Source organism: Apium graveolens, chromosome 1, assembly GCF_009905375.1.
Source record: "Apium graveolens cultivar Ventura chromosome 1, ASM990537v1, whole genome shotgun sequence".
NCBI lineage: Eukaryota > Viridiplantae > Streptophyta > Magnoliopsida > Apiales > Apiaceae > Apium > Apium graveolens.
Genome location: NC_133647.1, coordinates 194,135,287 through 194,278,455, shown reverse-complemented (window position 1 = coordinate 194,278,455; position 143,169 = coordinate 194,135,287). Strand labels below are relative to the sequence as shown.

Sequence of the window (143,169 nt, the reverse complement as noted above, 5' to 3'; positions counted from 1 at the left end):
GGAAAATTCTATATGTAAAATAGATGAAATTGAAATATTATCGGAGATTCGATGGTTTGAAACAATGGAAGAAGTTGACATTCAGTTGCAGCGAGAAGCTACTATTTACAAAAGTGAAGATGATGATGAGAATCCCCAAAAACATACCCCAGTTAACAAAATGAGTGTTTAGGTGTTATTATAATAATATTTTGTTATAATTAGAATATTGTAATAAGTTAATATATAAAACTTGAGTTGTAATTTTTAAGTATTTTGGACGTAAATGTGCCTGAATAATTTTATTTTTCTACATGTACAAGGCTCTAACATTAAAAAAAATTATCCATTGAATGGACTGTTATTTCCGTTTTTTCATTATATATAAATATAAATTAATATTTAATTAATCCGATTTCTGATCCGATTAATCCTTCCGATTAATCGGTGCCCGATTCACCGATTAATCCTTGTAAGGTACGGTGACCGATCTTGTCCGATTTTCGATTTCTATAACACTGTACACACACTATAAACTAATAGAATAAATTTTAAATTAAATATTTATATAATATAAGTATTGCACATGTATTTGATTTCAGATTCGAATATCCCAGATTCGGATACGGATAATATCCGCTTTATTTCGAATACGGATAATAACCGTTTTTTCTCGGATACGATATCGGATTTTTCGAATTTTTTCAGCCCTAATCTAAGTTACATGAGTATAAAGATTTTTACATATAAATATATGAGGAGTTCGTACGTAATTACACGACTTTTTTAAAAAAATACTAAATTTATCATTAAAATAAACTTTATATTCATATAAGTCCCCCTAAATACGTCTTATAAATTTATGATTCAAGCGCAAGGGTATTAATTCGTTGTAGTTCAGTTTCAGTTCCATATCAAGGTCAAACTTTATCTAAAACTTATATTATGAGCCGGGGATCTTAATTCGTTAAAGTTCAGTTTCACTTTGATATTAGTATTATACGTTGCAGAACATATTTGAACGTGAAAATTAAAAGAATATGAAAGATACGTAAAACAACTATCTCAAAATTCTCCCAAATAATTTTATCTCATCGTTAAAATCACGTCTTTTTTCCGTAAAGGATCAGGTTTCGGTTATTCTCAGCACGTTTATTTCTTGGGCTTTTCTCATAAATATCTAAATTTTATAAACTTTTTGTAAAATTATTGTCAGTTTTTAAAATAAATTGCAAAAATACTAGCTTTCAAAAAATATTTGCAAAAATACGGAGGTTGCATTTGCAACTATATCTGCAACTGTTAGCAACCATATATGCAACCACAAATGCAAATATGAAAAAATATGTTGAAAATTACATTTAGTTGCAAAATAAGTTGTTCAGCTGGTTACAAATGGCGAAAAATGAATGCCCCTACGGGGCCAATACTAATACCACAAAGCAACCATGGAATCAGGGTTGGCCCTATGTATTTGGGTGCCCTAGGCGGAATTCAAAAATGGTGCTCCATATTCATAACCAAAAAATTACAATAAGATATACTCATTCTATAAAAGAAAACTTACTTGAATCTAAAGTAGCAAGTGAATATAATGAATTTCTTGTACGCTAAATATCCAAGTTTTCAACCTCCTGCAATAATCTCCTGCAAGCCACTGATGTAGTATCATGGATATAGAACAGTCATCATTACTAGTACACAACAATGTCAAAATAAAGTTATAAAAATGAGTTTACCTTTATTGATTTTGAAATTTTTTTCTAGGCTTTTGAGATGTGAATCTCTCTATGATTTTGCTATAATCTAGAGAACTTGCCCGCTCACTTTCAATAGACAATAAAACCAATCCATTAAGTCTATCTTGAGACATCGAAGAACGGAGATAAGATTTGATCAGTTTCAATCTAGAAAATGTCATTTCCGCCTCTACCACTGTAACATGAATGGTCACAACGATTCTATAAGCTATCCAAGCATTTGGTAATTTATTTGTCTTGAACTAGAACTTAAATAATTAAGCACATCTATTGGCTTTGTTATCTCATCGGGTATTACCATTCGAAGCACTAGTAACTCGTTAAACAACTCTGCGCCAACAATATCATATCGCATATCATGTCTAAGAAATCCCTCAAGCTTCATGCAACAAGATTTTAACCCCTCATCATCACCAGATAAATGCTTCTTCAGGTTAAATAAAAACCCAAATTTTTCCTTATAATCTTGAAACTGTTTAAACCGTTCTTTGAGTTGAAAAACACCTTGATCAACAATATACAAGAAATAATACCTTCTGAATTTTTATTCAGCACTCAAGTTCTGATCATCATCAGCTGCAGTAACCCCAAGATCATCAAAATGAACAAGCCTACGAATTTTTCGCTTTTCAGGAAACACATGCTCCACATCCAACTCCAAAGCTAAATCTTTTGTCTCCTTCTTACAAGAGTCATAACCAGTTTTTCTAAACTCATTAAAGAAATTCATAAGTTCTTCCAATCTTGACAATGCAATATCAATATCAATATCTTGCATTAATGATATTTAACAAGTTAAACCAGATGCACATAGAAAATAGAAACTCAAAACTCTCAATTTCATTTTCAACTAAATAAATTTATTAATTATATTTTTAAAGTAAATTAAAGTAAATTATATTTTAATTTTAAAATAAAGTTATCACAAAGATAATAATATATTTTAAAATTTTAATATGTCCCCCAATCACATATATGTTAATTTATTCTAATTAAAATTTGTATTTTAAAATATAATAAATAAATAAAATAAATAATATAAAAAATAAATACACCTATATACATATGTTATTGAAATATTTTGGTGCCCTGTGCGCGCGATGGTTCCCTAGGCGGCCGCCTTGGTCGCCTTACCCAAGGGCCGGTACTGCATGAAATCAACTGAAAACAACCCCACCTAAGTGGTTAATGATGATTAATGTGCAGATCATCAACGATCGTGAAACAGGGAGATCAAAAGGCTTTGGATTCGTTACATTTAAGAACGAGAAGTCGATGCGTGATGCGATTGAAGGAATGAACGGCCAGGAGCTAGACGGTCGTAACATCACCGTCAACGAAGCTCAGTCACGCAGAAGCGGTGGAGGCGGCGGCGGTGGACGTCGTGAAGGCGGCGTAGGTTATTGAGGTGGCGGTGGATATGGAGGAGCCCATCGTGAAGGCGGTGGAGGTGGATACGGAGGTCGTTGCGAAGGCGGTGTCGGTGGATATGGAGGCGGTAGTGGTGGTTATGGTGGAAGAAGAGAGGGTGGTGATGGTGGTTACGGAGGCGGATGAGTGGAGGAGGTGGTTATTTATGAAATTGTGGAGGATGAGGTTGTGTAATGAGGAGGAGAGAGAGGTATTGAGAGAAGAGTGAGAGAGAGGGTAGAGAAGTTAAAAAAAGGAGTGCGAAGATGAAAATGGTATTTTTGCAATTTAATTATTTTCATGTTTAAAAAAATAGTAAATTGGCAAGATTTTAAGTAATGCAGCAAAATTGCAAATAAATTTCCAAAAGTTAATATATTTGGCAAATTCCCTTATTTCTTTCTCATTTCGGTTATTTTCTTATATCTTTGTAGGCTGTAGCTGTTAAAGCTCCTTATACTAGGAAAATCATCATACATGAGCACTGAACATGTTGAAATTTTTCACATTTATCTTACAAGTGAACATCTCTAATCTTCCGATTACAAATGCTGAACAAGATAAATAATCATCTTCCACCCAGACAGAAAGTATCATGCTGTAAATGTTCAAATTCTAAAAAAATTGAAAATAAACAACAGGCTTACGAAACTGAGACAACTCAACTGGAGAAGAAGAAAGATATCACCTGTACTTGTCTGGTAATACAAAAAATGTACTTCACTCAGTTCCATCGATGCGATATAAGACTCAAAACTCGGGTTTTGGGGTATAATGATACATGTGTCTATTACATTAACTTGTAAGCTTCTTATCCTGGGAATGAACTCTGTATTTCTATGCGCGGAACTCTGATAATCTGCATAACTTAGTAGCTGCTGTGTTGTTTTCACAGTTTGAGTTTGGTGAAGTCAACTTTCTTGACAGGATATGTGTATGCTTCAAAGTTGATTTGTTGGCCCAAGCAACTCATTTTTGTAAGAGTAGTGATCAAATCAACCTGAGAAACAAGAATGTAAGAAGAGTTGGCAACATGCTAAGAGCCTAATGCATACTCTGACACAAAAATTGACTCATTTTTGCTTTTAAAACTCAAATATTAACAAATTTACTTTCAAATTTAAATGGATTCATCTAGGTAATACAACTCGATAATGTGAACTGACAAAAGATAGTAATTGAATGATTATACTCCGTAAACTTTATTGAGGCCCCTTTTTTTATGTTTGAAGTCTGAAATTTTCTCAACGATGCTGTTGGAGTTTCTCCAAGCAGGTGGTTCATTTATTAACTAGTTCGAACCATATCCGTTGCAATACATTCTCGTATCAGGAATCCAAAGATTATTCTCCTCATAATAATTATTTTTGTCAGTTGAGAAGGGACTGAGTTCTATATACCTGATAGTCCGTCTCAGATACTGTGTCCCTGCTACGTTGATATTTTTGCACCCACGGAAAAACATCTGGATCGGTGGCTAGTAATGCCTCAGTTGCTGTTTGATCAGGTCCTAAAAATGCAGACATCACCGCTAGCTGCACAAAAGGAGTTGGATAAAAAATGCTGAATGACAGACTTAAATTGGTTGAATAGTTAGTACATAATAAATTTACAATTTTTAACTTATTTATGAAATAGAGCTTTCAACTGATTGCAATATGCTGTGTTCTCATACTTTCAGATGTAATGACTTTCGATTTCAGGTTCACAGTTCTGTGACAGTTGTCTACAGAGATGAAAAATTGACATGAAAAATTGACAGTAAAGAGACACTTATCTTGTTGTAACAGCATATAGTTATCTTAATCTAACTTATTCCTAATCGGGAAAATAACAGCCCAAATGATGATAATCTACTTTAATCGAAACATCTGATATATGCCTTATAGAACCCGGGGCGATAATGGAATGCTGCAGTGGAAGAATTTCCTTGTTAATTTTTGAATCTGCTCAGGTAATGGAAGTACCTGACGGGGAGTAAAGCCGAGGGCAGAGAATTTGTCTTTCATTTCTTGAACACTTGCTTTGTCCCACAGGGGAACTCTCCCTTCAGGATCTGGCTCTTGGGTATCCAACCTTCCAAAATTTCTATCAAAAAGTCCCCACTGAAGGCGGAAGAAACAACTGTAAGCTTTAAATGCAGAGTAACAATGTTTTAGAATGTCAAGAACATATAAGTTTAACAAAAAACTGTGTCACAAAATTACAGTTGCAAGCATCAGAAATTTACAATTTAGAATAGTTTTATATATTCCCCAATAATTGGGTGATTGATACACCAGTTGTGCATGTTGATTTTCCAGATTGTGCATATGCATATGAAATTATCCAAAGAATTCATTCAGTTTTATTAGGTTAATATTTCCTGACTTAGTAGATGGATAGGCACTTGTGCTGTTTGAGTCGAGAGGTATGACAAGTTTTAACATGTTCGTATTGGTGAACCAGTATCGAACAACTAATCTGTAAACCAATTTTTTGATAAAAATTAGAGCGAGAGTTGCATTATGACCAGATTAATCAGCAAAATACTAGCTCAGTAAAGACTTCAAAAGTTTGGTTAAACAAAACTAAACATATCCGCTATGTCCCCCTCGGGGTCTGGAGAAATGAAAGTCTTGAACCCTTGGTTGATAATTGATAATGATATATGAAAATTTCATCAAACCTAGTTGCTCCATTGCCTAACTGTAAACAAGAACTTCTAATATACGCATTCTTAATAACTTTGCACCAACAAGATGAAGATCCAGTTAACTGTAATAGACCCTTCCTACAGATTTCTATTCTTGATGGCTGTAAGTGGGAAACATGCGACTAAAGCAAGCATTTATTAAATTCTATGGAAGTTTGTCTATCTTTAGAAGAATGATAAAAAATTGATGACAGTGATAATTGAGAACTATTCTTGTTGCAACTCAAATCGGAAGTTAATGAAGCAAACTTGAAAGAGTGCATTAATAGGCGAACGAGATTGAGACGTTGAAAAAGCCTAAACTTTATGCCGTAAATGAAGTTAGATGGATGTCTAGATAGGACTAACCTGGCCACTTGAACCATATGCACTGTATAATATGTTCCCTTTTTCTTCATTCCCACCACATTTTCTTATAGCAGAAGCCAGAAAGGTAGATTTCATGGCACTTTGTGCTGCATAATGACACAGATATTATTAATTGCGATCAAGATTTGTTCTTTTGTTTTTCGGAGCGTGAGGCCTATAAAGCGAAAATTATCTTCTTCTTCTTTTCAGGGAGGAGGGGGTTGAATAGGTATTCTTGTAAAACTCAAAGGTTAATGAGAATATTAAGATTTTATGTACACCTGCTTAAATGCCCAAACAGAAAATCATGCTCGGTCAAGAATAAAGACAGAAATTATAGGTGAAAATAAATTTTTTCTTTTGCTAAATAGGGAGAAACTAATTTTAACTTTTAAGTGAGTTAAAACGCACATTGCAATCCCATGCTACAACTTTAAAGAGGGAACCTTTCACATAGGTAGAAAACACAGGACAGAAAGACTAAACAACTTGATCCCAAAGGTTACGTATCAAGCTCATTAAGTACTTAGAAGTCAGAATGACTTCAGGAAACATCGAAAGTTAAGTGATTTAAAACACACATTCCAATCCCATGCTACAACTTCAAGAGAGGGAACCTTTCACATTGGTAGAAAACACAGGACAGAAAGACTAAACAACTTGAACCCAAAGGATAGGTATCAAGCTCATTAAGAAATTGGAAGTCAGAATGACTTCAGGAACATCAAAAGATTAGTGATGAATATATGCTAATTATGTTAAATCTTTGTTGAGTATTTGAGCAGCAACAGCATTTTACCTTCAGCGAAGTGCTTCATACTTAACGGCGGTAATCTGAAACATATGTTGATTTTATTTGAGGACAGCCTTCTAAAGGCTAGCAGTCCTAGCTAACTCTAACTAACTCCACAAATGTACCATTTGAGAAAGAATCTATTGTTCAGAGCCATAGTCTAGTAACTTAATCCTTCCAATTCTTAAGTAATGGCCTTTTATGATTGAATTGTGTTCCCAAAAAATTATCAAAATCAAAAAAGAAATTAAAAAAAAGGTGTTCCAAAATAAGTGGCTGTTTGGCAGTTACTGTAATAAAAAAAATGTAAACTAGATAGATAGTGGTGCCTAACCTCCAAGTTGAATGAGATCTGAATATGAGATAGGTCCACCCTTTGAGTATGAATCAATTTCCTTCTTTGCTTCTTCCAATAAATTTAAAGCCCCGGAAAGACCCTTATTTTCTGGTCTGTCAATTTCTGAGCTTCATACGACAAGAAAATATGTAAAAGACAATAAAGGTTACTGTGACTTTGCGAGGAACGAGCAGAAAGACAAAAACTGGCGGTAAAGGTGGAACGAATGTGTAAAGAGTGTACATAATGAACAGAAGACATAGGAATATGAAGATTTTAGGGTACATGTGAAGTACCTGAAGCGTATTGATCCATTCGGACCCCCAGTTTTTGTAGCCTACAAACTTAAATAAAATTGCTTCAAATTTCTTTTTTCATAAATAACCTGGGAATTGAATGAGCAACAATTTATTTCAACCTTGTCGAAGGTCATAATATCATTAAGTGCCAAAGTTAATATGGAGGGAACAATATCGGGATTTGCCTGCAATAGAAATGAATGATATTAAATCATGCAATTGCATGAAAGAAATGGGGTAAACTTGATACAAGATATGAACATGAATAAATACCTTTATAGATGTATAAAGAGTTGTCTTGATTTTTGCTGCCAATAAAAGATAAGAAGTAACTGAGTAATAGAGACATAAGCACAAGATTAAGTGATGACTATAACATTTTTCACATTATAGAGGATTTACATTGAAAATCTGAGCGCTGTCCACGTTGTATCAGATCAGCAGCATTAGCTGCTTCAACGAATGAGCTTGAGCTTGTCAATAATTCCTACAATGATCAGCCAAAAAAAATATATGACATTCCACTATCACGTCATATTCTAATGTTCTAGCTTAACTTAAAAGCTCTAATCTGCTATGATAATCTTAACTATGCCAAAGTTAAATAGTTAGGTCAGCATCCTAACTTAACAAGTAACTGAGCATGCACTAAAGTCTAAAGGGCTCTTGTTCTAGCTGTATCGCTCCCACCCCCTTTCCAAGAGGTTGAAGATTCAATCCTCGACAAACTAAGTGGGTAGCAAGGTAAGGTGTGTTCAATTAGCAAAAAATAGTGAGTATTCCTTGGAAATTGAAAAGAAAAACAAGAAATATAGTAATTACTACAGGGAAAAAATGTGCATAAAAATATAAAATGAAAGAAATTATCTTACCATTCCAATGGCAACCCCAAGGGACTGAATAACGTCACGTCTGCGGAAGCCATGCTCCTCAATGGCAACATTTTCTTGAATTTTACAACGAATAGTACCCTGTTTATACTCCATAAAATAAACTTTTAGTAAGAAATACCACATACATTTCTGATTTCTTGATCCAAAACATGTAATGAACTTAGATTATGATATTCAAATATACACATATAATCCATGCATTTCAAGAATGTGTTCGAAAAAGTAAACATGCACATGAACTTGGTCAGGGAAAAAAAATTGAGGAAAAATACTTACAGGTGAAACAGGGGAGATCATAGCAGCACTGGGTGAAGGGGAAGGAACAACTGGAATCAGAGGGAGAGTAGAGAGGAATGAGACAAGCCCCATTGCCAAGAGCTTCTTGCAGGTGGAGAAACAGGGGATTGTGGGGTTTCACTTTGAAGTATGTGTGGATTGTGAGCAAGTGTGTTATCCTCCTATCTTATTTTTCTTGCTTTGTTAAGATTTTGTATGCATAGGTGTCAACTATAGACCCTTCCTGTGGATTTTCTATTCACAGTTTTTTGCTTTTTTCCTTTTGAAAGACTGAATTTGATTTTCACAAAAATAAATTTGTTTAATTTGATGTCTTTTGGACCATGAAAAATTATTAATCAATAAAGATAATATTTAGGGCTCTGTTTTTCTCCTATCAATTTCAGTAATAGGAGGACCTGCTATGCTGAAATGTGAATAGATTACATTTCAGTAGTTACAGACTTGCAGTACCCATGCATAAAGAATCAGCAAAAGAAAGAATCAGAACTAAGACAACCATATCTAAAAACAAATAAATTTCTTCTATAATTATTGTAAATCGAAGTTCCAAAAATTGAAGCAATGATCCTACATCTGCGCAGCAAAACTACTCTTCTAAGCTATTATACACTATTTCCCTGCCTATATAAGCCCTATCCGCAAAGGTTAGATAAGAATGATCTAAATCGTGGCAAAACTTTTTTAGAATGACAGCCATCGTCTAGCTCTTTGGTCTGTGTCCATCTTTCTACATATCTACATGTATAGTTGTGATGTATTCAGCAGGATACAACACTGATATGTGAGCAGCAGCTTCTTGGACTTCAATAATTTAATAAACCCACGGCAGCTCACTGATGTGCCTCCAGAGAGTCCTTTTTCCCCAGGTGAACCCAGAGGGATCAGTTTTGTTACCCCATGATCTACCTAATAAAAGAGAGAACTATTATCCTTGTGACATAAACAATCTGGTAAAGGGTTCACATAGAATGGCTCTTCTGAACGAAATCTATCTGTGCCCTTTGTTCCCGAAAGTGGACCTTTTCTTTTCCTAGGAGATCCCTGCCTGCACAGCCCAAGACGACGGGTAAATAGATTTGGTGCAAAAAGCATCATGTAATTATTTATGTATATCCCAAGTATCCAACGAATTAATACAGCTAAACATTGTTATGCACCGGAGAAATATAAAAAATAATCATGCATGCTCTTCTTGAGATACCCAACTTCAGGTAAAATCCTGAACAATAAGCATGGCTGTGCTACGAAATAAGCATGCAGTGCTTCGAAATAAGCATGCTTGTGCATTTCGTTGATGCTATGACCTAAACCATTGAAATCATATAACAAAGGATTATGGTAAAAATCATGGTCTCCTTTCTTTTCCATTCCATTTAGACCAGGGTCATCAAGAAAATTAAAAAAATGAAAGAATTACAAGAACGATATGTTTATGTAATGAGAATGGATGTAGTCCATAGTTCTGTTGCTTTACCAACAAACCTTTTCTGTTTCCAGATTAGATGCTAGGACTTCTTGAAACAAAAAATGTTCCGGATAGGTGACCAGGCCAGGCCACAAGAAGAAAAAGTACAGAACAAAAAAGAAGTAATCTTTAACACTATAATTTCAGGCACTCAATACTAAATATAATGACCGTCTGAATAAAGATCAGAAAAAAAGCAAGTCATTCTTAGTTATCCACCATGAAAAACCATTACTACATTAGAGAATCCAACAATCATTTCAAATAATCTCAGCACTTGAATGTCAAAGAAGAACTAATTGACTAAGGAAAATAGCAATCAACACAACAGTAACAAAAAAAGTGCATGAACTTGGTTATCCAAATACAGCCAGCATCAATAATACACCTTATTATGCGACAGCATAACATGGCCAATAGGCAGCACAAAGATCCTTAAATGGACATCGCAAAAGCAATACGGTCAAACACTAACTCGTAATAACATTAGATACCGAAGGCCGAGCAGCATATTATTATTCCTCTAACAAGTGACAGATATTATTATATTCAAATCCATATAATCATAATGAAAGTTACAGTAGATGCAGCCCATGTCCAAAAAAATCTATAAATGTACCTTCTTTTGTGTGCCTCAATGACACGTTCAAACAGATTTCTGCCTTCTTTCATAGTTCCCTGCTCAACTTTGTCAAAAAGACGAACAAGCAGTCTCCTGATGTGGAAAAGTGATTCATAAGCATGATATTCATACAGAAAGTTTCAATAACATATTATTCTTTTAGGATAAAAATATCTTGCCTGTCTGGAGAAATAGTTTTCCTGTGTCCCAGGAAGCGACGATGACCCTCAACTGCCATTGCCATGTTTCCAGAGTATGAAGGTATAAAAACATCACTCTCGACAGCTACAATGTAATCCAGTGACGCCATTTGAGATGCATGATTATTGAAAGGTTCAAGCTCGGCAGCTGTCGCTAATTTTTCCTTCATAATGGTTACAAAAAAACTTAATTAATTTGGGTGCTGGGCTGCGGGACATAAATGTCACAATTTGACATTAACTTGCCCAAAAAATTACAAGGTAAACAAATTTGGCCTTCTTCACCAATTAGCAAGGTGCACGACATGAGAGAGAACATTAGGGATTCATACATAACTATTGAGACTAATCAACAACTCTACAAAAAAAGCTTTTGACAGCAAGGAGAAAGAATATGGAGGATTCAGGCATAGCCTAGGGGAAAAGGCTCAGTACCTTCACTAGTCACTACCCTTCCCTTTTACTTGGAAAAAGTTAGAAAACAAAGAATACAAAAATCACACTTATCACCAAAGTGCACAAGAAACTAATTGAAGATAACTGTGAACCGAACTAACATGTTACAAGATATTGTCAATAATCAAACTCAAATACCTTGTTCATTAGAATTGGATAGCGTGATTGTAGATCAGCCATACGGGTATCACCCCCATATATTTCCCCAGAAGCTATATATATAGGGGTATGTGATGGAAATCCAAGAGATGTAAGGAACATTCCGACTTCCTTGGGAGTTAACGGACAAAAACCTTTGGCTCTTCTCTCAGTGGCGTCAATATCTTTCACTTTCCAGTATGCCGTGTTTTCCCTATATGTACAGAATGGACAAACTATAAAATGTCATATGCAGCAATACAAGTAACAGAGCGCTGTTGGTAAATGTTGGTACCATAAAACATCAAGCATGCTCTAGAAAAATAATAAACATATTTGTACCTTATCATGCGTAATTCTTCAGCTTCTTCTGGGGATAGACTATGAGTGCATCCACTAAAAGCAAGCATGTCTTTTTCATAACGTAAATGTAGAGCAATGTAAGGACCATATGATCTCATACGATCAACCAATAGCTGAAAATTGAAAGAATAATACTTAATAACTGCAATTACTTTCCTTTGTAAGTTCATGAGAATTAGAGATTTTACTTTTCCCATGGATTCTATGTGGGGTGCAAAGCGTAGGGATCCATAACAAGCACGGCAACGGAGCTTCTGAATATCTGGAGGAAGATTATTATTTGCGAGTCGAGAATCAGATTTAGCTGCTCGAATAACCTAACAGAATAGTATCATCTCAATAAGTTGCAACCAGAAACCTTTAATTTTATTATGAATAAAGAAAATGAAACAATGCATTTCTGTCAAGGTGGCCCTCATTTGGCTCAGTATGTTGGGTACTATTAGGCATATCTCAACCCTAGAAGTAGGATCTATAGCACACTTATATAGTAGCACTAAAACCCTGCCACACACGAACAACCCAACAATTTAGGAAACATACCTTATATTCTTCCCACATGCTAGCTATCTCTTGCTGATAATAATCGACACCAGACCAACTTCTGAAGTGCTTGACTGCTCTAGTAGCATTTGATAACTCTTTAGGAAGCTTTTTAATAATTGTAACATCGTTAGCTAAAGTATTGATGAAGTAGTCTTCATCAAATACATCAGAAAAGTTGCTGGAGATCATACATATAATGAAAACAATTTCAGTACACATGTAGGCGAAGGAGATATTTTTACCAGGAATAGATCTAGCATAATACATGTAATGGATACAAATTGCAAGAATAAACAAAGCAAACGGTACCTGGTGTCATGCCAAAATGAACGTTTATCAAGTTCAGGAATTACAAGGGTCGCATTTATGATACGAGCAACTGCGACCATATCACATATCTGCAAGTCAATATGAGACCACTCCTTAGTTTATATAGTTGCATAACTGTGCTAAGAACTAATAAGTTGACTAGGGTTTAACTATCTATCAAAGAAAGATGTGCCATCAAGTTTGTGAATTTATTTTATAGAAGTTTTAACATGAATGATAGGAGGGGATTTAAATTGATAATCTACCGAACTCGCAATAAATATAACTAGTGTCTCCACGTGGTGCAGTACAGATAATCCAACACATCAGGAAAAAAGGAAGTCAATATGATGTCCAAACAAACACAGCAATCAGTAGCATCACCCATCATTGAAACTGAATTCACATATAAAGGCAAATGCATCTCATCACCCATTAATGATTCACATTCGATCCAAAGGGGATTAGGAAATGTAAAAACTAACTTATGGATGGGATTAAACATGCTTTATGTGCACAGCTGAGATTTCATAGAAACAAATTTAAGACGTTTATAAGATAAAATTTTCTAGTGCAGTCCAGCTTAATATATATCACTAATTAAGAATTCTTCTGCTTATTTTATACAGAATACACTAAAACCTTACAGTAATATAACACATGTAATATAAGTGTGTCACCACTCATCAGTACGAAGATGGATACGATGTACTTCAATTTTAAAACAATTAAGATCTTAAGTTAACCATTTATGTCCTAAACAGTAATTTAAACTTCTTAAGTTCTTGTTCTCTTCAAATCTTATAACAGAGAGAGCAATCCTAATTTCTATTCATATCTAAATAACATCTTTGGTTCATAAGAACGCATTCAGTTTTACAAGTTTTTTAACAATGTGTTAATAAATCTACTAGTTCGATGATTATTTTGATAAGTAATAACCCACACTGACTTTCAGGATTTTATATTATGGAAAAATATGAATTCGGGACAGGATGCCAGAAGAATCCTAAAAACCTCTCTTCCCACCACTGATAAGCAATCCAAAAAATAATGGGGATTATTAAATTTCCAATTACAATTCGCTCCCCGGTAAACAGATAAGAGACAGTAACTGCTTTAATTTTTACATGATTAGATAAAGAGAGAATGTACACACCCCAGCGCGCATCTGGTTGAGCCCACCATTTGTATGTACAAGCAGATAGCCTCGAGGCTCTCCATAAACTGAAGCCATCATAGTAATCACTACATCAGTGGAGGAACATTACGGAAAAGTTGAAGCAATAAAAAACACTCTTACAGGTATAGGATGAACTCGGGTTGACACATGGCACAAAGTCTCGATTTGAAGGTGGTTTCCACAGCTTTCCAGCACCCAATGATCCATTTGCACCATCCAACTGTCAAGTCTAAGGGAGTGAAAACATGGAAGATGCATGACTACTTCGTATATAATGTGCATACCTACATCTACTAGACTTAAACCATAACATGACAAATCTCATTAAACAATACCAGTTTATTTACAGAATTAGGTAAAAGCAACACCAACAACAGAAACACAAAACCTTTTTCTTAATCCTAGGTAAAGGGGCTTCCAACGAATATGATGGCGCAAAGCTCCTAGTCCATCGCTCTTTGCTTAGCCTTTGGTACTCAATATCATGTTGCTACAAGATAATAAAAAAGCTTTCAGTTTTATATTCCAAACTACATTTCAAACTACCCCCTTTCTTCAAAAACAATAATAAAACGAAATAACCCTATAACACAAAGGGCAATGCTACATATCCCGAAAATGTTCCCAAATGACACATGAAGTATTTTTATTCATGAAATTCATATGTATTCCCGAGGGTCCATCTCATTCATTCGAAAATAGCATTTCTCTAACACAAAAAAGGCCAACATCATTCTTAACTTTCGAAAACCCTAAAAATCAAAACTTTAAAATTTAAACACATCAAGAAACCAAATCAGGCACAAGACAATCATGGGTTTGTCTAATTAACACAAAATCATAGATCTAAACATCAATCCAGCATAAAAAAAACCAAAAAAACAAAATCTTGAAAATTCAAGATTGTAAAAAAAACCCAACTTTAAAATATTGCAAAAAGGAGAAGACACTCACATTGTAAAACTCAAACAAGGTTGGAACTTGAGACTGAGGAAAAACATGAACATGGGCAGATAACAAAGCAACCAGAGAGATCACACATATTGCAAAACTCAACAACTTTCTTAATAATCCCAATTTTCTCCACCTCTTTTTCTGCATATTATTAATGTATCTATTTTGAATGTATTTTATGTATAATCCCTTTAAAGATTTTTTTCTAACAATCAAAAAAACCCCATCAATCTTGAGTGATGATGTGGTATAGTGGAGCTGTTCTTGTGTTGTGTGGATGTATAGGTTTGTAAATGTATGCATCTCTTTTTTTATTATTTCATTTTCAATATTTGGGTTTTTTTGAAAAATATAATTTTATTTTTAATATTGTATTTATTGTATGTATGACTAAAAAAAGTTAAGATGTGAGATAAGGTGTAAAATTATTTTATTGTGAATTAGCATGTAACTTTCTAAAATTATTGTAAAAAAATGTAACTTTCTAAAATACTATAAAATTAAAGGTAACTTGCTTAAATTATTATCCATGCCCTTTTTTAAGTTTGTACTTTTGTGCACAATTGTGTGTGTTTTAAACCCCCTATTTTAAAATAATATTTTTAAAAAGTTTTAAATTTATATATCTAATATGTTTTTAATCTCTTCCGGATATAATAGGAGAGTAAGGGGATAATTAATTAGTGAGATTAAAAAGTCTCATTGAAAAGACTAAATTACCCCTGTTTTTAATTTTTATATAAAAGGTGTGCTGCGTGGAATCGAACTCGAGATATTCTATTCACTTATACAACCTCATATCACTACACCTAATGTCACATTATCATACACATTCTTCTATATATAATAGGAGAACAATGGGATAATTAGTGAGATTAAAAAGTCTCATTAAAAAGACTAAATTACCCTTATTTTTAATTTTTATATAAAAAATGTGTTACATGGGAATCGAACTCGAGATATTTCATTCACCTATACAACCTCATACCACTACACCATAATGTCACATGTGTTTTTTATCATACACATAATATGCAAGTGTGCTAAATAAATATTTTATTTAACTTTAAAGATAGTTAGTTGAATTCCGCAAAAAAAAGATAGTTACTTTAATATTTGTATAATTAATTTTAAAGAATTAATTTCGGATACAAAATTAGACATAGTACATAAATGAATTATTATCTTATTTATTAATCTTTTTTTAGTTTGAAAATGTATCTCATATATTTTTAACATATTTTATTATTATAAAAGTAATTAAAATGTACATGTATATTTTTTAAAGAAAATATTGAAAATAGAATCGCTTATATATAAATAATCTATAATGGTATTACATATTTAGATGAATTCGAATTATAATGAGTCAAAACATTTTATTTTATTCCAATTTGCAATTAGAACTTGGCCCATTCTTCAAAAAAAACTCGAAATTTGACTACATGACCCGGCCGAAAAACATCGTCACATTCTACGTTTAGTAAATTTAAATTACAAGTTCGGCGAGAATATATTACCAATAATATGAATTTTTTAATATCTTATATTAATATAAATTAATGTGTTTGAGGTGTTTATAAGATCAAGTCAATTGATTATTTATATTAAAATTACTAACTTCACTGTTAGCGCATTATTATTTTTGGGACTTGTCCCGATTTTAAAAATATTCAAAATTTGATATGAGATCTCATGAGATTTTTTAAAACTACGATGATATATTAAATCGATTTATTTTTTATTTTTCACTTTAAAAAAACTAGATTTTTAAAAAGAATTCTTCAAGATAAATAATATTCATTGATCAAGATAATATTATACAAATATTTTGAATTATTTTTATATTTTGAATTATTCAAATAAAAGCTATATCTATACTATATTGTATATTTTGATTCAATGTATTTTATACTATTTAAAGAAAAAATATATATTGTTCAATAATTTGAATGAATTAACCAGTTCAACTTATATTTATAAAACTTTATCAAATTGAAAAATATTTAATTTTAGAAGAATAGTATACAATGTTATCAAATTATTATATGAATAAATATTAGAGTAGTAATGAAAGGAACTTAAAAACGGTTTAAATAACGATATAATTATAATTTTTCCTTCGAATCCTTAAAAAAATCATGAATATCAATAATAAGTCTTTATAATATATAATTTATTTTTATGTTACAACCATGATTGATACTCAGTTGCGTAAAAACTAGATATAGATTGTTTGTCAGTGATAATATGAATACCATATATAGATTATTGCAATTTATTTATTACATAATTTTAATTTTTGAATAATTATAAATGCCTGTTATTTAAGTAATCATTTGTCTAACTAGATGTTAATAGTGATTAAAAATGTACATAAATCAGATATTTAACATATAAATAATTGAAATCATCGTAATTTACTAAGAAATGTAACATACGACAATTTACATGCATACATACGTTGAATTTCAAAAACTAACCTTTTTCATTAAAATCAACTTTTATATTGTTGTTCCCAAGGAACTAACAATGAGATTTACAGAAGGGGGGTTGAATGTAAATCTCAAAACTTTTTCAAGTTTTGAGCAGTTTCACGGCTAAGTGTATAATGGACAGATGTGTGTGAATTGCTTTAAGCAAGTGCCAACAGATGTATATTCAAAATACAAATGTAAATAACACAAAGACCTTTAAAACTTTTCTGGTGGATTTGTTGTTCCACCAGATATGTGTATTTCAGAAAATCTGTGATATAAAGAATTGATCACAACTGCTTCCTAGTACAAACTAGATGATCTTCTCTCTATGTTTTTCTAAACAGCTCTGGAAAATTCACACCTAATTACTAGCTGCAACTTGGTTTATATATCACCAAGTTTATAAGTGAAGACAAAGATAAAATACAATTATAAAACAGTTCTTCACATGTTTCTTCTTCATTTCTCTATTCAATGCAATCTAAGATAATCTGAGAATCTTTGAATATTTTCTAGTTTGCACCAGAATGGAAATGCGGCTTTTTCTCGATTCCTTCAAGAGGCTACCACATTCCAATTGTTTCTGTCAACCCAAGTGCCTTTGTCAGCCTATGAATTGTCACTGTCAACTGCTATGGAATTGAACATCCGTTGAAGCTTTTATCCGTTGATGCTTCATTAGTTGATGTATTTATCCGTTGATGCTTTAGAGACATCCGTTGATGCTTTAGCAGTTGAAGCTTTATCCGTTGATGCATTCATCCGTTGATGGATGTTATCCGTTGAAACTTTAGAGACATCCGTTGAAGCTTTATTTCTCATCCGTTGAAGGCCTTTAATTTATCAGTTGATACTACTTCATTTACACAAAATTACAAGGCATGAAATATTTACAATTAGCCCTCCTATTTGCATATCCACTAGTAGTCAACATGACTTGTTTTCTTACCTAGCCTCCTGTCATTTTCCTCAACTTGGAGTTGGAGTTGTCTGTAGAATTCAGCTTCATCTTCATCACCGATATCCAACTTAGATTGCATGTCCTTGAGAGTTTCATTGCTGGCAATCTTAAGCTGGTCTTCAAGTCTAAAAAATCTTCTGACTCCTTTATTGTCTCTGAACTCCATCAACCAATGAGGTGATTTATGAATTGTGGTTCCATGCTCTGGGATGAGTAATGTTCTAGGCAAGGAATTTGACTCCCTCCAAGTCTTCATTATGCTGGCAATCTTGTTGAGAATCTCAGTCTTGGCAGTCCTGGTAAAACCAGTGTCCCTTTTTATAGCTGAGTAGACTCTAATCAAGGTAGAATATCCCTCATTTAGAATTCTATGAAGAGGCCACGTCCTTTCCCTACTTCCTTTATACTTGAACACTAGACTTTCTGGTAGCTGTCTGTAGGCATCTATTCCCCTCACTTCCTCCATCTCATCCAGGTAGAGTTCAATATCTGTACATTCTTTTATGTCACAAATGTGAACATAATCATCCTTTGAGGCTTGTGGCTTAGGCTTAGGTTTATGTTTTTGAGTGAATTTCATTGAGGTTGGGGGATGTATGAATTTGGATTTTCTTTTCAGTTTCTTTGGTGGTGGAGGAGTAGTTAAGAAGGTAGGAAATTTGACGGTGTTCCAATCAATAGGTTCCTCTTTAGGGATGATTTGTTCACCATGGATATTCATATTGGGGTCAGCAATAACAGGTTCAGGAATGGAAGGTAGTGGTTTAGATTTTGATTGGGTTGCCTCAGTATTATCTTCACTCTTCCTTTTTGCCTTGGCCTTCCTTCTGTTCCCCTTCTGCCATTCCCTTTTTTTCCTCCACACTTTCACAAAGCAGATTCCCAATATCCACATTTATGATTTCAGTCTTGTCTTCACTCTTGTCTTCAATCTCTTTCTTCTCTTCTTCAAGTTGGTTTGACTTTAGCTATTTTTCAGCCTTTGCATGTGCTCTTTTGTCAGCTTCCAACTTTTTAGCTTCTTCCTTTAACCTCATGATCTCTTCCTTCTTGGCTATTGAGAATTTGGGATGTCCTTGAATCACACAGATTCTCTTTCCCTCTCTATAGATAATAGTCATATTCATTCTTTCCACTGAATCCTTGGTCTCTTTGTACTTTATGATGTTACCACCCAGAACTTTGTCTTCATCAGGTTTTGGAAGAGGAAAATCCACTTCTTTTAGTTGAGCAAAGCTTAGAGGGTTCTTTGTAGAATCCTTGTTGAATCTAGTGGTTGGCTTGAGTACCATGGGCTTTAGGTTCCTTGAAGAAGTTTCTCCAACCTTATTCCTCCTTACTGGCTTTTGCTCCATAATGATTGGCTCAACTTTTGTGCTATGTTTCACAGATAAAGATTTTGTAGTTGTAGAGCCAAACACATGTTGTATCCTTTCATCAATTCTCTTCCATTGCTCTTTCACCTTAATCTCAGCTGTTGCTATCTGGATTAGGTCAATTCCATCAAGCTTTCCTTTGATTTGAAGTGTTGGAGAAGTAGTGATGGCAGGAACTAGCACTTTGGATATCCCCTTTTTGTTATCATCAAGGAGAGGGGTCAAGCCCTGTGCTTTAGCCAGTTGCATAAGTAGACTTGTCTAAGACTGTTGATTGTGAAGAATGGTCACCATAGATTTCTCAATAATTTGAACTCTTTGTTCCAATTTGGCCATCTTCTTTTCAGCATCTGATTCTCTTCTCAGTCTCAGTAACAGTTCCTGCATAGTACCAAAGGGCATGACTGCATCCAGTTTATCAGAATTGTAGGACTTCAAGTCAGCTATATCCTGTTTGAGTTCATCCACACTTAGATTCCGTCTTAGTTGTTGTAACTTCATGAGATCTAGAGAATCTAAGTGGGCTTGAAGAATGGCCTTGGTACCAGCATCTGAAGTTTCCCGAATTGCCTTTTGGATAGCCATAACTTGTTTAACCAAGGATACATTGAAATGCCCTGGTGTAGACTCCTTTGTCAAGGCCCATTCAGGGAACTCTGGAATAGAACTTGGGCCTTCAGCCCCCCTAAGTTCATGCTTCCATCAAAAGAATCAAAGTTATCATCATCAGAATTTACTCCAAATTCTTCAGATGGCTCACCATCTGTAGAAGGCATCCTATTGACAGCAACTTTATCCCTTTGTTGAGATTCTGAAGTATGTACTAGATTTAAAGTCTTTTCTGCCTCCTCATTGCCCTGAGTAGCCAACAGTTGATAGGCTGACACAGGATGAGTAAAAGTGTCAGCATCCAAGGAAATGTTATCAATTACAGCTTTAGAATGTTACTGAAATTGTCTTTCCTTTTCAACATCATCCACAATCATTGACTCACTAGCAATGGCTGGATCCACCCTTATACCTTCTGTACCTGCTTTTCTCTCAATTTCTCTCTTTTCTTGCATCAGGGGCTCCCCCTGGCTCACACTCCTCACACCCTCACCTTCACCTACTAAGGTGGTACTCCTCTCACTTTCTTTTACCATGTTGGAAGAAATAGCATGCATTTTTAGACTCTCAAGCTCTCCTTTTGCTTGGGAGCAACCCAGCCTCTCACTCAAATTTTCACTCCCTTCCCTCAATCCTAGAAGTGATTGTACAGTAACCATGTCTTCTACACTTGGAATTAATTCAGTTGTTTGTGTAGAGGCTATCAACGGATAAGGAGTATCAACGGATAACTACTGTTAAGCTTATCCGTTGAAGAACAACCACTTGTCAACGGATGAGGGATATCCATTGAAGAAGGAAAAGAGGTAGGAATTGAAAGTGACATAATTGTTGAATCTGTGTGGATTGATTTTAATTTAGGTGACACAGATTCTTCAACTAAGTCTGAAAGAATTGGTTGATGATCCAACAAATCATCTAAAAGATGATGATCAACAGTACTTGAGTGGGGCTTCTCCCTGAGTTGTAAAGAGGGAGAATCAGGAATTGATGTGAATATCATATCCACATCCAGAGATGGTGATGGAGAATTTGGTGATTGATGTGTGTTAATTTTGAGAGAATGAGACTGTGACTCCACATTTGTTGGAGTCACATCAAGCTGAATTTGAGAAGGCATAGATACAGGCGGGTGTATATGTGCAGTGTGTGCACCCTGTGTGGAAATTAGGGTTTTGACCCTCTTTCTTCTTGTAAAGGCTTTTACAGGCGAGTGTGTAGGTTCAGTGTCCCTCCCTCTTTTGTTCTGTGTCCCTGGCCGGGGACTATTTTCAATAGCTGCACCCTTTTGGGAGGATGCAACTAGGGATGAGTTTGAATCCTTTTCAACCACCACAGTCTTTTGAGAAACTGTGGCTTGGCTAGCTGGGGTACCACTCACCTCTCCTACCTTATCCTGGGGGTTTTCTTGATGTTCACCTCTCCCCTCACCACTCACACCCTGTTCATTCCCCTCAGGGTTTATGGTAGTTGTTACAACTGTTGTCTTTTGAGAAACAACAGAGGTGGCTTTCTTTGACTTTGGTTTTGAAACTTTAGGTTTGGTGGCCTTGGTAGGAATCTGTTGGGACATAGACACAGATTCCATGGCCACACTTGAAGGCAAAGAAATGATGGGGTTGGAAGTAGTAGGAGTTGAAGAAGTGTTTACCTCACTTACCTGAGGTGCATCCATGATTGGTGAGTATACCAATGGCACCTTGCTGTTGAGGTCAATCATTAAAAGGTCTGCAAGGATCCTCTTCTCTTGTACCCAGCACTTGAGCTTATTACTCTCATTATTTATGACCAAACCTTCAGCAACATGGTTAGCCAATAATATAAAGAATCTAGCATAGTAGATGTTATGAGGTCTATTAGCCTTGTTACCTAACCTAGTACCCAATTCTAGCATAACATAATTGCTAAAATTAAAGTACCTATCGGAAACTAGCATATAGAGCATATTAACAAGAGATGAAGTTATTGCATCAAAATTACTAATTTTCCCAGAGAAAACCTTGATAAAGGCATCACCAAGAAAACTCCATTCTTTCCTAATGCATTTTCTGTTAATACTGCCTAAACTAGTAGAATTAAGGGAGTAGCCTATGGAATCTAACATGCTAGATACATCATTATCAGTGTGTGGTGTCATGGCATTGTTCTCAGGTAATTTAAAGCAGGATTGTATATCATCACAGTTAATACAGTAATCCTTACCTTTGAGAGAGAAGGAGATGATCATATCAGTGGGGTTGAACTTAGCAATTGTCCAAATCTCCTCAACTATCTCACAGTAAATCATTGGGGCCTCCAGCATTGCATAGCTCAGTTTGTAGTTCTTGATGAAATCCATCATCTTGTGATAATCTGAGTGGGCTTCATTCTTTTCCACCAAAGCTATGAAATTGTTTTTCTCATAGACTAACCCAATTTGAGACATTATCTTTACCACTGGTGCCATTTTTGTGAGTAGAAGTTGCAGAGAAAAATTGAGAGTTTTGGGAGAGAAAGATAGTAAAAGCTTTTGAAGATTCAAGAAAGCGTAAAGTGAAAATGAGAAATCAAAAGGGCTTTTATACTTTCTCAAATTAAAACATAAAGAAAATGATTAAACAATATTTTTAAGTAAATTACAGCCGTTTAAGAAAAACTGTATGTATTCTAAACACTACCTTTACTACAAATACATACAACTGTATATATATATGTATCAACGGTTAAGAAAATATAATCAACGGTTGTGATCCACTTGAATTGACTGATGTGACACTTCAACGGATAAGGTAAATTGTCATCCGTTGAAGAGTAGCACAATTTTATCCGTTGAAGGATAAAATTTCCAGAAATGTATTTGTCTTTCAACGGATAATGGACATCCGTTGATAGAACAACTTTGACTTTCAACGGATAGGGAATATCCATTGATAGAATAAGCTTTTCTTAAAGCCAATTTTGTTCTTGCAACAAATCTATTTCAGACTGCATAGCAAATTGTAATTTAGACAAGAATTTTAAGAATAATTAAGCATACCTAGCTCACTTACCAACCTTGTGAATGTTGATTCATCAAGTGGCTTGGTAAAGATGTCTGCAATTTGTTGTTCACTTGGAACAAAATGTAGTTCCACTGTACCATTCATGACATGCTCCCTTATGAAGTGGTACTTGATATCAATGTGTTTGGTCCTTGAATGCTGCATTGGATTCTCAGTTATGGCTATGGCACTTGTGTTGTCACAAAAGATAGGAATTCTATCAACATGAAGTCCATAATCAAGGAGTTGATTCCTCATCCATAACACTTGAGAGCAGCAACTTCCTGCAGCAATATATTGAGCCTCAACTGTAGAAGTAGAGATTGAATTTTGCTTTTTGCTGAACCATGATACAAGCTTGTTTCCTAGAAATTGGCAGGTGCCTGTTGTACTTTTCCTGTCTATCTTACAACCTGCATAGTCTGCATCTGAATAGCCAATTAGATCAAAGCCAGACTCTCTAGGGTACCAAATACCTAAATTTGGTGTAACCTTGAGATATCTGAAAAATTCTCTTAATAGCAATTAAGTGAGACTCCCTAGGATTAACTTGAAATCTAGCACAAAGACATGTAGCAAACATTATATCTGGTCTACTTGCAGTTAAATATAAAAGTGAGACTACCATGACTCTATAACTTGTAATGTCAACAGACTTTTCAGTCTTATTCCATTCAAGTTTAGTGGCAGTGGCCATGGGAGTTTTTGCAGAAGAACAGTCCATTAAATCAAACTTCTTTAAAAGATCATGAATATATTTAGTTTGACTAATAAAAATTCCATTATTAACTTGTAAACCAAGAAAATAGGTTAGTTCTCCCATCATGCTCATTTCATATTTACTTTGCATTAGTTTTGAAAACTTTTTACACAGATTCTCATTAGTAGAGACAAATATAATATCATCTACATATATTTGAACAAGTATACTAGAGCCATTAACATTTCTAAAGAAAAGAGTTTTATCAACAGTACTTCTAATGAAGTGATTCTCCAAAAGGAACTTTGACAAAGTTTCATACCAGGCTCTAGGTGCTTGCTTCAGTCCATAGAGTGCTTTCAATAGATAGTAGACATGATTTGGGAAATTTGGGTCTTCAAATCCAGGAGGTTGACTCACATAGACTTCTTCCTCCAATTCTCCATTCAGAAAGGCACTCTTGACATCCATCTGATAGACTTTGAAATTGGCATGGGCTGCATAGGCTAGAAAAATTCTGATGGCCTCAAGTCTTGCTACAGGAGCAAAGGTCTCATCAAAATCCATTCCTTCTTGTTGTGAATACCCCTTAGCAATCAATCTAGCTTTATTCCTGATAACAATGCCATTTTCATCCATCTTGTTTCTGAATACCCATTTTGTATCAATAGAACTCTTGTTCCTTGGCTTGGGCACCAGCTTCCAAACTTTGTTTCTCTCAAATTGGTTTACCTCTTCCTACATAGCTAATACCCAATATGGATCCAATAGAGCTTCTTCCACTCTCTTAGGCTCCTCCTGTGATAGAAAACTACTGTACATACATTCATCTTGAGTAGCCCTTCTAGTTTGCACTTTAGATGTTGCATCACCAATGATCAGTTTAAAGGGATGACTCTTGGTCCATTTCCTTTGAGGTAGAAGATTAGCTCTAGATGAGGTGGCCTCAGTGTTGTCATGATGTGAGATAGAGTGTTGCTTGGTTGAAACTCCCCCTGAGTTGTTAGTCCTTTGCAGGGAACTGGGAGTTCTATCAACTGATGATGTAATTTGATTATCCGTTGATGAACTATGATCAACGGATGCTCCATTATGTACTTCAACGGATGATGCACTTTGTCTTTCAATGGATGCTGCATTACTTCCGTCAACGGATGCTGAGTTATGACTTTCAACTGATGCAGCATTTTGTGTATTATCCAAAGACAAATTTTGAATCATTTTTGAAGTGTCTTCTCCATCATTCTCATCTTCACTATCATCACAATATATCTCAATGTTGTCAAATTTGAGTCCTTCATGGTGTCCCTCATCTGTTAGTCCATCAATCTTTTTATCATTAAACACAACATGCACAGATTCCATAACAATGTTGGTTCTTAGATTGTAGACCCTATATGATTTTCTAGCAGAATAACCAACAAATATCCCTTCATCAGCCTTTGCATCAAACTTGCCTTTGTGGTCAGGTTGGTTCCTTAGAATGTAGCATTTGCAATCAAAGACATGAAGAAAGTTTAAGGTTGGTTTTCTTCTCTTGAACAATTGATAGGGAGTCATGCCTTTTGCCTGATTGATTAGAGAAATATTCTGAGTGTAACATGCACAGTTAACAGCCTCAGCCCAAAAGTATGTTGGGAGTTTTGACTCTTCAAGCATTGTTCTTGCAGCTTCAATTAGTGATATGTTCTTCCTTTCCACCACACCATTCTGTTGTAGAGTCCTTGGAGCTAAGAACTCATGCATGATCCCATATTCTTCACAGAACAACCTCATGGTGGTATTTCTGAACTCAGTTCCATTGTCACTCCTGATATTTCTTACTTTGAAATCTGGATGGTTGTTGACTTGCTTGATATGATTGATAATGATTTCACTAGTTTCATCCTTTGAACCAAGAAAATAAGTCCATGAAAACTTTGAGAAATCATTTACAATCACTAGGCAATATCTTTTCCTTGAAATTGACAATACATTGACTGGGCCAAAAAGATCCATGTGTAGCAGTTGTAATGGTTCATCAATTGCTGATTCAAGCTTCTTACTGAATGATGCTCTCTTTTGCTTTCCTTTCTGACAAGCATCACACATTCCATCCCTTGAGAATTCCACTAGAGGTATTCCTCTAACTAAGTCCTTTTTGACTAGATCATTCATTGTCTTGAAATTCAAATGAGACAGCTTCTTATGCCATAGCCAACTTTCATCTTGACTTGCTTTGCTGAAAAGACAAGTGATTGATTCTGCATCTGTAGAGTTGAAGTCAGCCAAGTACACATTTCCTTTTCTAACTCCAGTTAGAACCACTTTGTTGTCCTTCTTGCTGGTGACAACACAGGCTTCAGAATTGAAGGAAACTGTATTCCCTCTGTCACATAGTTGACTGATGCTCAATAGATTGTGTTTGAGACCATCAACTAATGCAACTTCATCAATGATGACATTTTCTTTTGAAATCAAGCCATATCCCATAGTGAACCTTTTGATGTCATCTCCAAAGGTTATGCTAGGGCCAGCTCTCTCCTTGAACTCTGTGAGCAGAGTGAAATCTCCTGTCATGTGCCTTGAACAACCACTGTCCAAGTACCATAGATTCCTTCTTTTTCCCTGCACACAATAAAATCAAATCAATTTGATTTTGGTACCCAAGTTTCCTTGGGTCCAGCTTTGTTAGTCTTTTTCCTAGACTTCACACTTCTTGCACCTTTTGAGTTAGGTAACTTTGAGTCAACCTTGATCTCATATGCAGTTGGTTGAAGTGTAGGGTTAGTCACAGAATCATTTAGCACATTTGATTGAACTTGATAAGGAAAAGATTGTGCAAACATATTATTCCACATAGGCATGTTGTATGGCATTTGAGGCATACTAAATGCAGCAAAATAAGGATTATTAACATATGGCATGTTTGCAAAATGTGCAAGTGGATTCTGTTGAAACATAACAGGCATAGCATGCAGTGGTGACATAGACATGTTAGGCATGGAAGGAGTTAAAGGCATGGGAGCATTCTTAACAGATTTGCAGTTAGTAGATAAATGATTAACACTACTGCAATGCACACAACTTTTTCTAGGGGCATACTTATCAAGTGTGTAGTTGTTGTGTTTGTTAATCCTTACCTTCCCATTTCTATTAGATTTTCTTTTGGTTTCCTTTTTATCCTCAACCAGCTTAAGCCTATTTTTCAACTGATCTAAAGTCATGTGTCATATATTCACCTTACTGGCATCTTTGGATGTGCCAGCTTCTTCTTTGACAAAGTTCTTGGAAGTTGAACCAAACTTCTTATTGAGATTTTTCAAATTATCCCTTTTAGAATCATTTGCCTGTTTTAATTGATGAGCCTTCAACGGATGCTCCTTTTCTTCCTTCAACGGATGACTTTCATCATCCGTTGATTCCACATCCGTTGATAATCCATCAATTAATTCCATTTCCTTTTTATTTTTCTTCCAGGCATTCTCACAGAGTGATTCAATTCCTTGAACCTTGAAAATTTGAGCACTAACATCCCTAGATATTTTCCAGGCCTTGATTACCTCTTGCTCACGTTCTAGTTGTTTAGAAAGTATCTCTACTCTCTTAACAGATTCAGCTAGCTCACTTTCAACAGATAAACAATGCAATTTAATTTTCTCTAGGTCAATCAACTTACTTTCTAGCACAACATTTCTATCACTTAAAAACATATTGTTCTATTTAATCCTACTATTTTCCTTAGCAAGAGATTTAAGAGACACACGCAAATGATACAATTCAGTAGACATGTCATTGATAGCATCATTGCATTCATCTTTAGTAAGATGTGATAGATCAGTAGTGATTACCTGGTTGCTAGATGAACTAACTTCAATTTCTTCAGAATCAGCCATGAGAGCCAAGTTGACATATTCCACATCTTCATCCTCTTCAGCTCCATCAGCTGCCCAGTCTTCTTCTTGAGTGATGAAAGCTCTTTCTTTTTGCTTGAGCAGTTCAAAATATTTCTTCTTGTAATCAACTGCCTCAAACTTCTTCTTATCAGTAGATGGCTTTCTACACTCATTTGCAAAGTGTCCACTAGCTCCATAATTGTAGCATTTGAACTTTAATTTATCAACCATATTTCTGTTTGGTTTAGTGGCTCTAGTGTTTTTCTTAAATTTCATCTTTGCAAATCTCCTGGACAGGAATGCAAGATGCTCATCAACTCCGTCAGAGTCATCTTGACTGGAGTTGTCCTCAATGTCAACAGCTACTTCCTTTCCCTTGCTTGATTCTTGCTTGCTTACACCAACCTTGAAACTTGGTGTTGATTCACAGTCTCTTTTCTGCATTCTTCTTTTTCATTTTCAGCTACCAAAGCAACTGAACCTCCTTTCTTCCTTCCCTTTTCCAACACCTCGTCCTGCTCCAACTCAAGTTCATAAGTCTTCAAAATTCCATATAATCTTTCAAGAGTGAAGTCCTTATAATCTTGAGAATTTCTCAAGGAAACAGTCATGGGTTTCCATTCCTTTGGCAAGGACCTTAAAAATTTAAGATTTGAATCCATCACCTGGTACACTCTACCATACAGCTTCAATCCATTCAATAGCTTTTGGAATCTATTGAATGTGTCCTTTAAAGATTCACCTTCTTCAAAATGAAAATACTCATACTGTTGAATGAGAAGCTGCATTTTGTTTTCTGTTACTTGTTCTGTACCTTCACATAGCAACTGAACTGTGTCCCCAACCTCTTTGGCAGTTGTACAATTGATCACATTATCAAACATGTCTTTATCCAGGCCATTAAACAAAATATTCATGGCCTTCTTGTCCTCGTGGACTTCATCAATGTCTTCAACTGTCCATTCTGCTCTAGGCTTTGGAATGGATTGACCAACAGCAACTGTAGCTGTACCAACTGTGGCTACCTTGTGGGGAATGTGAGGACCATTCTCTATGCAGCTGACATAACCTTCATCTTGAGAAAGAAGATGAAGGTGCATCTTCACCTTCCAGTGGTGATAACTGTCTTTATTAAGAACTGGGATCTTTACACCAATATCCTTCTTGCTCATCTTTGTTAGCTTCCAAGATCTTTAAACTCTTTGTGTGTCAAGAGCTCGCTCTGATACCAATTGTTATTCCCAAGGAACTAACAATGAGATTTACAAAAGGGGGGTTGAATGTAAATCTCAAAACTTTTTCAAGTTTTGAGCAGTTTCACGGCTAAGTGTATAATGGACAAATGTGTGTGAATTGCTTTAAGCAAGTGCAGACAGATGTATATTCAAAACACAAATATAAATAACACAAAGACCTTTAAAACTTTTCTTGTGGATTTGTTGTTCCATCAAAGATGTGTATTTCAGAAAATCTGTGATACAAAGAATTGATCACAGCTGCTTCCTAGTACAAACTAGATGATTTTCTCTCTATGTTTTTCTAAACAGCTCTGGAAAATTCACACCTAATTACTAGCTGCAACTTGGTTTATATATCACCAAGTTTACAAGTAAAGACAAAGATAAAATACAATTATAAAATAGTTCTTCACATGTTTCTTCTTCATTTCTCTATCCAATACAATCTAAGATAATCTGAGAATTTTTGAATATTTTCTAGTTTGCACCAGAATGGAAATGCTACTTTTTCTTGATTCCTTCAAGAGTCTACCACATTCCAATTGTCTCTGTCAACCCATGTGCCTCTGTCAGCCTATGAATTGTCACTGTCAACTGCTATGGAATTGAACATCCGTTGAAGCTTTTATCCGTTGATGCTTCATTAGTTGATGTATTTGTCCGTTGATGCTTTAGAGACATTCGTTGATGCTTTAGCAGTTGAAGCTTTATCCGTTGATGCATTCATCTGTTGATGGATGTTATCCGTTGAAGCTTTAGAGACATCCGTTGAAGTTTTGTTTCTCATCCGTTGAAGGCCTTTAATTTATCAGTTGATATTACTTCATTTACACAAAATTACAAGGCATGAAATATTTACAATTATCCCTCCTATTTGCATATCCACTAGTAGTCAATATGACTTATAATTTCCTACAACTTCTGAGAATTATAACTCAGTTACAGAGACTGAAATGTGCTACAATACTAAACTTATTTCTAAGTAAAGCTACTCCATCAACGGATAGCCAAAGTGGTCTTATCCGTTGAGGCTACAAACACTAGATTTCTACTTAAGTGTTTTGTTTAACTTATCATCACACTAATACATATATATTCCTAACATATATTAATAATAGTATAAATTTTACATTATTGTATATTATGATTGCAAGTCATCCTGACTTCAATTATGCATTTTTTATTTTTTTAAATTGAGTAAGTTAATTGTAAGTTAGTAGTGAACTCAGTAATAATATAGACCAGTACATATAGTTTATTTAAATAAAATTCAAAATTTTTGGTTAACTCTGTATTCAACATAAATGTTATTTTTTAACTTTTTATTTATAAACATACTAACGACATTCTACAGATTAAGTATAATCGTTTCGTTTTAAACGTGCACTGACTACCCTATTTATATTTATTCATTAAATACAAATTATACAACACAAACAAGAATATATATATATATATATATATATCTTAATGAGTTATATTTGAAACGCTGTGTAATTTGGTATTGTCTTTTATGAAAATAATATACATTGATAAACAATCAATTTGTATTTGATATAAGTTAGACATTGTACAACATTTATAAATAAGAAAAAAATTAAGAACATTATAATTGCATGATGCATAAAAAAATTCTAGAAAATGACCCGTGCCTCACACGGGTTATTATGCTAGTTAAGAATATGACAAATCAAAGCATTCATGATTATTTAGTACGCATATTCTTCTTTTTTTCTCTTATAATTAAATAGAAAATGATGTGAATTTAAACAAAATTCCAAATTATAACTTCGGGATGAAAAATATTATCTATATATTCTTAAATCCCACAGACAAAAAATTCCAAGTTGGATATCCATGTTACCACATTTACATCAACCCATGGATTTTGGATCACTATCCATGACCCATCTACATACATCTCCCATGTAAATTTAAAAAAACCCGTACCCATGCCCGTTTTGCTGCTGGATTATTCACAGGTTCATGGGTTTTACCCACTTTCACACATAACAACTCACCCAACAGCTTTTCAAACATGCATAATTTTAGGCATCCTTCAAGCCTAGCTCATCAAATCAGTTCAATTTTCAAATTCTCAGAATTATTCTAGGTAATCACCATCTTGCATTCTTAACAGACGACCAAAAATTTATGGACGGCAGATGTATTTACCGTTCTTCTCTGCTATGTTCATGGTTGATGATTCGAAAATAGTAAAATAATCATGGTTTTGGGTTTTACGTAAGTTGGAAAAGAGTTCCTCTTAGCTTGATCTCGCCTTCTTCTTTGCCATTTGGTTAGTTTAATCGCCTTACTTTTCATATCATTGGCTTATTTTCAATTTCTTAATATATATTTTTAATTTTTGTAGTCCAAAAGAGACTCCGTGAATCTTCATCTGCTGGTGATGTTAACTTGGAGAACCTCGATGCTAATTTGACAACGCTAGATATTAACTTTGAAACCAGATATAGTCATTATTTATTATTTTTATTTTGACACTTGCATATACATTTGCAGGTGTGTCTAGGGTATTCTTCTCACCAATTGTGTCATTTGATAGTACTAATATAAAAACAACTTCGTCGAGTCATGCACATCGCGTCCACCGAGTATGAGTATGATTGAAATATGATCTTCATTTGTATATTTTGACCTAAATTTGGACACCAATTTGTTCTCTGATCTTGATTTAAAAAAAAATTGTATAGTAACCAGCGATAAACGTTACCATGCTCAAATTAACAACAAAAAATCAGTTGAATCACTCAAATCGCCTTCTTTCCAACAAAAAATTGTATAGTAACCAGCGATAAACGTTACCGGTGTTAACAATTAAAAGGTCTCTTCAGAATGAAAATGTTAGGAATATGTGTATTAGTTTGATGATAAGTTAAACAAAACACTTAAGTAAAAATCTAGTGTTTGTAGCCTCAACGGATAAGACCATCTTGGCTATCCGTTGAAGGAGTAGCTTTACTTAGCAATAAGTTTAGTATTGTAGCACATTTCATTCTCTGGATTCAAATTGTAATTCTTAGATGTTGTAGGAAATTATCAGTCATGTTGACTACTAGTGGATATGCAAATAGGAGGGCTAATTGTAAATATTTCATGCCTTGTAATTTTGTATAAGTGAAGAAGTATCAACTGATATTGAAGACCTTTAACGGATAAGAAACAAAGCTTCAACGGATGTCTCTAAAGCTTCAACGAATAATATCCATCAACGGATAAGTGCTTCAACAGATAAAGACTTCAACTGATAATGCATCAACGGATAAAGCTTCAACGGATAAGGCATCAACGGATGAAAGCTTCAACGGATGCTTAGTTCATTAGCAGTTGATAGTGACAATTCATAAGCTGACAGAGGCACATGGGTTGACAGAGACAAACTGGAATGTGGAAGCCTCTAGGAGGAATCAAGAAAATGCAGCATTTTCATTCTGGTACAAACAAGGAAGTATTCAAAGATTAACAGCTAAGCCTAAATTGCATTGGATAGAGAAATAAAGAAGAAACATGTGAAGAGCCTTTTTAATTGTATTTTATAGTTTTGTCTTCACTTGTAAACTTGGTGATATATAAACCAAGTAGCAGCTAGTAATTAGGTGTGAATTTTTCCAGAGCTGTTTAGAAAAATCCAGAGAGAAAATCATCTAGTTTGTACTAGGAAGCAGTTGTGATTTAATTCCTTGAATCATAGATTTTCTGAAATAACACATCTCTGGTGGAACAATAAATCCACCAGAAAAGTTTTTAAGTTCTTTGTGTTCTTTACATTTGTGTTTGAATATATATCTGTCTTTATTAGCTTCAAGCCATTCACACACATTTGCTCACTAAAACACTTAGCCTTAGAAACTACTCAAAACTTGAAAAAGTTTTGAGATTTACATTCAACCCCCCTTCTGTAAATCTCATTGTTAGTCCACTGGGAATAACAATTGGTATCAGAGCAAGCTCTTAACATACAAAGAGTTTAAAGATCTATTCTGCTAACATCATGAGTAAGAAGGATATTGGTGTAAAGATTCCAATCTTGAAAAGAGATAACTATCATCACTGGAAAGTGAAGATGCATTTACATCTTCTCTCTCAAGATGAAAACTACATCAACTGTATTGAAAATGGTCCTCACATCCCTCACAAGGTGGCCACAGCTGCTACTGCAACAGTTGCTGTTGGACAGTCTATTCCCAAGCCAAAAGCATAATGGACTGTTGAAGATATTGAAGAGGTTCAAAAGGACAAGAAAGCCATGAACATTCTGTTTAATGGTCTAGATCAAGATATGTTTAACAATGTCATTAACAGCCAAACTGCTAAGGAAATTTGGGATACTGTGCAGCTTATCTGTGAAGGCACTGAGCAAGTTAGAGAAAACAAAATGCTGCTTCTCATTCAACAGTATGAATATTTTCATTTTAAAGAAGGAGAATCATTGAATGATACCTTCAACAGATTTCAGAAACTGTTGAATGGATTGAAGCTGTATGGCAGAATGTACCAAGTCAAGGACTCCAATTTAAAATTTCTAAGGTCTCTACCAAAGGAATGGAAGCCTATGACTGTTTCTCTGAGAAATTCTCAAGATTATAAGGACTTCACACTTGAAAGATTATATGGAATTTTGAAGACATATGAACTTGAGATGGAGCAAGATGAGCTGTTGGAAAAGGGAAAGAGAAAAGGAGGATCAGTTGCACTTGTAGCTGACAGTGAGAAGGTTGGAGCCAGGAATGAGGAGAAGACAATGCCAAGTATCAAAATTGGCACAAGCAAATCAGAATCAAGCAAGGGTAAAGAGCAAGTAGCTGAGGATGAAAACAATTCCAGTCAGGATGACTCTGATGATGTTGATGAACATCTGGCTTTTCTGTCCAGGAGGTTTGCAAAGATGAAGTTCAGGAAAAATATAAAATTCACTAAGCCAAACAAAAACATGGTGGACAAATCCAAGTTCAAATGTTATAACTATGGCATTAGTGGACACTTTGCAAGTGAGTGTAGGAAGCCAGCCTCTGATAAGAAGAAATTTGAGCAAGTTGATTACAAAAAGAAGTATTTTGATTTGCTCAAACAAAAGGAAAGAGCTTTTCTCACTCAAGATGATTGGGCAGCAGACGGAGTCAATGAAGATGACGATATGGAATATGTCAACCTAGCCCTGATGGCTAATTCTGATGAAAATGAAACTAGTTCATCAAGCAACCAGGTAATTACTACTGATCTCTCTCAGCTTTCTAAAAATGAATGCAATGAAGCCATAAATGATATGTCCAATGAATTATATCATTTGCGTGTTTCCCTTAAATCACTAGCTAAAGAAAACACTAGGATCAAAGAGATTAATGTGTTTTTAAGTGATAGGAATGCTGTGTTAGAAGATCAGGTAATTGAGCTTGAAAAGATTAAACTTAGATGCTTGACTGTTGAGAGTGAACTAGAAGAAGCTGTTAAGAAAGTAGAAATTCTTTCTAAACAGTTAGAAAGTGAGCAAGAGGTAATCAAGGCCTGGAAAACATCTAGGGATGTTAGTGTTCAGATTGCCAAGGTTCAGGGAATTGAATCATTCTGTGAGGATGCGTGGAAGAAAAACAAAAAGGAGTTAGAATTAATTGATGGATTGTTAACGGATGTGGAATCAACGGATGATGAAAGTTATCCGTTGAAGGAAGAAAAAGAGCATCTGTTGAAGGCTCATCAATTAAAACAGGCAAGTAATTTTAAAAATAAAAATCTCAGTAAGAAGGATGATTCAACTTTCAAGAACTTTGTCAAAGAAGGAGCTAGCACATCCAAAGATGCCAGTAAGGTGAATATAGGACACATGACTTTAGATCAGCTGAAAAATAGGCTTAAGTTGGTTGAGGATAAGAAGGAAACTAAAAGAAAATCTAAAAGAAATGGGAAGGTAGGGATTAATAAACATAACAATTACACACCTGATAGGTATGCTCCTAGAAAAAGCTGTGTGCATTGTAAAAGTGTTAATCACCTATCTGATAATTGCAAATCTGTTAAAAATGCTCCCATGCCTTCAAATCCCTCCATGCCTAACATGTCTATGTCACCTATGCATGTTATGCCTGTTATGTCTCATCAGAATCCCCATGCACATTTTTGCAAACATGCCATATATTAATAATCCTTATTTTACTGCATTTAGTATGCCTCAAATGCCATACAATATGCCTATATGGAATAACATGTTTGCACAATCTATGCCTTATCAAATTCAATCAAATATGCTAAATGATTCTGTGACTAACCCTACACTTCAACCAACCACATCTGAGATCAAGGTTGACCCAAAGTTACCTAAGTCAAAAGATGCAGGAGGAATGAAGTCTAGGAAAAAGACTAACAAGGCTGGACCCAAGGAAACTTGGGTACCAAAATCAACTTGATTGATTTTGTTGTGTGCAGGGAAAAAGAAGGAATCTATGGTACTTGGACAGTGGCTGTTCAAGACACATGACAGGAGATTTCACCCTGCTCACAGAGTTTAAGGAGAGAGCTGGCCCTAACATAACCTTTGGAGATGACAGCAAAGGATTCACTATGGGATATGGCTTGATTTCAAAAGAAAATGTCATCATTGATGAAGTTGCATTGGTTGATGGTCTCAAACACAACTTATTGAGCATCAGTCAACTATGTGACAGAGGGAATACTGTTTCCTTCAATTCTGAAGCCTGTATTGTCACAAGTAAGAAGGACAATAAAGTGGTTCTAACTGGAGTTAGAAAAGGGAATGTGTATTTAGCTGACTTCAACTCTACAGATGCAGAATCTATTACTTGTCTTCTCAGCAAAGCAAGCTCAGTTAAAAGTTGGCTATGGCACAAGAAGCTGTCCCATTTGAATTTCAAGATAATGAATGATCTAGTCAAAAAGGACTTAGTTAGAGGAATACCTCTAGTAGAATTCACAAGGGATGGACTGTGTGATGCTTGTTAGAAAGGAAAGCAAAAGAAAGCATCATTCAGTAAGAAGCTTGAATCTACAATTGATGAACCATTACAACTGCTACACATGGATCTTTTGGACCAGTCAATGTATTGTCAATTTCAAGGAAAAAATATTGCCTAGTGATTGTAGATGATTTCTCAAAGCTTTCATGGGTTTATTTTCTTGGATCAAAGGATGAAGCTAGTGAAATCATTATCAATCATATCAAGCAAGTCAACAATCATCCTGATTTCAAAGTAAGGAATATTAGGAGTGATAATGGAACTGAGTTCAAGAATTCAACCATGAAGTTGTTCTGTGAAGAAAATGGGATCATGCATGAGTTCTCAGCTCCAAGGATCCCACAACAAAATGGTGTGGTGGAAAGGAAGAACATATCACTAATTGAAGCTGCAAGGGCAATGCTTGAAGAGTCAAAACTCCCAACTTACTTTTGGGCTGAGGCTGTTAACTGTGCATGTTACACTCAGAATATTTCTCTAATCAATCAGGCAAAAGGCATGACTCCCTATCAATTATTCAAGAGAAGAAAACCAACTTTAAACTTTCTGCATGTCTTTGGTTGCAAATGTTACATCTTAAGGAATCAATCTGATCACAAAGGGAAGTTTGATGCAAAGGCTGATGAAGGAATATTTGTTGGTTATTCTGCTGGAAAATCATATAGGGTCTACAATCTAAGAACCAACATTGTCATGGAATCTGTGCATGTTGTGTTTGATGATAAAAAGATTGATGGACTAACAGATGAGGGACATCATGAAGGACTCAAATTTGACAATATTGAGATATATTGTGATGATAGTGAAGATGAGAATGATGAAGAAGACATCTCAAGAAGAATTCAAAATCTGCCTTTGGATAATGCACAGAATGCTGCATCCGTTGAAAGTCATAATTCAACTTCCGTTGAAAGAAGCAATGCAGCATCCGTTGAAAGACAAAGTGCATCATCCGTTGAAGTTCATAATGAAGCATCCGTTGATCACGGTCTGTCAACGGATAATCAATTCACTTCATCAGTTGATAGAGCTCCCAATTCCTTTCAAAGGATCAGCAACTCAGGGGGAGTTTCAACCAATCAACATTTTATCACACATCATGACAATACTGAGGCAACCTCATCTAGAGCTAATCTACCACCTCAAAGGAAATTGACCAAGAATCACCCTTTTGAACTGATCATTGGTGATGCTACATCTAAAGTGCAAACTAGAAGGGCTACTCAAGATGAATGTCTGTATAGTAGCTTTCTATCACAGGAGGAACCTAAGAGAGTAAAAGAAGCTCTATTAGATCCAGATTGGATTTTAGCAATGCAAGAGGAGCTAAACCAATTTGAGAGGAACAAAGTATGAAAGCTGGTATCCAAGCCAAAGAACAAGAGTTCTATTGACACAAAATGGGTATTCAGAAACAAGATGGATGAAAATGACATTGTCATAAGGAATAAAGCCAGATTGGTTGCTAAAGGTTATTCTCAACAAGAGGGAATAAATTTTGATGAAACATTTGCTCCAGTTGCCAGACTTGAGGCCATCAGAATCTTTCTAGCCTATGCATCCCATGCCAATTTCAAAGTCTATCAAATGGATGTCAAGAGTGCATTTCTAAATGGGGAATTGGAGGAAGAAGTTTATGTAAGCCAACCTCCAGGGTTTGAAGATCCAAACTTTCCAGACTATGTGTATTATCTGTTGAAAGCACTCTATGGACTAAAGCAAGCACCTAGAGCCTGGTATGAGACTTTGTCAAAATTCCTTCTAGATAATCACTTCACAAGAGGTACTGTTGACAAAACTCTCTTCTTTAGAAATGTTAATGGCTCTAAAATACTTGTTCAAATTTATGTAGATGATATTATATTTGGATCTACAGATGATAAGCTTTGTAAAAAGTTTGCTAAGTTAATGCAAAGTAAATATGAAATGAGCATGATGGGAGAGCTAACTTATTTTTTTGGTTTACAAGTTAAACAAGTCAGTGGTGGAATTTTCATTAGTCAAACTATATATATTTATGATCTTTTAAAGAAGTTTGACTTAATGGACTGTTCATCTGCAAAAACTCCCATGGCCACTGCCACCAAGCTTGAATTAAACAAGGCTGAAAAGTCTGTGGACATTTCAAGTTATAGAGGCATGGTTGGTTCACTTTTATATTTAACTGCTAGTAGACCTGATATAATGTTTTCTACATATCTCTGTGCTAGATTTCAAGCTGACCCTAAAGAATCTCACTTAGTGGTTATTAAAAGAATCTTCAGATATCTCAAAGGGACTCCAAATCTAGGAATTTGGTACCCTAGAGAGTCTGGTTTTGATCTAATTGGCTATTCAGATGCAGATTATGCAGGCTGTAAAATAGACAGGAAAAGCACAACTGGCACCTGTCAATTTCTAGGGAACAAGCTTGTGTCATGGTTCAACAAGAAGCAAAATTCTGTTTCTACATCAACAACTGAAGCTGAGTACATTGCTGCTGGTAGTTGCTGTGTACAGATACTATGGATGAGGAATCAACTATGTGACTATGGACTAACTGTTGACAAAATTCCTATATTCTGTGATAACACAAGTGCCATTTCCATTACTGAAAATCCAGTGCAGCACTCAAGAACCAAGCACATTGACATCAAGTACCACTTTATTAGGGAACATGTGATGAAAGGTACAGTGGAACTTCATTTTGTTCCAAGTGAAAAGCAGATTGCAGACATATTTACCAAGCCACTTGATGAATCAACATTCACAAGATTAGTAAGTGAGCTAGGTATGCTTAATTATTCATAAATTTATGTCCTCTTTGAAATCTGCCTTGAAGCCTGAAATGAATTTGCTGCAAGAACAAAGTTGGCTTTAAGTAAGACTTATTCTATCAACATATATTCCCTATCCGTTGAAAGCCAAAATTGTTCTATCAACGGATGTTCATTATCCGTTGAAAGACAAATACATTTCTGGTAATTTTATCCCTCAACGGATAAAATAGTGTTGATCATCAACGGATAACTATTTACCTTATCCGTTAAAGTGTCACATCAGTTACTTTAAGTGAGTCATAGCCGTTGATTCTTTTACCTAACCGTTGATACATATATACACTGTTGTATGTATTTGTATTAAAGGCAGTTTTCAGAATTTCTACAGTTTTCTTTATTCTTAAATGGCTGTAATTTATTTAAAAGTATCATTTAATAATTTTATTTACGTTTTAATTCAAGAAAGTATAAAAGCCCATTGTATTCTTATTTTCACTTTACGCTTTCTTGCAATTTTTATTCTCCTTCTCTCCCAAAATTCTCAAGTTTTTCTCTGCAACCTCTACTCACAACAATGGCACCAGTAGTCAAAATTATGTCTCAATCTGGATTTGTTTATGAAAAGAATAATTTCGTAGCCTTGGTTGAAAAGAATGAACCCCATTCTGATTATCACAAGATGATGGACTTCATCAAAAACTGCAAACTAAGCTATGCAATGCTGGAAGCCCCAACCATCTACTGTGAGGTGATTGAGGAGATTTGGACAACTGCAGAGTTCAACTCCTCAGATATGACTATTGCCTTCTCTCTCAAAGGTACGGATTACTGCATTAACTGTGATGATATATAGTCTTGTTTTAAGTTGCCTGAGAATAATGCCATGACACCACACACTGATAAAGATGTATCTGCTATGTTAGATTCCATAGGCTATGCTTTTGATTCTGCTAGTTTAGGTAGTATTAGAAGGAAGGGCCTTAGGAAAGAATGGAGTTTTCTTGGAGATGCCTTTATCAAGGTTTTCTGTGGGAAGATCAGCAATTTTGATGCCATAACTTCATCTCTTGTTAATATGCTCTATATGCTAGTTTCTGATAGGTACTTTAATTTTAGCAACTATGTCATGCTAGAATTAGGTTCCAGATTAGGTAACAAAGCTAATAGACCACATAAAATCTACTATGCTAGATTCTTTATGTTATTGGCTAACCATGTTGCTGAATGATTGGTTATATCAAATGAGAACAATAAACTCAAATGCTGGGCACAAGAGAAAAGGGTCCTTGCAGACCTTTTGAGAATGAACCTCAACAGCCAGGTGCCATTGGTATATTTGCCAATCATGAATGCACCAAAGGTAAGTGAGGTAAACACTTCTATAACTCCTATTGTTTCCAACCCCATTGTTTTTTTGCCTTCCAGTGTGGCAATGGAATCCGTGTCTTTGTCCAAACAGGTTCCTACCAAAGCCACCAAAACTAAAATTTCAAAACACAAGCCAAAGAAAACCACCTCTGCTGTCTCTCAAAAGACAACTACCATAAACCTTGAAGGGAGTGAACAGGGTGTGAGTGGTGAGGGGAGGGGTGAACATCAAGAAACCCCCCAGGATAAAGTGGGAGAGGTGAGTGGTACCCCAGCCAGCCAAGCCACAGTCTCTCAAAAGACTGTGGTGGTTCAAAAGGAGTCAAACACATCCCTAGTTGCATCCTCCCAAAAGAGTGCAACTATTGAAAATAGTCCCCAACCAGGGACACAGAACAAAAGAGGGAGGGACACTGAAGCCACAAATTCACCAATCAAAGCCTTTTCAAGGAAGAAGAAGGTCAAGACCCTAGTTTCCACACAAGGGGCACACACAACACAGATACATCCACCTGTATCTTTGCCTTCTCAAATTCAGCTTGATGTGACTCCAGCAAATGTGGAGTCACAGCCCCATTCTCTCATAATAGAAACACATCCATCATCAAACTCTCCATCACCCTCTCTGGATATGGATATGATATTCACATCACTTCCTGATTCTCCCTCATTAAAACTCAGGGAGGAGCCCCACTCAAAACCTGATGATCATCATCTTTTAGATGATTTGTTGCATCATCAGCCAATTCTTTCAGATATAGTTGAAGAATCTGTGTCACCTCACTTAAAATCAATTCACACAGATTCAACAATTATGTCACTTTCAATATCTACATCTTTTCCTTCTTCAACGGATATCTCTCATCCGTTGACAAGTGGTTGTTCTTCGAAGGATAAGCTTAACAGCAGTTATCCGTTGATACCATCAGTTTCCACTTCAACGGATACTCCCTATACGTTGATGGTCTCTACACATATAACAGAAATACTTCCAACTGTAGAGGACATGGTTACTATACAATCACTCTTAGGTTTGAGGGAAGGGAGTGATAATTTGAGTGAGAGGCTGGGTTGCTCCCAGGCAAAAGGAGAGGTTGAGAGTCATCATATGCATGCTACTTCTTCCAGCATGGCAAAAGTGAGAGAGAGGAGTGCCACCTTAAAAGGTGAGGGTGAGGGTGTGAGGGTGTGTGTGAGCGAGGGGGAGCCCCTGATACAAGAAAATACAGAAAATGAGAGAAAGGCAGGTACAGAAGCTATAAGGGTGGATCCAGCCATTGCTAGTGAGTCAATGATACTGGATGATGCAGAAAAGGAAAGACAATTTCCGTAACATTACAAAGCTGTAATTGATAACATTTCCTTGGATGCTGACACTTTTACTCACCCTGTTCCAGCCTATCAATTATTGGCTGCTCAGGGCAATGTGGAGGCAGAACAGACTTTACACATTGTACACACTTTAGAATCTCTTCTCAGAGACAAAGCTGTTGTTAACAGGCTGCCTTCTCAAGCTGGTGAGCCATCTGAAGAATTTGGAGTAAATTCTAATGATGATGACTCTAATTCTTTGGATGAGAGCATGAACTTAGGGGGATAAGTAGGCCCAAGTTCTGTTCCAGATCTACCTGATTGGGCATGGGCAAAGACATCTACACCAGGAGAGTTTGGTGTAACTTTGGTCAGGCAAGTAATGACTATTCAGAAGGCCCTTCAGGAGACTACAAATGCTGGTACCAAGACAATTCTTCAAGCTCATCTGGACTCTCTGCATCTCTTGCAGTTGCAGCATTTCAAACAGAATCTAAGTGTGGATGAACTCAAACAGGACATTGCTGATCTGAAATCCTACAATGCTGAGAAGATGGATTCATTCATACCTTATGGTACTATACAAGATTTGTTGGGGAGACTGAGGAAAGCATCTGATGCTGACAAGAGGCTGGCCAAGTTGGAAGACAGAGTTCAGATCATTGAAGACTCTATGGTCACCATTCTTCAGAATCAACAAACTCAGACAAATCTACTAATGCAGCTGGCAAAAGCACAAGGCTTGGCCCCTACCCTTGATGATAACAAAAAGGGGGAGAATAAAGGGGAAGGGGAAGGAAAGCCATCAACAACAGTTCAAATATCTCAAGTGCTAGTTCCTGCCATCACCACTTCTCCAACTATTCAAATCAAAGGAAAGCTTGATGGAATTGATCTAATCCAGATAGCAGGAGCTGAATTGCAAGTCAAAGAGCAAAGGAGGAAAATTGATGAAAAGATGCAACAATTTTTTGATTCTACAACTTCTAAATCACAATCTGTGAAGCATAGCACAAAGGTGGAACCAATCATTATGGAGCTCAAGCCAGTAAGGAGGAATAAGGTTGGAGAGACTTCTTCCAAGAATCTGAAATCTATGGTTCTCAAGCCCAACAACAGATCCAATAAGAACTCTACAAAGAATCCTTTAAGCCTTGCTCAGATGAAAGAAGTGGATTTTCCTCTTCCAAAGACTGATGAAGACAAGGTTTTGGGTGGAAGTATCATAAAGTACAAAGAGACCAAGGATGTGGTTGAAAGGAGGAACATGGCTATTATCTTTAGAGAGGGAAAAAGCATTTGTGTGATGCAAGGACATCCCAAATTCCCAATAGCCAAGAGGGAAGAAACCAGAAGGTTGAAGGAAAAAGCCAAAAAGCTAAAGGCTGACAAAAGAGCACAAGCAAAGCTTGAAAAATAGCTAAAGTCAAGTCAAGCTGAAGAAAAGAAAGAAATTGAAGACAAAAGTGAAGATGAAGGTATGGGGGACATGGTTGATAATGATATGGAAGAAAGAAGTAAGGAAAGAGAGGAATGGCAGAAAGGGAACAGAAAGAAGGCCAATGCAAAGAGAAAGATGGTAGATGAGACTGAAGAAACCCAATCAAAATCCAAATCACTACCTTCTATTCCTGAACCCATTGTGCCTGACCCCTTCATAAATATTCATGGTGAAACAATCATTCCTAAGGAGGAACCAATTGATTGGGACACCATCAAATTGCCCACCTTCTTAACCTCTTCTCCACCATCAAAGAAGCAGAAAAGAAGAATCAAATCAACACCTTCTAAAACCTCAATCAAATTCACTCAGAAGCCTAAGCCTAAGCCACAAGCCTCTAAGGATGATTATGTTCACATTTGTGACATAAAAGAATTTTCAGACATTAAACTCTATCTGGATGAGCTGGAGGAAGTAAGGGGAATAGCTGCCTACAGACAGCTACCAGAAAGACTAGTGTTCAAATACAAAGGAAGTGGGGAAAGAACTTGGCCTCTCTACAGGATTCTGAATGAAGGCTACTCTACCGAGTCTACTCAGCCATACAAAGGGATTCTGGATTTACCAGGACTGCCAAGACTGAGATTCTCAACAAGATTTCCAACATAAGGAAAACTTGGTGGGAGCCCAATGCCTTGCCTAGAACATTACTCATTCAAGAAAGAGGAATTACAGTTCACAAATCACCTCATTGGTTGATGGAGTTCAGAGACAACAAAGGAGTCAGAAGATTTTTCAGACTTGAAGATCAGCTCAAGATTACCAGTAATGAAACTCTCAAGGATATGCAATCTAAGTTGGACATCAATGAAGAAGATGAAGCTGAGTTCTACAGACAACTTTAACTTCAAATAGAGGAGAATGACAGGAGGCTAGGAAAGAAAATAAGGGATCAAAGGAAAAGAAATTAATCTGCTCAGGCTAAAGGAGCACCCTTGGAAACAATGTAATTCTTCAATTCCATCTCAGCATACACATTTTTGCAGCACTTTTAAATTTCTGCTTTATTACAGTTAACATATTTGTCAAGTGTTTTGTTATCATCAAGCTAAACCCAAATTTATGCCTACATTTCTAGTAGACATAAATAGGGGGAGATTGTTAGGAATATGTGTATTAGTTTGATGATAAGTTAAACAAAATACTTAAGTAAAAATCTAGTGTTTGTAGCCTCAACGGATAAGACCATCTTGGCTATCCGTTGAAGGAGTAGCTTTACTTAGCAATAAGTTTAGTATTGTAGCACATTTCATTCTCTGGATTCAAGTTGTAATTCTTAGATGTTGTAGGAAATTATCAGTCATGTTGACTACTAGTGGATATGCAAATAGGAGGGCTAATTGTAAATATTTCATGCCTTGTAATTTTGTATAAGTGAAGAAGTATCAACTGATATTGAAGACCTTCAACGGATAAGAAACAAAGCTTCAACGGATGTCTCTAAAGCTTCAACGGATAATATCCATCAACAGATAAGTGCTTCAACAGATAAAGACTTCAACTGATAATGCATCAACGGATAAAGCTTCAACGGATAAAGCCTCAACGGATAAGGCATCAACGGATGAAAGCTTCAACGGATGCTTAGTTCATTAGCAGTTGATAGTGACAATTCATAAGCTGACAGAGGCACATGGGTTGACAGAGACAAACTGGAATGTGGAAGCCTCTATGAGGAATCAAGAAAATGCAGCATTTCCATTCTGGTGCAAACAAGGAAGTATTCAAAGATTAACAGCTAAGCCTAAATTGCATTGGATAGAGAAATGAAGAAGAAATATGTGAAGAGCCTTTTTAATTGTATGTTACAATTTTGTCTTCACTTGTAAACTTGGTGATATATAAACCAAGTAACAACTAGTAATTAGGTGTGAATTTTTCCAGAGCTGTTTAGAAAAATCCAGAGAGAAAATCATCTAGTTTGTACTAGGAAGCAGCTGTGATTTAATTCCTTGAATCACAGATTTTCTGAAATAACACATCTCTGGTGGAACAACAAATCCACCAGAAAAGTTTTTAAGTTCTTTGTGTTCTTTATATTTGTGTTTGAATATATATATTTGTCTGTATTAGCTTCAAGCTATTCACACACATTTGCTCACTAAAACACTTAGCCTTAGAAACTACTCAAAACTTGAAAAAGTTTTGAGATTTACATTCAACCCCCTTCTGTAAATCTCATTGTTAGTTCACTGGGAATAACAGAAAAACCAGATAATTCAGGTATCTCGGTTTAACTATTGGCCTATAATTTAGTTCATTTACTTTCAATTTTCATTAACTTTTGATGTTCATTGAAAATCATGTATTACACATTCAACGAAAAAATTCAGCACAAACAAACAATCGTACCTTCTTCAAACTGCCTTTATCAATGATTTCAAGACATGTTGAACCCAACAAGGTAGATGGTTCAGGTATGTATTCTACGAGCCGGCGACCAAGAAAATTATTTGACATGTTTGGCACTTTATTTGTTCATGATTTTAATTAATTTTCCTTTATGCATTTGAATGTACCGGCAGATAGAAAAAAAGTTTCACTCGCTCCATTGTCGCCTTCCTCTTTGCATACAGGTATGGTGAATTTGTTATCCTCACTCATAATTTATATTACATGATATCCAAATTGTTATAAAATTCTTTTAATAGGAGTAAAGCAACGTCATTTACGCTCAGTCCAAGATAGCGTGGGTGACAACAATTCCAAAGCAATTGGAACCAGTCAGTTTGATTCTCAGACCAAATCAACAATTACAACAGATTGTAATTCTCAAGGTACATGACACAATGATAATCGGACCAAATATGCCTTATTCTATAATTATAAATTATATTTGAGGGATAATTAAATCAATACATGTATTCTAAATTATATTCACGTAAATTATTTTAAATTATTTTTTTATTGGAAAATTGTTAAAATTGCACTAAAAGAGTAAAAAAGTAACAAAAAAAAGGATGAATCATGCCTCAATATAATATATAATTTTATTAAGTTTATTTTTAACATATATTGGAATATGTATTTTCAATTTATCGTATTAGCTATCACATAATTAATCTTGATAAATAATATTATCAAATACGTAATTTTTAAAAAATTATATGTGACGCCTTGTGCGGCTTTATATTTTAGTTAATGTTAAGGAAACTTTGTGGTTATGGTCAATTCTTTCACATACCTGATAGTTTTACTTGTATTTGAGGTTGTGGCAACAAAAAACCTAAATATTTGGAAAATCATCTAAATTCGCGACTTTCACGAAAAGATTACATCGGGATTAAGTAAGACAACATGAATTAACAGTTCGAACACTCACTATAGCCTACAAACAACAAATTATTAAACAATCCGACGACTTTCACCAAAAGATTACATCAAAGTTAAGTATGACAATATGAATTACACAGTTCAAACAATCATTACAGTATACAAGCAATAAATCATTAAACAAATTTCGATCTTAGTATAGAATAAACGCAGCGGTTAAAACTAGGTGTTCACGTTTCACATTGGACATAAATAAGTGTGTAATGGTTTATCAATAGGTGATCTGATTCACTGATAATATAATAATAAAAATAAAAATAACTCAGTAAAACCTCTATAAATTTATATTCATATGCCTGAAACATACCTTTTTCTAAAATTCAGAATTTATACTTCAATTTATATTTTTGTTGTAAGTTTGGTTGTAAATTTAAATTTGAGAAAAATGTTTCTACATTTCCCTCAAGATAACTTTCATGTGATACAAGTGTATTTTTTTTTTGAAACCTCATACAAGTGTATCTTAGTATAAAATAATATTGATATTTTTGTAAATGTACGTAATATTGTGTAATTACTAAACTGAGATACATTAATCTCCTCAAATTTTGTTAAAGTAGTACTAATATTTTTCCAATTTTAATTCGAGTTCCCTATTTGTTCAAAATACGGTTGGATAACTCAGATAATTAAGAATTTATTCTCTATGGTCCAAGTACTCACTTCGAATTTGGCTCATCCCCAAAATTTATGAGAACATGTACTTATTTATTTGTTTGTAAGGATTTAAGTCATATTTGTAAAAAGAAACACCATTCTAGAATTCAGTTAATATTGACTTTTAGGCTGGTTTATGGCCTAAAAATAAAGATACAAATCCATGTCTTTAATTTCCAGAGTATTATTTAACAGTAGATGATCAGGTTAGTCTAAATCGACTTGATGATCTACTGCAATTCTCCTCAGATTTCAGATAAAAGGCTGACCATGCTAGGTCGAGCTCCACACTTTGCCCTCAAGGGCACAACCTTGGTAGAAAAAAGGCCAGGGCCTTCAGTCATATCAACCATCTCTTTATCGACACGGCCCCAATCAAAACACTGAATCATTGCTCCTAATGCCAGTACAACTACGCGCATAGCTAGTCCTTCTCCAGGGCACTTCCTTCTCCCTGAGCCAAATGGTAGCCATCCGAGCCTCACATTTTCCTCCTGGAATCTCTCAGGCCTAAACATCTCAGGGTCTTCCCAGATTTTCGGGTCATTTTGTACGCCCTTCACGTCCACCAGCAGCATTGTTCCAATAGGAACACGAAATCCACCTACCGTGCATTCCTCAGATGACTCATGGGGTAAAAGATATCGTACAACTGGGAACATTCTTAGTGTCTCGTTGATGATGTAACGTAGATAAGGAAGCTCCGCCAAATGTGATTCGTTTATTAGGCCATCTTTTCCCACAACATTGTCAATTTCATTTTGAGCTTCATTTAATGCTTCTTGGTTGTTCAGCAAAAGTGACATTGCCCATTCCAGAGTATCAACTGAAGTAGCAGCTCCTGCCTGTAAGAGGGACTGCATATCGTACTAATTAGCAAAGTTCAAAAAAGATCAACGGAAAAGATCAATGAGTTAACGCAACTATATATGGTATCGATAAACCAGGCCTTAAAGTCAATCTGACAACAATGAGTGACATATGCAGTAAACTACATCTACTAAAATACAACAAACTACATCAGAACATTGACAAAAAGAACAAGTATTGTTTCTCACTGTGCACACTCACATATGTGGTCTACAATTTCGGGTTTTGGATCAAGTTGTTGTTGGTAAACATGTCAACTGTTCAAATTTTGCAAGAATGTGAATCAATGAGTACATAACAAACATATAATTTAGGGTTCGGGTCACAGTGAAGATAATTTAATCGTGCTATCAACGTGTTATTGTGCAAGTCGGAACCTAAAGCTTATAGGTAAAAGGTTAAAATTTACCTGCATCAGGCTTTTGATAACATCATCCGTGTAGTAATCAGGTCTGCCTTCACTGGAGTCTAACAATATCTGAATCATAGTTTTATTCTCCCCTTTATAATTACCAGAGCCTCGAAACTCATCAATCAAGTTTTGCATAAACTCGTTTCTCTTCTTACTCAATTCAGCAAGCTGATTCTCCGTATCCTTGGACCAAAACCACCTCAAAACAGGCACATAATCCCTTAAATCATCAAGACTTCCCAACCTTGCTGTCTCCCTTATTATCTCTTGAAATTTCTCCCTCTCCTCGGACTCCTTCGACTCCTCTCCATAATATCTCTTACCAGCGATCATCCTTGTCAGCATGTTAAACATCAGCTCGAAGAAAAAAGGCTTCATCTCCACCACCTGCATTTTATTTTCACCACCAGAAATTTTAAACAGGTGTTTCACCATAGACTTAACTTCCTCTGCTCGAATAAATGACAGCTTCTGCAGCTGATGAGACGATAAAATCTCCAACGTGCAGATTTTACGGAGATTTCTCCAGTAATCACCGTAATCTGACCAAACAACGCTAGTAAAATTGTTCCCTAAATATTTTCCAAATAGAAGTTTAGGACGGTTGGCAAATGCAATATCGTTTTTCATTAAACACTCTTCTGCAGCTGCAAAGGAGGATACGATGAGAACTCGACGAGAGCCATATAGAAGGGAGAAAACAGGACCATACTTCTTGGAAAGACTCGAAAGAGTTTCGTGAACAGGCCTTTTGAGGAGGTAAAGGTGGCCAAATAATGGCAAGGCAGGAAAAGGAGCTGGTGGAAGATTTTTAGATTGTTGAGAGTGTAGATAAAGAGCTGATATGATAAACAACAATGTAGGCAAATAAAAGAACAAGATCACACCGTCCATTGTTGAGTATTTGTTTGATTACAAGAGAAATGGTTTGAGATGATATAACTTATAGGACAGGACACAACTGTTAGCCAATTTTGTTGAACATTTAAGTATGATCTATCTATAGTATCTGTAAATTTATAACTTCATCAGTTTATCTATGTAACATCTATGACTATATAACTAGATCCAAAATATTAAAAATTGCCTAACTAAAATCTATATAAACTGTCTAGATACAAGTATTATATTTTATAATGTATTATTTATGACTTCTGTATTTATCTAATATATTTTTTTGAGGTGGTATCTTTATTTTTCCCCATTTTCTACTTGTATATGACTTTTGTGTTTATCCATCAATTTTTGTACTTCTTTTCTCAAAAACAAGATGAACAAGTAACATGAGTATGAGTAACATTAGTTCCACAGAACTTGTTGTCTGTGAATTATGTTCAAGAGTCTAATAATATCGAAACTCGAATTATTTAGAATTGTTCTTTTTCCAAATGAAAATCTCATAATATCAAACATTAACTAAGTGAACTTTTCCAAAAGATACATATCTAATGAGTTTTATTTAAGAACAGATGATCAGGTTCTGCAAATCTCCTCAGATTTCAGATAAAAGTCCAACAATGCTTGGTCGAGCCCTGCACTTTGCCCTCAAGGGCACAACCTTGGGACCAAAAAGGCCTTGACCTTCAGTCATATCAACCATCTCTTTACCAATACGCTCCCAGTCAAAACACTGAATCAATGCTCCCAATGCCAATACAATTACCCGCATAGCCAATCCTTCTCCGGGACACTTCCTTCTCCCTGAACCAAATGGCAGCCATCCATGCCCCGCATTTCCCTCCAGGAACCTCTCAGGCCTAAACATCTCAGGGTCTTCCCAGATTTTCGGGTCATTTTGTATAGCCTTCAGGTCAAGTAGTAGCATTGTTCCACGGGGAACGCGAAATCCAGCAATGCTACAATCCTCGGATGACTCGTGGGGTACTAGATATCGCGCTACTGGATACATTCTCATTGTCTCGATGAGGATGCAACGCAAATAAGGAAGCTCTGGCAAATGTGTTTCACTAATAAGACCATCTTTCCCCACCACACTGTCAATTTCGTTTTGAGCTTTATGTAACACATCTTGGTTGTTAAGCAAAAGCGACATTGTCCATTCCATTGTATCAACTGAAACACTAACTCCTGCCTGTAGTAGTGCCTGCATAATTGTACACATGAATAGAATCATCATAGAGCACATTGAGATTTTTACTGATATGAGATAAGGCATCAAAGTTAATTTGGCAACAATTAGTAAGATACAATTAGTAAGATACACAGCAAACTACATCAGAACAATTAATAAGATACACAGCAAACTACATCAGAACAAAGATGCACATACTCAAGTTCTCAAAATCTATATCATTCAGTTTTATAGAATAAGTCATTTCGGTTTCGGATCACATTGAAGATAACTAATTGTGTTATAGATTGACACCAATGTATATGAATACTAAGCTTATAGCAATAAATCAAAATTTACCTGCATCAGGCTTACAATGTAATCATCTGTATAGTAATCAGGCTCAGCCTCATGTAGATCCAGCAAAATCTGAATCAAGTTTTTATTCTCCGCTTTATTACCAGATCCACGAAATTGATCAATCCAATCTTGCACAAAATCATACCTCCTCTTACTTAATTTAACAAACTGATTCTCCAGATCCTTAAACCAGAACCACCTCAAGATTGGCACATAATCCCCCATATCGAAAGCACTTGCTAACCTCGATGTCTCCTTGATTATATCCTGAAATCGCTTTGCCTCCTCTGAATTCTTTGACTCCTCTCCGTAATATCTCTTCCCTGCAATCATCCTCGTCAACACGTTAAACATCATCTCGAATAAAAAAGGCTTTGTCTCAACCACCTGCATTTCACCACCAGAAACCTTATACAAGTGTTTCACCATAGACTTAACTTCCTCTATTCGAATAGATGACAGTTTCTGCAACCGATGAGGCGCTAAAATCTCCAGTGAGCAGAGTTTACGGAGATTTCTCCAGTGGTCCCCGTAACCTGACCAGACAATGCTAGTGAAGTCGTTTCCAATGTATTTTCCAAATATAAGATTAGGACGGTTGGCAAAAATGATATCGTTTTTCGTTAAACATTCTTCTGCTGCTGCAGCAGAGGACACAAAGAGAACTCGACGAGAGCCATAAAGAAAGTAGAAAACAGGACCATACTTCTTGGATAGACCAGAAAGAGTCTTGTGCAGAGGCTTTTTAAGGAGGTAAAGGTGGCCAAATATTGGTAATGCAGGGAATGGAGTTGGTGGAAGATTGTAATTCGATAATCGAGTGTACAGATAAAGAGCTGCAATGGTAAACAACACTACAAGCAAATAGAGGTACAAGCTCATACTCTCCATTCTTGAAGCTCGTTCTTAAGAGAAATTGTTGAAGATGGTCTGAATAACCAAGTTCTTTATTTTAGTACGAGACAAAGGGTGACATTAAAGTGCAATTGCATCGACAGTTGTCTTTGGTAACTTGTGCCTTATATTACAAATTAGATAACATCAGTACAAGCCATTTTGCAATCACTAAAAGACGATTCTTTGTGACTAATGGATGCTAGCATCAGGGGCAGTTTTCTTCTGTAACGGACGTCTCCTATGTAGGGCCGAAAACGAATTCGAGTAATATGGGTTCGAATCCGGGTTCGACTCGTTAATAACGAATATAATTCGTATTCGTATATAAAATGAGCAAATTCGAATCTTACTTTAAAATTTGAACGAATATCGAGTCGAATCTCACCATTCTGATATTCGGTCATATTTATATAGAGTAGTTCGAATAACTTCAGAGTACTTGAATATGTACTCCCACCGTCCCGGTCAATTGTTTACCTTTGGTTTGGGCACAGAGATTAAGAAATATGTATAAAGTAGTGAAAAATAGAAAGAAAAGTGAGTGAAGTAGTAGGACCCATTGATTTTTAATGTATAAAAATGAGATAGTGGAGTAAAAGTAGTGTGAAAAGAGAAAAAAAAATGGGAAAGTGGTGGAACCCATTTACTATTTTTAATAAATTTTGAAATGTAAAGAATTGGATGAGACATCAAAAAGGAAAGTGAAAAGTAATGGTTGGGAAAGAGGGAGTATGTATTAAAGATATTCGAACGATTTCGTTAATTATGTTCATAATATATATTACACGTCATGCATATATATATTAAAATTATATTCTACAAAATGATTATTGTTTTAGTTTTGTTCTTATTTATTCAAGTATTCTTAATTTTTTAGTATTATTTTAAACGAAACCTAATATATAAAAACGAGTAATTCGGTACATAATTGAGTCGAACCAAATCATATAAGAATATTTATATTCAAATTCGGGTCAAATATGAGCAAAGAGTATAAATTTTAATTCGAATCCGGACCGAATCCGAACGAGTATTTGTGAATTCGAGTCGAATTCGACTTCACTACTGTTCGTCCATATTCGACTCGTTTTCACCCCTACTCCTGTGTTTATCTATCTACTGTTCGTACATATTCGACTCGTTTTCACCCCTACTCCTATGTTTATCTATCTATTGTTCGTACATATTCGACTCGTTTTCACCCCTACTCCTGTGTTTATCGATCTCCTCCTTATTCTAGAAAGCAAGATAACATCATTATTTTCTAAATCCATTTTAACCCTTCTGAACTGAGATCTCACCACAAACAACCTGTCTCTTATTGCATTCATGCCAGGGGCCCAGGACGTCGAAGCCATCCTCATTGTCCAGTTCCAAGATGATAAGTCTCGTATCGAGAAGACAAAAAAAAGAAGTATCTTGATCATTATTTGCAAATTATCTCTATTAGTACGAGATCTTTTAGTAGGAGCTTAAGAACAAATTCGAGTGAGCTTGGCTACAGACGAGTGGAGATCAAACGTGTTGGACACATCAATGTACGCCCCCTTCAAGCATACAATACGTTTCGCTATCCCTCCCTAAACCGAGCTCTGATACAATGTTAAGTAACCAGTCGCACAAAAACCTTAAAGTGGTAGAGGAAAGTCGAACATGATCTTATACTCTTTAACACCGCCATGTATGTTAACAAAATTATCATTATGAAAAAATAATTATTCAGATTGATTTATGAGCTTGAGGATAGTGTTTGGTACCTATATCATCAAAAATATTTAAGATCTGACAAGTATTAATATTGAGTCCTGATTAATTAAACTGTGAAAGATATAACAAGTAAACATTTCAGCTCGTTCATGGCCAGATCATAGAAGTTACAGATTCATGTCCAAAGTTTCATGAGTATTATTCAAGAGTAGATGATCATCTAATTCATCTACTGCAATTCTCCTTAGATTTCAGATAAAATTGTGACCATGCTTGGTCGAGCTCCACACTTTGCCTTCAAGGGCACAACTTTGGGAGAAAAATAGTCGTCGCCTTCAGCCATATCAAGCATCTCTTCACCAATACGCTCCCATTGGAAACACTGAATTAACGCTCCTAAAGCCAATGCAATTATCCGCGTAGCCAATCCTTCTCCGGGACACTTCCTTCTCCCTGACCCAAATGGCAGCCATCCGTGCCCAGCATTTCTCTCCTGGAACCTCTCAGGCCTAAACATCTCAGGGTCTTGCCAGATTTTCGGGTCATTTTGTATGGCCTTCACATCAACTAGCAGCATTGTTCCACGGGGAACCCGAAATCCACCTACTGTACATTCCTCAGATGACTCATGGGGTACAAGATATCGCAGTACTGGGTACATTCTCAGTGTCTCATAGATGATGTAACGCAAATAAGGAAGTTCAGCCAAATGTGATTCACTAATGAGACCATCTTTTCCTACAACTTTGTCAATTTCATTTCGAGCTTTAAGTATCACTTCAGGATTGTTAAGCAAAAGTGACATTGCCCATTCCAGTGCGTCGACTGCAGTACTAACTCCTGCCTGTAGGAGTGCCTGCATGATTGCATAAAATTATAACAGCATTCGAGACAGGCACAACTATACATCAAATTTAAACTTATAGGAAAGAAATCATAATTTACCTGCATCAGGCTTACAATAAAACCATCTGTATGGTAATCAGGTTCAGCCTCATGTAGATCCAACAGAATCTGAATGAAATTTTTATTCTCCCCTTTACTGCCAGATTCGCGTAACTGATCAATCCAACCTTGCACAAACTCATACCTCCTCTTGCTCAATTCAACAAACTGATTCTCTATGCCCTTGAACCAAAACCACCTCAAAACCGGCACATAATCCCCCATATCGAAAGCATTTGCCAACCTCGATGTCTCGTTGATTATCTCCTGAAATCGCTTTGCCTCCTCTGAATTCTTTGACTCCTCTCCGTAATATCTCTTCCCAGCAATCATCCTCGTTAGCAAGTTAAACATCAGCTCGAAAAAAAGAGGCTTTATCTCCACTTCCTGCATTCCACAACCAGATAATTTGAACAAGCCTTTCACCATAGACTTAACCTCTTCTATTCGAATATATGACAACTTCTGCAACCGATAAGTAGAAAAAATCTCCAGTACACAGAGTTTACGGAGATTCCTCCAGTGATCCCCATAACCTGACCAGACAATGCTAGTAAAATTGTTTCCTATGTACTTTCCAAATATAATATTGGGACGGCTGGCAAATATGATATCATTTTTCGTAAAACATTCTTCAGCTGCAGCAGCAGAGGACACAAAGAGAACTCGACGAGAGCCATAAAGGAAGTAGAAAACAGGACCATACTTCTTGGATAAACCAGAAAGAGTTTTGTGCAGAGGCTTTTTAAGGAGGTAAAGGTGGCCAAATATCGGTAACGCAGGGAAAGGACTTGGTGGGAGATTGTTATTAGCTAGTTGAGTGTACAGATAAAGAGCTGCAATGGTAAACAACAGTGCAGGCAAATAGAGGTACAAGATGACATTGTCCATTTTTCGAGCTTGGTCTTAAGAGAAATTGTTGAAGATGATATGAATAGCCAGCGTCTTTATACTCTATACCAGAGAAAACGTGATTGTTTTTAGTAATGCTGGTGTTATGCATAGACAGTTTTCTTTTGTAACTGACGCCTATTTTTAGTACAAGCCACTGTCCCAATCACTAAAAGCCAACTTTGTAATTATTGAATGCTATAGGACTAAATTTAAACTCGAAACATCTAGAAATGTAATACTTTTTTGAAATAGACTAGGATCATTTAGAAATGTTCTTAGTTGAAAAAGAATAAAATGAAAGCCGATTTTCCTTAAAGGCTAGTATCTAGAAACTAGCAAACTTTTCGGATCATTTATGCCCTATTAATGAAAGATACAAATCTGTATCAAGTTTTAATGAGTATTATTTAAGAGCGGAGATCAGGTTGGACTAAATCTCCTCAGATTTCAGATAGAAGGCTGATCATGCTTGGTCGAGCTCCACACTTTGCCCTCAAGGGCACAACCTTGGGACCAAAAAGGCCATGGCCTTCGGTCATATCAACCATCTCTTCACTGATACGGTCCCAGTTAAAACACTGAATCAATGCTCCTAATGCCAGTATATCTACTCGCGTAGCCAATCCTTCTCCAGGGCACTTCCTTCTCCCTGACCCAAATGGCATCCACCCGAATCCCACATTTCCCTCCTGGAATCTCTCAGGCCTAAACATCTCAGGGTCTTCCCAGATTTTCGGGTCATTTTGTATGGCCTTCACGTCTACCAGCAACATTGTACCACAGGGGACATAAAATCCACCTACTGTACATTCCTTAGATGACTCGTGGGGTATAAGAAATCTCACTACTGGAAACATTCTCAGTGTCTCCTTGATGATGTGATGCAAATAAGGAAGCTCCACCAAATGTGACTCGCTAATTAGACCATCCTTTCCCACAACGTTGTCAATTTCATTTTGAGCTTTATGTAACATTTCTGGATTGTTGAGTAAAAGTGACATTGCCCATTCCAGTGTATCAACTGAAGTACTAACTCCTGCCTGTATGAGTGTCTGCAAAATTGTTCACAGTGGGTACATAATTATCAGAGCGAACATTGAGAGATTCTTACGTATACTCATATTACCAAAACTAGAAGAGATTCAGGGAAAAGGCCAATGAGTCACGCAACAATGTAGTACAGATAAACCAGACTGCAATGTTTGTTAAAGACGAAGAACAAGGCGAAACTAAAAACAAGGAAATTCAGGTGTGTCCATATTATCAATAAGTTTTTATCTCTGCAAATCATGTCAAAATCGAGTCTAATTGTTTATGAATTTCAAGCTGAGATAAAAAGTTAAATATTACCTGCATCAAGCTTTTAATAACATCATCTTTATAGTAATCAGGCTCGGCCTCATGTAAATCCAACAAAATCTGAATCAATGTTCTACTGTTCCCTTTATTACCAGAGCCACGAAACTCATCGATTAAATTTTGCATAAACTCATCTCTCTTCTTACTCAATTCGACGAACTTATTCTCCAAATCCTTAAACCAGAACCACCTCAAAACCGGCCCAAAGTCCCCCATATCAGTAAGGCTTGCCAACCTAGCTGTCTCGTTCATAATTACCTGAAATTGTTTTGCCTCTTCTGATTTCTCAGACTCCTCTCCGTAATATCTTTTCTCAGCGATCATCCTCGTCAGCACATTAAACATCAGCTCGAAAAAAACAGGCCTCATATTCATCTCCACCGCCTGCAATCCACCACCAGAAAATTTAAACAAATGTTTCACCATGGACTTAACCTCCTCTACTCGAATAAATGACAGTTTCTGCAAACGATGAGACGAGAAAATCTCCAGTGAGCAGATTTTACGGAGATTCCTCCAGTGATCCCCATAACCTGACCAAACAACACTAGTGAAGTTGTTTCCTATGTGTTTTCCAAACAGAAGATTTGGACGGTTGGCAAATATGATGTCATTCTTCGTAAAACACTCTTCTGCTGCTGCAGGGGAGGATACAACAAGAATTCTACGAGAGCCATAACGGAGGTAGAAAACAGGACCATACTTCTTGGAAAGACTTGAAAGAGTTTTGTGCAGAGGCTTCTTAAGGAGGTAGAGATGGCCTATTATTGGCAAGGCAGGGAAAGGCGTTGGTGGAAGATTGTTTGCTAGTCGAGTGTAAAGATACAGAGCTGGAGTTATAAACAACAGCATAGGAAACCAAAGGTACAAACTCAAACTATCCATTTTTGCAGCTCAGTCTTTGGCTGTGTGTTCGATATCAGACTGATAAGCTACAATCATACGTCTGACTAATTTAGTACTAATCAAGCTACTACGTGATTGGCCACATTCCTACTTCCATTATATTGCAGAACATAATTTACGACATTTAAGACCATTCCATTGAACTCAACCCACATCCCTACATTATCTAGATCATTTTTTATTTCTAAGTAACTTGTTTGGCCGAACAGAGAAATTGTTTAAGATGTTAAAGGTTGTTGACGGCCAAAACTATGACGGACCTATTTCTTTAAGATTTCGATGTTGAGAGTTGAGTATGTAATTTGTTTGTTCTATTTGTTTGTTTTTATCTAAAGAGTCCGAACCTTTTGGTGGAAAATTTGTCTTTCTAATAGGACTATACGAGTTCCACGGATCGTGCATCAAACTTTGTTACCAGCTCCACTCACCTGAACACTAATCAAACTTTCAGTAACCTGCAAACTTCAAAATCCCAGCAATGCTCAAATACACTGGCGCATATTCATTTTAAATGCGGTCACATTGGCCATCTGTGAGGCAGTGACAACCTGTTAATTGAGATTGTTTGCGAACAGCATAATTGATGTTTCATTGTTGAATTTGAGGGAATTGAATTTTCAATTTATATTCAAACTCAACTCATTGTGAAATGTTCTTTGTTGAAATGGACTAAAAATGAAAGCCAAATTTCCAGATAGTAGAATCTAGCAAATAGTGACTTTTAGTCTCGTTTACGGACTAAGCCTGTCAATAAAATATACAAATCTATATCTTTAACAGGGTATTATTGAAGAGTAGATGATAAGGTTAGTCTAAATCGCTTGATCTGCTGCAAATCATCTTAGATTTCAGATAGAAGGCTGACCATGCTTGGTCGAGCTCCACACTTTGCCTTCAAGGTCACAACCCTGGGAGCGAAAAGGCCAGGGCCTTCAGTCATGTCAACCATCTCTTCACTGATACGATCCCAGTTAAAACACTGAATCAATGCTCCTAATGCCAGTACAACTACCCGCGTGGCCAATCCTTCTCCAGGACACTTCCTTCTCCCTGACCCAAATGGCATGAATCCAAGCCCCACATTACCACCCTCCTGGAATCTCTGAGGCCTAAAGTTCTCAGGGTCTTCCCAGATTTTCGGGTCATTTTGTATGGCCTTCACGTCTACCAGCAACATTGTTCCACGAGGCACGTGAAATCCACTTACTGTACATTCCTCTGATGACTCGTGGGGTATAAGAAATCGCACTACTGGACACATTCTCAGTGTCTCCTTGATGATGCTATGCAAATAAGGAAGCTCCGCCAAATGTGACTCGCTAATTAGACCATCCTTTCCCACAACGTTGTCAATTTCATTTTGAGCTTTATGTAACATTTCTGGATTGTTGAGTAAAAGTGACATTGCCCATTCCAGTGTATCAACTGAAGTACTAACTCCTGCCTGTAAGAGTGTCTGCATAATTGTACACAGAGGGTACGTGATTATCAGGGCGAAAATTGAGATTCATACGGATACTCATATTAGCGAAACTAGAAGAGATTTAGAAAAAAGGTCAATGTGTCGCACAACAATTAGTTAGATGTGAGAATTTATCACCTACTAAAGTTATGTCAAATTCATAGCACTTAGTTAGATGTGAGAATTTCGGGTTTCAGAGCGGATTTCGTTCAAAATGTAAATATATAAACCAGAACAAACAAATTCTAATAAACTCACCAGAAAACATGAGTTTAAATCACTAGAAAACATGTCAAAAATCGAGTCGAAATGTTTAGAAGTTTTAGGGTTTAAGGTAAAAAGTTAAATGTACCTGCATCAGGCTTTTAATATCATCATCTTTATAGTATTCAGGTTCAGCCTCATGTAAATCCAACAAAATCTGAATCAAAGTTTTATTGTTCCCTTTATTATCAGAGCCACGAAACTCATCGATTAAATTTTGCATAAACCGGTCTCTCCTCTTACTCAATTCGACGAAATTCTTCTCCAAATCTCTGAACCAAAACCACTTCAAAAACCACGAAAAATCCCCCATATCAGTAAGGCTTGCCAGCCTAGCTGTCTCCTTCATAATCTCCTGAAATTGCTTTGCCTCCTCCGATTTCTCAGACTCCTCTCCGTAATATCTTTTCCCAGCGATCATCCTCGTCAGGACGTTAAACATCAGCTCGAAAAAAACAGGCTTCATAGTCATCTCCACCGCCTGCAATCCACCACCAGAAAATCTAAACAAATGTTTCACCATTGACCTAACCTCCTCTACTCGAATAGATGACAGTTTCTGCAACCGATGAGACGATAAAATCTCCAGTGAGCAGATTTTACGGAGATTTCTCCAGTAGTCCCCATATCCTGACCAGACAATGCTAGTGAAGTTGTTTCCTAAGTGTTTCCCAAACAGAAGATTTGGACGGTTGGCAAATATGATGTCGTTTCTCGTGAAACACTCTTCTGCTGCTGCAGGGGAGGATACAACAAGAATTTGACGAGAGCCATAACGGAGGTAGAAAACAGGACCATACTTTTTGGATAGACTCGAAAGAGTCTTGTGCAGAGGCTTCTTAAGGAGGTAGAGATGGCCTATTATTGGCAAGGCAGGGAAAGGCGTTGGTGGAAGATTGTTTGCTAGTCGAGTGTAAAGATACAGAGCTGCAGTTATAAACAACAGTACAGGAAAATAGAGGTACAAGCTCACACTATCCATTTCTGCAGCTCAGTCTTTCGATATGAAACTGATAAGATGCAATCATATGCATATATTATCTTGAGTTTAAGATAATACGAGTAATGCTTGTTGACGGCCAAAACTATGACAGATCTATTTCTTTAAATTTTCGATGTTAAGAGTTGAGTATGAAATTTGTTTTTATCAATAGAGACAGTCAACTTTGGTGGATTGATTGGTAAGTTTGTTTTCCTAATGGGACTAGATATGTTTAAGGCTCGTGCATCAAACTTTGTTAATGCTTAACAGCTCCACTTACCTGAACACTACTTCAGATCAAGGTTTCAGCAACCTCTGAACTTTGAAATTCCAGAAATGCTCAAATACACTGGCTAAAGAGTATAAGATCCTGTTCGGGCCTTCCTCTACAACCTTAAGGTTTTAGATGAGCTGGTTACTTAACAGTGACAATGTGTTGATGAAAAAGATTCATTATGAAATGTTCTTTCTTGAAATGGACTAAAAATGAAATCCAAATTTCCAGAGACTAGAATCTAGCAAATGGTGACTTCTAACAATAAAAGATGCAAATCCATATCTTTTGCAGAGTATTATTTAAAGAGTAGATGATCAGATTAGTCTTAATCGACTTGATCTACTACAAATCATCTTAGATTTCAGATAGAAGGCTGACCATGCTTGGTCGAGCTGCACACTTTGCCTTCAAGGTCACAACCTTGGGAGCAAAAAGGCCATGGCCTTCAGTCATATCAACCATCTCTTCACTGATACGGTCCCAGTTAAAACACTGAATCAAAGCTCCTAGTGCCAGCACAACTACCCGCGTGGCCAATCCTTCTCCAGGACACTTCCTTCTCCCTGACCCAAATGGCATGAATCCAAGCCCCGCATTACCACCCTCCTGGAATCTCTCAGGCCTAAAGTTCTCAGGGTCTCCCCAGATTTTCGGGTCATTTTGTATGGCCTTCACATCAACCAGCAACATTGTTCCACGGGGAACTCTAAATCCACCAATTGTACATTCCTCTGCTGACTCATGGGGTATAAGAAATCGCGCTACTGGATACATTCTCAGCGTCTCATTGATGATGTATCGCAAATAAGGAAGCTCCAGCAAATGTAATTCTGTAATTATACCATCTTTTCCCACAACATTGTCAATTTCATTTTGAGCTTTGCGCAACACTTCAGGATTGTTCAGCAAAAGTGACATCGCCCATTCCAGTGAATCAACTGAAGTACTAACTCCTGCCTGTAAGAGTGTCTGCATAATTGTGAAGGTATATAATCATCAGAAAGGACATTCAGATTTTAACGGATACTCTTAATAATAATGCTTAAAAGAAATCTAGTAAATTGGTCACTGCATCACGCAACAATATGGTATACCTAAACCAGACTTAACAGTTAAATTGAATCGTCTTAGACATCATCAACACCACCGTATACAAATGAATATTAAGCTAATAGGTAAAAGATTAAGGAGGTACCTGCATCAGGCTCATAATAACATCGTCTTTGTAGTAATCAGGTTTGGCCTCATTCAAATCCAGCAACACCTGAATCAAAGTTTTAGCCTCCCCTTCATTACCAGAGCCACGGACCTCATCAATTAAATTTTGCATAAACTCATCTCTCCGCTTGCTCAATTGAACAAATTGATTCTCCCAATCTCTGAACCAAAACCAGTTCAAAACCGACGAAAAACTCCCCATATCAACAACACTAGCCAACCTAGCTGTCTCCTTCATAATCTCCTGAAACTGTTTTGCCTCCTCCGGTTTCCCAGACTCCTCTCCATAATATCTTTTCCCCGCGATCATCCTCGTCAGAACATTAAACAACAGCTCGAAAAAAACAGGCCTCATCTCCACCGCATTCAATCCACCACCAGATAATCTAAAAACATTTTTCACCATGGCCTTAACTTCCTCTACTCGTATCAACGACATCTTCTGCAACCGATGAGTCGATAAAATCTCCTGTGCACAAAGTTTACGTAGGTTCCTCCAGTACTCCCCATAACCAACCCAAACAATGCTAGTAAAATTATTTCCAATATATTTTCCAAAAATGAGATTAGGCCTGTTGGCAAACACGATATCGTTCTTCGTCAAACACTCCTCTGCAGCTGCAGAGGACGATACGACGAGAACGCGACGAGAGCCATAGAGAAAATAGAAAACAGAACCATAGTTTTTCGACAGACTCGAAAGAGTTTTGTGCAGAGGCTTTTTGAGGAGGTATAGATGGCCTATAAATGGCAAAGCAGGGAAAGGAGCTGGTGGAAGGTTCTTAGATTTTTCAGAGAATAAATAAAGAGCTGCAAAAATAAATAAAAGTGCAGGCAAATAGAGGTACAAGATGACACAGTCCATTGTTGCAGGCTTGGTCTTGGACTAGAACAATGTTTGTAAACTGCAAGAACTAGAACAGGACAACAATTGTCAAACTTTGTTGAAAATAGCATGAACATTGTATTTGTATACATTTAAGGGATAAAATCAAAGATTTTTTAAAATTTTCTTAATGAGAGAATATAAAATGCAGGTATTATATATTCTTTTCAGCTGTTTTGGATACTTTGTGTATTTTTTGTGAGAGAATTAGTAGCTATAATAGTATACTTTTTTGAACTTTTTGTATATATTTTTTCCTTTTTTGAATAATTAGCTTCGTCCATACTACCATATTAAATACGAAACATTGAAAATTTGGTTGTTGTTACTGATCACTCAATTGAGAGTCGGTGAATACTTCATATCAAATTAACGAGAACAAGTAGATATAATCCTAAAAAATTATTAGATGTAGGAGGACGTAAGGTTCGAATCTCACCGGTAACTTATTAAAATTATAATTTATAATATATAATAATAAAAAATACGGGTTATATAGTAGTATGTATTATAAATGAGTATATAAATTTGTTGACATACTAGTACGTATAATAGACGTTTTTTTTTGAAACGTAAAGAGTAACGTATGTATTCATGCATTTCTCTTCATCATCTTTTCTTTTCTTGTGGGGATAAAATGGAGTGTAGTAAGTGAAAGTTGAGTACAAAAATTTGTACACTTCTTTAACTATTTTCGCCTAAATTATTACTTATTTCTCTCTCAAATAAACTAAATCAAGATAAGTCACCTAGATATTTCAAAAAAACAAATTTGATAATAAGTCACCTAGAGGAAACTATGTTAAGGAATGAAGAAAATCTGATTTCTATTATTTTTTGATAAATTTAGATTTAATTATCTTGAGTACGTTCTTGAATATATGCAATTGTGTTATCAAGAATTAACGCTTAATTTTTATAGGATTCCTCGTGCGTCAAATTGCTTTTTTGATTCTCTTTTTATTTTATTTTCTATTTGCTAAGTTCGTAAAACTCAGATCTCGGTTTTTACTCGATTGCGGTTATAAAATTCGAGTAATCGACTGATTTTCTCGAATACTCATTTTCAAAAATACTCTGCCGAATCTATGCTATATTATAATAGACGAAACATTAAAAGTTTGGTAATTGGTCGGTCGGTATTTGCTGAAATTACCTATTTACCCTTAATTAATTATTTTAATTCTAATTGGTCAAACGGTCTATCGGTCAATTTTAATTATAACTGATATTGAAATCAATTTCTTCTACCAATTTAAATTATATTTCATATTGAACTCTATATCATTATTATTAATATTAAATTTAACTTCTTCTACCAACTTTAAATTCTAATTCATATTGAAGTACTTCTTCTATCAATTTAAATTTAGTGTTATCCTCTTTTTCGGAGAATCGGGATATCGAGCTCTATATCATTATTATTGATACTAAAGTCAACTTTTTCTACTAATTATAAATTCTAATTCATATTTAGTTATATATTATTCTAATTAATACTTGAGACTAAAATCAATTTAAAACTAAATAGAATACTACTGATCCAACTAAAATAGTTATACTATTGAATTATGATAAATAAAATAATATAATTATTAGTCATGTAAGGTAAAAAAATCTATTATACAATTGATTCAAACTAACACAAAATTATAATCAATAATTAGACTAACTAAAACAAAATTATATATCCTATTTTATCCGACTGAAAATAAAATTATTTTACTGATCACGACATAAAACAATTAAAACTAAACTAAAAAAATTAGTTAAATTTGGTCGGAGTAATTGGCCTCGGGCTAAAATAAAATAATGTACACCACCTATTCGGGATACATCCAATTAATAATAGACTAACATAATTCGTATCCTATTGATAAAGAACCAAAAATTAAATTTTAATTAAAACACAATAATTATTATTATTAAAACACACATAAAATTATCAATAAAACTATATAATAAAACTATATATTCAATCGGTGCTATTATTTTTTTCAAACAACTCTTATAGTTGATTAAGTAATAACAACTATAAAATAATATTTTTGTTAAGTTTCCAACATAATAAAAATATTATATGTTTACTCTCAGAAAACTATAATATCACTATAATAATATTTTTTTTCCCAGTGCCGAGTCTATTTCTTTAATCTCTCCGTCCCTAAATACATGTCTATTTTGACTTTTGACCGGTCAACTTAACCAAATTTTGACCGAAATTTACACGTATCATGTAACTGAAAAAATTAATAAAGAAATATTTTCATGAAAAGTACATTTAGTATATTTTAAAGTGTAACTTTCAAATTTTAAAGATAATTAATCGATAATTTTTAATGTTGATTCAAAATTTGGTCGATTTACTCCCAAAAAATCAAAATGGACATATAATTAGGGGTGAATGGAGTAAATATGTTTAACTGTTCTAAAACAATTATGTAAATATCATGAAGTCTTATTATTTAAAAAGGCAAAAAAAAATGAACATATTTAAGAATTCAATTCAATTTTTTTAAAAAAATTATATAATATCAAAAAAAATTGTGCATCCGTACGAGTTTTAAGCTAGTACTTACTTAAATTTGAAATTGTTCTTCCTGGCTCGTCCAAGTCAACCAATTTTTAGAAAGAGGATTATTTGCACCGTACTGTGCATTCCATCCCAAGGAAAGAAATCAAATACTCCTATGTCTTATGGTCGCATTTACAAGGTAAAAAGTCACTATCATGTTATTTTTGATGCAGGCGAACCCGCTTGATTTATAGCTACTACTGTACTGAGCATTGTGATTTTCAACATAAGTTTGAGCATCAAAGCGTCAAAATATACAGCTGCTAGATGAAAATTTAAGTAGCTACAATTGCGAAGATTAAAGTTCAAACATGTCTTTCAAAAGTATTCCCAGCAATGTTCAAATACACTGGCTAGGGTCATATTCAATTCAAATGTGGCTACATCAGCTATAAGCTATATGTCAAGTGCATTAGGCATTAGTGAACAGATTGAATTACCAGTTGAAGTTGAGTACTTGATCGACTGAGAAGATATTGCGCGATTCCTCTACACTACCAAAAGGACACCCCTCTTCCATTTTTGTCCATTGCTGCTGATGTGCATTCTCGAAAACACTTTTTGAATGCATAAGCTCTTCATAAGTATTCAGTTGAGACGGGGAAGAGAAGTCGAACCCTGGATTTGACAAGTCCTGAGGTGCATTTAGCAACTGAAAGTCCCGAAAAGTCTCTTGATTCATACCACTGGAATCAGAATCTGATAGCACTTTAGACGCTACTAAGTTTGTCGCAATGTTGGATGGTTCAGGCTCACTCCAGCTCCTTCTATGCCCCGTACTTTCTAGTCCACAAAAAGACGTATTCTTCTCTATATTTTCATTGCCCAGCTTAGCTTTTAACTCTCTCAACTGCAACATCATAAGGCCCAAAGAAAAATCAAAAAGAGCAAACACATTTTTCAATTATACTCCCTCCGTCCCATTGGGATGTATATGTTCAGTTTAGGCACATTTTTGGTAAGTTTTGAAATGTATAGAATTTGATGAGACACCTCAAAAAGGAAAGTGTATAGAAATGAATGAGACAGAGGGAGTATCATTTAACCATCGATACTATAGTTGTTCAAAATTCAAATGTTCATATACATGCGTTTACCTCGGTTGTCAAAACGTGTTTGTTCTGCTCAAGCTGGCCATAGTTTAGCTTAAGAGATTCATAACTGGCTTTAAGACTGTTATAGTCCATCTCCATCTGCTTTATCTTCCAACGAGCACGACGATTTTGGAACCAGATTGCAACCTGTCGTGGTTGCAGACCTAATTCATGAGCCAGTGCCACCTTTCTACAAGGATCAAGTTTATTTTCCACCTCAAAAGTCTTCTCCAATGCTTTCACTTGATTGTGGCTTAATCGCCTTTTCTTGTCCATATTCTCTACTTCATCTACGTTCGCGCTGTCTTTATCGTCCAAATCCTCCTGCATTGCCTGAAATTCTCTGCTGTTATGACAATTCTCCTCTTGCTGCAGCTTCTCTGAAGTAAATCATACATAATGCATGCTTTTTGGACCAAAAAAATTGAAAAAAACTATGCAAGAAACACAATGTAAAGACTCGGCCATACCTTGAGGAGCATAGAATGAAGTAACTAATGAATCCTGCAAAATTTTCCAACCTCAAAACATAGAGACTTGGAAGAGAAGAAGAAGAAGAAGTGGGAAGCTTGAAAGCTTTTTAGTAGGCTATTTATATATGATCTCAGAATCAGAAAAAGGGTTAAACCTAAATAATATTGGTGCAACAACAGTTGTAATTACATCCAAATTGGCCAAACAGAAAATATTTAACTTGTAGCCTTTACAGCCTTACAGGCAGTCAAAGAAAACAATAAAATTATTATCATAACTCGTTTGTGATATCTTATTAAAATTATGATCGTAACTCATTTGAGATATCTTATAAGTTACTTGTAACTGCAAGTAACTTATAACCTAAAATATTTTCGTATTTCTGACTTATGAGTCACTCATTAGTGAAAGTCAAACGAAAATACTATTTTTTGCTGTAAAATTTATCGTTTTTAACATGATGTTAATCTTACTTTATAATTGAAGTATTGTTTGCTTACGGACAATGTCAAATTGAAAATAGAATCGTTTACAAGTTACTTATAAGATAAAATATATTCGTATTTCTGACTTATAAGTCACTCATTAGTGAAAGTCAAACGAAAATACTATTTTTTGCTGTAAAATTTATCGTTTTTAACATTATGTTAATCTTACTTTATAATTGAAGTATTGTTTGCTTACGGACAATGTCAAATTGACAACAGAATCGTTTATTTTCGAAGAAGGTCGCACTTGGCGCGACGAGTCGTAAGTAGTATCACTGCCTGTCACTGGGGAAGTGAATGAGCTAGAGATGCAAGCTAAGTCCAGGTTGTAAAACCAACTAACAAGGGGCGTAAGCGGTGGGTGATAGCAGAAACTATTAGTTTCAAATCAAGAAAAAAAAAAGTTTATTTTAGAGTTGTGCCAAAATAACTGAGACCTGCAAAACAAACTGTTTCACATGCAATGTTAATTATATTATTTTTATATTCATTTTTCCAACTAGGGAAGAATGGCCCCCTCTGCTATATGTCACATGGACTGTAGGCCACTCTCTCCTTTTCTTTTCTATTTTATTATTTCTCTATGTTCTCTTTATTTTTATTTTACTTCAAAATTTTAATTTTAATTTATACCGATTTCAAAATTATCCGGTTCTCACAAGTTTATACTTGGGTTTGTAACTTGCCAACATGGTTTTAAAAAGCGGAATCGACGTTATTCGGTAAATCAATTTTTTAGTGATTAATTTCATAACTATTGATTAATCAGATTTGATTAATTCGAGAATTGGAAGTGTTTAATAAAATATAAAAATAATTAATTTTGTTAAACTAAATACTAACTCCGTCTCCCTCAATTCTTTACGTTGGGGGATGGGGGCTCGGCACACACTTTAATACTCTTATTAAATGTAGTTGTATAATTTTTTTTTAAAATTTTTTCTTCAAATAAAAATATAATGTTTAAACTTTTATAATAAAAAAAAAGAAAATTTAAAAATTGAATTACAGAGATATATACTTTATAGTTACCTTAAAATACATAAACTGTAAAGAAATAAGAGGGACGGAGATAATATATTATTTAAAAAAAAGGTATAGTGATTAGTTGAATTATAAAATCAATTAAGTGATTAAATTATAAAATCGGTGATTTTTATAACAGAACCCCGTAAGTTTGTTGTATATATACCCGTGTACATGTAAAACACGAGGTGGCAAGTGAGTTAGTGTTGCAGAAAAGGCCACGTTGCCGTATGTGAATGAGATCTTGCGGGTCATGGGTTAGGTGAAAAGGACTGAACTTAAAAGCAAGGCCCATTACGAAACAACTTCATATTTGATTTGTACTCCAGTTGATAAGTCGTGTCAATATTTTCAAGTATGGATTCACATTTGTTTATACAATGCAAGCCTATAAAACTCGGAAATGTTTGTTGCGTTTTTAAAATTCAAATAACCTGTCGATTTCTCGAGTACTCATTTTCAATATCCGAGAAATAACGAATAATCGACTGAGTCAAAGTGATTTTAAAACATTAACACAAGGCATAAGGATTATCTGTATTTTAGTATATTAAAATTGGAACATAAGTACATAACTTGTAATCATGTTAAATAAAGCACATGTTACTTGAGGTCTTACGTTAACAGGCAGGACAACCCTATTAAAATTACTCAGATTTAAACTCCAGATTATTAGCTTTGTAAATTCGAAGCTTCTAAACTTAATTTTAAAGTAATGGTTAAAATCTACAAAGAATCTTATATTTTAAGCCTAAAATCTTCTTCTGTGCCTCTGCTATCAATCAACATCTACAGCAAGATAATATTTATCTATTTGCCACACTGCATAAAGGGGGAGGGAGAGTAGGGTTGGTTCAGCTCGGTTTCAGTCATATATTTTGAATTTTTAAAATCGAAAACCGCAACCACTGGTTCAAATTCGGTTAAAAACCCCGGTTCGGTTATAATCAACTCGATTTCGATTACAAAACCAACAAATATAAAAATGAAAAATAATATATAAACGAGACATAAAAACCATGCTAGCCAAACAAACTCACATAAATTTGGACGGACAGAGTAGTAATATTCCGTAAAATCAACTTAAATAAGCCAAAAAACCAACCTGCAGTTACGCTTGTTGTTTGGCTACATGTACAGTGCATACGTAGTATAAAAGGGTCAGTGAACCAATCACTGCCAAAGTTGCCATGAAATTAATTATATACTACTACAAGTTTTGACTGGGGTTAAGAAATCATCAGCTATTTAGAAGGGCGAGTTGCCAAGTAGGAAGCTCAACTAATTTAACTAAATGAGGAATTTGCAAGAACAAAGTGAGGAACGGAAAGCGTTTTACCTCATATTACCGCAGCCTCTCAATTTGTAGTACATTGTGAAAACTGCAACACCCAGGTGGATTTGAAAAGTGAGTGATATACTAAAAGTTTCACGACTACCATTAGCACCAAAGCACTGTCCTAGTTGAACGTTATTGAGGTCTATTCAATTAACAAGGAGAATGTCGGGTTAATACATCTCAATCAAAGATTACATAAGTATGCAGACCTAACAAACATACTAATATGTATCAAATTGTTGTAGTTTTGTATACCCTGTCCTTTTATAAACCTCCTTTCTCTGCCCCAAAGGCTTTTTTTGTAAGGCTGATATTTTTGTTGATACAGTTCGACTAATCCTAATTCCCGCACAAATTTTACCTATTGCCTACTGCTCAGCATATGGGCTACAAAATATATGCTGACAATTAAGCTTTTTAAGACTAAGCCATATTAATACACCTATACTATCACAATATATTTTTTGCTTCATATACTGTTAAATGCTCATCTTTTGACATTGGGAAAGGAGCACAGCAGCAAGAAATATCAATTCCAGCAACCTCCATAGCATTGCAGACCCATTCTGGAACATCACCTTGCGGAAACTACATGGTAAAACGCATTATGATAGGTTTAACAAACTGAATCTCAAATAATAAAATAAATTAGTATTTAAGATATGCAAACATATAAGTGAATACTTCTTCAACCTTGGTGTGCTAGTTATAGATGCATGCATTAATAAGGAAGCCAAACCCTCTAATGAAGCATTACTACTTCAACAAAAAAGTGAACAGACTATTAAGTAACTTATAAGAATTTACATATAGAGATGATGTTGATAATGAAATATGACACAATATATTTTGTATGAATTCTGAATATTGTCTAATAGAGTTTAAAATTTCATTGTGATAGAGACTTTGAACTCAGAATAGTTAAAGCTTTCAAAAAGTGATTTAGAATTTTGGAGTTATATTTGCAGATAATGGGCCAATACTTGAGTTCTAGGGTCCGAATCAGTCAATTCTGAGTTCTTCAAAAAATATGTCAATCAGTTATGGGCTCAACACCAATTCTAGATTCAGCAGCCAAAAAATGGAGCAAATAGTCACCTCGAAATTTCCTTTTAGAATCCTAATCAATTTTAGATATTAGATATACTGTATTAGTATTAGTGACATAATAGAGACTATATCATTATATGTGGCAAATTAGGCATCAGAGGCATTTAGACAAATGAGATGAGGGATAAAGAAACATTTTTATTGTCTTTCATTTCTTCAAGTTCAAACATTCAAAATTTTATCTCTTGTAATTCATATAAAATTTTGTTGTTTTAAATCCCTCCCTTGTCTTATTTATTTTGTTAGTTTGATTGCAAGTGAATATATTTTAATTACACTTTAGCTTATAAATTATAATTGATGCATGATATTCCCCAAAAACCCTCTTATAGAATTGTGCTAACTTATACATAACATTGCAGAAGTGATAACGTGTACTATTTAACTATATTATCTACATCAAAAGTTTCGACTTATATGCTTGTTATAATTCAACAATGGCATGATGTTTTTCAGGAAAAGCTTTTCCAGGAAAAGGTTGAACTGAATGTTTGGAAGTTGGGATGTCATGGGAAGTCAGTAATACTCCTAAGATGTCATGGATGATTAATGGGTATATCTTTCTTCTTTTGGGTATTAGTTTGCAATTAAATAGGAAAAGGATCTATCTCTGCCTTAATAATAACTGCCTAACTGTGGATGCCTTAATTAATTGATTAAATTTTTCATAATTCTTTACCCTACTAAATAGGCACACCACAGCCTTGTCCTTCTATTTTATCAAGAGATAGGTATTTGGATGCAACTTTCTTCAATTGTAAAATAATACAAAATTTAATCGTGACAGCCTATGAGTATCTCAATCACCAAATTATGTAACTAAGCAGATGGATTTATAAGCTGTGCAGAGAAATTAACAGTACACTTACCATTTTCTGCAGGAACTGGCATACAAACCTGCAAAGAAATCAAATACGTATGAGATAAGTTATAATGACTCAATTTAGTTTACTAGCTAGCAACTTACCTACTAAAAAAGTAATCATTCGAAACAGAAGTATATAAGTGAAGAAAAGGAGAGGAATAGTTTGAGCCAATAAAAGGAAATGCAGACATACTGTGGGAACCGTCCTTGGACAATAGAAGAGTGCAGATCTCTGCTAAGCTGCAAATTTGAAATATTTAATTTCAAGTTAGATGGAAGATTAAGTCCCAAGGTTTAAATTTATAGAAGTTTCTATAAGTTGTCACCTTCATCATGTAATATAAATTGTGATATGACAGAAGCTGAGAGCCCATTGCATCTTTCGTGACAAGGCAATGAATATATGCTCTTGTGTAGTTTTTGCAGACCTGCAGAAAGAGAAATAAATAGATAAGTATCAGAAATATGGCACTGAAATCAACAGTAGTATAATTGACCGTTTTACACATACCATACACTTGCATGTAGGATCAACAGGCCGGACATCTTCAGCCATGGCTTTGTGTTTAAGCTTAAGAACTCCCTGCAATAATTTACATCAAGCATATTATGGGGAGAGAAAAGCATGCTGCTCATATATAAATTAGCAGAGTGTGCCTGCCTAAGACAAGAAAGAAATGAGTGTTTGATATCTGGCCTTCCGCTAAAATAGCACAACTGACTGTGTCCAGCAGAGGGGCATTTAAAGTAGAAAACAGCATATTTACATAGTAAAATATGGAGAGAAAGGGAGAAATCAAATCAGAGTAGGAAAATTTTATAATTTTGAGAGATAAAGCACTTATAAAGAGATGGTAATTCAGCATGGTCTTTAACATAATGACGCGAGGAAATTAGCATCCAAAACTAGAAATTAGCACTTATGAAGCTATAATGTTGCAAGACAAGCAGAAAAAAAGGGCAAAACAACATATAAATTAAAGTAGTCCCGCAAAGAAATAAAATTTTCTCAATTACTATCTGTGTGACATTGTTTGAAGAGTGAGATATGACTATTATTGTATCTGTGTTTGTACAATTAACATGCAGATCGTGTTAAATTATGTAGATGAACTCCTACCTCAGGAACCAAAGCTGTGCCAAATCGTGCAGTACGAGTGGGATAGACACAATCATACATGTCAGCACCTAAAGCGCTGCAAACCACAATATCCAGTGGATAGCCAACACCCTGCCAAATATGTGGAGCCAATAACTCATCATAAAGGACTTCCGGAAGGCGGACAAGAAAATTGATGGACATCAAGAAATTAAGAGGTCTGTATCAAAATCACAAGGTCATCTGTACCATAACATATCTTGGTTTATCCTCAGGCAGGGAAGCAGTACACTGAGCTACAACTCGCCAAAATGAATCTTTGTCTTCACCGCCTGCAAGGCCACCAATAGCGTAACTGTCGCAAAAGTAAATTTCTTTATAACATAATCCTTACTTAGCAAACTATCAAGTATCCGACACTATGACTGCTAAATATAATTATTAAGGGTGGTCATGTGGGTTCAGCATGCGCAAAACCCTGGAAAAGTAAATACAGAAAAATAGATTATAGCAAGTCTTTGAAGTTAAAAAAAAAGTTTAAAGTAAAAGAAACTGTATTTAAAATGCAATCAGTATTGATAGTTCTCTACAATGCCAAGCCAGCTGAAAAAAACTCAAAAGTAGAGAAAAAGCAATATATATATATATAGCTAAATGAGAAAAAGCAATATTTATTTACAAATACTCAATCTCTATAGGATATTAAAAACAGCTACCTCAAAATAATCAAAGGGAACATCTTGCTGGAATTACTGCTTTGTTAAAGTACAATCTAAAACCTACATCCATACATCTACAAATAATAAGTTCAAAATATATCTAGTTTCCCAAAAGCTATCAGCTACAATACTTAAAAAGCACAATCAAGAACATGTCAGATCTTTACTAATTTGCTTTTCCAAACAAATTATAGACCAATTATTCTTTAATCTTTCCACATACAAAATAATACTGCAATAAATAAAGTTCAGCTTGAGGGTAATAAACAAACCCGGGTAAATTGCGTTCCACCAAACCTTTCACACATATATCCCTGAAAAGAAGGTAGCATAACATTATGATGGAGTTGATGATCATATATATGACTGACATATAGAGAGAGCAAATTGTACTGTCACTAACCTTAGCCTTGGATCAAGCCCCCCTTGTACAATGCCAAATAAATTCTGTTCATCTGGTCTCTTGTGAGCTGTGATTTCAAAATGATACAGCACAAATATAAAAAAAAATTACTATTAGAGGATCAAATTATAACTTATGGAAGTATTTTATCCTTTGCTTTCACTATACTTCAAAGCTCAGCAACAGTTTAAAACATCACTAATGACAGACGACGTAAAAAACACCAAACCAAGCCTTAAAGTTAAAGAAGCATACTTCTCATATAAAATCCAAGCCTTAAATTACAATCACCAAGTATCTCTTTGTTCTCCATTTAGGGTATCTATACCGGTGACAGAAAAAAATTCCTATTAAATATGTAGTGTACATACGCACACATATATATATACCTTTTATGCACCTGTCTATCCACCGCAGAGTACGATACATAGCTTCTTCTATCCGTGGACCTGTTATGGTGGTTTTAACCACATCATCAAGTGCCATAATTATATCTGCCCCAATCCTGTTCTGCGAAAGTTCATGGTGTAAGAGAACAAATTGAAAAGATTTAGAGACCGCATCAAAATAAAACAAGTCCAGGTTGATAATAGATTAATAGTATACATAATCAAGATTCAAAAATATAAATATCAGTCCCTACACATTTTGAATCACTATATGTAGAAATAGAAACTATGTATTACCGAGTGGTGGCATGTTTGCAACCATAACGTTAAGCTCATAAGCTCATACTGATTTACTCCTCAACCCTAAGACAGGGATGATGTGTTTAAAACAGATATGAAATCCTATTGCATTACAGTACATGATGTGTTTGGTTTTGTAGTTTTTCTATAACACGATATTTTAATTCACAATTACAAAGTATGGTGTAGTCAACAATACATAATTATTTTTTCAAAATTACATAATATCTTTTAAACAGCGAATTGTTTTCTACTTGACAAAACTGGTTTTACACTCTTGTAAAATGTCAAAAAAATTAGTCATGCAAAAAAAGTTAATTACGAATACAATATTATGTATTTTAGAGAGCAATATTCTGTTCAGCATCTGTGCATCTGACGATATGAATATATAAAGTAGTTGTAAGGTTCCAACCTTGAGGTGGTTCTAGTTCAAAGTAAAACCTGACCCTATATATAGGTATAAATTTTAAATGATGTAAGTATCAATATGTACCTAAACTGACAAGTGACAAAAAAAACCTAAATAAGAATAATATGAGCGTACTTGAATTTGTATAGATTCTTCAGGTGTTAAGAGCATTGGCTTGCCATCAACCGGTGACTGCAAAGCGAGAAGGCAACTGTTAGAAACACGATGGGAGTCATGATCTGCATGCTTAAAGCATATAGACTAATAGCTACGAACAACACAATATAATTTAAGTATTTAACATGAAAGAACAGACCCACATGTAAGCAATATTTAAACAAAAAACTAATAAGTGAAAGCAATACAACTGAGTGGAAGAGGCTATTGGTAACAAAGAAGCTCTTAGTTGGATAAAGGACCAGAATTTGGGAAGGGTGGTACTGGAATCTAATTGTTCGGTGGAAATCCTAGCAATTCGAAGCTTAATTCCAATAGTATCGTTCTTGCCGTGAGGATCTTCGTTATCTAACAAATGTCTCTTTGTATTATATTAAACGAACTGCTAATGTGGTGGTTCATAACTTTGCTAGAGCATCATGTTCATTTCCACTTGGACCATTCAAAAGGAGTGATCATGTTGAGTTACAATCATGTCTACTGGCTGATTTAGAAAATTATAAACAGATTGCTTCAAAAAAACAAACAAAATATCATTTTTGAATCTTGATTCCCCAAGTAAAGTGGTTCCACATTAAAAATGACTCGTATATATGTATATTATGACCATGTTTTGGCAGATAAGTAGTCATACAAATATTTTGTAGGGAACACATGCAAATCGAAAGATGTGGCTTGATTTCAAAGACATATATATTGACCATTAGCAAACATATCTAAGATTTCCAAAGGAATCACAAAGGGAATGGATCATTTACACCGACCTTGATCTCTTCAAAAGGGATTAGAAGTCTTAACTTTACCTAGCTGAGATAGATGAACCCAAGTCCGAAGACAGTGGGGAATATATCAGCCGTTACCCAAAGGATTAAATATGTATAACTGTTTAAAAATCATCGAGAGACGTTTCCTTGTATTGACTATTTTGCTTTACATGGACAGTAATTCGAACTTAGTTGAGTCTGGTCGACTCGGTAAAATGGGCTCGACTTGGCTCAAATTCGATTTCAAGCTCGAGTTCGAACAAACACTTGGGCTAGATACGCAATTTGAGATGACCTGAGCTTTTAACGAGCTCAACTCATTTACCGAACCAAAATTAACTTCACTCAAGCTTGATATTATATTTTTAGGCTACATCTTGAATGGACTTGATGATATTGGGTTGGGGCTGTCAACTGGGTTCATAAAAATAATTTGAAATTTCAAACAGCTTGAACTCAACTCGGACTCGAAAACTCATTAACAGACTCGGACTCAACTTGGTTCATACACAAGTCGAGTTCGAACACAATTTCTAAACTCAGAAAATTTTAAGCTTGACTCTCAATAACAAAAACTAGATCTTACTCGGTTTGAATTGTAGCCCTAAGTTTTACTACCTTGAATCTTTGACAAACCATGATAATATTTAACCAAAAACTACTCGTATGAGTTGGATCGTATAGGATTATAGATCACTTGAAATATTCTGTAAATGCAATTAAAAACAAGTGTGTGCATTTCATAATGAAAATGTGTGTGAAGGGTTCTTGTATAATCACATACAAAATGTTGCAATGTGGCACTATCTAACACCGAACAAAAACAACTTAAGATTTAACCGGCAAGTCAAAAACAACTTAAGATTTAACCGGCAAGTCATTAAAAACTCAAAGTAAGAAAGAACCTGGAATGTAACACCCTTTTCAGTTATGTCGGCCAAATGCAATAATGAGACCTGAAAACATCATAGTATTAGTCTCTTGTTAGTTGCATTTCAACATCTTGAGTATCTAAATTAATCATAATTAAATTTAGCGTGTTCATGCATATATATTAAAAAAAATTCAATGACTATCATCCATGCTACTAAATCAATTACTCAAAATTTAGTTGATGCCATTGAAGTGCTGCACCTCAGGCAAAGCGAGGTGAGTGGTGTGCACCTCGATGCATCTCTAACGACCTTGACCTAAGGACTTCTATCCCTATTTTAATTCATCGAATATATTTAAATAAACCTTCAATTAGGTCTACCAAATGTTCTAAGATAAGGTCTAGGTACCCGATTTGTGCTATAAAGTCTCCTAACCATTTCCATCTAGCTACATTTAAGTTTTGTATACAATTTACATCAGAATTTTTAGCTTCAAGAGATGCAATGATCGCATCTTCTAATGTGATTACCATGTCTCTTGGTCTCGCCTTATAACTTATTTATAATATGGCTGGTAGTTATAAGATTTGATTATCAACAGTTTCATTAATAAAAATTAAGAGGAATGAAAGATTAGGTCATCTATGTCCTCCACTTACAACCCTTTTACAAGACAACCTATCAACTATTTTGGTCTAATATTATACTAAAGTACTACATTTATTTTTGCGATGTCTATGAAATCATGTATCGTATGAATGTTTAAATAGTGGACTGTGGGATGGCAGGTTTTTGCTACTTGATACCTTTGAGCTTAGGTAGCAGAAACATTGCAAACTTAAGGTTTAAACTATCAATACTGTAAATTTTGATATCTTTTTGCAATAGGAGGATAACCATTTGAAAGCCACCAGAGTCTGTAAGCAATGCCCTTGGCCAGTTCATAAATTTATGGAGTCCACCCATTTCATCAATGAGCTCCGAAGTTGGACGCAACGCCAAATGGTATGTATTGCCCAGTATTATTTGGCAGCCAATTTCCTCAAGCTCATTAGTTGTCAGCCCTTTAATAGTTCCTGCAAACTCAAATATTGATTATTCAATGCATGAAGAAATTAAATCCTAAAGCACCTGAACATGAAATTAAACTAAAGAAGCATGCCAAACTAAATATTCCATAGTTGTTTTAGACCAAAAGAGTACAAACCTGTACCAAGATGAACTTGTACAAACTAGTAAGTTGGTGTGGGAAATGCACTGCTTCTGATATTTGATGCATTGTGGATAAATGACATGGAAATTAAACAAAAAAGAAATTTGCTTTTTTTCTCACCCTTGATATACAGAGCATAATTTAAATTTTGCAATGTGAATATATATATATATATATGTAAATATTTTGAGGACATCTTGAACAGTAAATTCTATCTCCGAAAAATAATAAATTATAAGTTAAAACATTTTTTAATAAATAATACTTACCCTGTGTGCCAACAGGCATGAATAGAGGGGTATGGCAAACAAAGTGAGGAAGTATAAGCTCAGCTGCTCTGGCACGATTAAATCTCGCCAAAATCTAAGCAGTGACAAAGAATAATACACATATGAGCCGGTGTCAATTATTTTACAGTAGAAAGCTTGAAATTATTAGGGTAAAAGTTCCTTAAAACTTCAAATTAAAAAAAATATCAACCTACAAGTTTGACTACTAGCATATATAAAGTACAACTAAGGCGAGTAAATCATCAAGCTTCGACAAAACGGTAACTACATTATAATTTATTTAATATATTATCCGGTCATATATACCCTACCCCAAGAGAAAACATTCCCTCAACCCCTAACTGGACCTGACTTTAAAACCGTCATGTTACAGTACGATAAGGATTCCAAATCCTGCCATTGACTGGTTATAATTATTTCCCGCACCTCTGTTTCATTTATCTTCATTGAGAAGATTTAACCAAAGCATTTTTATATGAATTGAGAAATTTGCTATTGTTTATAGTCTTCTTGTAGTGCATATTAAGAAATTAAGCAACAATTACATTGCCACTAAACGTGTTTGAACATCATAAAGAAAAACTTTAAACAGAACAAACAAGAAACAACCAAGAAATTAATTGAGAAAGATGCATGCTCTCAAAACCATTTCACACTGGATATATTCAAAACTAACATTTTTAAGGACATCTGTTATACAAGTTCTATCACACAAAGTGAATATATCTCTACGGGAGTAACTCTCTTTAAATTTTTAAATACTATGTCATGAATATCATCAATTTATTAAAAACAAATAATCCGATTATATCTTGGTGTAAAATCTATCTCGTCACAATCTGCCATCTCGCATAGGACAAGAGTGTGCATTTTAATTCGGCCTAAATCCTATATCCTATACACACTCCTCTTTTCGTTCCTCTTCTAACTCGTGCAATAAGTACTCTTCTACTTTCTACTTCTAATACTACAACCTTAACTTCACCACGACACATTGTTCATTAACCGCATTATTATTTAACCATAACTCGACTACATTCTAACATGTAGTAAAACAAACTTAAATCTATATCACTCTAGCATCATAAAACAAACACATAGCAACATTACATTGAACCAAAACCAAACAATCCAATCTCAACTCCAACAATAATAAACACATCAAATTAATCATCAAACATAACATAATTAATAATATCGAACCTCGAATCGAAGAGCCATTAAATTATTACACTGCTGCTGCTGGGGCTGTGTAATTATGTTACAAACAAAGGATTAGAAGAGCTTGAAATAAGTATAATTAGAATGTATTTATAGCTTAATAATAATGATTAATAATAATAATAATGTGTGTATTTGATGAACATACCAGGAAGCGAAGAACGCGTGGGAAATAAACCCTAAATATTGACTGGGAAATAAAGCGCGGCGGCACAACTTAAGTTTGGCTCGGTTTTATAGTTTAATGGCTGTCTAACTGAAAACACGCAATGTCTCTGTTAATCTGTTATGTCCGAATTTTAACTCCACTTTTTTCTTTACCACACCTGCAGTCAGCGGTGTTTATGGGTTGGATTGGCGGGATTGAAAACGTTTTTATGACTCAACTCGATTAAATTGATTTAAAAAATTTTGACTCAATCTATAAAATATAAAATTGTAACCCAATCATATCCGTCATATATTTGTTTGGGTCGGCTTGAATTGGTTTGAACAGATTGAATGATTATATAAAAAAAAGTTTCAATATTATATATAACTAGCATAATAACCCGTGCGAGGCACAGGTCATTTTCTAGAGTTTTTTTTATACATCATGCAATTATAATGTTTGTAGAGCAACTCCAATCATATCCTTATATAGGCTCTTGAGTCAACTTTTGAAAAAATGGAGATAAATTTTTTCTCCAATAAGCTTCATGTTTTCCTCTATAACATTAGGAGTTTCGAATGCTTACTCACATTTACAAGTGAATATCTCCTCAATTATAATTATATTATATTTTTCTTACTCGTTATTTTATATTTAATGAATGAATATAAACAGGGTAGTAAGTGTACGTTTTAAAACGAAACGATTAAATTTAATATGTAGAATGTCGTTAGTATGTTTACAAATAAAAAACTACAAATTAACATATATGTTAAATACAGAATTTACCAAAATCTTGAATTTTATTTAAATAAAGTATATGTACTGCTCTATATAATTATCGAGTTAACTAATAACTTACAATTAACTTACTCAATTTAAAAAGATAAAAAATGCATAACTGAAGTAAAAATGACTTGCAATCATAATATACAATAATGTAAATTTTACATTATTGTTAATATTAAAGTTGATTTTAATGAAAAATATTAGTTTTTGAAATTCAACATATGTATGTATGGGAAAATATTAGTTTTTTATTTACACTACTGTTAACAAGGTAAGATTAAGTTATATGTATGTGTGTGTGGTAGCATGTAAATTATTGTATGTTACATCTCTTAGTAAATTATGATGGTTTCAATTATTTATATGTTAAATATCTGATTTATGTACATGTATAATCATTATTAACAACTAGTGAGATAATTGATTACTTAAATAACATGCATTTATAATTATTCAAAAATTAAAATTATGTAAAACATAAATTGCTATAATTTATATATGGTATTCACATTATCACTGACAAACAATCCATATCTATTTTTTACACAACCGGGTATCAATCGTGGCTGTAACATAAAAATGAATTATATATTTTTAAGACTTATTATTGTTATTCATGATTTTTTTCAAGAATTCGAAATAAAAATTATTTTTATATCATTATTTAAACCGTTTTTAAGTTTCTTTCATTACGACTCTAATATTTCTTCGTATAATAATTTGATAACATTTTATACTATTCTTCGAAAATTAAAAAATTTCAGTTCGATAAAGTTTTATAAATATTAGTTGAACTGGTTAATTCCTTCAAATTATTGATCAATATATGTTTTTTCCTTAAATAATATAAAATGCATTGAATCAAATGCTACAATATAGTATAGTATAACTTTTATTTGAATAATTCAAAATATTAAAATAATTCAAAATATTTGTACAATATTATCTTGATCAATGTATATTGTTGATCTAAAAGAATTCTTTTTAAAAATTTAGTTTTTTAAAGTGAAAAATGAAAAATAAATCGATTTAATATATAATCGTAGTTTTAACAATTCTAGTGAGATCTCATTTCAAATTTCAAATATTCTTAAAATTGGGACAAATCCCAAAAATAATAATGCGTTACCAGTGAAGTTAGTAATTTTAATATAAATAATAATTGACTTGATCCTACAAAGACCTTAAGCACGCTAATTTATATTAACATAAGATATTAAAAAATTTCACATTATTGGTAAAATATTTTCGTCGAGCTTGTAATTTAAATTTACTAAACGTAGAATGTGACGATATTTTTCGGCCGGGTCATATAGTTAAATTTTGAGTATTGTTTGAACAATGGGACACGTTTGAAAATGCATTGACTCATTATAATTCGAACTTATCTAAATATGTAATATCAATATAGATTATTTATATATAAGACGATTCTATATTCAATATTTTTTTAAAAATTATATATGTACATTTTAATTACTTTTTATATTAAAAAATATGTTAAAAATATATGAGATACGTTTTTAAACTAAAAAATGATTAATAAATAAGATAATAATCAAGTTATGTACTATGCCTAATTTTATATATGGAATTCAATTTTTTAAAATTAACTGTACAAATATTCAACTAACTATCTTTTTTTGCAGAATTCAAGTAAATATCTTTAAAGTTAAATAAAATATTCATTTAGCACACTTTCATATTATGTGTATGATAAAAAACACATGTGACAATATGATGTACTGGTAAGAGGTTATATAGTTGAATGAAATAACTTGAGTTCAATTCCCACAACCCACATTTTTTATATAAATATTAAAAATGTGGGTAATTTAGTTTTTTGAATGAGACTTTTTAATCTAATGAAATTATACCCTTGTTCTCCTATTATATATATAGAAGAGATTGCTAATTTCGAATAGTATAACTTACGATTATAGTACTATTGTTTAAATCTGATTAAATTGAAATTTTAATAATTATATCATGTCATAAATCATGTACACATACAATGTAACTATAAATGATACTCCCTCTGTCCCTCCCATTTGTTTACACTTTCCTTTTTGGGATGTCCCATCCAATTGTTTACATTTCAAAACTTTCCAAAAATAGTAAAGTTTTTATAATTTTTAAATTAATTACATCCACTATTTTCCTCCACTATAACCACTTTATACATATAATATTAATCGGTCCCACTACTTTACTCATTTTCTCAACTTTTCTCCACTACTTTATCATTTTTCTTAAACTCTGCGCCCCACCCAAATGTAAACATTTGGGAGGGACGGAGGGAGTAATATTTATATTCTATAATGTACAATTGCATATAATATATAAATTATATTTATATTGATGAACAAAGTTTAAGTTAAATCGGGTGAGGTTGGGTTGGCCCAAAAGATCTTGAACTCATACTCAACTCATTTCATGCGGTTTGAAATTTTTTTAACCCCACCATGGATCGGGTTTTTTTAAAAAGGTTAAATCGGCCTAAAAGAGAGTTCGATTGGTCGGTTTGATCGGATTGACGAGCCCATGAACACCCCGACGTGGAGGGGTGGGTATTCATGTGGCTCGATTTTGGACCGAACCGAAAATAACAAAAATTAAAATTTTGATTTTTTTAGGATCGAATCAACCAAACATATATTATGGACCGCACCATAACCGAATCAAAATAGTTTGGTTCGATTCCTTATAATCAAAGTTTTTAAAAAAATATGATTTTTTTAATTATGATTGTTGTAATTAAAACACTTATGTATGCCTAGTTAAAAGCAAAACGAAAAAACAAAAATGATAATCTAATAAATTGATATGCATGCCTGAAATATATGAAGTTTGAATTTCTGGATATTTGACGGAGAAAAATGTACTAGATATATGTTTTATTAATTACTATAAGTTTATTCATGTAGGAACACTGCAACTGTGTAGTATCACGAAAGTACGGTCGCAGATGCGACCAGTAATGTAGTACTTAATTTAATAATAATTAGCATATATATGTAGAAATATAATATATTATATATTTAAATTAATATTATATATAAAGAGTAAAGTTTTATTGAGTCTACCTTTTAATTGGAGTCCTCAGAATCAATCTATGTTCTGCAAATACAATATATTCTAAAACGTGTTATCTTGCAAAACATATTTCACAAATATTATTATTACTTCAATAAAATCATGCAAATCTCATATATTTACAAGTATAATATCTATAATCTGAAACATGAACATTTATATTCTGCAAACTAAACATGTTTTGTAACATAATATATTTTGCAACATTCTGCTTGTAAAATCTATGCAATCTGCAAGATTTTCAATAAAATTGTGATATTTGTAGAATATCATTCGAAAAATAATACGTTTTGCAACAATTTAAGCTATATTTTACTTGTTGAACATACATGGACTCCAAGGACTCCAATGAAATAAAGCACTCCATAGAACCTAACCCTATATTTTTTTATATATATATCGCTCGGGTCGCTCCGAACTGAAATTTTATATAAGGGTATCAAACCAAATTGAAATTTATTTCGATCGGAACAAAAAGAACCGAACCGATCAAATTTTAAAAAAGTTTAGACCGAACCGAACCAAAATTACACGGTTCGATATTTGGTTCCAGTTCGGTTTTTCCCTCTACTCACGTGGTGTGAAATCTAATCAAACTCAGTTGTTTTGTCTTTTTTTACCTCCCGTAAGGGTTACAGGTACAAATATCACATGTTACAATATTAGGGATTCGTTTGCTTCATAAGTGGTATGAAATTAAAATTAGAAACCGAGTTAACTTGATATAAAAAATTGATCAATATATTTATTTTTAAATGTCCTTTTACCCAAAATGCCCATTCAGATATAAGGTATCTTAAATAACCATCAAATACTCAGCTATCAGTGGATTATCCAGATGATACGCCACTTTAAATGAGTATCAGAGTGATACTTTTTTGTCGGTATAGTATCATGGTTGATACCCCTCTATGATACCCATTTCCCAGTGGAGTATCGGGCCTGATACTTCACCGTCATTGTAGCATTATATATTTTTTGAAAAATTAAATATTTATTCAATTTTTTATTATTAAAAATGTACCATAATTTAAATTTTTAATATTTTATGATTTAAAAATTTCCCATCTGAGATTTAGAAATATTTAAAAAATTAATAAATGTTAAATTTAATAATTTTAAAATTTCAAAATTTTAGATGATACTCTACTTACAAAGTAGTATCTCACATTTTACTCCACTGACAAGAGAGTATATGAGCCGATACTTCACTGACAAAGGAGTAGGGGTGCACATGGATTGACAAAACCGATCAAACCGACCCGACCCAACCTAACCCTATTTTCGGCCGATTAAACCGAACCGTTATAAATCGATATTAAGTTGGGTTAAAAATACGTCAACCCGACTTTAATGGGTTGGGTATGGGTTTTAAGTTATTTTTAACCAAACCAACCCGATTTTTAATTTATTTGTGTAAATATATGTGCTATGTACATATCTATTTTATACTTCTTCTATTAATATGTTGTTCAATCTCAAACTAAATTTGTTACATACTAATTATAGTTAATTATATAATTTGTTTTTCATACACCATTAGAGATCATTTGTACATTTTTTGTATACAACACATTTTACTACAAATAAACCTAAGAGTTTAACGTAGAGTATTGCTATGTATCTCGAAAGATATAAAAAAAATATATTCTCGAATGACACATAACGTGATCTTATTTGCGGATTTGTATGTTTCCACAAGTAACCTCATATCATAAATATATTTTCTATCAATTATTTATTTTAAATACATTTTAACAAACCGTTCAACCCACCCCGAACCGAACCAACCCGATGAATAAAGGGTAGGTTTGGGTTGCATTTTTATTTTTTATGGGTCGGGTTATGAATTTTCAAACCGATTTAATTGGGTCGGGTCGGTAAAATAACCTTAACCCGACCCATGTGCACCCCTACAAAGGAGTATCTGGCGAGTATTTTGGGCGGTTAAAATTCCGGTGAGTATTTTGGGTGATTGTTGTTTAAATATGGTTATTTAGGTATTTCACCTAAATTGATATAGGATTAAAATAATATTTATAATAATATAATACGTTTGGTTTAGTTTTGAAATGAATATGAATATACTTTTTTTTCTAAATGAAATGAATATGCTTTTGATAGTGAAGTCATTCATTTTAAGAATCAAAATGTTAATTTAATTATTATTTTAATATTTTTATACTCATTGATTTTCTTTTTATTAAATACTTATGTTTAATTGGTTAAATGATGCCATATATTAAAAATAAAGATGATTACGTGTATCATTCTCTCATACTCACTTTCCTCTATTATAAAAAACCCCTACCTTTCTAGGTTTTAATATTAAATAAAAAAATCTATTCTAAACAACAATTTTAATAAACCAACCCCTGTCTAATATTCCCTCCGTCCTTCCCAATTGTTATCGTTTCTAGGAGAGTGTATGACACGCATTTTAAGATGAATAGAAAATATAGTTTTATAATTTTAAAAAAAAAATTATTGTTTTGAATAAAAATAGAATGTTTAAATTTTTATTCAGAAAAATAAATCTTTTTTTTAAAAAAACAAAAAACTATACTTTAACATCATCTTAAAATGCATGCCAGACACTCTTCCAGGAGCATAACAATTGGGAGGGACGGAAGAAGTAACTGATTAAAAAAAATATTTAAACCAATTAATCCCTTGATAATATCACACTTAAATAAATTAAAATATAACCTAGTGTCATGTGAGTTTTGTAATAATTTTTTGTTGAAAGTTATCTCAAGTCATTTATGAAAGGTGCATATTACTAATTTTCAAAGTAGTTGAATAATTATATAAGTATAAGATTTTTTGAAATATGATCAAAAATAAATTTGTACAAACTCAGATTCGAAATAAATTATATCATGTTCATATGAAATTAGACATGTTTAACAAGTCCAACAACTAATATTAAAATTATATTTTAAATATGAATAAAATTTTGAAATAAATATTTACGAAACCAGAATCGGTATAAATCGAAAAAAGAAAGTATTCTCTCGAATAAAAATTGTGATATCGATCATATTGATGTTTTGGACTTTGTACAAGCAGTTGCTCGATGTTATTGGGCTCGAACTCTCTGTCCTTGGTTATAAAATGTCTCGTAACTTTTTTCAACTTGGACCACTTACTATTGACATGTGATCTATTGGATCCAATTATATGTTTTTTGTATTGTTATATGGGAGGCAATCCATGGAAGCCTCGCTTACATAAAGGTAGTAGGAAATCATTATTTAAAAAATATTAAATTCATAATCTATTTTACTTTTCATCATATACAGTTACAAATTTTAATTATCAAATAAAAAACGAAATTGCACAATTTTTTATTTAAGATATTATTGAAATTTGAGGAAATAGTTTAAAATGGTTCTGTAGTAGAATCATTGTCTAAAATTATTCCACAATATAATTAAATTTAAAATTAATTATTTTTTCAAATTTCAGTTGTTAAACGTTTTATAATACTTAAATATAATTATTATTCTCCATTAGTAACGAATTTGTTGAAATTCTATAATAGAAATAAGGGTTCTCTACGGTTCATTATATAAGAGGGTTCTCTCTTGATTGAAGAAAGGCCTTGTTATATAAATGGGAAATCAACATTTTTTAAATCATTTTTTTTCTAATTTAATCAATTTTTGATAAATTATCGATAAATTTTATTATTTTTAGAACTTAACAATATCTATCACAAATTAATATCTCAATTAAATAATTTCGATTTCTAAAATCTATAATCATAAAATATTTTGCTTTAATTTTATAAATGCAATTTAAAAAATCTCGAGTAGGTGCATGTTAATATGAATTTGAATGAGAATTAATGTTTATGAAAGCGGGAAAATTGAAACCTTTACAAAAATAATATTTGATACATAACAAGATGAATCGAGTTTTGTATATATCTCATATTTCCAATTATTTAATTTTAAGAATGTGTCAACGCGAAAAAAATATTATTTGATTTTAATTTTACATCAGTTGTTAATTCTCACTCTTTTTTTCTAATTGTTAAATTTAAAAAGAAAAACTTATTGAATCTAAACACTATAAATGATATACTCACTCCGTCCCTCCCAATTGTTATCGTTTCTGAGAGAATGTTCGGCACGCATTTTAAGATGAATAAAAAGTATAGTTTTATAACTTTTTTTAAAAAAAATTGTTATTCAGAAAATTATTTTTTTAAAAAAAAGTTAAAAAACTATAATTTCTCTTAATCTTAAAATATGTGTCGGAAACTCTCCCAGAAACGATAACAATTGGGAGAGATGGAGATAATATAACTCAAGGAGAAAAGTAGCCAGTAGACTCAAATTCAGGGCTAGATGCAATGTTACACGACACGACATAATTTGAAAATTTATAGAATTTGTATGTCTTTTATAATAAAATAAAACTTTTCCCCATATATTTTTTCGGTAAATATATATACACGCTTGTCGCATTTGAAAAGTTTCGAAATATGAACATTTGCCAAAAAAATAAAAATTGTGGGATATAGTAAATATGACGAGAATATAATTTGAATTTTATCAGGTTTAGTTGTGAGCAAGGTATGTGATCAATCTGATTTTTGAAATTTTCGATTTTATTAATTAATTCTCTGCAAGACACATGATTGATCCAATTTTTGAATTCCGGTTTTTTTATGCATTTTTCTGATCGGTATACTGCAAACAAATTATCATGTAAAATATAGAATTTCAATTAAATTTAAATAATTATAAATCATACAATATGATAAATTTATATAACTTATAAATTACTACTAAAATAAGAATAATCAAATTAATATAATTTAAAATATAAAATATATTTGATTTTTTCTCCAACTAATATTTCCGATTAATACCCATTTTTAAAAATTAATCATAAATCGATACATTTACCGATCTCTTTGGACTCCAATCTATACTATATTATAATAGACGAAACATTAAAAATTTGGTAGTCGGTCGGTCGGTACTTGCTGAAATTACTTAATTACCCTCATTCAATTATTCTAATTATAATTATTGGGTCGAGCAATTCTAATTCTAATTGATATTCAAGCCAACTTTCTCTATTAATTTAGCAATTTTAATTCTATTTTATATTGAATTATATATCATTATGAATTATATTAAATTCAATTTTTTCTACCAATTTATATTTTAATTCATATCGAGTTCTATATTATTCTAATTTGATACTTAAGGCTAAATTAAATTTAAGTAAAATAAATATAATTATTAAAATTTAGTTGATATATCATGTGATCCGGGTTAAAATAAAATAATAATACTATCAATCCTCCTAAAAAAATTATATTAATGAACTTAGATAAACAAAATAATATATTTTATTTTTTCAGGATAAAAAAATACATTATATAATTGATTCAGACTAACACAAAACTAAAATAAAAATACAATTTGACCCAAAAAAATAAATTCACATATACTAATTATTCAGTCTAAAACAAAATTATCTTATTCATCAAGACTTTAAAAATATTAAAATTAAACTAAAAATAATTAGTTTGATTTGATCGTGTATTGCGCATCGGACTAAAATAAAATAATGTAAACCATTGATCCGAGATAAATCAAATTAATATTAGATCAGTAAAATTCGTATCCCATTGAAATGAACTAAAAATCAAATTTTAATTAAAACATAAATATTATTTTTTAGAAAATACACATAAAATTATCAATAAAACTATATCTTTAATCAGTAATGTTGTCTTTTTCAAATATTTTTTATAGAGTTATACTTAATCGATTAAATAATCACCATACTAAACTAATATATTCTAAGGTCCCAGCATAATGGAGACACTATATTTTTATCCTCAATAAAATAATAGTTTCGTTATAATAATATTTTCCAACCAATACTATCACTTTAAATAAGTTTAAATGTCCTAATTTTTTTTGAACATATATACGTCTACTAATATTATATCATGAAATCATCTCATGTAAAGTTTTAAATAAATAAAATTAGGAATTTGAATTCAAAATATTTTTGAAAAAAATTATATAATATTAAAAAAATATGTGCAACCAGCACTGATTTCAAACTAGTTTTTATAATATCGTTTTTATAATATCGATGCACCTGTATTATAGTTTTTCAACCCATGTTCACTCACATTTGTGAATTGTGATGTTTTCTGTTTGGTATTCTCGGGAGTGCCAATAATTAGTTCAATCGGAAATAGTAAAGTAATATTCAAAAATTTGTATTACAGAACAGCCACATGTTTATCCGATGATGGCATGACACATGTTTGTCTGCTTTTGTATGAAGGATGACTGACCGGTGGGACTATATAACGGTTGTCTTATCCTCATCACCACCGTCACGTCTTGTTTAAATTTCTATCGTGCCCGGTTTGTTCATTTTATGAAATTCCGTTGATTTTTTATATTTTAAAAATATTATTTTAATGTTAATTTTTTTTGTGTTATTTTACCTCACATCTATTATTACTTATTACTCGTGATCAAAAATCAAAAAGTTTTTTATTCAAAAAAAAAATCAAAAAGTTTGTACAAGCATATATGTAATATATTAGGTGAGCTAAACCGGATAAAAATAACTTGTTGAATTATAAATTATATTATATAAAATATATATTTTATCGGGTCTACAATCATACACCCTCCGTCCTTAAAAACGTTTTCTATTTGTGTTGGAAACGTTTGTCAATGCACACTTTTGATTGTTAATATTTTTTTTTTTTTTGACGAAATGCAGTGGTATATTAATTCAAGCAATCAGCCAATAAAGAGTTTCTCAATTCAACAGGAACAGAACTCCTGTCAAAACTACGATCTGGATATAAATGTGATGCTCTAGCTAAACTATGAGCCACCTCATTAGCAGACCGTCTAATGAAATACAAATGGATATTGTTAGAACCTTGAAAGAATTGTCGACACTCCTCGACAACCAGGCCAAAAGGAGAACACATATGCACATTACTGCGAATAGCCTGCACAGTGACCAAACTATCTGATTCCAGCACCACCTTGGGCCAACCGTTGCTCTTAATCCAGCTGAGGGCCTCCTTTGCTGCCATAGCTTCAGCAAGCTCTGGGGTGACCACCCCTTTGTGCAGAACTGCCTTAGCCAAAATCAACACTCCTTTGTAATCTCGAGCCACCAAGCCAAACCCGAACTCAACACGATTCTTAAAGATAGCCGCATCAATCGTTACCTTAATTGTATCAGTCTGTGGCTTAACCCATTTAGAAGCTCCATCACCGTCTCTCATTGGTGATATTGAAGCAACATACGACCTGTGCTGGGCTGAACTCCATTGTTTAAGGTACTCCTTCGCTGATTCGACCACCCTCCCCGCTTGAGAATGTTTCCGGCTCCAGACTAGCTCATTGCGAGCTTTCCAAATAGCCCAACAAACTACAACAATCTCTGCTTGCTTCAGAATATTACACGCATCAATAATCTGAGTAAACCATTCTGGAAAATTAGATGTTGCATCTGGCTGAAAATTCGTAAAAACTCGTTTCCAGCATTGGGTCGCAAAGTCACATAGAACCAAGACATGATAAGGGGATTCATTGTCCTTTGAACAAACAGGACATTTTGCCAATACCTGGACCTGTTTTTGCTGCAATTGGATGTTAGTTGGGAGACAACCTGAAAGAGTACGCCATATCAGGTTCAGCGTCTTTGGCGGTGCACGAATTTTCCATAGCTTGCTCCATATATTATCCGACTCAGTACCAACCCAACGTTCCTTTTGCATTTGCAAGAACTTATAAGCACTCCGCACAGAGTACAACCCCGAGCTCTCCAACCTCCAGTACATAGTATCCCGCGTGTTATTCGCCTGAATACGAGTATTCAGAATAGCTTCCCGGTCTCTATTGTTAAAAACATCGTGAATAATATCCACATCCCACTCTCGTCTATCAACACACATAAGAGAGGCAACCTTTTTTCCTTCTATCACCTCAGAAACAGTCGAGATATATGGATCATTCTCTTCCGCTAGCCAGGGTTGTCCATTAATATTAACCTCCTCCCCTGGACCAATATTCCACCTTATCCCCTGCTTGATCAGATCCTTCGATTCTAAGACACTTCTCCATATGAAACTTGGGTTACTTCCCAAACCCGCTTCCAAGAAACTCCCATTCGCAAAGTATCTAGCTTTATACACTCTTGTCACTAGGCTGTCAGGATTTGTGAGAAAACGCCAAGCTTGTTTGCCTAGCATCGCAAGATTAAAATCACGAAAGCTTCTGAATCCCAAACCACCAGCAGACTTATATTTTTAATTTTGTATTAGTATTAAATATAAAAATTTCGTTGTATTAAAGTACTCATAAATGCGGATCCAACAAAATCACTCATGACTATGTTTGATCTTATAGATTAGACGTAAATTAGTAGTTAATCGCTTATCATGAACAGTACGAAAAGTCAAAACGGGAAGAATATTATGAGACGGAGGGAGTAAGATTTTATTTTTATTCCATGATCTTCTGTACTCTATTAAAACAATTAATGACATCGACCGGAGATTTCAAATTTGTCAAAAATAAATGATATGAACGTATGTTGATAATCATGATATGTTTGATCATATTTATACACCTTTGATTCAGCTGTCTTTATACTCGTATGATAAATTATAAATACTTCATTTTTAAATTCACTCAGAGGTGAAACTCACGTGAGATTAACATAAATATATATTACTCCATTTTAACTGTAAATTAATATATCAGCTAGCCTGAAAACTAACATAACTTCCCCCAAAAATGTAAAAAAATTAACAATCTCAACTTTCCATAAAACATCATATAAAATATATTTCTTATTATGTAATATCAATATTTGAGAACCGATTATATTTTATGATATACATTGTGCTCTCGAAATATATCCACTCGTCTAATGTACAAGAGACACACGAACTATATTTGAAAATAAAAGAGTTATAATCGTATAACACAAAATACTTATCAATAATATGCATATAGTATATTATGGTCAAAATGGTTTTTTAAGAGAAGAAAGCATTTTGTTGAATTACTGTTTAGCAATTTTTTAAAGAGTACATTAATTGTTATCGGATATAACTTATTCTCATTTGGGTCGGTGCTTTAAATATTTATGTATATGTAACATGGTTATAAAAATTGGTTGATTTTTTGAAAATTGATGATAAATTGGTAAAAAATATTTGCCCGATCTGACTGATTCCGGTAAATCACCGATAAATTGTCCGATTTTTTGAAAATCACCCAATAAATCGTAAATCGATAACTCAACTCAATACTTCCTATTTCTAAAATTCGTAAACATGATATGTAGAATATGATAAATATCTGAAAATAATATATTATAATATTAATAAAATGTCTATGTAAATAAATTTTTATGTATGAATTGGGGAGCACGATGATTGATAAGTGATCATAGGAGAAAATTAATGAATGTTTTGTAATTTTGCACATTTTATTTATTCTGACTTGCATAATTTAAACAACTAACGTTAATAAATTTGTCGTTTGTAAATTATATTGCAACAAATCCAGTTAAGTTCCACTTTTTTATTCACAAACAGTAAGTGGATTAGCAATAGCAAAGAGCATCGATTAGTAAAATAATCCACCTTCGAACGTGCCACTCATTAACGGTAACCCCAGTTTCATAACCTTGTTTAAAATAATCAACGGTCGCTCAAATTCAACTCATAACGGCAAGTAACCCAGATGGACGGTCCAGATTAATCTCCTCTGTTTATGAGTTGTCAATTAATGATTAAAAGCCAGTAGTGCACTTCAATCACAATTCTTAACCGCCTCACTATATATATAATCACTCCTCTCTTCTTCTCAAATCCCCACTCTCAATCTCTCTCTGTAACAAACTTTCTCGCTCTATAACAAACTTTCTCTCTCTAGAACAACTTCATTGAGAGAGAATCAACGATGGCGTTTACGAGAGTTTTGTTGATAACTATTCTAATTGCAATTATTGGATCTGCAATTGCACAGGCTCCCGGAGCATCACCGATGCCAACTCCGATGACGCCTCCGATGTCTGCACCTCCTCCGATGGTTGCAAGTCCGCCGGCTGTTACTCCGATGGCTTCTCCCCCCGCATCGCCGCCGAGTGAAACTCCGATGTCGTCTCCACCGGCGCCTCCTACTGCTACTCCAACTATGCCTCCCACCGGCTCCGCTACGCCTCCGTCGATCGGAACTACTCCTGCCGGTTCTCCGGTCGATTCTCCTAACGCCGCCGGTTTGAACAGAGTTACGGTTGTTGGATCCGGTGTCGCTTTGTTCGTTGCCGCCGCTTTGTTGATGTAGAGATCGGAGATTGAGTTTATTTTATTTTTACACTTGTGTTATTGTGATTTAATATTTAGGATTTAATTTTCTGAATTTTTTTTTTGCTTTGATATTGTTTGGATGTTGATCAGTACATGGTTTGATTGACTGTTTATTCATATATCCTCTTTTTACCATTATTATTAATAAAATTATTTCTTTCTTCATCCTTCTTTTAATTTTTTTGTCGAGTTCAAGTGTTTTTACATTAACAAGAAGTCGAGATTTCAAATTTGTTATCATTACAAACATTCAATTCGAATTCGGTTAGCGCTAACGAGGATTAAATTTAACATGAATGACGATGAAATTTCAAATAAATAAAATTAATTTGAAATCTCATAATCAGAATCACACGTAAGAAACTAATTACATAGCCCCTGATGCTAGAAAATCAAAATATAAGACCTAAATTAATACAAAGGTATGTTAATTTTTACTATATTTCTTTCGAGTTTTAAGAAGATTTGAAGTCTCGATATCTCGTAACAGGAACAGTGTAATGGAGCAGTGGTTATGAGCTGGTGGAGAGCTTTTTGTGAAAGTGCATGTGCAGTGCAACTGTGTAGTGCAACTATTGAACAAAGCATGGTGGCCTACAATTGCATGTGAGTTTGATTAGATAAATTGCTTGAACTAATTTTATGAAGTTCCTTTGATTTTACCTCTAACCATGTTGTTATTATTATATGAAAACAGCAATAATGTCAATCCCACCATAAAACAATTCTTCTACTTTCCAGCCTGTTTTTAGTCTGTCTGTTTTGATCATCATGAGAGAAGTGACACAATTATTGGTGGCAATTATTTGTATATGTTAACAGTGTTATAATTTAACACCAACCGAATCTAATCGATATACATCAAATATTATAAAGTTCGTAAAAACTCGTATGTTTAAATAGCGAATGAGATCACCATGATGAGATATCTCAGTGATAAAGATTTATTCCAATCATAACATCAACCTAATGTAATCGATTTACATCGAATGTTATAAATTTCGTAAAAACTCGTATGCTTAAATAACGAATGAGATGAGTGTGATTAGATATCTCACTGATAAAGATTTATTCCAATCGTCGGCTATCCTGAATTTGATTCTTGCTCACCCAACAAATACGCATAAAGCAACACAACACAAGTGCTACTAGCAGCAAAGCTTCAAAATGGATATACATTCGACAAATGAGCAACTGTGCTAAGGAGCAATGCACGGTGGTGTTGAAGGTGCTAAGAAATTTGGTCAAGAACTGATATAGGGCTCACTGAGAGAATGGAAACCCTGATTTGTAGGCAATGATATGGTCAGTGATAGTAATTTTTACTCCCTCCGTCCCACTAGGATGTTTACATTGGTGGACGGGGGATCGGCAAGGCTTCCGTAAAACATGATTCTCTAAAATGCGTGTCATGTTGCAAAAGTACGTAAAAAATCCAGTGGGACAAAAGGAGTACTATAATAGTGTAAATCCATACTAAAAAGGTGATTCTTTGCTACAAAATGAACTATTGCTAGAATGTTTGAAAGATAAACTACCTACAAGCTAAAGCACTACAACTACAAGTGCAAGTAGGAAAACTGCAACAACTGGAAGTACATTTGACAAGCCAGCAGGAGCACTTCCTGATTTTTTCCAAGGCAAGTTCAGAGAAAGAGGAGGAATGACTTTAGAAGATGGAGCTTGAGGAAGAAGATTAATTGTCGACGGTATGATAGTAATATTTGAACTTCCATCAGGCGAGGCCAGAGGAGAACAACCATTACATGTTGGCGTAGGGGCGACTAATAGCTCATTGGCAGAGACATTGATGACAATTTTCATACCAGCAGTACAGTTGCCAGGTTCAGCACTGATGAAATAATGTGTGCCTGGTGTCTCCAGTGTGATAATGGTAGTATCTGATTTGTGCACCCGCCTTGAGTATCTTATACTTGCTAACTTGCTGATCGAGTTCTCAAGTGCACATGAAGTGTATTCCCCTAAACTCGCTTCAATGACCGTTTGCCCTCTGCTGTATTTGAATACTACATGCGACAAGATTATAAACGAAAATCATCATATCATGTTTCATTTACAAGATCAAAGTATACAGATTTTCTGTACAGATCAAAAATCATTTTCTGTACAGAGTTGTTATACCCTCGTCAAAATTCTTAGACTGGTCTCATCCCAAACTCTATTTACTGAGTATGATGTACTAGTTGAATTTGGTTTAATCTCCAAGCAACACAACAAAGCACATATTTTACTCGAAAAATACATGAAAAACAAGCTAACATTCATCAGGCATAAAACAAAAAGAAAAGAGAGTACCAAGGCTGTCTCCAACACTGAAGGTCTTGCCTGCAGTCCATGAATCATAATCGAGGCCAAGCATCCAACCAGCCCCGTCTCCAACAGTGTAATCAGTTGCCACAGAACTTGAAATCATTATCATAAACAAGCATGTAATTACAGACATGTGTTTCACCATTGTGTTCAAGCAAGAGGATGAATGAGGGATGTTATTAGGGTTCATTTAAGATTGCCTAAAGGCAATATATATAAGGCACAGGTAAAGATTTCCCATCTATCAACTAAGCAATGAATGGAAACTCAGGTTTTCTATTTTGTTCAATGCCAACAAAGGAAAGTATTTTTGCTTGATTGGAGAAAGTGGTAAAGTATTGTGTCCAGGTTCGACTTTCGCTGACCTAGAAAATTGATTGAATAATGTATATTACTTGTAACTATTAAGCTATATTTTAAGAAAAAAGGCTTGTTAAGAATTTGGAAAAGAAATTTCAAGTTAATTTCAAGATAATTTATTTTATGGGAGGAATCAACAAATTAGCAGAAAAGATAATTTAGGTTATAATTTTTTTTCTTGAATTTGCAAGTTAAAACTTACAAACTACTCCTATCTTCTTTCACAATTTTTAAAACACTCCTAGAAATTTTTTAATTTACTCCTGTCTATATTATTTTATATTTTATGTAGTTATAACCTGGAATAAATTTGACTGATTTTATGTGGTCAAAATTATCCGTTTTTCTTGTGGTGTTACTTTTCCGGATCAGATCACGCTTAATAAAATATAACTTCAATAGAAGCATGATATAGGAGTGCTAAACATTGCATTTGTAGAAAACATAAAACATATATTTGAACACAGACACTATTTGTATATATGTTAACTGGGAAAAAATAAATGATGGATCTTATCCCATACATTAAAGCTAGTACATGTAAATTATATATAGCCTGACTACAATTGAATGAATGCTAAAAACCAACAACTATATTCCTATTTTGACTCCACTACTCCCACACTCGTGAAAACTCTAAACAACCAAATGACTAAGTCCTATGCATTACAATGAACTGATTACAATGTTTATTATAAAACAAAACAATCAAACAATTAAATAAATAAAACAATTAAAACAAGTTTGTCCTATGCATTACAATGAACTGATTACAGAGTTGGAGCTAACCTTTCTCAAGGCTGATTCTGGGAACTTAGTCACGGCTGATTTTGGGAACTTAGTCGTAACTTGAAAGAAAATCTGTTAAATAATAAAGACTAGTTGAAACATGAGAAGGTCTGTAAAAGAAGTGAAAGATGCTATAGCAGGTCTTTGATACCAGATTACACTTGTTAAGTAGTAAAAAACTAATGGAAAACTACAAGTTCTGATATAAATTTGTGTAAAACGGAATGTTCTTGGTAGATAACTAAATAATTAGAAGATAGGGAAAAAGATACTGCCTCATTGATACATAATAAAACTCGATAAACACTCTAGTCTACAGTCTGATGTTATCATTGCCTGATCTTGATCTATAGTAATAGGAACAGTAGAGCTAATACGCCATAAGATAGCGGTGTTACTGGAGCATCACTATATACAATCTGCGGTACAGTTGAACCTCCTGCAGGTGGTGTAGGAAGACTAGTACCAGGAGGCGTGGTGGCGGTTGATCCCCCGGGTGGTGTAGGAAGACTAGTACCAGGAGGACTGGTGGTGGCTGATTCCCAAACTATAATGCGGAGTTTCATACCAGCAGCGCAGTGATTGGTTACGGTACAGATGAAAAAATGCTCGCCTGGTGTTGTTAAGGGGATCACAGTATAGCCTGAATTGTATGTGCTATTTGAGCTTCCTGCTGTGCATAAAGTATAGTCGTCTGCATTCACTTCAGCCAAGGTATGTCCAAGAACATATTTGAATACTACAATTTTCCGAAAATAAACACTAGTTAATGAATTATATACAATTTTTCGAGGAGAAAAACACTAGTTAATGAATTATACATTACATAACTGACGAATTTTATGTGTGGCAAAGATCATATAACCAATCTTCGGCCAGTATATACAACATATTTAAATACTACAATTTTTCAGGAAAAAACAGGGTAAAAATTTTTACGTGACAAAGATCATATAATGTATTTAAATACTACAGTTTTTCGGGAAAAAGCAGATTAATGAATTTTATGAAACAAAGATCATACAAAAAAGATTCGATAAACGAAGTAAAATCTACCGTATATCAAAGATCATACGATAAAGATTCGATAAACGAAGTAAAACCTACCGAGATTGTCGCCAACAAGGAAGCCCTTGCCTGCTTTCCAGGTTGGTAAATCAACACCTAATCCCCAACCATCAGAGTCCCCAACAGTGTAATCCAAGGCCACACAACTTGAAATTGTAGCCAAAAACAAACATGCAACTACAAAAATACATGTCACCATTGTGTTTGATAATACGTAGGAGGATTTTAGAGGTCTTTGTTCTGTAATAACACATGAAGAGCTTGGCCTTGGGCAATATATATAGAGGTTCTTTGCTTCTCATCCATTATGGAAACAATTGTTTCCCCTGCCAAGTTGTTTCGGTGATACTCCTAAGTTCATAAATAAATAAGGCTTTGATTTTTCACACATACTCTTAAAAGTCTTCACCATATAGTAAAAAATATAAATTACAGTTGCTTAATATATTATCACAGTTGAATAGCTCAAATGGTCATGAATTTTATCTATGTTGTCTCAGAATTTAGTTTCGATTCTCGCTTGTCCCGAAAATTTACGGAAACAAATACTAATTTGTAAGATTATAAGTTATGATAACTCCGGTGAGCGGGCGGCTCCGTCGTCGGCGTTCCTGGACCTTGTGCGCGTGAGAGAGGTGTAGCTGCAGGTTGGGCACCTACAAAACAACACCGGAAGGGGGGTTTGGCTCCCACGGCGCCTCCGGTGTGAGAGTAAGAACAGGCTTTGGAGAAGACGAAGGTATATATGTTTTTGTGACTTAGAGGCTGCTGTGTATGGGTGTTTATATTTGATGGCTGCTGTGTGTTTTTGAGTGTATGAGAGTGTGTGAGTGCAAGAGTAAAAAATATTTTTCAACCCCTAAACCCTTCAGTCTTGGGGGTATATATAGCCCCAAGGTAGGGTTTAGGGGTAGTTACCTCTAAATATGGGCCGTTGGATGCTGGGACCAGAGGACGCCTGGCTTGGGTGGATTGCTTACGCGTGTCCAGGGGAGGACCACCTCCAGAGTACCCTAACGGCATCTGACACGCGCCGTGCTTGTCTGGTGTGCTGGTTGTTGATAGCTGTCATAGTCACGTGCCCACGTACCTTTGCTTGGCGGGTTGTGGGATGTGCATGTGCTTGATGGGACCTCCCTCACTGTGGTTTTAGCCCTGATCCGGATCCGGGTATGCAGGCGGATCCGGATCCGGGGAGTAGGACGGGCCCGGGCCTGGGCTCCTATGCTTGATTGGCCTGGGATAGGGGGGTCTTAGCAGGCCGGCTGAGCCTTCCTCCCTCTAGTCCAGGTTGACGTCTACCCGGGTCTCTTATACCCTATCATTTGCCCCCCACTCCCTTATGCAGATTTTCTGGATGAGGGAGTAGATTTGGGTTACATGGTTGCCTTGGGAGAAATTTCCGCTCCTGGTTGTCCTCCAATCCGGATCTGGTGTAGTATGTGCCAATCCGGATTAAGGTATAATGATTGATGCCTTAGAAAAATTTCCGCTCCTGGTTGCCCCCCAATCCGGATCTGGTATGGTAGAAGCCAATCCGGATTAAGGTAGGATGGTTGCTGCTTTTGAAAAATTTCGGCTCCTGGTTGCCCCCCAATCCGGATCTGGGATGGTGGATATCAATCCGGATTAAGGTAGAATAGCTGCTCCAGAAAAATTTCCGCTCCTGGTTGCCCCCCAATCCGGATCTGGTGTGGTGGATACCAATCCGGATTGAGGTAGAGTGGTTGCTTTAGAAAAAGTACCCGGATTGGATCTGGGTGTTTTTTGCTTCCAAATCTGTATCTGGATGAAGATGATCCGGATCAGGGCTCTTGATCCGGGTAGTGAGTAGTGGAATTTGAAAAGTCGAGTTGTAACGTCTTTCAGTTTATTCCCTCCCACAAATTTGAATTTTTGGGCAGTTATTTCCTAGAAACTCGGCCCATAATGATTATGGGTTTTAAATGTGGTTTAATGTGTATATATTTTTTTTTGTAACTGTTGGTTGAACCAGTGCTTGGATGCCACGTGGCAGGGGAGTTACTCTTTCCTGGGCCTATAAAAGGCTGCCTCCAGTGTTCCATTTCATTTTTTATTCTCACCCAAAAACAAAAAGTCTCTTCGCCTTCTTTTAATTCCCTCGGAGTTCTTCGACGTCTTGGAATTTCTTTGGGTTTTTCATCGCCATTCTGCTTGCACTTGTGTTCGACAAATCTGTAAGCCTTTTTCTTCTTGCTTTTACTTTTTTGGTTTCTCGTGATATTTCTTTAGATTGTTGCATGCTCGAGTTTCATCTCCTATTCGCGAATTGAAAATTCAAATCGGCCTTTGTAGTTTGTTTTGTTTTGTTGTTTATTTTGCTTGGATCTGTAGGTGTTTGGGTTTTTTGGCGATGTTTTTGCTCGAAAAATTGGGTTTTGGGTTAGATTTTTCTGGGTTTAGTATATTTTTTCTCTGTGGCTGTTCTTCGTGTTCTTGAGGGAAATACATGTATGTATATGTTTGCTGTGCATTTTTTGCTTTTTGATTCTCGAAGTCGCTGTTTGTGGGTTAGGGTTTTGATTTTGATCCGGGTAGAGGGTACAGGATCCGGGTTTGGGGGAGGTTTATGGTAGGATTGTATGACTTGGGGTTTTTAGCTGTTTTTGGGTTCTTTTGATCCGGGTATATGGGTTTTGTTTTAGGTTTTTTGTTGCTATGGGTCCGGATCTGGGTATTTGCCACCAAGATCCGGGCCTATGGGGGTTTTGCTTTTGTGGTTTGTAGTTAACATGATCCAGATCGTTGATGTTTTTCCGGGTTGGACTTGCATTGGTGGTCCGGGTCATTAGGTTATGATTAAATTAACATAATGTACCTGATCCGGACCACTTAGTAAGACGAATAAAATATGTAGAGCACAGATTAACTGACCTTCAATTTAATAGGTATATGGTCCGGACCAAGGAGCGAGCTAGGAAAGTATATAATTGCTATCCAAACTTTTCTGAGGAAGAGAGTGATCCGGATTCGTCTGGTAGAGAACAGATCCAGGGCGAGATGGTTAAAAAGGGGTCTGGGTCCGTGGGAACAATTACGAGCTTCCGGTTCAAGAGGCTTCCAGAAAACTCTGTTATTTTTACGCCAGAGGGCCGCCGGTCTGATATTAAGTACCATTTCGTGAGAAAGCCACCCGGGTTCGAGGATAGCATTTATTATACCCGGGTCAGATATGAGAGGCACGAGGATGGGCACCCGGGTATTTATGACCAAGGTGCTCTGGAAGCAGCTTTTGCTTCCTTTGGGATCAACCGGGATCATTACCAGCTGAAGGATTTTCATGCTGAGGCTGACCCGGGTGATATGGACAAGGCGATCCGGGCTGCTTTTCAATTAACCAGTGATATTGCTTGGAGGTGGCCCGAACCGTATGAGAGGATCTTCCATCGTCCTGCGGATGGTTTTGTTCCGGTTTGGCTGGAGCATCTAAGGTCCGGGTGGAGCCCCAGGTGGCACATTTTTCTGAAGCACCTTTGTAAGTATGTCTACAGGATTTCTCCTATGCAGATAACTCCGAATGGGATCAAGTCTATGACCTGGTTCATAGCTTGCTGTAACAAGTCCGGGCTCCTTCCTACCTTCAAGTTATTCCACCAGATTTTTTACCTTTCTAGGTCAAGCCAGAAACCTTTCTAAGAGCTGAGGTTCCGGGCAGCAGAGTGCGGATTCGGTCCGGGTAGGTCCAAACCAGTTATGCATCAGACCTCTTTGAAGCATTGGAATGGGGAGATACTGATGTTGAAGGGTTACGATTTGGAGTATCTTCCTTATTTCACGACTGGGGAGGTTAAGACGAAATTCAACCCAGAGATCTTAGAGGGGGAGGCTTTAGACCAAGTTAGGAAATTTTGTGGTAGTCTCGGGTTCCAGCCAACCCGGGATACGTTTATGAACCATAAACTCATGTTCCAACTTGGCTGTAAGTTATTTTTTAAAATGTTTTTTTTTGATCCGGGTCTCCATCCAAGCTTGGAGAACCGGATTACCTTTCTTTTGCTTGTAACTTGTAATCTTTGGTCCGGATCAACATACCTTTTGTTTTTCACTTGTAGCTGATTTGCATAAAACGTCTTGACATGGTCCGGGCTTACTGCATTATTCTATTTCCGGATTTGGTAGTCTTTGCATTTTTATCGATCCTGTGCTGATAGTTTCTCTTTTCAATTTTTCAGGTTTGCCGCATTACAACCCTGCATCTCGGGCCATAATGTCTTCTTCAGCTTATGCAGCAGCTTTTAACTCGTTGGGACTGGCGTACAAGACAACAAAGGGGGCCCCTGGTACCGGATCCGGATCTGCGGATGCTGAGGGTGGTGCCGAATCTTCTGCCCCCCGGAATGTGTCTGATCCGGTCAATGTGCCCTTGGCCAAGGACCCGGACGTTCAAGAAATCTCTGAAGAGGAACCTCCTTCGAAGAAGAGGAAGTCCGCCCCGGGAAAGCCTCCCCGCGGAAAAACTGTTGTTGCTGACCGGGTCGTATGCGATTCGGAGGGGAAGGGACCGGATGGGGCTCCTATCCGGGTAGGGACAAAGAGCCTTATCGATCTGGCCGGGTTCATGTCCAGTATCCCCTCAGAGGAAGATTGGGAGGAGGTTGAGGGCTACAACATGGCTGCTGCCTTGAAGAGGGTCACAGGCCAATGGGGGCAGGTAACTTCTGAATTTTTAAGCCCGTAGTTCCGGATTATGCCCCCCAATCCACTTTTCCCTTGTAATAATATTCTTCTTTTTTTTGTTTCTCAGCTTGGGAGTGCGATGTCCATCTGCTCCGACGTTGCCTTCACTGAGCTCAAGGAGGCTAACAATCGGACTAAGGCTGAGAAGATGCTTTCTGATTCCCTGAGGGGTGAGCTGGAGGAGGCCCGGGAGGGGTTCCGGGTGGTGGAGGCCGGGTTGAATGAGAAGTTGAAGAACTCCGAAACCCGGGCTGAGGGGCTGGCCCAGGAAGTTGAGAGGCTCAAGGCCGAGCTTGCTGCTAAAGAGAATCTGAATAAGGAGGCTATCATTGCTGAGTTTAAGGCTAGCGATATTTATGACTTCGAGGTTGCTCAGGACGGGGTTCCCGAGGTGCGCAGGTCCTGGATTGTTGCCGAGCGCCATATAAAGACTGACCCCTTAGCTTCCTGGGAAAGCTTTATTCAAGAGTTCCTTGCTGCAAAGGCTGCGGTTGAGCAGGGTCAAGGAGAACCGGAACCTTATGATGGGCCGAGCCCCAGCTTCCTCTAGATCCGGACCAGCTTTGCAAAGCTTCTCGGGCCCTGCCCATGTAATTTCGTTTCTAGGATTTCTTGATTTCGTACTTTGATTTGAACAATATGTAATATTTGGATTTGTTCCGGGTCGATGGCGATCCGGATCCTGCTTTGAACCTTTCTTCCATCGTAGAAAATATTTGCTTTTCTTTCATCTGTTGTTTTTATTTTTATGAGCAATCTGGATCCTGGCTATTGCGCAAATGATCCTGGTTCAGGTTGTGGCAATGCCCCCCGATCCGGATGGGCTTTATATCCGGATTGATCCGGGTATGAAGGTGTATCCGGATTTGCTGTTGAAATTGTTTTCGATCCGGGTATGATACCCACCTGGGTTGAAGTATTATTTTTTGCTTTATGTACTTGAGAAATATATGTACATGATGGTTGTTTGCAACCTGGATTTGAATGTTAATCCGTGTTGTTTTTTTGCTTTTAAATTTGCTTTCAATCCGGGTATATGAACCACCCGGGTTGATGTTTGGTTTTTTGCTTTATGTACTTTGAAAATTGAAGTACATAATGGTTGTTTGCAACCTGGATTTGAATTATAATCCGGGTTGTTTTTTGCTTTTAAATTTGCTTTCAATCCGGGTATATGAACCACCCGGGTTGATGTTTGCTTTTTTGCTTTATGTACTTGAAAAATTGTACATGATGGTTGTTTGTAGCCCGGATTTGAATGCTAATCCGGGTTGTTAATTAATTTTTTTTTTGAATTTAAATTTGCTTTCAATCCGGGTATGTCTAACCCGGATTGGTGATTGCTCCATCTACTTAGAATTTTTCTAAGCAAATAGTGGTTGCTTTGGTTTTTTGCTTCTAACCCGGGTGCGAGAAGGTACCCGGGTTGTTATTTGCATCCATAACTGGTAATTTAAAATAACTTTCTGAGAAGGGAAAATTCTTTTCATTGATTTGCAAATTTTTTCATACAAAATATCGGATCATAGATTGGTTGCTTGCCATAGGCTACAAGTTCTGGTTGCTTTTGGTTGCTTTTCTACTGGTAGAATTTTCTGAGCCTGAGTCCATGCCATGTATTTGGTACTTCAGAGTCATCCATGTTCATGAGCTTGTATGTTCCTGGCCTTAGAACTTCCTTGACTTTGTATGGGCCTTCCCACTTTGGCATTAGTTTTCCAGTGTTTGTGGGGTCTGAAGCTTCCGTGTCTCGAAGGACCAGGTCTCCAACTTGAAAGTTTTTGACCCGGGACTTCTTGCTGAAGTGCTCTCTTGTTTTCTGCTTATATTTTTCCATTCTTGCCACTGCCTGGTCTCGGACTTCGTCGATTAGCTCAATATTCGTTCTGAGCCCCTCCTCATTTGCTATCTCATCAAAGTTGATTGCTCGATGGGAGGGGGATCCTACTTCAATTGGTAGCATTGCTTCAGTTCCATAAGCCAGCTTGAAGGGGGTTTCTCATGTGCTTGTTCTGGGGCTTGTTCTGTATGCCCAAAGTACATTAGGCAATTCTTCTGGCCATTTGGTTTTGCTTTCCCTGGGTCTCTTCTCTATCCCCCTGAGAAGTATTCGATTAGTTACCTCAACTTGACCATTTCCTTGAGGGTAGGCTACAGAAGACTTCTTGTGTCGGATGCCCCTTTCTTGAAGGTAGGATTCAAATTCTGAACCGACGAACTGTGGACCATTATCTGAGACAAGTACTCTCGGGATCCCGAACCTCATCAATATGTTGTCCATGAACTTGATGCAGTCTTGTTGGTTTATTGTTCTCATTGCCTTTGCCTCTACCCATTTTGTCATATAGTCAATTGAGACTAGTAAGTACCTGAGGTCTCCTCTGGCTCTGGGAAAGGGTCCCATGATATCAATTCCCCATACAGCAAATGGGATTGGTGACAAGACTGAGGAGGGTAGGACTGGGCTCATCCGTGTCACATTGCTGAAGAGTTGGCATTCCTTGCATTTTTTCACAAAGTCTATCGAATCCTGGTGGATGGTAGGCCAGTAGTACCCCTGCCTTATGATTTTGTGAGCTAGTGCTTTTGCGGACATGTGGTCCCCGCATATTCCTTCGTGAACTTCCATAAGGCAGTATTGTGCCTCTCATGGGCCTATGCACTTGAGAATTGGGGAGGAAAAGGTCCGGCGATAGAGTATTCCCTCTTCCATGAAGAATTTCGAAGCTTTTGCCTTTAACCTTTGAGCCTTCCCTTTATCCTCCGGGAGCTCTCCCTTCTCCAAGTAGTTAATGAATGGAGTCATCCAATTCGGGGTGTTTTCTATTTCCATGACTTCCTCAGATTCTGTGCTTGGCTTCTGCAATTCTTCGAAGTAGACGGAGCAATCCAGGTCTGATGAATTTTGAACAAGTTTAGATAATGAATCAGCTTCTGAATTCTCCTCTCTGCTGATTTGGATGACTTGGACTTTTGGTATGGAGGCCAGGTAGCTTTGGACCAGAGCCTGGTAATTGGCTAGAACTGGATCCTTGGCTATGTACTCGCCATTTGTTTGCTTTACGACGATCTGGGAGTCGCTGTAGATTTTGAGATTCTGGATCCTGAGTGTTCTTACTAACTTCAATCCTGCAATCAAGGCCTCGTACTCTGCCTGGTTGTTTGTTGCTGGGAATGCGAAGGAGATTGCTGTTTGGATTGTGAACCCTTCTGGGCTCTTTAGGATGAGTCCGGCTCCTGATCTTTCATTTGTTGAAGAACCATCAACTTTGAGAGCCCAGGCTTCTGTCTCTTGATCTGTGTTTCTCTCAGGGTCAATGCTCATGGGCACGGGCTCTTCTTCTGGAAAATTGCATTCTATGATGAAATCGGCTAGAGCCTGGGCTTTGATTGCTGTTCTAGGAATGAAACTTAAATTGAACTGACTTAGCTCAACTGCCCAATTTACCAATCTCCCTGAGACATCTGGCTTGTGTATTATTTTTCTTAAAGGTTGATTTGTTACAACTCGTATCTCCCTTCCCTGGAAGTAGTGTCTGAGTTTCCTGGATGCTGTGACTAAGGCGTAAGCAAACTTTTCTAGCCTCGGGTACCGGGTTTCTGCATCTTTTAGCACTTGGCTCACATAATAAACTGGTTGCTGTTTGCCATTCTCTTCCCTGATCAAGGCTGCTCCAACTGCCAGAGCCCCTGCTGACAGGTAAAGGGATAGGGGTTCCCCGGGTTGAGCTTTTGTTAACACAGGGGGTTGAGAAAGGTACCTTTTGATTTCTTCGAATGCGCTTTGGCATTCTGGGCTCCAATTAACTTCTCTCTTATTGGTTGCTCCTTTTAATAGGTCAAAGAAGGGTAGGCATCTCTCAGCTAGCTTGGAGATGAATCTTCTGAGTGCTGCTAGCGATCCTGCTAGCTTCTGCACATCTTTTTGTGTTCTGGGAGCCTTCATCTCATGAATTGCCTTTATCTTTTCTGGGTTGGCTTCAATTCCTCGGTTGCTTATCATGAATCCAAGGAATTTTCCTGCCCCTACTCCAAATGTGCATTTTTCTGGATTGAGCCTGAGTGAGTATTTTCTCAAGTTGTCGAAGCATTCTCTCAGGTCTCCTATGTGCCCGGGGACGCTTGTGGATTTTGCAATCATATCGTCCACATAGGATTCCAGGTTCCTTCCAATCTGGTCCTTGAATATTTTATTCATTGCCCTTTGATATGTTGTTCCCGCATTAGTCAATCCGAACGGCAGCATTACATAGGCATAGACCGCCCTGTGGGTGATGAAGGCTGTCTTTAGAATGTCTCTGGGATTCATCTTGATCTGGTTGTACCCCGAGTAGGCGTCCATGAAACTTAGCATCACATGCCCAGAGGTTGCATCGATCAATTGATCAATATTTGGCAAAGGGTAGGGGTCTTTTGGGCATGCACTGTTCAAGTCTGTGTAATCGATACACATTCTCCACTTTCCGTTTGGTTTTTTCACCATTACTACATTTGCCAGCCATTCTGGGTACTTGACTTCGCATATTATTCCAGCTTTTAGTAGTTTCTCAATTTCTTCATCGATTGCTTTCTGCCTCTCCGGGGCGAAATTTATTCTCTTTTGCTTGACTGGCTTCCTCTCTGGGTTGACGTCCAAGCTATGCATTGCTATGGATTCATCCAACCTGGGCATTTCTTTTGGGGTCCAAGCGAATATATCAGAGTACCCCTTGAGTAGTGAAACCAGGTCTTTTTTGAAATTAGCCTCGAGCCCGGATCCTATCTTTATCTTTTTTAAAGGATCGCTTTTGCTGATCAGAATTGTTTCTGTTTCAACAGCGGCCTCTATCTTGGATTGATCCGTATCTGATACCATCTTTTGGATCCGAGCCTCTGTGTTCTTTTTCATATAAATCTGAGCCTGGGCTGTCATCTCTTTATTTTCTCTTTCTTGAGTCCTTTCTGGGTTTGTTGCTTGCACAGTAGGGTTGGTTTGGTCAATGGCTAGGCCCAATTCAATCCCCTTTGTGACTTGGTTGCTTTTTTGCTCTTCTGAGCCTTGTTTGGTCGCTTTTGGGTCTGAGAGGGTCTCTATGACCTGGACTTCTTTTCTCCCATCATCCCTTGATTGTTGGCGATGTTTCTTAATACTTTGCTGTTTCCGGAGCACGACAGCCTTTCTCTTGTTGTCTTGATGGGTCTCAGCCATTACCAGAGCCTGGCTATAACATCTTTCAGCTACCTCATAGTCTCCCTTGATTTCTCCTACCCCGGTTGGGGTTGGGAACTTGATTTTCAAATGTGATATGGAGGTGATTGCTTGGATCCTGGTCAAGGCTGAGCGCCCAATTATGCCGTTGTAAGATGAGGGAGTATTGATCACGTAGAACTTAATCACATGGGTGACTTGGTTTGGGGCCGATCCGAACATTACTGGTAAGTATAAAGTTCCTTGGATCGGGACCAAGTTGTTCCCGAACCCATATAGAGGGTCCTCTTGGCATTCATTGGAGCGTACGCTCCCAAGCTTCATCCTGTCCACAGTATGCTTGAAGAGTATGTTTACTGAGGATCCATTATCGATCAACATCCTTCTTACTTCGTTGTCAAAGATATCAAGTGTTACAACCAAGGCTTCATTGTGATTCGGGTTGACTCCTTCATAATCCTTGCTGCTGAATGAGATCATCATCTCCGGGTAGGATTGGATTGAGAATACCTCATCCCCTGAGCCCGGGCTCCTAGGGGGAGAGTGTGAGCCTCCCAGGACCACATTTACCACATTTTTACCCTTTCTTGGCCTTTCTTCTCTCTGATTTTTCTCCCTTGAGATGTATTGATTCAGGTTGCCTTTCTTGACTTGATCTTCAATGAAGTATTTTAGAGAGAGACAGTTCGCAGTCTTGTGTCCATGAGTTTCATGGTAGTCGCACTGCCTGTTGTAAGGCCTGCTCTCTGGGAGAGTCTGCATTGGCTTTGGAGGATAGTAGAATGGCTTTCCCTTGATCTCCTTCAGTATCTCTTCCCGGGTCCTGTTTAGTTGTGTCCACTCTGGCTCTTGCCTAGGCTCCCTTTGCTGCCTAGGGGGACCGGGATCACTTTTGGATTCTGTTTTAGGACCCAATCTTTGGAAAATTGGGGTGTTTTGTACCACATTTGTTTGCTGGGTTTGGTTGCTTTGTTTGAACTTTTTCTCCTGATGGTAACCCCCTTTCGGTCGGTCATCAGAAGATTTGTTCCTGTTCCCTCCATTCCGAGTCATTCTCATCGCCTGGAGAACATCTGTTTCCTTTATGAACCGGGCTGCCATTGAATAAGCCGCGGCCAGGCTTTGGGGCTCTTTGTTTATCAACTCCACAATATACCTCTCATTGTGTTCTGGATCCAGGTTTCTTCGAAATATGCTTAGAGCCTCCCTTTCATCGAGATTCGAGACTTTGTTGATGGCTTCCTGGAACCTCCGCATATAGGCTGAGAGTGCTTCGTTATCATATTGGCGGATTGTCTCCAGGTGGCACATGTGCATTTCATGTGTTTTATTGGCTCTGAATCTTCTAAGGAAGGCTCCTCTGAATTCTTTCCAGGAGTGGATGCTTCTTGACGGGATTCTGCTGAACCATCTTTGAGCCCCCCCTTTGAGGGTCGAGGCGAAGAATCTGGATTTCGTCAAGTCATTGTAATAGTATATCTGAGCTATCTGTTCAAAGTAGTTGAGGTGCTCTTCCGGATCCCCCAGTCCGTCGAAAGAGTCAAAGTTGTAATGTTTGAGATTTTTCTGTCGAGGGATGGCTTCTAGGGAGTGACTGAAGGGCGTGAGGGTCTCCCCAACTTCCACCCCGGATTCTTTCTCCATTTTTCTCTGGAGCTCGTAAATCATGTCCTTGAGATCTTTCTGACCCTCCTCTTCGTCATCAGAAATAAGTTCGGGGGTAGGGTCCCTCCGAGTTCTTTTGCCTCTTGCTTTAGCTAGGAGCCTCTCCTCCTCCAGTTGCATTCTTTTCTGAATTTTTTGCTCCAGCTTTTCCTCTTCTTCCTTTCTTATCTTTTCTCTCATTTCTTCTAGCTTTTTCTTTCTGGTTGCCTCTGTCTCCTTTTTGCTAGGCTCATTCTGATTCTTCTTTGCCTTGGACCCAATTCGGTCGAAGACAGATCTCCTGGATTACTGAGAGTCCCCGGACTCTTCTTGCTCATCATCTTGCTCAAATTCCATCTGAGCCCGGGCTTGTTCATCTCTGTAGAGTCTGATTGCTTCAACAAGTTCGTGGCTTGTTAAGTTAGCCATATGCTCCTCTGCAACTGGAACATTGGTGTACTTGTACTGATTGAGCTCTATGACATTTCTGGCATCCCTTACCGGGGTATGCTGCGTCAGTGGTTGCTCCTGGAAGGTCTCTCTGTCTCTAGGTTATTGGGCTTGAGAGGGTTCTTGATCCTGAATGTGGGTACTGGCGGAGGGCCTACCAGCTGTACTTTTTCCTGCTCTTGCCATTACCACAATTGTGCAAACAACTGACCAAGATTTGAGGCTACAAATGTGGATCTGGGGTTGCTTTTTTGAAGATTACAAAAAATTTCCAGAATAACAGCAAGCAAACTTTTCTGGGTTTTGCTAAGAATGATACTAAACAAGAATAGCAGGCTCTTTAACCCAAAAGAAAATATGCAAGCTAAAACAGTTCTGGGTTTTAAAATCACCAAGACTATCAAACCCCAGGCTTCAAGATTACAAAAATTATCAAACCCTAAACAACTAAAACTTAACAAACAAGGGCGGTCTCACACAATCGAGGCCCAAGTCAACAAGCTCATATAAACGTGGCTAAAATGAAAACTCATATTCAAGAAAGGGCTTGGTTGTTTATGTTCTTACAGGTTTGGAAGCGGACTCTCTCAAGAGTTTGCTGATGGAGATGAATCCAGGGGCACCGAGACCCAAGGATGTTCGCCCCTCCTTCTAGCGCCAAATGATAACTCCGGTGAGCGGGCGGCTCCGTCGTCGGCGTTCCTGGACCTTGTGCGCGTGAGAGAGGTGTAGCTGCAGGTTGGGCACCTGCAAAACAACACCGGAAGGGGGGTTTGGCTCCCACGGCGCCTCCGGTGTGAGAGTAAGAACAGGCTTTGGAGAAGACGAAGGTATATATGTTTTTGTAACTTAGAGGCTGTTGTGTATGTGTGTTTATATTTGATGGCTGCTGTGTGTTTTTGAGTGTATGAGAGTGTGTGAGTGCAAGAGTAAAAATATTTTCCAACCCCTAAACCCTTCAGTCTTGGGGGTATATATAGCCCCAAGGTAGGGTTTAGGGGTAGTTACCTCTAAATCTGGGCCGTTGGATGCTGGGACCAGAGGACGCCTGGCTTGGGTGGATTGCTTGCGCGTGTCCAGGGGAGGACCACCTCCAGAGTACCCTAACGGCATCTGACACGCGCCGTGCTTGTCTGGTGTGCTGGTTGTTGATAGCTGTCATAGTCACGTGCCCACGTACCTTTGCTTGGCGGGTTGTGGGATGTGCATGTGCTTGACGGGACCTCCCTCACTGTGGTTTTAGCCCTGATCCGGATCCGAGTATGCAGGCGGATCCGGATCCGGGGAGTAGGACGGGCCCGGGCCTGGGCTCCTATGCTTGATTGGCCTGGGAGAGGGGGGTCTTAGCAGGCCGGCTGAGCCTTCCTCCCTCTAGTCCAGGTTGACGTCTACCCGGGTCTCTTATACCCTATCAAGCTCATCTAAAACCTTAAGGTATTAGAGGAAGACCCCAATAGGATCATATATTTAACACATATAACACTAGGTAAAACACCCATTGAGCTGAATAAAAAATGCTTATGGCATACGTAGTTGTGAGTACTTCTCATTTCCAAGGCCCCCAACAGCTAAAGATCCGCCTCCACCCATCATCGTCTGCACATATAATACAGAATCATCAATTCGTTTAAAAGTAACTATATGATACATAACAATACCCATAATAAGGAAATAAAAAAGTTTGTATCCCAACACCTGCAAAACCGTAATGGTCAGAGCATCCTTCGATTGAGCCAGCCCCCAGGAAACTCAAATCCAAGAGCAATATAGGTTGACTGCTAAAGAAAGAAGAGAGATAAGCAATCATACAAAATTCTAAATGTTTGTAGAGTATAATATTCACACAAGCATCGTAACCTACTTGTGAATAAGCTTCTATGCGCCGATCACCACCAACATACACGGACTTTGGTTCCTCAGGTGGAGATACACTAGGTAGATCAGATAGAAGAGGTTTCGCATATCTTACAAGTTCCCCGTGATCAACCCCAGTTGCAGCAAGGACCATTCGGGGAGCAGTGAAATTTTCCTGAAAAGTTAAAATTAGCTAAATAAAGAAGCTTAAAAGATCAACAAATCTCTGACAACTATAAATAGCACAACAATTACAAGGGACAAACCACAAATGAGACTGTATTGAAATCATAATATAAATGTTTTTTTAACTCACAACAACAAACTGTTGAACTGTTGTTGCATTTAACCCTTGGAATGAGGATTCTGGGGACATGATATGATTAGCTAATGGGCCTTGGTATCCCGCCAAATGAAGTAAATCTAGTAACAAGAGTTCCGGATTTTGGGGTGCTTGAAATATCTCCGCCTTCAATTTTTTGATCTGTAGATGTAGCATTGCATTAAAAACAGAGAGCATTGTCCACGAACATAACAAACTATATATTGATAGTACAAAACTACCAAATAAAAGAGCACAAGTAGTTAATTCTTAACCTCAGATTCCTCATAAACCGGGTTCCGTACAGTGTCAACAAGCAATTCCAACATATGAGGGAGGTGACGATTAAGACCAACATAAATGTAGCTCATGTGCTCTCGAGTTGCAGAAGATGTCTGAAAGCCTCCAACTCTCTCAATTTCTTTAGTCATTTGAAGACATGTACGATTTTGCGTGCTTTTAAAAGCCAATCGCTCGAGAATGAGGGTTGTACCATATTCCTCGGGTTTTTCGTATATTGAACCTGAGTTGATCAACAACCCTACAGATGCTACAGGGCTCTATTCAACAAAAAAAATTAAAATATAAGCATGTCAAGATATATACTCCCTCCGTCCCCTCATTTCTTTAAAATGTCTGTGAGACACTCTCTCCGGAATATAAAAAAACGAGGGGACGGAGCAGAGGGAATACCAATTAAAAGCAAACATAAAAGTTGCTATATACCAAAAATGGTTCAGTCAGCGTAACTATCCTTAGTCCGTTATCAAGAGTAGTCAGACTCGCCTCAGACCCACACCCAACACATGAACTTACAAACCTTGACAAGATCCTTGGCCCGCCCTATTCACATTTGGCAACATAACATTTGAGCGTAAATATTTAATTCACAAAATGTCAACTAGGCTTATTTCTAAATGCTAATATAACAACAAATTAATGGAAATAATAATATAAACAAATAAAGACAAATGTCAAATCCCTCTAATTTCTTTACATAGTTTCGTAACTCCCGAATGCAAAGAAATAATTCATTCAAAAATATTACACCCTAGTGGTAAGAGGCTTGTTTCGCTTTGGTTTCACTCTGTATATCCCTTCCACTGCTCTGCTCTACTGTCTCACTCACTTTCCCTTCTTTTTTAAACTTTTGAAATGGGCACCTGGGCCCAAAAGCCCAGCGGCCCAACTAACTTTTCCTATTCCGTTTTATCTTGTTTTTGCAGCATCACCTTTATTTTAAGGGCTGTTCGTACACACTCGGGTCGGTCGAAACGGGTTTATCAAAAATCACACCCGAACTCGATTATTTTTATCAAACCCGGACCCGAACCCGGAAAAACCCGAACCCATCGAGTTCGGTTCGAATTTAGTTCGTGTTCGGATTTGTAGATCATTATCAAATTACATCTTAATTTGTACAAACTCTAATGAAAAATTACTATGATCGGATTTGAGCAAAGTGCTCATAAATACGACGATAATTAAATTTTTGGAGTTGAATTAGAGGGTTCAGAGAAGACAACGGATTATACCCCTATGAATAAAATTGTTAATAAAATAATGTAATAATCTTGACCTTTAATATACTTGTATTGAACATAGTTGCTAAAAACATATTTCAACGAATTTAATACAATAGTTTGTAAAAAGTATAATTTTTCAATACTAATATTAGTAATATATTATATTATATATTATATTACAAATTTTAAAATATAAAATATTATTTATATATTAACACGGGTTTCGGACAGGGTTCGGGTCGGAACGGAAAGAGTTTCGGGTTTTCGGGTCGGGTTCGGAACGGTATGCCATAAACCCAAACCCGACCCAAAATTGGTTGGGATTTGATAACCCGAACCCGAATCCAAACCCGAAATATTTGGGTTCGGTAAAACCCGATCGGATCGGTACGGATCGGGTATTTATCGGTTCGGTACAAATTATCATCCCTAGCGATCCGTAAGATCCAAATTTAAATTTCATATTCAACGTGGCTTCAATTAATTTATATCGATTTACTTTCTACAAATGTGCACCATATCTTTGTGTATAATATTTTTAGAAACAAATTAGATTTTTCGTAAAAAAAACCAAAACATAATTATATCTCATGCGCCGCATATGCATTTATAATATTAATTTGTCAGGTTTTAATTTTTTAATTTTTGTATACATATTTATTTTTTAATTTTTAATAAATTTTATAACAAATAATATCATTAAAAATTGATTTTGAAATTCGTATTAAGGATAGCCCAATTGAATAATGATTTATCCTTTTTATTTGAAACCATAACTCAAATATATTTTAGTTTTATTTTAGCCAGCTTAACTCATTGTTTTTAGTTTGTTTTAGTTCAAACTCTTTACATACATTAATTTTATTAAACACCAATAAACTCATTGTACCGCCTAATGAATACTATATTAAATTTTAATAAAATTGTATAAATGTTTACTTTTCTTTTAGCCCAATTTTTTAACATGTATTATTATTATTATTATTTTATAGCACTATACCGAAACTATATTGATTTTAAGCCAATTTCCCTAATATAAGATACTTTTGTTTAAGACCCGTTAACTCATTATATTCACTGATTTATTTTTAATTTGATTTTAATAACATATTATATTTAGATGAATAATAATTAAATAAATTCATAAAGATAACTAAGTAAAAACAAAATATAAAGGTACTTAAACAGAATATAAACACACTTTTTTCTTGAAAATCTCGGTTTTACGTAGTGTCGTGTGCACACAATATAAATAAAATTATATAATTTTGACTTGTTTTAATTAGACAATATTTTGGACTGTGCATTCACACTAAAACTATATCAATTAAAACACTCCAAATTTATAAGTTTTGGTAATTAACATGTGTTAATGGGCACATGTCATACAAACTCATTTTAAAAACTGTTTTTGTATTAAAGATAAAAAAAATATGTGCACGTTTTTCAAAAATAGTTGTTTTTGAGCTAAACGGGAAGTGCTAGTTTCATTAGGGGTGAGCAGAAAAAACCGAAACCGAAAAAATAACCAAAAAAATCGATAAATCAAACCAAAAAAAAATAAACCGATAAAAAACCTGAAGAAAACCGAACCGACAAAAACCGAATTAGCAGTGCGATTTCGGTTCCGGTTTTCAATCAAAACTGAACCGAAATTAACCGCACCGCTATTATATATATATATATATATATATTATGTATATATACATTTATATATTATCATAACTTAATTAAGATTAATATGTAAATACTCTTAAATTATAATTTTTTTAATATGTATATAATCAATTTTATCATATGTTTTGATATATACTCTCTTTTTTCATTGATGTGAACATATATTTTTATCATATTTTGTATCTATTATTTAAGATAATATGGATTAGACATTCAAAAAATAACTTTAGGAAATATATCAATTTTATTTAACGAATTCTAAAGTGACAAATCTTTGGTGATTAATGTAATATTATCATTTAACTTAATGTTATTTTTTTATCCAACACATTACCAACAAAAAATTGTACAAATAAAAAATATATAAAAAACCCGATAAAAACCGAAACCGAAAAACCGTTTTAAATGGTTTGGTGGCGGTTAATAGCAATTAACCGAACTGAACCGCATGTATTGGTTTGGCTACGGTTAATGCTAAAAACCGCACCAAATCGCACCATGCACACCCGTAACTTTCACCATAAGTCATTTGCCAACTGCATTACTTTTTTTCAAATTTTACATCAAACCACGTGCTTTTCAATAAAATTATCAAATATAATCTAATTTTTACAACAATATTTTTAGATAGACAATTTTTTAATGGCATCACAGAATTGGGCAATGGCCAAAAATACATTTTTTTAAAAAAAAATTAACAAGAATACCACTTTTTCAAGTATATGGCCAAAAATATTCATCTAATACACATTTGTGAAATGGGTAACTTTAATACGCATTTAAGAAATGAGTATTAGGTAAAAAAATAAAAAGAAAAAGAAAAAAACAAAACACAAGACACGCATTTCTGAAATGCGTATCACCAAAAGTCAAAGGGTGATACGCATTTCCGGAATGCGTATCTCCTTTATATATATATATATATATATATTAAACATTTTTTACACAAATTACCCATTTGTTAAATGCGGATTAGTGATACCCAACTTAGAAATGCGTATTAGAGAGGTATTTTTGGCCAAAATTTTCAAAAAAGATATTTTTGTCACAAACTCTAAAAAGAGAGGTATTTTTGTCATTTTTTCCACATAATTTAACATCAATTGCATACAGACACTGTCCTGCAAGAGAAGCTCTCCAATAATATAGACAAACAATGTAAGACAACCGCCAACTAGGTAAAAATTCATGTGAGACACAGCATTAGCAAACCTATGTTTGTCAGTGCAGTTCTTGTATTATCATATCATATGATTTGATTGTACCTGTCGTAGTCTTTTTCGGCCAGCTGTATCCAACTCATGTGTTCGTCATTGTTCGTTGCTATTTGTCGAAGGTGATGATCCATAAGATGTTAATCCCGAGGATGACTTAGGAATATCCAAGTATGCTGAAGTTCTATAATAGGCTGTAATGGAGTATTGGTCCAGTCAGTCATTACAATTTACAAGTCCTGCTTGTGTTGCCCAATCATCACTCATCAGCATTCAACAGGCTGGCGTAGACCCTTATGTGTTGACTCTTGGGAAATGGCACCCCTATTGATTCATGGTTGTTAAATACTCTGATCGGATTGTTATTTACCAAAAAACAAAAAAGGATGAGAAACAGTGTTTTAGCATAAAGTAATTGCACTTGAAGATGCAATTTGGTAGGAAGTTGGGAAGTTGTAAGTCTGGTGGGATAAGTAGGTACGGAAGAAAGAATGGATCAAACCAGAGTTGGAATTATTGTCCTTTGTTACCTTTTCCCTGTGCAAATACATTCTTGTGGATTGTATAAGTACTGCTTAATGAGTTTCCCAAGAATTCAAAATCAATTGCATCTTGTCCAGCTCCTTGAGAAGATAACTACACATCAAATGAATATATAGATCAGGCATATACATACTGTTATTAGCTGAAAACTATAAAAACTGCATATAGCACAAAAATACGACGATATATTTATTGAAAGGTTACTAACATAAAATGTAGTAACTGAAGAATTTGATGAAATGAGAAAAGATTTACATTCAGTTCATATCAAAACTGGACATCAAAACTTGTTTATATACAAGTTCTGAAAAATCAGATCTAACTAACTTGTATCTATTCTATATCTATATTTCTAACTAACTTGAAATAGATAAAATGACATATCTACCCTTATATACTAACTAACATATCCGCTATCTATCTTGTTATCTTTAATACCCTCCTCCAAATTGAATGGTGTGAACATATTTCGAACTCCCAATTTGTTCAATAGATATGACAACTTAGCTGTACATAGAGGTTTAGTAAGCAAATCAGCTGGCTGCTGTGTTGTAGATAAATATACAGGTTGCACCATTTCCTCCTTCACTTTATCTCTGATGAAATGACAATCCAGTTCTATATGTTTGGTTCTTTCATGTAGAACTAAATTCTCAACAATGTGTATTGCAGAAGTATTGCCATTGTCCATTGGAATGGGTGTAGGAATCTTGAAATGCATTTCTCTGAGTAGATTGTACATCCAAGTAACTTCACACAATGTTATGGCCAAAGCCCTATATTCTGCTTCAGCAGAAGACCTGGCTACTGTGTTTTGTTTCTTGCATTTCCATGATATTAAGAACTCTCCTAGAATAACACAGTAACCAGATAATGACCTTCTAGTCATTGGACATGTTGCCCAATCAGCATCACAGAAAGATTTTAAACTGAAAGAGCTAGATGCTGACAAGAATAATCATTGACCTGGATTTCCTTTTATATACCTTACTAGTTTCAATGCAGCTTGCCAATGCACATCAGTAGGTGCAGCCATAAACTGACTCAATATGTGAACTGGATATGAAATGTCTGGTCGTGTAATGGTAAAGTAGATTAGCTGTCCAACTAATCTTCTGTATTGCATAGCATCAGGTAGCATAGTACCAGAAGTAGTTTGGAGATTATGCTGAGATTCCATAGTGATAGCACTTGGTTTTGCACCCATTAGACCTGTATTTTCTAGGAGATTCAAGGCATACTTTCTCTGATGAATGTATATACCCTCTGAAGATCTAGCTATTTCAAGGCCAAGAAAATAGTTCAAGTGTCCTAAATCTTTGAGCTTGAATTTAGAAGCAAGAAATTATTTTATCTTTGCAATTTGCTTAACACAGGAACCTGTCAGAATTATATCATCTACATATACCAACAATACTGTAACTAAGGTAGGTGTGTGCAGATAGAACAAAGAAGCATCCCCCCTTGACTATGTAAAGCCAAATTATAAAACAGCATCAGAAAATTTATCAAACCATTCCCTTGGTGATTGTTTTAAACCATATATAGATTTAATCAATTTGCAAACATGATGTTTTCCAGTAAAATAAGATGGAACTGGTACACCTGGAGGAAGTCTCATGTAAACCTCCTCAAGTAAATCACCATTTAAGAAAGCATTGGTAATATCTAGCTGATGAATGTGCTAGTTCTGAATTGCAACAATAGAAAGAATAAGTCTAATAGTGGCCATTTTGGCTACCGGAGCAAAAGTCTCAAAGTAATCTAATCCAGCAGTTTGAGTAAAGCCTTGTGCCACTAATCTGGCCTTATACCTTTCCAGTGTTCCATCAGACTTATACTTCACTTTGTAAATCCACTAACAACCCACAACCCTTTTTCCAGGAGGAAGAGATGTAATTTTCCAAGTATTATTAGCTTTCAGGGCATTCAGTTCTAATTGCATAGCTTTACACCAGTTAGACTCTTTGACAGCTTGAGAGTAAAATAAAAGTTCAGGTATGACTGCTGAGTTTGCTACAAAAGCTCTATATGAGGGAGTAAATCTATTTTTTCGAATCAACCTGGTGGATGGGATATTTAATTGTGGAACTACATGATTTTTGGACAGTAGCTGGAAGTTCAGTATAAACTGAGAATATAGCAGGTAAATGCTTAGTCCTAGTAGGTCTGAGAATTTAAATTGGTATAGGTGCAGTGGATATCATAGAATCATTATGAGATGTATCACTGTGAGATATATCAGAGGACTCTCTAATATTAGTATGACCCGATGTTGACAGATCACTAGTGTCAGACAATAAAGGTTCAACTGAAAACTGAATAGGTGAAGGTGAAACATGATTTGAAGAATACTGATCAGAACTTAAGTCGCCAGTAAAGGAAGTTTCTGATGAAAACATGAGAGATGTGGGTGGAGTAGAGATGTGATATGGAAATGTATTTTCATAAAAAACAACATCTTTAGACACAAACATATGTCCTGTGTCTAAATTCATCAGTTTATATCCCTTTTGGTGTTGAGGATAACCTAGAAAAATACATTTGGTAGCCCTTGTAGCAAATTTGTCTTTTCCTTTGGACAATGTACAGGCAAAAGCAAGGCAACCAAATACTTTCATATGAGTGTAAAAAGGGGGTTTATGAAATAAAATTTCATAAGGAGATTTATGATTTAGTAATTTCGAAGAAGTCCTATTTATGATGTAGGTTGTTGTAAGTAAACAATCACCCCAAAGATGAATAGGAACTTTGGAGTTGAATTTTAGAGCCCTTGCAACAGATAGTAGGTGCCTGTGTTTTCTTTCAGCCCTACCATTCTGTTGAGGATTCTCAACACAAGAACTATCACTACAAGAAAAATGTCCATAGACATCGGTTTTTGACCGATGTCTATGTTGTTTTACAACCGATGTTGATGTCGGTGATGTCTATTCTAGACATCGGCCATACACCGATGTCTTTCAGCCTATTAGACATCGATTTCTTTCAGAAACTGTGATGTCTATCAATTTTTTAGACATCAATTTCAACACAAAGAAACTAATTTCTATTGTATGTTTAAACATCACTTTTAACACAACAAAAGTGATGTATATTTTATTCTTTCACATAAGCATTTCCACAATAAAAGTGATGTATATTAAATTATTAGACATCATTTTTGTTACAAGAAAATTGATGTATAAACAAAATTAAAAACCTTGCAGTCACAAAACATCTGTCCATTGCACCATTCATAAAATACATTCAACTAATTGTCATTCAACCAACACATCTATCATCATCAATACACTCTAGCACGGGACATATGATAGAAGTTGTAAGAAAACTAAGAATCCAACAGTTTAAGCTGGTACGTTGTTCGGGACGAAACATATGTAGTAGCTTGGTATGCGATGTCCTCTACCTTATGTAGAAAGGATCTCAGTTCTGATAATTATTCAAAAAATCAACCAGCATCTCTACATTTGGTGTATCCCAACTTAAACTTTGGCCAGCATCTATAAATGAAAATCCCAAAATTTGGTATTAGGTAACACCACATCAAATACATACAAAAATAAATCTTTACATGATTTAAGAAATACATGTCTTTCACACTACAATGACACAATATCCAAGCATTAAGTGGTAGTTAAAACTTAAAACGGAATAGCATAATCACTTAAATACGAATATGAAATAACTAGAGTACATGTCTATTTTAAATTTTACAGTCTATGTCATTGCAGAAAAACAAAGCTGGTCCCAAGAAACACATTATGAATACATTATGTGCACTAGCCAATTATTTCACAACCAGCAAGATTTCTACAAAATTTGAAGTTTTACATACAAAATAATGCCTCCATTCAATTCTGCCAGGAAACACTGAACATGGTAATTCCTTCAAATATTTCTTATCAAAATATCATAATAGGCCCATAACAAAATGAAATGAAAATGGGTACAGGAAACTAATTTTAAGTGCCAGGGTCTGAGGAGATCCTTAATGTTCACATTACCTGGGCCAAACTAACAAAATGAACTTTCATGTAATTTTAACTTCCTCTATGTTCACACTAAAATATGAAATTTGAAACTTTTTTCTTTGTAAAGCTTGATTTTTTTAAATTTAATTTATCTACAGATTACTAGTAAGATAAGTTTATTTACAAGTATGTCAAATAATTTAAATCCAAATCTTATAAATTGACATTAGAATGTGTATTAAGTATCAATCATGTTTTTAGAAGAATTATTATGTGTACTCTGGTGTCAAAAAATAAATAAATTATGTGTGTACTCTGTAGTTGTAAACTTAATACTTGTAAAGGTTAATCATCTCATGCAATCTAGATACTTCATATTTTTAGAGAGTTCTCAAGTACACTCAAGTATGATCAATATGCCAGCGTCTATAATATGTCTTATGATGTAAGACTTTCAATAATTATTAGTGTGTTTTATTGGTTAGTCTGAGAGTTATTAATACTTTTTATTTATATAATTTGTATAGGTTACCAACTGAGTACTTCTTATAATACCATAATTAGGGGGATGGAGGGAACAAAACAAAATTCAGTCAACACAAAAATTCTGCTAGATATTGTAAGCAAGAACTAGACAATTCCAAACAATATTTACAAGGATAATATTAAATGTTACAGAGAATAAATACCAGTCATCAGATATTCGAGTGGGGTAAATGCTAGGTTAGTTCTGTAACTCTTTCCATCTCTACTATTCTTCATCAACCCAAAGCAGGAGAGTCTTGGATTACAATCCTATGAAATGATGAAATACAGTAACATTAAGTTAGTAAAACAGAAACACCAAGGTATAAAAGGTTTAAAATGACCAAAATAATCCTAACAGTTTAATTACGTCATGAAAGACTACCCTGTAAGCATTAAGATCATGGTACAGAGCAGGTCCCTTCATTGTACAATACTCAAGAGCTTGTGCAATATTTAAAGCAGCCCTACATACTTATAAAACAAAACCGGCATCTATTTTAGATTAATATGTCAACACATAGACTGAAGAATTTCACTGCATAACTGATTTAACATATATAATTCTAGTAGCCTACCAAACATCTATGCTTTTCTTAAACTATTGTAAATACATAATACAGCTTTTGTTGTAATGCCACAAATTTGATGTTGTGCCCCAAGATTGTGAAAGATAAAAAGAGAATCTTTAACTTTGAGTTGTTTACATCGCCCATACTACCAATACGCCTTTGATAAATGTTAGATACATCTATGATTTACAGACTAGACACTTAATAATTCACATCTTTCTGAAGGCTAAATAATGCAGAAAATGTTTTCTAGGAAATGACATTTACATGAGAAACAAACGAACCCTCTAAGTTTAAAAAAGAATCAGCTATACATTGACACAGATGATTAATAACCCGTAATAAACTGCTAGGAGAGGAAGCACCATGAGAAATTGGTATGGCCCTCCTACCATCAAGCTCGTAAAGTTATCGTGCAAATCATCATATAATAATTGGATAACTGCATAGATAACGAACTTGTAGGCAGTAGGCACTATATTGTTTGTGGAGATATTCAAAAAAATTCATGTCTGTGGTGATGTGTGATTCAGAGAGAAAAGGAGAGAATGAGAGATTCACCATCCACACACGAGAAGCATATAAAATGAGTGTTAACATCATATGGGCCTGTACATCAAGAGATCATGATAAACGAAAACAAGTACAATCGAATAACAAGGTATTGCAGAGTCAAAAATGCAAGATATAGGGTGAAAATATAAAAAAGTATTCCACAAGAGAAATGGTAGCAACAAGCATTTAAAGTTCTTGACAAATTAATTCTTATTCAGAATATGATGCTTATAATAAATACAATACATTACAAGTAGAACCCCAATTTAAAAATTAGAGTTTTGATTAAAAAATCCAAAATTTAAATAAGCTTATAAATGTTAATCTACTATAGTTACTCACTGAATTTGGGTTCAAAATAACCAATCCGGCCAACCAACCGACCTTATCCACTCATCAAATTAGAGTTTGAAATGGCCAAATTGGGATGAGTACTTGAGAGGTAAAAGCCCAGAGAACAGAGTTGAGTAATTGGGTGAGTAGAGGACCATATTTAGGGTTTCTAATTGTGATATTTGAGAAAGAGAGAGAGAGAGAGAGAGAGAGAGAGAGAGAGAGAGAGAGAGCTGTGAGAGAGAGGGAATCGAGAGAGATGATAAGAGAATGTTTATTTTTAGTTGTTATTTAATGCATCTGAATGTAAAGGGGGAAAAGAAAAATGGGTAGGGAGGGAGTCAAAATTTGGTTAAAGGGGGAAATGAATTTGGGAGGTCGCGCGTTCATTTTTTAAAAAGTGAAATTAAGACATCGGTTTTTAAATAAACGATGTCTTAAGAATAAAAAGATATCGAATAAATGCGGGGTGATGTCTATTATCCTTTAGACATCAGTGGCATCAGTGACCGATGTCTAATGTGTGATGTCTATTAACATTTTTCTTGTAGTGTATGATGTTCAATACCAGTGGTTTGAAACATAATAGTAAGATCTTTATTGAAAAATTTGGAACCATTGTCAGACCTTATAGTCTTGACATTGGCTTTAAAATGAGTCAAAACATGTTGCAGAAAAATAGAAAGAATAGAGAAAACTTGAGATTTATTGGAAATGAGAAATGTCCAGGCACACATAGTACAATCATCTACTATTGTAAGAAAATAATTACAAGTGAAGTAGGTTTTATGTATATAGGGACCCTACAAATTACAATGTAACAATTTAAATGGTACAGTAGAATGACTATCACTAGCTGGAAAGTAAGACCTGGTTTGTTTAGCATAGTGACAAATATCACAAGGTACAAAACTAGAAGACTGAATTTGTGAAGAGATTTCACTTATTTTCTGAAGCACATGAAATGGTATGTGACCAAGTCTGGAGTGCCAAAGAGTTGACTGATCAGACTTGACAGCATTACAGAATGTAAAAGATGATGCTTGATTGAACAATGGAGAAGAGGAAGTTAAGACTGGAAGAATCAATTTGTATAGAGAACGTTGAAGTTTACCAATCCCCAATGTTTTCTTCATTGTACAATCCTGAATGACACAAAGATGAGACAAGAATTGAATTGTACAAGGCATAGAAGTAGTCAATTTACTGATAGAGATCAGATTGAATTGAAAACTAGGAACCAACAACACATTATAAAGAGTTCGTTTAGATGTTAAAACAATATTTCCTTTTAGAGTAACTTTACTAAAAGCTCCATTTGCTAAACAAATATCAACCTCGCAAGGACTGACACTCGTAAGTAACTCATGGCAACAAGTGATATGATATGTGGCTCCTGAGTACAGAATCCAATCTTGAGAAGCATAGCAGTTTATGAGACATACAGAAGTCAGATAAGAACAATAATGAGTCATAGTACATGATTATGGAATTTCAGGAGAGCCTTGAGAGCTTTGAGCAATTTGACTCTGGTTAAGAAGCTACAAAAAATGCTGATATTGAGTGTTTGAGAAACTATTTCCATTCGTACCATCAGAACCAACAGACATGTCATTCTTATCAATAGAGTAACTAGGTGCTAAAGGAGTTGCAGATAGTTGACCAACAAACTAGTTATCATTTTGAGTGGATTTAACAGAATTATTCTTAGTCTTTGGTGGAAAACCAATCAAATGAAAGCACCTGTCACGAGTATGATTCTTCCCTTAACAATATATACACTCCAGATTATAGCGTTTGTTCTCTGAGCATTTCTTATCAGGACGTTCAGATTTCTTGAATTCAGATTGTGAAAATCTAGACTTACTCATAAGAGCAGCAGATTCAATAGTAGGTTGAGCTAAAGAGACATAGTTTCTTTGTCTCTCTTCTTGTTGCAAAAGAGATAAAACAGCAGTGAGAGGTGGCCTATGAGTCATCATTAAAAGTTGTCCTATGATATTAGTATAAATCTCATTCAAACCCATCAAGAACTGTGTAACCTTCATAACCTCATCAGCTTGTTCTTGCTGCTTCTTAGCAGTGCAAGTACAAACACAAACACATTTAGGAATGCTTGATGCATGCAACAGATCATCCCAAAGCATCTTGAACTTTGTATAATAACCAGAAACATATAGAGTATCTTGGGTAAGTAATCTTAGAGCCTTTTTCAATTCGAAGATCCTTGGACCATTACTTTGATAATAACGCATATGAATATCATCCCAAACATCACTAGCTAAGGCAATATAAACCAGACTTGACCGAATTTCAGGAATAATAGAATTAAGCAACCAGGTGATTATCATATCATTGCAACATTTCCAGTGAGCAAAATAAGCAGATGTTTTATTAGAAATCTTGAATTTACCAGTAACAAAACCGAGTTTGTTCTTCGTTGAGAGTGCAAGAGACATCAATCGCTTCCATTTAGTGAAGTTCTCTTCATTCAGAGCAACTGTAACTAGAACTTGACCAGGATGATCCGACAGATGTAAGTACAATGGATGACTTGCATCCAGAATAATAGAATGATAAGAATTTTCTAGATCAGCATCAGTAGTATTATTTTCATTGATGTATGAGCATTATCTTCGATCGTAGTCATGCTGTTTGATGAAATGTCACTGAGATGTTTTCAGAAAAAATGTTCATAAACTTCAAGAAAGTTTCACAATCTGATGATGAAGATCGTAATCTTCAAGAAAGTAACACAATCAACTGATGATGAAGGTCACAATATGAACAATAAGATCTGGAAAAGAAACAAAGTAAAGTGGAAGAAAAACCGAAGCTTTAAGTTGAAGCTTTAATGGAGGAAGAAGAAAGAAAGAAGAGCAAGAGCTATGATACCATGAAGAATTTGATGAAATGAGAAAAGATTTACATTCAATTCATATAAAAATTGTACATCAAAACTTGTTTATATACAAATTCTGAAAAATCAGATCTAACTAACTTGTATCTATTCTATATCTATATTTATAACTAACTTGAAATGGATGAAATAACATATCTACCCTTATATACTAACTAACTTATCCACTATCTATCTTGTTATCTTTAATAGTAACAGTACCAGCCGAGTTTCCAGGGACAAGTTTGAGTTGCATGTCAAATCTTCTAAACAAATACTCATTTTTGGACTGAAAGCTTGAGCTTGGTCAAGAGACAAAGTGAGGTCCCGATAGACCACCATTCAATATTTTGGCAGGCTATTCACGCCAAGTGATTGTTGCATCTTTGTAAAAATCCTCAGCTGCCCGTGGAGCTTGAGTACTCATAAGAACTGAAAGTGACAGAAAAAATGACATAAAGATTGACATGTATTAATTACCTCTTGAACTGAGAGAAATATTCGCTGGCTTGGATTTATAGTATATTATGTGCATGTTTGGGAGTTCATATAAGCTTCATTGGAGGGTAAAATGATAGGTTCATTTTTTTCAGACCTGTTTGGCAGCCTCATGTTTATGAGCATTTACGCCCACATGGCCAAAATGTAGAAAGTGACCGCAATGTACATTATTTACATCATTCTACTTTTTCTGAATATTTATGTTTAAAAAGTTTATCACCTGAGATTTATATACCGTGTAATGTACAAATTATTTTTAATATTATATAAATTTATTAATATTTTATTATTTTATTTTAATCCAGATAAAAGTATATATTATGTTGTATTAGTTGTTTAAACCCGAATCAGTAATATAATTATATTTTCATCGAGATAAATAGTATATATTATATAGTTTTATCCCGAGGACATTATCTTTATTTTTAAAAAATTTCTTTATTAATTTTATATTCATGTATTAAAATTATTAATTCATATAATTTGTCATTTACATTTTATTTTCTTTAAATTATAATTTATAAGTTATAATTTACCAAACACATTATCAACTTATAAGTCATATATATGTAAAATTATCCAAACACCTAAATAACTTATAAATTACCGTGTTCATATCACTTTTATGGCGCTTTTCAACTTTAAGTTATAAGTTACATTTTTTAAGAAATCCCAAACGGGGCCTATGTATGTTAAGAATGATGGATGGTTGATGTAAGGATGGGAATGGTGGATAATTTATCTGTGGGAGTTATTGACTATACCACAAAAGGAAGCATCCCAGACAGAGCATAACAATCTACAATAAGTAGTGTTACAGTTATAGACAGATTATAGAAAATAGAGCAAGCAAGTCCGTCTGTAAGTTGTCAGTGATTGTTGTGTTGTCATTATTGATGTGTCAAGTTTGTTAGGATTCAGTTAGGAATGGTCAGTTGACAGAGTTTAATTTTGTGTTGTATTTTTATCCATTTATCTGTATCTTTGTAAGGTGAAGGAGATTCAATAAACTGTTACTTTCATCTTCTTCAATTTCTCATTTTCTCCTATAAAAATTATCAAACTGTCATGATATCAGAGCCATGATGATCATGTTCGTGATATGATTCATTCTTATATTTATGCTGTAATCAACCACAACACAACTGTTTCATCACCTAATCCAATGGCATTTTCATCATCAACAACAACTATAGATATCATCCGTCCATACTTACTGAATTCTGTATTTCATTCGGGCCTTTCCTTAGTTACAGAGATGCTCAATCGATCAAACTATCATCATTGGAGCTGATCAGTGAAGATTGCACTTTATGCAAAACTCAAGCTTGGATTTATCGATGGAACACTACCTAAACTTATCGCAGATGCAGCTCAAATCTCTCTCTGGACTCGTAGTAACGATCTAGTAATTTCATGGCTTCTAAACTCAATTTGTTCAAATATTTGCAATTTTGTTATATACATGAACACTGCGAGAGAGATTTGGAACGATCTCGCAACACAATTTTCTCAACATAATGTTCCTCGATTGTTCTATCTTCGTAAAGATATTGCTGTGTTAAGTCAAGATACAATATCAATCACATATTACTTTACGAAATTTAGATGTTTAATTGATGAAGATGCATTGTCACCTATTCCTAAATATACATGCTCTAGCACCTTTGTGCTTGTCAAAATGCTGCAAAACTTGACATTTATGAGCAATTATTCAAATTAAGCCAGTTTCTGATGGGACTCAATGAACAATATACAAATATTTGTGGTCAGATACTCTTGATAAATCCATTACCTGACTTGAGTCACGCCTACTCGATGTTCTTATAAGAAGAAAATCAGCGTGAGTTTAGACCTACATTTATTGTATCTGAACACTCTGTCATGAATGTCAAGTTTCATCCCTTAAACAGCTCTAACAAAGATAGAGTTACAAAGAATGTTTCAGACACCTCTGTGTACTGTGATCACTGCAATATGACTAGTCACTCTCGTGACAAATATTTCTTTCTTCACGATTACCTTGAGTGGTACCGTCTACATGGCTATCCCAAGCCAAAAATACGAAATGCTAAATAAATTGTTGTAGTCAGTCTACAGCATCTCAGTCTAATTCACAATGTGCATTCAGTGACAAGCAACTTGATTTTTATGAAAGTCCACTACTCTTACCTGAATCTACCTTCACTACTCCACATGCTCCCACTCACGGTCTGTATCAACAGCTGATGCAACTATTACAAGAAAATGTCATACCCCAGGCTTCACATGCTCCTTGGATTTAGGAGTTTAACAATAAAACTGCAGGTACAACATATATGACCAACTCTACTAGTACTCAGTTTGATAACTCTGTGTACACCTAGATCATAGATACCATATTATCCCACATTTATTTTTAATTACAAACTTTCATGAGCTAAAATTAGATATTCACCTATCAAATGGTAATATCTCTCAAATATGTCATATTGGGGATATTCAACTTGATTCAGGCCTTGTAGTCAAACAAGTGCTTCATGTCCCACAATTTCATTGTAACTTATTGTCTGTAGCCAAACTAACTGTATACTCATCTTGTGCAATCCATTCCCCCCTACTAAATGTCTAATGCAGGACCATGCTTCGAAGATGGAGATTGGTGAATACACAGAAGGCCTTTATAAATTAAGTGTCAAGCCTATTATCCTTTCAGCTAATGCTCACACTGTTGCAGATTCTTCCTATACTTGGCACACTAGACTTGGTCATCCCTCACTCTCTATACTTAAACACATTACCTGTATTTCTCCTTCATCTAGTATCAGTTCTGACTCATCTCATTGTGGTATATGTTTACAAGCTAAACATACTAGACTTTCATTCCCTGTAAGCAATGCAAAATGTACTGCTATATTTGAACTAATATACTGCGATGTTTGGGGGCCATACATAGCTTTTACCCATGGCAAGTGTAACAAATTTTTTATTGTTGTTGATGATTTCTCTAAAACTACATGGATCTTTCTCATTAGTGATAAGTTCCAAGTTCCTATGTTACTAATGAATTTATTTGCTTATGTTAAAAATCAATTTCACACCACTGTCAATACCTTGAGGTCTAACAATGGTACTCAATTCTGCAATAAAGAATTATCCAGTTGTCTTGACTCTTTAGGCATAGCCTACCAGACATCCTTACGCACCCCAATAAAATGTGGTTGTTGAACGTAAACATCAAAACTTACTAAACACAGCTCGTGCCTTGAATATTCAATCAAATATACCAATCACGTTCTAGGGAGATTGTCATCTTACTGCTGCCCATTTAATAAATCTGTTACCATCCAAACAACTTGATTTTAAAAGTCCATACAAAATATTGTTTAAACAAGTTTCAGAATAGTCAGCACTCAAATGCTTTGGGTGTTTGTGCTTTATTTTAAATTTTAAACCATATCAGACAAGTTTGCACCAAGAGCTCTAAAATGTGTCTTTCTTGATTATCCTTTCAACAAGAAAGGATACCGGGTTATGGCCTTGGATACTAGAAAGTGTTATATCTCTAGGGACATTGTATTTGTGGAACACGTATTTCCACTTCATCAATCTGTTTCTTCTGAATCTTCTACTTATGAATTATCATCCAATCCCATGTGTCATACATCTCCTCTTTTGGTATCTGAGAAAACTTGTCCTCAACAATCTCTCTCTTTAACCTCTGAAAATTTATCTTCCACCACTCCTCTTTATCCCTCACCTGCTACATCCAATCCATCTAATATCATCCTTGTGTCTGATACTATTCCTTTAGCCTTAACCAAACCCTTGAGAAAGAAAAAATTACCTAAGAAACTCCAAGGGTTTGTAGGTCTTCCCTCATGTGTTAACTCCACTCTCTGTACTCCTTCTTCATAGCAGTCATCAGGTGCCTGCTCTTCTTCTCCTTATCTTATTCAAGCATTTATCAGTTATAATGCTTTTACTCCCCATTATACTATATACATATGTGCTACTGGTAAAGAGCAAATCCCTTACACCTATATTCAAGCTGTTACAAACTCTAATTGGCTTCAAGACATGAAATTGGAGCTCAATGCACTTGAGAATGATCACACATGGGAGATGGTTCCAAAACCTGACAACAAATATGTTGTTGACTGCAAATGGTTATTCAAAATCAAGTACAATCTAGATGGAACTATAGACAGGTATAAGGGGAATTATAGACAGGTATAAGGGGAATTATAGACAGGTATAAGGTCAGACTTGTGGCCAAAAGATTCACTCAAATGTTTTGTTTGGACTACTTTGAGACATTCTCTCCTGTAGCCAAGATGACTACCATTCGAATTTATCTACATGTTGCTACAGCTCAGTCCTGGCCACTTAATCAACTAGATATCATCAATGCATTTTTTCCTGGTGACCTTAATGAAGAAGTCTATATGAAGGTTCCTCCGGGATACTTCCAGTTATCTACTCATCTGTGCATTCCTTCTACTGTGGATGTTTCTACACTAGTCTGTCATTTGAGAAAATTCCTTTACGGCCTAAAACATACACATAGGTGATGTTTCACTAAGTTCTCCAAAGCCTTGCTTAAGTATGGTTTTTATCAATATCATTCTAATAATAGTCTATTCACCTTTAATCAAGGCTCTATATTTGTTGTCATCCTGGTGTACGTTGACGACATACTTGTCACTGGCAATGCTCCTTCTGCCATTACTAAAGTGATTTATTTTTGGCTTCCAACTTCAAGATTAAATATTTGGGAGCACTAAAGTTTTTTCTTAGTATTGAGGTTGCTAGGAATTCCATTGACGACATACTTGTCACTGGCAATGCTCCTTCTGCCATTACTAAAGTGATCTCGAAACTGGCTTCCAACGTCAAGATTAAAGATTTGGGACCACTAAAGTTTTTTCTTGGTATTGAGGTTGCTAGGAATTCCACTGACATTTACATTCACCAAAGAAAATACACACTTGATATCCTTGTAGATGTTGGTTACACTGATTGTAAGCCATCTAAAATACCTATGGAGCAAAATCACAATCTTCAGAAAAAAATCAGCACTCCTCTTTCAGCATCTGATATGTCTTTTTATAGTCGTCTTGTTGGGAGATTAATGTACCTCACTATTACCAGACCTGAGCTTGCATATCCAGTTCAGGTTTTATCTCAGTTTCTCACTCAAGCTCGTGTTGATCATCTAACAACATCATTTAAAGTTCTAAGATACATTAAGTCCACTCATGGAGAAGGTCTATTCTTTCCAGCCAGGTCTGCTTTATCACCTACAGTTTTTCTGGTTTAGACTGGGGAGTTGACATGCTCACCAGACACTCCCTAACTGGTTACTCTGTCTTGTTTGGACGCTCCTTGGTGTCTTGGCATTGCAAGATATAACCTACTGTTTCCAAGTCTTCCGCTGAGGCTGAATATCGCAGCCTTGCTGACACTTCCTGCGAATTAACTTGGCTTCTTGCCATTTTTAAAGCATTTGGCATTGATGTTCTTACACTTGTTAAGCTCTACTGTGAAAATTAATCAATCCTCTTTATTGACTCAAATCCAGTGTTCCACGAATGAACTAAACATATTGAAATTGATTGCTATCTTGTTCGTGAGAAATTGCAACTTCGCATTATTACTAATGCTCACTTTCCTACTTCTAATCAGCCTACAGATATATTTATAAAGGCATTATCTTCTATTCAACTTCATTCTCTATGTTCCGAGTTGAATGTCTGCAACTCGTTCCAGACCTTCCACTTGAGGGGTGTTACAGTTATAGACAAATCAAAGAAAACAGAGTAAGTCAGTCAGTCTGCAAGTTGCCTGTGATTGTTGTGCTGTCAATGTCATTGATGAGCTGTCAAGTTTTCTAGGATTCGGTTAGGAATGGCCAATTGACAAAGTTTAATTTTGTGTTGAATATATACTTATTTTATGTATCTTTATAAGGTCAAGCATATTCAATAAACTGTTACTTTCATATTCTTCGATTTCTCTTTTTTCTACTGCACAAATTATTAAACTGTCAAGTAGAATTTAAGAGAACAGTTAAGGTGTATATATATTGTCCAAGTTATATTGTTGAGTAGGAACCGTTTAGAAAATTTAGAAAAAGAGAATAATATGAATGTTCCAACTCTAGCAGAAACCAACTCTAGGCATTATCGACGCAGTATACTTATTCTATTTGCTTGCATGATTACAATGGGTGACAATCCAGTAATAGAATCTCCCACAGACCAAACAATGATCCCTGATTAAAATATGACAGAAACTTTGGAATGCATTTTGGTACCATGTTTCTAGTACAACTCCACTTGAGTTCTCTGTTTTGGATTGAGGCAGGGTGGAAGGGCTAAATAGCTTACCTCGGTCAAGACGTTTTTCTGAACAACTACGTAGATAGTAATATAATTATGTTAAATTCTCAAAATTAGTCTTAGCAAGATGATGTGTTGCTTGGAAATTTAATTATGGTTATCTGTACAGACAATTTGCTAAGAAAATTAACGTAGACTTGATATTGTACCCCTCCTCCCTATGTCTCTTACATCGCTCTTAATGGTGCCATTTTCAACTCCCTCATTTCTTTACAAATTTTTAAAATGGTTGACACGTATTTTAAGTCAACTATAAAATTTTCGTAATTTATTTTTAAAATTTTCTCTTTTTGTATAAATGTTTGAACATTATACTTTTATTTAGAAAAAAAATTAAAAAAATTATACAATTACATTTAATAAAAGCGTGTCGAGTCTCCATCCTCAATATAAAGAATTGAGGGGGACGGAAGGAGTACTTAAGGATGGATTCTTTTCTCATGTCTATACAAATCATAATGAGGGTCTTTCAACTCCAAATGAATTTGGATAAAGAAGGAATATGCTGAAATTTTGATTTTTTACTGGTCCTGTTTAATAGACACATATATTTGATGTATATTTGATGTATATTTCTCAGCCTATAATTAGGGAATCAGTATCATCATCTAGCAGATTTGTAGGCATTCAATTATATTGTATCCATAATGTGAATAGGCTGGTAACTATTTATACAGATGAATGAATGTGAAGAGGGCAAGGAGCCTATTACATCTTTTATGGTATCAGAGCAAAGTCCTCTAACCTAATTCCTCTCCTTCCACTCTTCTTCTTCTTTTCACCGCCAAGATATGACTTCCAAAAACCAACTCCACCCTGCTACAACAGTGTCCAATATAAAGAGTTTTATCCCAGTAACCTTGGAAATGGAATCAGGCCAGTATGCTTCCTGGTCTGAGTTGTTTAAAATCCATTGCTGAGCCTTCTTGGTCCATGACCACCTCTCCCCCATGCCTGATACTCCCAAACCAGTCACATCTCCCACTAATAAAGAATCACAGCCACCCAAACCCGATGATGAGTGGGATCGCCTGGACGCCATTGTCCTACAATGGATCTATGGCACGATCTCAAACGACCTCCTTCACACCATTCTCAAACCTAATTCAACTGCGTACGCTGCCTGGATTGTTATACAAAATATCTTTCAAGACAACAAAAGTTCACGTGCCATTCATCTTCTTCACAAGTTCTCTAATACCCGTTTGGATGGATTTCCCAACGTTTCTGCATATTGTCAAGAATTAAAAGTGTTGGCTGACCAACTTGCCAACGTCAATACACCGGTAGATAATGACAAGTTGGTATTGCAACTAATTGCTGGGTTGAACGAGCAATATGAGGGTATAGCCACAATCCTTCAACAACAGGAGCCCTCCCCTCTTTCTATACCGCCCATTCGAAATTGGTTCAAGTTGAGAGTCGGAAGACGGAGCAGGCACTCCACGCCTCTAAAAATGTCGGGACAACCCTTGCAACAGGTACATCACGACAGCCCCAGTATGATAATCAGCCTGATTTTACTTACGAACGCAGCAGGGGCCGTGGTCGCTTCAGAGGTCGAGGTCGTGGACGTAACTTTGCTGGTCATAGACGATTCTCCTTCTACAACAATCAGGGTCCCTTCTGGCAGCATTCATACCCGCCTTCGCCCTGGCAGCAACCTCGAACAGTTCCTCATGCACAACAGGCTCAGCAGTTCAGTTGGCCCAGTCTACCTTGCCCGTACCCCATCACTTCAGCCCGGTCAAATCAGGCCCAACAAAGCACACAAGGTCTACTTGGCTCCCGACCAAATCAGGCATATCATGCTGCTTACACTCTAACAGATATCGAGAAAGCTCTCTACATCATGTCTCTACAGCAGCCCGATCCCACTATCTACATGGACACCAGAGCAACTACCACCATAACAAACGAGCAAGGTGATTTTCATTCCTTCTTTAATAATTGCACTTTACAAAATATTGTCGTTGGTAATGGTGACTCCATACCGGTTCTTGGACAAGGCACAAAATATCTTCCCCAACCCTTCCCACCCTTTATCCTTAAAAATGTGCTCTACGCCCCTAAATTACTTAAAAATTTAATCTCGGTTCGTAGATTTACAACTGACAACTCTGTGTCCGTTGAATTTGACCCCTTTGGTTTTCTTGTGAAGGATTACAAGACCCGGACCCCTATCCTCCGGTGCAACAGCAGCGGTGATCTTTACCCTCTCGTGCTCGGGTTGGGCTCATCACAACCCTCGGCCTTTGCTGCTATTTCTTCACAACTCTGGCACCAACGTCTTGGACATCCGGGACAATCTCCTTTGCATTCCTTAAAAAATTCTGGTTCAATTGACTTTAATAAATCTATGAATAATGTTTTCCAATCTTGTGTTCTCGGAAAAAGTATTAGATTACCTTTTCACACTTCTACATCTTGTACTTCACAACCTTTTGACATTATCTATAGCGATTTATGGACATCTCCCATTATAAGTTCAGAGGGTCATAGATATTATATTTTGTTTTTGGATGATCTTACCAATTTCTTATGGACTTTTCCCATCTCAAAGAAATCTCAGGTTTTCTCAGTTTTCTCCAACTTTGCACAACACATAAAAACACAATTTGAACGAACAATTAAAACCTTCCAATGTGATAACGGAAAAGAGTACATCAATGCATCTTTCCAAAAAAAATTCACTGAAAATGGAATGGTATTCCGCCTTTCTTGTCCTCACACATCTTCCCAAAATGGGAAAGCGGAGCGAAAAATCCGCACCATTAATAACATGGTGCGCACTCTACTAGCCCATGCCTCTCTACCTAACATTTTTTGGCACCATGCCCTTGACACCGCCACTTACCGCCTAAATATTCTTCCAATCAAATCCAATAAACAAAACACTCCTACCGAGCTTTTGTATAACAGCACACCCTCCTTTGATCACTTATGTGTTTTTGGGTGTCTATGCTACCCACTCACCCCATCCACTAAAATTCATAAACTAGAACATCGCTCCCATCCTTGTGTGTTTTTGGGTTACCCATCGAATCATCGAGGATACAAATGTTTCAATCTTCAAACCAAACAAATTATTATCTCTAGACATGTAGTGTTTGATGAGACAACATTCTTATTCTCTCATACGCTCACACCCACACCTTCCTATGATTTTCTCACCCACACCCTATCTCCTCACTACTAGCAGCATATTTCATCTTCGGTACCTACCCAGCCAGCAAACCAAGAACCCCAACCCTCACCACCCATCCCTACACACTCAACTACAATCGACCAAACATCCCCTACATTACCTACTAGACCAAATAGACAGCTCGCTCCGCCACTAATTTCTTACAACCGCCGCCCCAGAGCTCCACCTGCCCAACCACCTACTTCACAAACTTGTTCCAATGACACAATCAGCAACCCTACTTCTGGTACTATAGCAACATCCGACCCACATATCACAACAGCCTCTGTTCCAAACCAAACTACACATACAAACCCACCGCCACCACCCTCTCGCACCATGCATACTCGATCCATGAGTGGAATTACCAAAAAAGAAACAACCTAAACCTCAACATATCTGCAAACACCATTTCCATCATTCCTGTTCCCAAAACCTTGATCCAGGCCCTGTCCACACCGAAATGGTACACCGCCACGACAAATGAGTATAATGCACTTATTAAAAACGGAACTTGGGTGTTAGTACCACGTACACCAAATATGAAAGTCATACCTAGCATGTGGCTCTTTAAACATAAGTTTAAATCGGATGGTAGTCTGGAACGATATAAAGCCCGTCTGGTTTGTGATGGTCGATCACAACAAGTTGGCGTGGACTGCGGGGAAACTTTTAGTCCAGTGGTTAAACCAGCCACAATTCGGACAGTTTTATCTATTGCTTTGTCTAAGTCATGGCCCGTACACCAACTGGATGTCACTAATGTGTTCCTCCATGGAAATATATATGAGACAGTTTACATGCATCAACTCATGGGTTTCCGTAACAAAAACTTTTCTGACTATGATTGCCTACTTATAAAGGCTCTTTATGGCCTTAAACAGGCACCTCGGGCCTGGTACAAACGTTTCACCGACTTTGTCTTAACTTTGGGTTTCCATCACAGCAAGTGTGATGCTTCTTTATTTATTCTTCATCAAGGTCGGCACACGGCTTATCTGCTACTGTATGTCGATGACATTCTTCTTGTCACCTCCTCTGCTGCTCTGAGACAACAACTCATGGCTAAGTTGGCAAGTGAATTTGCCATGAAAGACCTTGGCCCCCTCAGTTTCTTTTTAGGCATCTCCGTCCAGCGACAGAAAGATACAATGTTTCTCTCTCAACATTCTTATGCCACGAAAATTATTGCTCGAGCAGGGATGCAATCTTGCAATCCAGTATCCACTCCCGTTGATGCAAATGCCAAACTCAGTGCAGATTCGGGTGACCCATTTCACGATCCCGCCCTGTACCGTAGTCTAGCAGGGGCGCTTCAGTATCTGACTTTCACACGGCCCGATATTACCTATGCAGTTCAGCAAATCTGTATGCACATACACGATCCCAGGACATCTCATCGGAATGCTTTGAAGAAGATTATTGGGTATATCAAAGGCACACTGTCTTTTGGCCTGACACTCGGCCACCACAGAGATCCTTCCTTACTTGCATACACAGATGCCGACTGGGCATGATGCACTGATACCCGACGGTCCACTAGTGGGTACTGCATATATTATGGTGATAATCTACTCTCATGGTCCTCTAAACGCCAAAGCACTGTTTCTCGCTCTAGTGCTGAAGCAGAATATCGTGGTGTTGCAAATGTTGTAGCCGAGATTTGTTGGTTACGTAATTTACTTCTGGAGCTACATCATCCACACACTCGAGTCACGTTAGTCTATTGCGACAACGTCAGTGCGATATATATGTCCAACAATCCAGTTCAACATCAACGGACAAAGCATATTGAAATTGACATTCACTTTGTTCGGGAACAAGTACAGCAGGGTCAAGTAAGAGTTCTCCACATCCCATCTCGCTACCAAATTGCGGACATCTTCATTAAAGGTCTTCCACGTGTCCTATTCGGTATATTCTTTAATATATGTAATGCAATACATGACTACGTTAGGTAGTAGTGTTCCTTCCTTGTAAGGATTTATTTCGGTATATATATATAGGGTTTTCTCTAAATTTATGAGAAGTATATTTCATATCAACAAAATCGAGCTATGTCCCTAACCGGAAAAATTGTTAAAAACATATTTAAAAAGATGAAATAAGAAAGTGACTTGATGCCCTTTTTGAGGAACTTCTCATGACTATAAAGATAATTGTCAAGTCAACTAACTTCTTGAGAAGGTTATTGACAACAAAGTTATAAGAGATATATAATTACTAGTTGTAAGCAATGTAATTATAGTATAGCAATATTTCACAAATCATTTGTAAAAATCTAAAGGGTGTCACTGTTTATGGAGGCTGATATTGAGACGGTCCTTCAAAAAGATGATACGGGGTTGCGGGTTTGGCCTGATAATAAACTGGATAAATGGGATGTTATGACCTTGTAGAGTGAGGTTTTTTTAAAAAAGAATTCAATTCATCCTTCAAATATCAGAGTGTTAGGATCTTGCGCGACATGGTTTAGCGGATTGATATACTAGCTACCAGATGGTACAGCTAAGTCTATACTTCCAGAATTTCTCATGACTCGATGAAATATTGCTTAAGCACTTAATTTGTCATCATTCATACTACACTCCTAAACCTAAGATTAAATTTAAAAACCATCAGATCTACGAGATCAAAGTCTACAAAAAGAACGTAAAGGATAATAAAGTGGATTAAATTATGGAGTTATTCAACTTTGGGGATTTGTTAATCTACTCACTACACCATAGATTGGCTATGGCAACCACATTTTAAAAACTTTATCAAAAATTGTTGCAAATGAGAGATTACATTAGATGTATTGCAAGGACTTTTAAAAGCATTGCAATACATATGAAAAAATGGAGGGAGTTAAAAACCAGCATTCTACTGCAATGAATTTTTCAAGGTGTTGCCATATGTTCGAATTTTGGGCCCAAACTACTGGCGGGCTTCTAAACAATTTGACTACAAAACTTTGCCGGCTAACAAAAAGTAAAAAAAATTAAGATAAGAAAAAAATATACAGCAGAGCCACACACTACCACATACCAAGAAACACGACACAAGAGAGAGAGAAGATTTATGTTTGATCCAAAAAATACATATCAAGATTTAATAATGCGCCCGAGAAGAAGATTTAAGCCGTAAATGTACCAGACTCTCCTCTCCGGCTGCAAACTTACCCCGGAGACTCCTGCACGGCTCTTGCAAACTTGTGAACTCCAGCTAAAAACATTTTTGATTTTGCCAAATTCTCAACTTTGCACGCCCCCAGTGTTCTTTACACAGCCCCAGGTGATGCCTCTTTGTTAAATTCAAGTTATGTACCTCGTTTATTTAATAATGAAAATGAAAACAGTTGTTACATTGGCGTGATCTTTTCTATTTTGTTGTTGTTAAATTGAATGACACCGTGATTTATTTTTGATATTCTAAGTGAGGGTTAAATATGGTTTTTATGTAAGGGGTTTGAGCAATGTCGTAACATGTTTGATAAAAGTCCCCTGAGAAACTTAAACTGAATTTGATTGTATTGTTGATGTATGGTGTTTGTAATTGACTTCTAAGTGTTTGATGGTTTGTTTCAAATGTTTTCATCATGTCATTTATTAAATTTTAGTGTTTAATTCTAAGCCTTAACATTGTATATATACCAACTGCCGTATGAAGTTGGTAGCAATTTAAAGTTCCGACTAGGTATTTGCTCGTGGTCTTCTATAGAGAAAGTTTAAATAGAGCAAGCGAAACTTATTTTGAGTGAACAAATTAATATGTGTGACTTACATTTACGGTGCTGGAAAGAGTCAAATTATAGCAGTATCAATGTCTCTTGCTCTTTTATTGGTTTCCTTTTGCAAAAGAACATCGTATTAATAGTTTATAAAAATTAAACACAATGAACAAGTGTCATTCTATTAACGATGAGTAGAAACTTTGGGCTCCATAAGCGATTCTATTATCATGGAATGTTCCTGACAATGATGTAGAAAAAACATATGATTTGGATAGGGAATGGCAGAGTATGCGAAACCGAATGGACACAGGGTTCAATTCTTACTTCAGTGAATCTGTGTTTATTGGATACAAATGGGATTTTGTTACAGGTGTAACAAGGTAACCAGATATGTATCTTTTATGTTTTGAAACACAGCCTCATGTTCCATAAAAAACATTACAAATTTTTAATATTTAGCACCTTCCAACTTGGTTTTTATATTTAGCACCTTATATTTAGTCTCATGTTAAATTTTAATCTGATGTTATGAATCAATTGTGCAGGGTTGTGCTTTATCAGTTGATGGGCTTAGACCATGTTTAGTGTATTCTATTCAGGTTAACTTTCTTAATTTTTTTTGTCTTTTTTATGGGTACATATGAACTAGAGCTTTATATGAGTTCTTTAAGCAATCCAGAGGTTTATCTATGGAAAAATATTTTGTTTTGTTAATATCAATTTGTTTCTCTGTTTCATTATTAAATGTTTGTGCAATTATTTCATTACTGCTGCTGCACTAAAGTGTGGTGCTCAGTCAAGCAAGCTGGATATCAATGAGCTGGTATTCTTTTATGACATTGGGTTCTTTATGTAGTGTGTGGTTTATGTAGTGTCCATTGAGCTAACTGCTGGTAATTAGGGATAAGATGGTTTACATTTTCTCTATCTAATGACTGTAGCAATGTAACGTATTACACTTCTGTTTTTCTAAATTGTAGCTCCATGTACTTGTTAATGTGCTTACATAATTGTAGCACTGGCGATTTCTACAGAATGGTCCAACCACCCTCTTTTTGATCCTGGTAATTGTACCCTCTTATCTAATAAATTATTTTGAAGTAAAGTTTATTTATTTTGTTTTTCTGGTAATTTATCTAGGTGGTCTAGAAGTACTAGATGCACCAGAACCAGAAAAGATACCGATCGGACCTCGGGTTGTCAACGCATTGTAGAGATTTGCTATTGCTCGTACCTTGTGGATAAGTGCTCCTAAAAACACCTTTCGGCCACCTTGATATTTTAGTGTTTTATTTTATTTTGTTTTGTGCAGCAGTGCATTTGCTTTTGGGGCCGAAAAACTAGTAGCGAGATTTCCTGGCTATCATACGGAGTATGTGATTTCTTGGACAACATTCTTCCACGGAAAGAAAATCACCTCTTCAAGCCTAACTATAGGAAGATTAATAATAATGTCGCGCTACACATGTGATTGCTTTATGTTTAATTTTTAAATTTGAAGTTTGTACAAATAGCTAAATTCTTTTTTGTTGTTCTCTTATACTTAAATTATGAATGTTTGTAAAACTAATGTTGGGACAGTCTGAGAGCTGCTTTTGATTTGGTCATGGTACTTTTGAATGACAATATTACTTGGTTTTCTGGCATAAAAAAATGTCTGGCTAGTCTATTTATAAACAGTTCCTTTTTTTTTTTAAATATTGTTGCAATTATGTCCAAAAATGTTACCATTGAGAATTACATCAGCCATAAAATATTGCAGTTGGTTCAAAATTGTTACATTATTTGTTAAATTTGACCATAAATTCATTGCAGTTGGACTAGTTAATGTTGCCTTAAGGTGGTTAATTAGCAGACAAAAACATCTATTGCAATGATTTTACTATGTTGCTGTAAAATTAAATTTGTTGTTAAATATTGTCTACTGCAATGAGGTTGTGTTGTTGCTATATATGGTTTAAAACGTTGTTATAGGACCTCTATTGCATCACCACCGGATGCAACGCCAAAATTTTTCATATTTGTTGCCATATTTTCTACTGCAACATAAAAAGCCATTTAGGCAATAAATTTTTGTTGTTGTTATATACATTCTATGGTGTAGTGACTTCCAGGAAATCTGAGAGCCTCTCAGAGAATCTATGACCACAACTTGGAGTAAAGGCACTATAAAACATAAACAAATAATGTTGATGAAACTAGATAGTATAAAAGATGTTTGCTCTATTTGAAGCAGGATGTAGGGCTGTCAAACGGATAATTCGGATACGGATCCGCCTATATCCGGATCCAGATCCGAATCCGAAAATTCGTATCCGTATCCGTATCCGAATCCGGAAATATTTAAAGAATAATATCCGAATCCGGATCCGACGGATACTATCCGGATACGGATAATATCCGGATCTGAATCCGATTTTCAATCAGATTTTTTTATTTTATATTAAAAATTAAAAAAATTGAAAAAAATATAGTTAAAAATAAAAATTCATTTTTAAAAATTAAAATAAGTGATAAAGTGATTTAATTATATTTTAATTTTTTAAAATTAATTTTATTTTTCTTTTAAATATAATCGTTATCTTTAAATTGTTGAACTCAAATAATTTTTTTATATATGTCTATAAAATTGTATAAACATAATATTTAATATATATATATGTGTGTGTATACACATAAACACACTATAAATTTAATATAATATATTTTTAAATTATTAAATATTTAAATATAAAATATATTTATTCGGATTCGGATATTATCGGATACGAATATGCCTATATCCGTATCCGTATCCGCAATCGGCGGATTCGAATACGTATAATATCCGCTTTGTGTCGGATACGGATAATATCCGCT

General features: G+C 35.4%; 14 protein-coding genes and 2 pseudogenes across 20 annotated transcripts; 2 read left to right on the top strand and 14 right to left on the bottom strand.

The window, feature by feature from the left end:
* The first annotated feature begins 2,829 nt into the window (after positions 1–2,829).
* On the top strand, positions 2,830–3,322 carry LOC141723571 (putative glycine-rich RNA-binding protein 1; annotated as a pseudogene).
* Positions 3,323–3,640: 318 nt separating this feature from the next.
* Positions 3,641–8,997, bottom strand: LOC141674830 (thylakoid lumenal 29 kDa protein, chloroplastic). Of its 2 annotated transcripts, XM_074481534.1 has the most exons (11): positions 8,791–8,996; positions 8,494–8,592; positions 8,024–8,108; positions 7,895–7,929; positions 7,741–7,806; positions 7,619–7,659; positions 7,320–7,450; positions 6,193–6,299; positions 5,117–5,254; positions 4,550–4,684; positions 3,641–4,149 (listed from the first exon to the last, which is right to left on the bottom strand). In XM_074481534.1, the coding sequence occupies exons 1-11, from the start codon at positions 8,881–8,883 to the stop codon at positions 4,039–4,041; spliced, it is 1,041 nt and encodes a 346-aa protein (XP_074337635.1). In that variant the 5' UTR covers positions 8,884–8,996; the 3' UTR covers positions 3,641–4,038. The 2 variants fall into 2 exon arrangements, with proteins under 2 accessions (XP_074337635.1, XP_074337638.1); XM_074481537.1 differs by lacking the exon at positions 7,741–7,806 and having other exon boundaries at positions 8,791–8,997.
* A 317-nt stretch (positions 8,998–9,314) lies between these two features.
* Positions 9,315–15,334, bottom strand: LOC141674817 (O-fucosyltransferase 7). 2 transcript variants are annotated; one of them, XM_074481523.1, is made up of 12 exons: positions 15,051–15,334; positions 14,485–14,586; positions 14,217–14,316; positions 14,073–14,140; positions 12,914–13,002; positions 12,602–12,782; positions 12,247–12,375; positions 12,038–12,171; positions 11,696–11,909; positions 11,081–11,265; positions 10,899–10,994; positions 9,315–9,859 (listed from the first exon to the last, which is right to left on the bottom strand). In XM_074481523.1, exons 1-12 carry the CDS (start codon positions 15,195–15,197, stop codon positions 9,721–9,723), a joined length of 1,584 nt encoding a protein of 527 aa, XP_074337624.1. In that variant the 5' UTR covers positions 15,198–15,334; the 3' UTR covers positions 9,315–9,720. The 2 variants fall into 2 exon arrangements, with proteins under 2 accessions (XP_074337624.1, XP_074337629.1); XM_074481528.1 differs by lacking the exon at positions 14,485–14,586.
* A 31,994-nt stretch (positions 15,335–47,328) lies between these two features.
* LOC141723563 (cytochrome P450 81Q32-like) lies at positions 47,329–49,400 on the bottom strand. Its single transcript, XM_074525400.1, has 2 exons — positions 48,504–49,400; positions 47,329–48,081 (listed from the first exon to the last, which is right to left on the bottom strand). Exons 1-2 carry the CDS (start codon positions 49,398–49,400, stop codon positions 47,470–47,472), a joined length of 1,509 nt encoding a protein of 502 aa, XP_074381501.1. The 3' UTR covers positions 47,329–47,469.
* A 481-nt stretch (positions 49,401–49,881) lies between these two features.
* LOC141723559 (cytochrome P450 81Q32-like) lies at positions 49,882–51,905 on the bottom strand. The gene is made up of 2 exons (XM_074525395.1): positions 50,938–51,905; positions 49,882–50,610 (listed from the first exon to the last, which is right to left on the bottom strand). Exons 1-2 carry the CDS (start codon positions 51,826–51,828, stop codon positions 49,999–50,001), a joined length of 1,503 nt encoding a protein of 500 aa, XP_074381496.1. The 5' UTR covers positions 51,829–51,905; the 3' UTR covers positions 49,882–49,998.
* A 1,779-nt stretch (positions 51,906–53,684) lies between these two features.
* LOC141674814 (cytochrome P450 81Q32-like) lies at positions 53,685–55,505 on the bottom strand. Its single transcript, XM_074481519.1, has 2 exons — positions 54,487–55,505; positions 53,685–54,397 (listed from the first exon to the last, which is right to left on the bottom strand). The coding sequence occupies exons 1-2, from the start codon at positions 55,375–55,377 to the stop codon at positions 53,786–53,788; spliced, it is 1,503 nt and encodes a 500-aa protein (XP_074337620.1). The 5' UTR covers positions 55,378–55,505; the 3' UTR covers positions 53,685–53,785.
* A 145-nt stretch (positions 55,506–55,650) lies between these two features.
* Positions 55,651–57,638, bottom strand: LOC141674808 (cytochrome P450 81Q32-like). Its single transcript, XM_074481516.1, has 2 exons — positions 56,731–57,638; positions 55,651–56,432 (listed from the first exon to the last, which is right to left on the bottom strand). The coding sequence occupies exons 1-2, from the start codon at positions 57,622–57,624 to the stop codon at positions 55,821–55,823; spliced, it is 1,506 nt and encodes a 501-aa protein (XP_074337617.1). The 5' UTR covers positions 57,625–57,638; the 3' UTR covers positions 55,651–55,820.
* Positions 57,639–58,321: 683 nt separating this feature from the next.
* LOC141674799 (cytochrome P450 81Q32-like) lies at positions 58,322–60,495 on the bottom strand. Its single transcript, XM_074481505.1, has 2 exons — positions 59,460–60,495; positions 58,322–59,101 (listed from the first exon to the last, which is right to left on the bottom strand). Exons 1-2 carry the CDS (start codon positions 60,351–60,353, stop codon positions 58,487–58,489), a joined length of 1,509 nt encoding a protein of 502 aa, XP_074337606.1. The 5' UTR covers positions 60,354–60,495; the 3' UTR covers positions 58,322–58,486.
* A 250-nt stretch (positions 60,496–60,745) lies between these two features.
* Positions 60,746–62,819, bottom strand: LOC141674804 (cytochrome P450 81Q32-like). The gene is made up of 2 exons (XM_074481510.1): positions 61,826–62,819; positions 60,746–61,599 (listed from the first exon to the last, which is right to left on the bottom strand). Exons 1-2 carry the CDS (start codon positions 62,711–62,713, stop codon positions 60,985–60,987), a joined length of 1,503 nt encoding a protein of 500 aa, XP_074337611.1. The 5' UTR covers positions 62,714–62,819; the 3' UTR covers positions 60,746–60,984.
* A 2,697-nt stretch (positions 62,820–65,516) lies between these two features.
* On the bottom strand, positions 65,517–69,796 carry LOC141674789 (homeobox-leucine zipper protein HOX4-like). Of its 3 annotated transcripts, none has more exons than XM_074481495.1 (5): positions 69,731–69,796; positions 69,497–69,567; positions 66,874–66,907; positions 66,407–66,783; positions 65,517–66,159 (listed from the first exon to the last, which is right to left on the bottom strand). In XM_074481495.1, exons 4-5 carry the CDS (start codon positions 66,731–66,733, stop codon positions 65,746–65,748), a joined length of 741 nt encoding a protein of 246 aa, XP_074337596.1. In that variant the 5' UTR covers positions 66,734–66,783; positions 66,874–66,907; positions 69,497–69,567; positions 69,731–69,796; the 3' UTR covers positions 65,517–65,745. The 3 variants fall into 3 exon arrangements, with proteins under 3 accessions (XP_074337596.1, XP_074337593.1, XP_074337602.1); XM_074481492.1 differs by having other exon boundaries at positions 66,407–66,736; XM_074481501.1 differs by lacking the exon at positions 66,874–66,907 and having other exon boundaries at positions 66,407–66,736; positions 69,731–69,792.
* Positions 69,797–69,847: 51 nt separating this feature from the next.
* LOC141674777 (uncharacterized) lies at positions 69,848–79,872 on the bottom strand. Of its 3 annotated transcripts, none has more exons than XM_074481479.1 (16): positions 79,716–79,872; positions 79,550–79,594; positions 78,326–78,419; positions 77,741–77,919; positions 76,874–76,924; positions 75,163–75,219; positions 74,316–74,436; positions 73,927–73,993; positions 73,796–73,837; positions 73,054–73,159; positions 72,826–72,936; positions 72,217–72,288; positions 72,032–72,133; positions 71,899–71,945; positions 71,710–71,737; positions 69,848–70,318 (listed from the first exon to the last, which is right to left on the bottom strand). In XM_074481479.1, the coding sequence occupies exons 2-16, from the start codon at positions 79,565–79,567 to the stop codon at positions 70,181–70,183; spliced, it is 1,233 nt and encodes a 410-aa protein (XP_074337580.1). In that variant the 5' UTR covers positions 79,568–79,594; positions 79,716–79,872; the 3' UTR covers positions 69,848–70,180. The 3 variants fall into 3 exon arrangements, with proteins under 3 accessions (XP_074337580.1, XP_074337587.1, XP_074337584.1); XM_074481486.1 differs by lacking the exon at positions 79,716–79,872 and adding an exon at positions 78,051–78,106 and having other exon boundaries at positions 79,550–79,585; XM_074481483.1 differs by lacking the exon at positions 79,716–79,872 and having other exon boundaries at positions 79,550–79,687.
* Positions 79,873–93,500: 13,628 nt separating this feature from the next.
* Positions 93,501–94,167, top strand: LOC141674772 (uncharacterized). The gene has a single exon (XM_074481474.1). It carries the CDS (start codon positions 93,596–93,598, stop codon positions 93,977–93,979), a length of 384 nt encoding a protein of 127 aa, XP_074337575.1. The 5' UTR covers positions 93,501–93,595; the 3' UTR covers positions 93,980–94,167.
* Positions 94,168–95,423: 1,256 nt separating this feature from the next.
* On the bottom strand, positions 95,424–96,699 carry LOC141723550 (chemocyanin-like). The gene is made up of 2 exons (XM_074525384.1): positions 96,319–96,699; positions 95,424–96,029 (listed from the first exon to the last, which is right to left on the bottom strand). Exons 1-2 carry the CDS (start codon positions 96,521–96,523, stop codon positions 95,548–95,550), a joined length of 687 nt encoding a protein of 228 aa, XP_074381485.1. The 5' UTR covers positions 96,524–96,699; the 3' UTR covers positions 95,424–95,547.
* A 1,130-nt stretch (positions 96,700–97,829) lies between these two features.
* Positions 97,830–98,749, bottom strand: LOC141714551 (mavicyanin-like). The gene is made up of 2 exons (XM_074518066.1): positions 98,590–98,749; positions 97,830–98,221 (listed from the first exon to the last, which is right to left on the bottom strand). Exons 1-2 carry the CDS (start codon positions 98,747–98,749, stop codon positions 97,830–97,832), a joined length of 552 nt encoding a protein of 183 aa, XP_074374167.1.
* A 13,584-nt stretch (positions 98,750–112,333) lies between these two features.
* LOC141714545 (mitochondrial-processing peptidase subunit alpha-like) lies at positions 112,334–117,212 on the bottom strand. Its single transcript, XM_074518060.1, has 6 exons — positions 117,175–117,212; positions 117,025–117,121; positions 112,982–113,266; positions 112,701–112,868; positions 112,392–112,559; positions 112,334–112,345 (listed from the first exon to the last, which is right to left on the bottom strand). The coding sequence occupies exons 1-6, from the start codon at positions 117,210–117,212 to the stop codon at positions 112,334–112,336; spliced, it is 768 nt and encodes a 255-aa protein (XP_074374161.1).
* Positions 117,213–117,339: 127 nt separating this feature from the next.
* LOC141714539 (xyloglucan endotransglucosylase/hydrolase protein 15-like) lies at positions 117,340–127,136 on the bottom strand (annotated as a pseudogene).
* Positions 127,137–143,169: the final 16,033 nt, after the last annotated feature.

Excerpts from the sequence above, each read along its gene's own strand:
- LOC141674830 (XM_074481534.1), bottom strand. The coding sequence starts at position 8,883 with ATGGGGCTTGTCTCATTCCTCTCTACTCTCCCTCTGATTCCAGTTGTT. Across the intron at positions 8,593-8,790 it reads TGATCTCCCCTGTTTCACCT|GGTACTATTCGTTGTAAAAT; the intron begins GTAAGTATTTTT and ends GAGTATAAACAG. Across the intron at positions 4,685-5,116 it reads TCGGCTTTACTCCCCGTCAG|CTAGCGGTGATGTCTGCATT; the intron begins GTACTTCCATTA and ends CCTTTTGTGCAG.
- LOC141674817 (XM_074481523.1), bottom strand. The coding sequence starts at position 15,197 with ATGCAGAAAAAGAGGTGGAGAAAATTGGGATTATTAAGAAAGTTGTTG. Across the intron at positions 11,266-11,695 it reads ATCCAATTCTAATGAACAAG|GAAAAATTAGCGACAGCTGC; the intron begins GTATTTGAGTTT and ends ACCATTATGAAG. Across the intron at positions 9,860-10,898 it reads ATTGAGGCACACAAAAGAAG|GCAGGGATCTCCTAGGAAAA; the intron begins GTACATTTATAG and ends TGGGCTGTGCAG.
- LOC141723563 (XM_074525400.1), bottom strand. The coding sequence starts at position 49,400 with ATGGACGGTGTGATCTTGTTCTTTTATTTGCCTACATTGTTGTTTATC. Across the intron at positions 48,082-48,503 it reads TTATCAAAAGCCTGATGCAG|TCCCTCTTACAGGCAGGAGC; the intron begins GTAAATTTTAAC and ends TACGATATGCAG.
- LOC141723559 (XM_074525395.1), bottom strand. The coding sequence starts at position 51,828 with ATGGAGAGTATGAGCTTGTACCTCTATTTGCTTGTAGTGTTGTTTACC. Across the intron at positions 50,611-50,937 it reads ACATTGTAAGCCTGATGCAG|GCACTACTACAGGCAGGAGT; the intron begins GTAAATTTTGAT and ends ACAATTATGCAG.
- LOC141674814 (XM_074481519.1), bottom strand. The coding sequence starts at position 55,377 with ATGGACAATGTCATCTTGTACCTCTATTTGCCTGCACTGTTGTTTACC. Across the intron at positions 54,398-54,486 it reads TTATTGTAAGCCTGATGCAG|GCACTCCTACAGGCAGGAGT; the intron begins GTAAATTATGAT and ends GCAATCATGCAG.
- LOC141674808 (XM_074481516.1), bottom strand. The coding sequence starts at position 57,624 with ATGGATAGTTTGAGTTTGTACCTTTGGTTTCCTATGCTGTTGTTTATA. Across the intron at positions 56,433-56,730 it reads TTATTAAAAGCTTGATGCAG|ACACTCATACAGGCAGGAGT; the intron begins GTAATATTTAAC and ends ACAATTTTGCAG.
- LOC141674799 (XM_074481505.1), bottom strand. The coding sequence starts at position 60,353 with ATGGATAGTGTGAGCTTGTACCTCTATTTTCCTGTACTGTTGTTTATA. Across the intron at positions 59,102-59,459 it reads ATATTAAAAGCCTGATGCAG|ACACTCTTACAGGCAGGAGT; the intron begins GTACATTTAACT and ends ACAATTATGCAG.
- LOC141674804 (XM_074481510.1), bottom strand. The coding sequence starts at position 62,713 with ATGGACTGTGTCATCTTGTACCTCTATTTGCCTGCACTTTTATTTATT. Across the intron at positions 61,600-61,825 it reads TTATTATGAGCCTGATGCAG|ACACTCTTACAGGCAGGAGT; the intron begins GTACCTCCTTAA and ends ACAATTATGCAG.
- LOC141674789 (XM_074481492.1), bottom strand. Across the intron at positions 66,160-66,406 it reads AACACGTTTTGACAACCGAG|TTGAGAGAGTTAAAAGCTAA; the intron begins GTAAACGCATGT and ends ATGATGTTGCAG.
- LOC141674777 (XM_074481479.1), bottom strand. Across the intron at positions 73,838-73,926 it reads GGGCTTGATCCAAGGCTAAG|GGATATATGTGTGAAAGGTT; the intron begins GTTAGTGACAGT and ends CCTTCTTTTCAG. Across the intron at positions 71,738-71,898 it reads GTCCAAGGACGGTTCCCACA|GTTTGTATGCCAGTTCCTGC; the intron begins GTATGTCTGCAT and ends ATTTCTTTGCAG.
- LOC141674772 (XM_074481474.1), top strand. The coding sequence starts at position 93,596 with ATGGCGTTTACGAGAGTTTTGTTGATAACTATTCTAATTGCAATTATT.
- LOC141723550 (XM_074525384.1), bottom strand. The coding sequence starts at position 96,523 with ATGAACCCTAATAACATCCCTCATTCATCCTCTTGCTTGAACACAATG. Across the intron at positions 96,030-96,318 it reads CAGTGTTGGAGACAGCCTTG|TATTCAAATACAGCAGAGGG; the intron begins GTACTCTCTTTT and ends TGTCGCATGTAG.
- LOC141714551 (XM_074518066.1), bottom strand. The coding sequence starts at position 98,749 with ATGGTGACATGTATTTTTGTAGTTGCATGTTTGTTTTTGGCTACAATT. Across the intron at positions 98,222-98,589 it reads CCTTGTTGGCGACAATCTCG|TATTCAAATATGTTCTTGGA; the intron begins GTAGGTTTTACT and ends GGAAAATTGTAG.
- LOC141714545 (XM_074518060.1), bottom strand. The coding sequence starts at position 117,212 with ATGAGTTGGATACAGCTGGCCGAAAAAGACTACGACAG. Across the intron at positions 112,869-112,981 it reads CGGTTTATGAGGAATCTGAG|ATCAAAAAATTGAAGGCGGA; the intron begins GTTAAGAATTAA and ends CTACATCTACAG. Across the intron at positions 112,560-112,700 it reads CAGTTCAACAGTTTGTTGTT|GAAAATTTCACTGCTCCCCG; the intron begins GTGAGTTAAAAA and ends TTAACTTTTCAG.